This window comes from Onychostoma macrolepis, chromosome 17 (assembly GCF_012432095.1).
Source record: "Onychostoma macrolepis isolate SWU-2019 chromosome 17, ASM1243209v1, whole genome shotgun sequence".
In the NCBI taxonomy this organism is placed as follows: domain Eukaryota; kingdom Metazoa; phylum Chordata; class Actinopteri; order Cypriniformes; family Cyprinidae; genus Onychostoma; species Onychostoma macrolepis.
Window position 1 is genome coordinate 9,333,915 of NC_081171.1, and position 144,179 is coordinate 9,478,093.

At 38.1% G+C, this 144,179-nt stretch overlaps 2 protein-coding genes across 11 annotated transcripts in view; both read left to right on the top strand.

Annotated features, from left to right (window-relative positions):
- Positions 1–9,925, top strand: part of setd3 (SET domain containing 3, actin histidine methyltransferase) — a 27,029-nt gene extending 17,104 nt beyond the window's left edge. For 2 of the 3 annotated variants that reach the window (XM_058749244.1, XM_058749245.1), the window contains exons 10-13: positions 1,131–1,297; positions 2,432–2,517; positions 3,038–3,198; positions 6,463–9,925. In XM_058749244.1, the coding sequence (XP_058605227.1) occupies positions 1,131–1,297; positions 2,432–2,517; positions 3,038–3,198; positions 6,463–6,927 (879 nt within the window). In that variant the 3' untranslated portion in view covers positions 6,928–9,925. Of the gene's footprint in view, positions 1–475; positions 576–1,130; positions 1,298–2,431; positions 2,518–3,037; positions 3,199–6,462 lie in introns of those variants that run through there. The other variant, XR_009266712.1, reaches the window with a different exon arrangement.
- A 6,888-nt stretch (positions 9,926–16,813) lies between these two features.
- Positions 16,814–82,483, top strand: bcl11ba (BCL11 transcription factor B a). 8 transcript variants are annotated; one of them, XM_058749590.1, is made up of 10 exons: positions 16,814–16,963; positions 18,468–18,495; positions 22,783–22,916; positions 24,511–24,617; positions 24,719–24,780; positions 27,632–27,924; positions 32,101–32,208; positions 32,838–33,078; positions 48,047–48,436; positions 77,384–79,504. In XM_058749590.1, exons 9-10 carry the CDS (start codon positions 48,124–48,126, stop codon positions 79,378–79,380), a joined length of 2,310 nt encoding a protein of 769 aa, XP_058605573.1. In that variant the 5' UTR covers positions 16,814–16,963; positions 18,468–18,495; positions 22,783–22,916; positions 24,511–24,617; positions 24,719–24,780; positions 27,632–27,924; positions 32,101–32,208; positions 32,838–33,078; positions 48,047–48,123; the 3' UTR covers positions 79,381–79,504. The 8 variants fall into 8 exon arrangements, with proteins under 8 accessions (XP_058605573.1, XP_058605575.1, XP_058605574.1 ...); XM_058749592.1 differs by lacking the exons at positions 32,101–32,208; positions 32,838–33,078; XM_058749591.1 differs by lacking the exons at positions 16,814–16,963; positions 18,468–18,495; positions 22,783–22,916; positions 24,511–24,617; positions 24,719–24,780 and adding an exon at positions 27,393–27,455.
- The last annotated feature ends 61,696 nt before the right edge of the window (positions 82,484–144,179 follow it).

Genomic DNA, 144,179 nt, shown 5'->3' on the forward strand with positions numbered 1-144,179 from the left:
GGGACTTACCTGACGCGTGAACTGTTTCTCCCGCGAAGTCAGTGCAAGGCTCGTGCACGTGAGGAATGATCTCAGTGTTGGCTGGATTTGTTTTTATTAGTTTAGTCAACATTTAGCATTCTGAATGTTGACTGGATTTGAAAATAACCATTCATTTAATGTTTTTAAAATATATTTGTGCAGACTTAATGTAATGTCTTCTCAACTAAGCCCAAGCAATAAAATTAGTTCAACTTAAATATGTTTGCCCTTCCAACATTTTGTTAATTGGATTTTTTACAGTGTAGGGTGACCATTAGACCATTAGAGTATCTCCGTCAATATCACATCTACCCATGTGATTGACGAAATCAGCGGGTGGGTTTCGTGCCATGCTCTGTCCACCTAATGCACTTGTACATTTTCAATTTCCATTCGTGCACTTTCACCTCAGTGCTATTGCTGTATGCTTGTGCTTCCGTGATGCATTTATCAGCCAGCAGCCATTATGGAGGCCCGGGGGTAATATCAGAGCGGAGGCATTCAGATCCAGCCATGGGGAGAGCGGATACACGGGGCACACAGTGACAGGCCAGGTATACACCCCCACCCCCCTCCAGAATGTGAATTATTTGATAAGATTCGCAGAGACAGCCAGTGGAAGAAGAAAGAGAGTGCGGGGGCCGGTGTGTGGGACTCGGACAAGCGGTGGGGGGAGTAGGAGGGGCCGTTTCTGGAGCGTCGCTCCATACAGAGCCGTTTGATCCCTGATTCCTGCTGCTGATTTCGCACTGGGCCGGAACTCAATGTGGAGAGGCTGAGAACAGAATTGAACTGTGCTTTTCTCACCCCCTCTCTTTCTCTCCAGCACTGTGTTTTATCTCTCTCTTTCACACTCTCTCTGCACGGCACTATCTGTAAATGTTGCGGATGTACTGTTGAGCGGAAGACGTGAGCGGTGTTTGAAAGGACAGTAGTATGGGAAGGAAGTTTTCAGGGATAAATTGCCACTGGTTAATATCACATCCGTTCCCGTAGACCTGTGCATCCATGAGTCCATGAAATGAAGGGCTGCGCTTATACTCATTTATGTTTTACTTTAACAATGTGTCGTAGTTATGCCAAAGGTTTTCTGGTTTCTCTCCACTCAGATCTACATATTCTATGGTACAAGATCCAATGCAGAGTTTGTGATCCACAATGGTTTCTTCTTTGAGGACAACGCACACGACCGTGTGAAGATTAAGTTGGGTGTGAGCAAGAGTGAACGTTTGTATGCCATGAAGGCTGAGGTTCTGGCTCGTGCTGGGATTCCTGCGTGAGTATTCTGTACAGGAATGACAAACCACATGATGCACATAGAGTCATATGTTTGTTTTTCTTTTGTAGCTTTTCTCTTTTTTTCTCATTATTTATGTAGTGTTCAGTCTAGTTTTATTTCCATATAAACCCATTAGACCTCATATCTCATATATATATAATTTTTATTTTTTTATTTTTTGCTGTTAAATTCTGACAATGATCTGCTCTTCATAGCGCTACTTGAGCTACAATGCCCTCAAGGATTATTTGCTTTAGATGAGCCATGAAAAATGTCGTCATATGATTATAATCAAGGGAATAGGAAGTTTGTATGGACAAAAATGAGCTAATAACTTTACTTGGAGAACTGCTATATAATAAATAATAACAATAATAGTAATTTTTATTATTATTACTATTGTTGTCATTATTAGTACGATTTTTATGTATTTATTAAATTATTTTGGTGGGTTTTTTTTGTGAGGTTGGCAGTAATTCTGGAGGGCAGTTTACATGTAATTTTTCCCCTCCATACACACACACAAAAAAAAAGCATTTTCTTTTATTTTTCCCCCCTTTTTTTCTGTAGCTGTAATCTTTAATGTGTAAGGTTTTCTCATGTTAACACCCCCTTCAATCCTCTCCTGGTAGAGAGTCATACTGCTGCAGGAATCATCATCCAGGTGTAACAGTATTATGCCACAACAGAAGAGGTTTTACAGCACTGTAATTCTATCAGTGAATTTTCTGTCACACAGATCAATATCCTTTTAAGTCTCCAAAACAAAATCCACACAGGCCCATATGAAATTACCTTTTGATTCAGGTCAGAGTCGAGATGCTCCTTTTCATCCCACTGTAAGTCAGACAGGAAGAGGCCATAGATATGCTCCAGTAATTAAACGGTAAATTATAAATGATTGAGCGTGTTTTTAAAAATGCATCAAGTTCAGTGGCCTCTCATCGCTTCAGATCAATCAGTTGTCATGCGACGGGGAGCAGCGCCGCGGTCTCGTGCAGGCAGGAGGCTTCCATTAGCACCTGCCCGTTCTGCTGGAGTTAATTGGGGTTTAATTTGAGAGAGGTGGGGGGGGAAGTCAGTTGGAGTAACACCCTGCTTTGAACCCTCTCCGGTTCTTCTGCTCCTCAGGTCCAGTATCTTTGCCCTGCACTGCAGCGAGCCGCCCATATCGGCTCAGCTTCTGGCCTTCCTGCGTGTCTTCTGCATGACTGAAGGTAAGATTCTTTGTTTGTCCCGATACCTTCACGTCTGGAAAGGAAAGGAGATGCCGTATTTCATATCACATTCTTACATTAAACTAGTCAGGACAACAAAGCCTAAACAAGTGTCCCTCAGGTGTTTAATTGATCAAGACAGTGCGGCAGATGTGTGGAAGGACTGATCCAGAGTCAGTGAAATATTAATAAGCATCTATGTAGGAGAAGTTTTTGTCATAAATCCCATAAAGCAAGGCCATGTCCTCTGGCAAGACCTCTTAAGTCTGAGCTGATACATTATTCAGAATTTTTATGTTAATTTTTAAACGAAGCGAAGCCCCTGTGCTGGGGGCTTCTATTTTACTAGTGTGACAGAATTCAGCGGTGTGCACGAGCAAAGCACTCGTTCGGCAAGCCCTTTCATCTCGTTAGCAGCCGTGTAATCATACCTTACATAATCGCAGCAGATCAGACCTGCCGGCTCACTAGCACGGCAGATTACTCCCTTAACCAGAGAGGTGTGCGTTTCTGATTGCAGAGGAACTCAGGGACTACCTGGTGGGCGATCACGCCATCAACAAGATCTTCACCCTGGGCAACACTGAATTCCCTGTCAGCTGGGAGAACGAAATCAAGCTGTGGACGTTCCTGGAAACACGGGCTGCGCTGCTTCTCAAAACCTACAAGACGACCTCAGAGGTGCTGGAAGAATGGCAAACAATCTTTGAACTTTCACACAGATTTTATAAAACCTCTTTAAATAGTTTAAAAAGTTTAATTGCATAGGGAACAAAGGTAGCAACGTTCTTCTATTTGCTGCCAGATACATATTTCTTATCAGTTTTAAAAACCGCTGTGCTGCTTAATATTTTTTGGGGGGTTTTCTGAATTCTTTGATAAAGTTCATAAGAACAGCACACATTTGAAAAAATAAATCTTTTTTTAACAAATGTATTTACTTTTGATCAATTTAATGAGCCCTTACTGAATGACATATCTAATAAATTATTTATCTTATCTTATACATATGTACAAATGCGCGCGCACACACACACATTTACATTTGCTGTCTAAATGAGGACATTGCATAGACTTGTATTGTTTTTACATATAGTTACACATTTTATAACTCTACCATAACCCTAACAAAAGAGTCCTGCTACTTTTTTCTGTGAATACAAAATATGCTATATACAGGTGCTGGTCATATAATTAGAATATCATCAAAAAGTTGATTTATTTCACTAATTCCATTCAAAAAGTGAAACTTATATATTATATTCATTCATTACACACAGACTGATATATTTCAAGTGTTTATTTCTTTTAATTTTGATGATTAGAGCTTACAGCTCATGAAAGTCAAAAATCAGTATCTCAAAATATTAGAATATTTACATTTGAGTTTGAATAAGTGACCATCCCTACAGTATAAATTCTAGGTATCTCTTGTTCTTTGAAACCACAATAATGGGGAAGACTGCTTACTTGGCAATGATCCAGAAGACGAACATTGACACCCTCCACAAAGAGGGTAAGTCACAGAAGGGCATTACTGAAAGGTGTGGCTGTTTACAGAGTGCTGTATCGAAGCATATTAAATGCAAAGTTGACTGGAAGGAAGAATTTGGGTAGGAAAAGGTGCACAAGCAACAGGGATGACCGCAAGCTTGAGAATACAGTCAAGCAAAGCCGATTCAAACACTTGTGAGAGCTTCACAAGGAGAGAACTGAAGCTGGAGTCAGTGCATCAAGAGTCACCACGCTCAGACGCCTTCAGGAAAAGGGCTACCAAGCCACTTCTGAACCAGAGACAACGCCAGAAGCATCTTAACTGGGCTGTGGAGAAAAAGAACTGGACTGTTGCTCAGTGGTCCAAAGTCCTCTTTTCAGATGAAAGTAAATTTTACATTTCATTTGGAAATCAAGGTCCCAGAGTCTGAAGGAAGAGTGGAGAGGCATAGAATCCATGTTGCTTGAAGTCCAGTGTGAAGTTTCCACAGTCTGTGATGATTTGGGCTGCCATGTCATCTGCTGGTGTTGGTCCACTGTGTTTTCTGAAGTCCACAGTCAACGCAGCCATCTACCAGGAAATTTTAGAGCACTTCATGCTTCCTTCTGCTGACAAGCTTTATGGAGATGCTGATTTAATTTTCCAGCAGGACTTGGCACCTGCCCCCACTGCCAAAGGTACCAAAAGCTGGTTCAATGACCATAGTGTTGCTGTGCTTGATTGGCCAGCAAACTCGCCTGACCTGAACCCCACAGAGAATCTATGGGGTATTGTAAAGAGGAAGATGAGAGACACCAGACCCAACAATGCAGATGAGCTGAAGGCCACTATCAGAGCAACCTGGGCTCTCATAACACCTGAGCAGTGCCACAGACTGATCGACTCCATGCCACGCCGCATTGCTGCAGTAATTCAGGCAAAAGGAGCCCCAACTAAGTATTGAGTGCTGTACATGCTCATACTTTTCATTTTCATACTTTTCAGTTGGCCAAGATTTCTAAAAATCCTTTCTTTGTATTGGTCTTAAGTAATATTCTAATATTTTGAGATACTGATTTTTGACTTTCATGAGCTGTAAGCTCTAATCATCAAAATTAAAAGAAATAAACATTTGAAATATATCAGTCTGTGTGTAATGAATGAATATAATATACAAGTTTCACTTTTTGAATGGAATTAGTGAAATAAATCAACTTTTTGATGATATTCTAATTATACGACCAGCACGTGTAGTTCTGTACATAGTCAAACCAGAAATTATTCAGACACCATATATATTTTTTTATTTTTTTCTAGTGGGTGCAGGGTACTATTGTTCATTTATGTACTGTAAGTGATAAGTGAGGATAGCAAAATAAAGGAAACTGTGACGCATTATACCCAAACATTCTTCATACAGTGCACTACCAGTAAAATTGATAACAATTTGGAACCAAAAATTATTCAGACTTTTTGACCTGACCATGTTTTGCTTTCATTGGTAATGTGAACTTTTTACACCAGACTTAACAAAATTAAGCATTGCTTGGTAATTGGTTGACGTAAATTGGTATTAAATAATTGTGTACTTAAATTTAACAGCTGACAGCTATTCAACCTAATTCATTACATAACTTTCTATCGAATTTGATCTGACACAGTCTAACTCTAAGTTCTTGTCATATTTTATTACCATTCTCTAAACTGTAGCGAATAAACTGTGATAATGTGAGAAATGTTGAAAGTTTCTGAATAAATTTTGGTTTGACTGTATACACACAAACATAAATTAGAGCTGTCAAGCGATTAATCGAATTCAAAAAAGTTTTTGTTTGCATAATATGTGTGTACTGTGTATATTTATTATACATATATAAATACACACTCATACAGTATATATTTTGAAAATATTTACATGTACTGTATGTTTATATATAAATATTTAATATACAAATAACATTTTTCATAAATATATGCATGTGTGTTTTATATTTATATATATATATATATATATATATATATATATATATATATATATATATATATATATATATATATATATATATATATATATATATATATATATATATATATATAATATCTGTGTGCACTGTATATTTATTATGTAAACAAACTTTTATTTTGGATGCGATTTAATGGTTTTACAGCACTAATATAAATATGTGAATGAATAGAACAATATAGCATATTCTGCATTCATGCATATTATATTTGTGCATACACACTTTTTGTATTTGATTGATTTTTGTTGAAATGAAAACATTGAGCCAAAATGTGGAATGACTTTTCTTTCAATTTGGAATGAACCTTTGTTTCTTAAAACAGAAACTGCAGAAAGTTTTGTCATTAAACTGATTTTGTAATCAAGCCATTTTGTTTCAGATTGGTTAACAATAATGATAATGTTAACCAGTCGTCGTTATTTTAAGATCTGTTGTTTTCTTCTTCAGGAGGACCGCTCCATGCTGGAGAAGCCTGACCTGTCCCTGCACTCCCGCATCGCTATAAAGCTGCGGCTGGCAGAGAAAGAGATTCTCGAGCGAGCTGTGTCCTGCGGTCGGGCCAAGCGCCTGCACTTCCAGAAGCAGCTGGACGAAGGCGCCCTGCTGCCACTGTACGAAGAAAGCGACATTGCCCTTTTGGAGAACGCAGATGCCAAACTCCCCATAATCCTGCGCAAACTGGAAGAAGAAGACGAGCGTGTTCAGGAGGAGATGAACCTGGCTCAAATCAAGCCGGATGCTGCCTGCCTGGACTCCTCCAAGATCCCTGTTCTTAACGGCCAGTGTAAAGATCTCAATGGTACTCAAGAGGATCCTCCAGGAGCTGATGCTGTGGTGAAAGAGAGTGAGGTTGAGAAGCACGACCCGAGTACCAAACGAACTGAAGGTGAACCAAAAGTTGGCGGCAAATAGTCATAACCAGCGCACGGTGGCAATCTTAGTTCCTGCTATTTATTTATTTTCGTTTAAGAGACTCACAAATAGGAGCAAAAGCTTTCTAAACTAAAGCAGTGGATTTCAGTTTAAACCTTTTTTTGTTTTTTTTTATTAAATGCAGCTTAAGCTAGCTCAAGCTATAAGAAGCCTGTTGTTTGTTTTTATTTTGGTTTGTTGGAGTTTTTATCAGTGCCACATTTGGTTTCTTTTTTAGTAGCTTCGCTTGTCCTGCCAGTAAAAAGTGGTAACAAGGTGAGGAAGTAACCAATCATATGGACTCCCATCTAGATGAAGGCTTTCTTGGACTTCACAAAATGAAAGAAAAAATATATATATCAGACTTCAACATGGTAACGTTGCCAAGGATGTTTCTGTTTAGTCATCTAAAATGCTGACTGGGAATTTTACTTCTCTTTAACCAGCCGTTGCCGTAGATCATGCCAGAAACGTGCTTGACGTTTAGTGCTGCTTGACAATCATTACTCTTATGTTCTGACATCGATCTGTAAAGAGATCATCACTGCCTTGCTGCACGCTAGTTACTTTACTCTCATAAAAAGTAAGGTTACTAAAAGACGTCAGTCCCCAAAAAAGTATATATTTTCATGCACTTCAAAGAACAGTCAGTGCATTCTCAAAGTGAGCGTTAGTTTTGGTTTTGAACCAGAGGATAAGAGGTTGTTGGTGACCATGTGGGTTACTCTTTGCTCTGAATGTAATTCAAGGTGTGTTAAAGCCATTCACTCTTCATTATGTTATATATATATTCGTTTTAATCCTTCTGTGCTTATGAAACACTTTGCAGTTAATGGACATCGAGACTATGATCTCCTCAGACTAACTTCTCTCATACAGTACGTGATCTTTTGGAAATCTATTTTTGTTTTCCTTATTTTTATGCAAGTATTCAATGCAACACCAAAATGATCTCTCGCATTTGTCCTGCACCTGTTGTGGTCATCTTTAAGCCTTAACGAATGTCATTTAGTTGGATTCCAGATACAGAAAAATTGATCCATCACCCACAAGGCACAACTCTGTTCCTGTCTGCCTTTACATAGCAAAACATTGGGGGCTATTAATTAAAGAAATATTTCACCCAAAAATTTGAAACCTACCATTATTCACTCACCCTAATGTTGTTTCAGATCTGTGTATTGTTATTTATTTATTGGGCACTGTATTCTAAGTCTTTTAAAGCTATGTGATGCAGGTTGGTCAGCTCATACGAAGCTATCATTTGGCTGTGGAATTCTTTTGAATATAGTTTTTTGTTTTTTTAAAGCTTTTCAGCACAGCTTTAAATTAATACGAACTGTCAAAGAGATGCATAACAATTCTTAATATAATAAAATATTTAAAAAGAAATAACATAATATATAGGGTATAATATGAGGGCAAGTAAATAATGACAATTTTTGGGTGAAATAATTATTAAATCTTAGAGCTGTGTTCCTCTACCCAGTCACATGATCCATCAGTAGTGACTTGTATTAGGTGATGAGAAATTTATCAAAATATACACCCAATGTTTTGTTATCCTTTTGAAATTGTGTACGTGTACAGAAATGGAAATGACATTTCAGTTCAAGTATTCAGCCCAACTAAACAGCACTGTTCAATATACTGTTCAGCATGTTATGTTGAAAGATGATGAGTGTATGGAAGCCTGTCTGTTGTTCTTGCTGCTTCTGTATATAGATTTATAGCTTTGGAAAGCTAACAGCTTTAATACACTTATTCTCAAATCTTTAATGTGATCTAGCCATAAAGAAAATGCACAGTGGATTGCACTGACTCCCAGTACGTCAGTACACAACTGTATAGGTAAGAGCCATTAGAGTCTGTCTACAATGACAAGTCCAAGATTAAAGTTCTGTGCATTTTTCACCTGAATCAAATAAGGTGGAGTGCTTTTCTTCAAATCTTTGACCTGTCTATCTGTCTTTAAGAGGGCTTTTTTTTTTTTTTTTTTTTTAAATCCCCATTAGGAGAAATAAGGGCACTGGTCCATTGTCCTTTCATTCTTCATTTCATTTGCAGGGGGAAAAAAAGGTTTTATTTAATGTATTTTTTCATTCTTTGCCCCCCAAGCCCCATTACAAATTTATAAAAGAAACATTATCTTGAATCATTTAATTCGGGGCAATTAAATTTTGAAATTCCACATTCATTATTCATGGGCTTCGAGATAAAACCCCTTTAATCCTTGAATAGATTATTATAATGGGCGATAGTGTGGGCAGTGGTAAACTCGGGCAGCCCTGCACATGTCCGGTATTGTTAGTATTCCTCATGTCAGGGCTGAGAGCAGGAGTGCATGGAGCTCCCTTTGGCCTGGGATCCTGCCACCAAAGTAATTCTGCCTATGAATAATACACGGCGCTTCTATTAATATAGAATGCCGTCAGACCCTGGGCGGAGGACCCATTGTCATGCAAGTATTTACCAATACATGTGCCGTACTTGAGAGAGGGGGGCTTTCTTCGAAGATTGTGGGGTCACATTTCCTTGCACATTAAGTGGTCGAGTTCCAACCACTGCGCTCTTAGAAATAAATGTTCCATAAAGGGATTTTCAGCTCGCTGCCATACAAGTTGTATGTGTCTTTAGAAGACCATCTACAATGGGATCCAGAATCTGAGACTGCTAGTGAAAGTGTTGCTTTTGCATTTTAACACCATTTGCATAGTTATTTGAGTTGAATTACGTTGAAATAAACTTATGAATGTATTTGGTTTGTCTCTCTTTTTGCTTTAATGACAGCAACACTCGAGCTGCATTAACTCCACAAGTTTGTGTAAAACCAGATGATAATGTTCTCCATTATTTAAAATGATCCAAAGAGCATCTTGTGCTTCAATGGAAGCAAGAAATACTGATTGTCTATGCAAAGAGTCACACTCAGTGATAAAGCAATAGTGCAAAATATTGTCATTTTATGTGATTTACCATACAATAAATATTTTTATGTGATAAAACTATATTATATACAGCCTCAAACTTTTGGATCCAGCTGGTGCTTCAAAGAACCCACGAGTGCTTCGGTTATTCAGTGAGATCTAGAACAACTCAAATGTTACTATAATGTCAAAAAAAGAACTTTAAATCTCCGAAATATCCATATAGCAACTCGACAACACATATGCAGCAAAAGTTGTTGAGTCCATCCTGTTTTATATTCATGGTCTTGATTTTGACTCTCGAGTTAAAACTGTTCAGCTTAACTAACTTGAGTCTTGAAATGTAATGGAGCAGGTCTCCATTACAACACTCTTCTAACAACCCGTGAACCTTTTATTTTTAAGAGTAAGGGTAAAAGATGCCCCTTCATAGTTTTAAATTCTGTCTTATGCCTCTTGGCACTTAATGCAAAGTGGGCAAGTTGTCTTGTGAATGCTTTCTGCTTGTAGTCAGATCTGTCTTTTAAGCTATTCAGGTCTTCTAATGCTTGAACTAGTGTCTGTGGCCTTGCTACTCTGTCACCTAGCATGTTGAGAAGAGCAGTTCTGCAGTTAGTTCACACAGTGTCAGCCTTGAATCGAGGATTATTGGTATCTTGTACTTTTCTACCTGTGGGAAGACCCTCTTGTTTGTATTTTAAGAGCTAAGCTACCTCTGCAAACAGTTTGGTACATGAGACATTAGGTGGTCGGAAACGGTCTCCAGTTGAGGCAAAGGCCACGCAGGTGAGAGAAAGCAATTTTGTTCTTGTATTAGAATACTTCAGCACGCATGACTTCCGGTCTGTGGTTTCTCAGCTTGGGCTTAGTTAAAATGACACATGGCTGGAAAGTGTTAACGGTCATATTTATAAAGTGCCCTTGAACAATCACAGAGAAACTGTCTTGTTCTCCCACCCTTTAAAGTGGTCACTGTTATGTTTTTTTCGTTTTTTTCTGAAGTGAAGTGTAACATCATGTAGTAGCTGCGGCTTCCTCTGACCACGCTACCCTTTGTATGTCAAACAAGTGTGTGTATATATATGAGGGTTTTAGGAGGGCAGTGTTTATATTGTCTTAGTAATTTTTATAGATGCAACTCAATTTAAATGTCTAATGTCTGTTGCCCCCAGAAAGACATCTACCTACTTTGAAGTATGAGTTTGTTTTTCAAGTGTCTGCACTCTAGTGCTGTGTATTACAGGCCATTTCAAAGATAAGGGTGACAGCTTTAAAGTCAACATGAAACTGTGTTCGCAAAAGCAATTGGGAAACTACTTGATTTTATCTATTGGGAATTGATTGGTTTGTGAAGGTTTTTTTTTTTTTTTTTGGACACGTTGAATAATAAGAGGACTGGGTGACTTTAGCAGAAAAGGATAGTCTTTTTGGAGCTGAAGCAAGTTTTTACAACTTTTTTTTTTTTTTTTTTTTTTCTGTTAGCTTGGTTTTTATTTTGTTTTATGTAACTCTTGTATTATTGCAACTCTGTTTTTGATATCCTTAGATGCTGACATGGCAATAAAAATGACTAGTACTCAAAACTAATACTACAAAACAACTCTAACTGCTTTTCAATCAGGTTATATATTGTTGTTTCTGACCTAAACCACACCAATTGAACCAACTGCTATGCTTACTTAGTTATCTTTGCACATTAGACTTAGTTTTTAATTTAAAAAAAAAAGACCTTTTTAAAGGTGGTATTTGTATGAAAAACAGGGAGAAATTTATATATAAAAACACTTGAGTCTGAGATGACTGCCAAAGCGTTCTTTCCTTTGAGCAAGTGTGCCCTTAAAGCAGATGTGGTGCTCGTAATGGAAGTAGCTATTCATAATTGATGAGGAAGGACTGAAGGTCTGGGGATGTGCCATCAGGACTGGCCTGGCGTGACCGACCCACACCACTTTCGACCTCTGCTCTTTATGGAACTGACGTGGATGGAGCAGTTGAGTTCATGAAGAAAAGTGTGAAGAACAATTGGTGTTGGGTATGCACTTTTTTTTCTTAAGTGAGGTAGTTTCAATGCTTCCACATGCTGTAGCTCTGAATATGCTGTTTAAGGTTTTAATGGCTGAACTGATACCAATATTAGCATCTTTTTTCTTCTGAGTTAACATATGCAATGGTACCCTGTGGTCACACTGAAACTCGGCTATGAGTTGAATTATGAGCCTGCGCCTGGTTCACCATCTGTTAGGGCTGCTTTAAATCAAACTTTTAAAAGCACTTGTTTGTGAGATGCTTGGGTAAATATTTGCTAGACCAAAAACAGCTAATTAAAAGTCTTTCCTTTTTGCCATCACAAGGACAACACACGCAGGCGGCTCGCCCAAAACAGGCCCTTTGCTCTGCACTTGCCCCAAACGTCCTGCTTGAAAGTAGCAGAAGTTCAAGCTGATTTCATATTCCTTTTCAGCAAGCAATATTTAATTTTTAATCCTATTTAAGCCAACTGGAAATAGTATTTTGCAACAGTGAAACCACGGCATGTATAATTGATGTCTTGTCTTAGCTAATGCAGTGGGAATGTTTAACAGCCGAAGGAGGGAGAGAGTGATGCATTGAGGAGCCCCTGGGCACCGGTGGAGGCTGCTCCGCTATCCAGACGGAGAAAATGGGCCCGTGCTGCAGATCTCCTCGCAAATGCAAATGGCATGCTGATAAGAAGCCATAAATCCATTGTGTGTGACGTTCCCGCGTTCCTGGAGCGCTCGTCTGTGACACGCGTACACGAACTGACCTCTCGTCACTGGAACAGAGCGGGGGCCCCACAAGACACGATGGTTATATATTTGGATAGGCGGATGACATGACATGCAATTTTACTGTCCTCAATGAAAAAGGCCAGACAATTTGTTTTTTTTATTCTCTTAGACAGAGAAGAATATTGATTTGGTCTATAATTATTAATTATCTAGCAAAATGTGCAAATGTAAAAAAAATTTGTGCATTGTGAATGAAGGAAATTCACAAATGTACCAAATGAGAAATGTGGACCTAACACATACTATTTCAAAATGATTTAATTGGTAATTAGAATTAAATTTTAAAATTAATTAAAAAATGCTTAATTGGGCTCAACTTTGCAAATGACTGGTCATCAATTCACACATTATTCATAAAAAAAAAAAAGTTATGCTTTACGAAGTGAGAGTCCTGCAATGTGATTTAATAAGCATTAAACAAGTTAAAATGTTACATATTTTGGTGAGTGTACCATGTGGGGTTTTTTTACACAGTGAAACTGATTGATGCAGAGCAATAAGATAAAACCAAAAGCAGGTGTTATTATTTGATGTATTTTAAGCGTTTAACTTGTAACAGCATATTAAAAAACATGGCACTTGTAACACAGGATGCTAAAAAAAGGCATGAAAGTTTAAATAGGTCCATCAAGCGCAGTGAACCAAATGTGAAACAAAATCTTGTGGTTGGCATCAATCTCTTTATGACTAGTATAATAATAATCATTTTTTAACAGTTATATTAGCTATATAAATTATGGAAATGTGTCATGTCAAAATATGCATACTTTTATGACATACTCTGATATTTTATACTGCCGCCCTGACATTACGTCAAGGATCAGTAGGGGTCCACAGTCCTCTGGTTGAGAAATGCTGAACTAGCACATGTTTACAAGCAAAGGCAATTAAATAAATAGATGGCCACAACAACACGTCTTGAGTGAAAAGCCCCTTAGGGTTCGTTCCCACCAAGAATGATAAATATATAATCGTTCATATCAATAGAAGATAACACATACGAGCTTGACTCAGTTTGTAGCATGTTGTCATCTGCCACTTTAAATACTTGAGCGCTTTAAAGTTTGGTGGATTCTGATTGGCTGTTAATGTTTTATCGTTCTGAAAATTATTCCAGTTATATTGTTCCTCTGCATCATTGTCGTTATAGCTGTGGTGTTGACTTTCCTGTTCTCGTAGAATTGGAACAATTATTAAAAATTAGTTATCGCCTTTGGTGTGGGGCTTAACTGGGGGAGGCTGAATTCAGAATAGCATGCTACACTCTTAAAAATAAAGGTTCTTTATCTGTATTTATGGTTACATAAAGAACCTTTTAAGTTTTGGAGAATAGGCTACTGAACTTAAGTCATGTTTAAGTTAAACAGAGTGCAGGTCTCAGTAATTTCAACATAAAAACGAAAAACGTGGGTGTTACATTACCTTACATTACATTACATTACCTCTGATAAGTTAACGTAAGTATTCGCTAAACGAATTAAAGCGAGTTTCCGAATGTTTTACTTTAGGACACAATAACGTTACATTTTATATAAATTACATTGTATTTTGCAGAATAACGGTATAATATTGGCGTTATAATAACCTAGTTTAGCTCATATTTATCTCTCGGTAGAGGTGTGCGATAGACTATACGTTATATCGTCTGCGATAATATCGTAATTGCTGTTTTAACGATGTGGGGTTTGACATTATGAGTAACGTTATATAGCAAAAACCAAACAAAACACACCTACAGAGTACATTACGTGATGAAGTTAGACCAGTGTCTTTCACTGCATGATTCTTAAAATGCATTTAGAATGATCACAAAATTCAAGATATGGGGGCAGAAAATGTAAATATTTACATCATTTCAAATGGTTAATCAATATCACATGAAGTGACGTTTTTTCTTCCACAAAGCAACATGATTACAAATCTGATATTGATTTTATACAACAGTTCAGTAAACAAAATGGCAATATTAAGGGACTTACATTTTAGACACAATATTGCCCGTTTTTGCTCTATTTCACCAACAAAAATAATTACAATTTGCGTCTCTGAGCAACATGTAGGTGTTTTGTTCCTGAATGAATCAACCGTTGAAATGATTCGGTTCAATCGCAATGACTCACTTATTAACAGTGACTGCCACCTACTGGCGGTTTTAATTTCACATTTAAAGTATCTTTTCATTTTTTTAAATAATTCCAAATATCAGTATTCAACCTTTTAATGTTTAAAATGTCAAAACATTATTTATGCAGTTGTAACTGTAGCTTAAATGGTTCATGTCCTGCATTCTAAATGCCACTTCAGATGCAGCTTCTGTGTTTCCTCTACACTGCAAAGATGCATTTTGTTGATACTGATTTGATTTGCTTGGTAACAGCCCAAATGTCTTATTCTAATTGACTACTAAAATATAAGAATTTGACTCAAAGCCATTTTTCTAAAAATGTGCATCATCGTTTATGAAGGTAAAAATGCCCATAAAAGGTAAAACTCAATTTAAATGTATTGGAAAAGATTAATTTCTATGACTGCTGTGAACTGATCATCACACAGAATATGCAGAATATCAAAACTTTAGGAGTCCACGGTAGTCCTTAAAATGTCAGCACAAAAACACACTCAGCAAAATATTGTCCGTCTAATTATTGTTATCGATAAAATCCCAGAAAATATTGAGATATAATTTGTCAATATCGCACACCTCTATCTCTCGGCTACCTAAAGTTACTATTTATTGAACTAATTTATTTTTATTTCACATTATGATTAACGTTTCTGCTTTAACAATTTTTTTTTGTTCCCCTCAGTGTAACCCACCATTGCTAGGTCTAAGCTTACGAGGCACCATTTAGTCAGAAGTCAGAAGTGTAAAAAAGGAACCACTATGAATTTCACAGTGAGTGTTTAACTCGGTTCTTATTGAATATGTTAATTCCATATTAGTGTCAAATACTATGAGCTCTTCTTAGATGTAATTTGTGTGACGTGGCTCTGTGTAATGCAGGCTGCATAGGTTATTGAAGTTATATGTAGACTTATATTGACATTGCAATTTTATATATTTTTTTTACAGAGCCATTGGAGAACCACACAACTGCAATGAAAATAGGAATAGTAAGCATCAGCAGTTGCACTTCAAGAGCCTTGTCAAGTGTGCTAAATGTCTCCGTTGTCCTGGAAGAGGAGGTGATGCTTGACAACTTAGGAGACTTTGTAAATGTATTTATTGTACTCTTTGGATTATTGTATGCACTCAACATGGAGTACACACAATAATCATAAACATGTTATTGATATTTTTGCATGTTTGTGAATGTATTAATGTTTAAAGTGCAATTAATCAGCTTTGTGTATCTTATGAGAATTAAAATGCATGATTTTGTAAGGTTTACTGTGTAGAAAATTTCAATGTATGTATCATTGTAAGGTATTTTTACAATATTGTTGTAGATTTTATTAAAAATGTATTAAAATGTGTCCGTGTTCAGTGTATCATCATTTAATATTTTTTTTTAAATAAAAAAAAAAATCATTTTCTTTTGGGACAACGGGGAATAAAGAATTCAGTAAGGTTGCTTTAGCAATATAAATTTGCCAATATACATTTTTAGATTAGGTAAAACAAAAAATGTATGCAACTACTATTTAAAATATTTAATTGGGCCAATAACATGGTTTGGTAGATTTAATGTTTTTCCAATTGGCTCAACATATTATTTCTCATTGAGCCAATGTTAACAGACTATTGCCACAATTGAAAAAAATCAATTCGCAGAAATTCAATTGGGCCAATGGAAAAATGTATATGTAATCAGTCACTAGAAAATTTTGAGTTGGCGCGGTCTGAAATTTTTTACAATGTATTCTAATATGCATTTCTGAATTGTGTGAAATGCTAAACCTGTCTAGAACAGGTTTAAGTGTGTGTGTGTTTTAATGAACTAGTTATGGTTAAATTGTAAAATTACATATTTTCTCTTTCTCATATATATATAAAGTTTAATCTAAAATCTTGATAGTTAGAATCCATTTGTCTGTACAGATATATCTAGACTACATTATCCAACTTGCGGCCTATGGAAGGTATCCACCTATCTTATCTGTCTTGTTTCTTCCTGCGGCTAGTGAATCTTCGCCTGCCTCCGGTAATAGGGTAGGACCGTGCCCCAGAAACACAAAGAGGGGGTGAGGGGAGAGCCTGACCGACCGTACCACAGCTCGGCCATCCCCACAGAGTTGTTAATTCTCCTCGCCCTGCACCGGCACGAATGAGGGAAACATCATTCTCTATTCTCCCAGGTCAGAGTGGGAACAATTAAGTGTAGAGGGCGCGGGGAGTGCGCGGCGAGCCGGCCGACAGTTGATGAATGTGTGGGCAGGCTGCAAGTGACAATATGCAGACAAGCGAGATCATTTGCAAATGGATGCAGGGAGACACAGTGAGGGAGCGAGAGAGACGCAGTGGCACGGGGCAGAACAGGGGGGAGGGTTTAACCCTTTGCCGGTGTCTCTCTCAAGGAGAAAGGAGGCAAAACGGGACCAGGCCAGAAAATATCAATACACTGGTCCGGCAATTTATTGAAGGTGTGAAATTCGATATGCACACGTAGACTTGTGATGTATCTCTTAAGGTGCAGAGAGCAAGTAAAATAAATGAGGTGGTCATGTACTGGTCAGGTTATTGGGCTTTTTTTTTTTGTTCTGCACCACAACATGGGTCATGTTCATTTTGCACCTTTCATGGTCTCTACAGTAAAAAGATCTTTTGTGGAAAATAACTTAAAAATGACTCTGTTTAAAGAATATCTTGTACTAATTTAACTTTACAATCATAATAAAAAAGATTTTTGCATATTTGAAGTATGAGTGGTACTTGCCTCTACAAATTGCTCTACTGATTTAGCATCTAGTTTAGCAAACTATGTGGTTTCTAGACTGTTCAGGGCAGTTGCTAGGATGTTCAGTACTCACAAACTAGAATTTTACATTTGCAGCAACAAGTAGGCCACTCACATTTTTTTGTTGGAAAAAGTAGTAGCCTACCTTGAGTGTTAAGATGTTCTGATTGGTTTGCATGCTGCTATGTGGTTGTTCATTTGTTTTGGTAGGTATGCTACAGTAGGTGGTTGCTAAAATGTTCAGTACTCACAAACTCGACTATTTACATGTTCGGCATAGAACGTGATCACCGCTATGATGCTAGAGTGTTATAAGCGGTAGCTAACATGTTCTGAGTGGTTAGCATGTTGCTTTGTGTTTGTTAATATGTTTTTGGTGATTACTAAGTATGCTAGATGGTTGTTAGGACATTCAGTACTCATAAACTAGTTTTTCACTGATCTGAAGAATGTGAGTAGTACTTGTCTGGAAAGATATGTTGACATGATTCTATAGTTGTAGCTATGTTGTTGTTAATGTGCTTTTGAGTGGTTCCTAAGGTATACTAGTTGTTTGCTAAGACGTTGAGTGCATGCTTAAATACTGGATTTTTACATTTATACGGTCAAATGTTCAGAAAAAGTAATCGACATGATTCTGCAGTGGTTAACGTGTTGCTTTATTGATGTTAGTGTGTTCTGGATGTTTGCATATCTCTAGATATGATGTGAGTCCCTCCTTAAATCTATTTTTTTTTTGCATTTTTTTTTTAAGATAATAGACCAATTTGTCCAACATGATTGAGCTGTTGTTGATGTGTTGCTGATAGTGTTCAAGGTGTTTTCTAAGTGTTTAGATATGACTTGATTCTGTCCTTAAATGTAAGTTTATGAGATTGTTTATTTCTTTGTTTTATCACCTGCAGGTCAAAATCGGGTAGATCGCTTGGAAAGGTAATGGCACCTCAACAAAACAATTGTAGCACAAACAGTATAGAGCATATTTTTGAGTTTTTAAAGGGCAACAAATGCCAATCTAGACATGTGGCAAGCAAGAGAAGTTTAAGTAAGTTTATTCTCAAACTTGCATATATTATTTGTACGTGCGGTCAAAGCAGTCAAGCGTCTTTCTCTTAAGTACGGCTGCTTATGTTGATGGGCAAAGGATGATTTGAATCAAATCAAGTCCATTACTCCAACAGTGATGGAAAAAGCAGCAGCGCTATCCAGTGTAATCTCACATTAATCATGCTCTCTCCTGATATGTTAATCCGACTGCATCTATATTTAATGCCGGGAAGACGTTCCCCTTGATACATCACTGAAGAGCTGTGGTAAATAGAGTGCTGTAGGGGTGTCAGAATATCCACACGGTTGACTCCTCTTGTGCTCCGAGCTCCGCTAATGAAAAAGAAAAGCCCCGTGCGTTACAAGGAAATGAGGCAGTACTGAATGACTACAGACAGTCTTCAGCCCAGTCAAAGATGAAGCTCTTCCTTTTATTCATCTATCTTTTCATCCACCACCCCCTCCTTTTGTTTCTCTGTATACCTTCATAGAAAAGACACTCTGTCTATCATGACAGAACCCTTCCCCCATGCAGTGACATTGGGCAATCAAATGAGGCTAGGTTTGTGTATGTATATTCATGCAGTGTGCGTGTTGCAATCTCCATGTTAGGGTCTATGCACTGTAAGGCACCCATCCTAGCGGTTTCCTCACCTCTCTGTGTCTTAATTGACCTCCAGGTGGAAAATGAGCTGTGGACAGCTGACTCCACGCCTTCACTTACTGATCTGACATGTAGATCAATCACGGTGTTGATCCTAATACCCTTAACAAGGTGTGTCTGGGACTCAAAGGACATGTCAGCCCACTATAGTGTCTCAGTTGTATTCTTTGTGTCCTTTTACTGCAGTGCAGGTCCATGTTCACCTCATTATCTGCTTTAGATAGTGCTAATGTAAGCCAGTATAAGTGGACCACCATGCAAAACAAACAGACCAGGTATTGTATCAAGATATGTAAGCAATGCCAAATATTTAAAAGGAAGTAAGTCAGCTTACTGTGTGGTTGCAAAACAGGCAAACAGAAGGAGAATTACAAGCTAAAATAAATTGTCCATGCAAGTGTCCTCCGGTGCTTTATGCTGATCAGAAAGGTGATGATTCAGACTTCATTTCATCCATACATACCTTGTGGGCACCTCTTGCTCCCGACTGCTGGTAACAAAGTTAAGAAATATTACAAATCAGCACTGAATTTATTATTATTATGTGATGTTCCCAGAGAACCAAGTATTCTTTTAAACAAAGAAGTGCACTGTTTAAACTCTGTTTTGGCATTTGTTTATGTACACTATTTAAGAGTTTGTGGTTTTAATAAAATAATTAATACTTTTATTCAGCAAGCATGCATTAAATCAAAAGTTAAACAGAAAAGATATTGTTACAAATGATTTTTAATTTAAATATATGCTGTTCTTTCAAACTATCCATTCATCAAAGAAGCAGAACAGCTGTTTTCAAAACTGATAATAATAAGAAATTATTCTTTGGTGAATCAGCATATTAAAATAATTTTTGTATGATCATGTGATACTGTTTTACACCACATGAATAGATTACATTTTAAAATATATTACAGTTGACAACATTATTTATTATAGTAATATTTATTATATGTAATGAGTATTTATTATAGTAATATTTCACAATATTCATGTTTTTACTGTATTTATAATCAGATATATGTATCCAAATTTTTGAAAGATTGTGTACATTTTATAGTTTTTTTTTTTTTTTTTGATTATAATATAATAGAATGTGTTATTACAGCAGAAGTCTTCAAGGAACATTCAAGTAAGGTAAGTACAGGAAATGATCTTGCTAGCCAAACAACAAAGCACAAAGTGTAACTACAGTGTGTGCAGAATTATTAGGCAAGTTGATATTATGGTCATATTTTTTTTCCAAGAACATTTGACCAATTCCAAATTCCAGAATTAAGAATTAAGGTGAAGAATTAGGTGAGAAACCATCAGGAACCATTTAGTCTCCAGCACCATCATTTTCCAGAACTGCAACCTTCCTGGAGTTTCCAGAAGTGGAATGTGTCAGGTTCTCAGAGACTTTGCTTGGGTAAAAAAATATTTTAAATGACTCTCACTTAATAAGAATAACATGCTGAAGTGTTGTGAAATACACGAAGACTGATTTTTTATAGGCTTTATGGACAGATAAGTTGAGAGTGACTCTTGAAGGACCAGCATCACATCCTCTTGTGCCACAGTTTGAAGAATTTATCTTCCAGAATCTGGCAATAAGTTTTAGGAGCTCATTTTTAATCAATCCCGCAAGACAGACTTTTCAGGATAGGAGATGAACTAAAATGAGCTCCCAAAACTTACTGCCAGATTCTGGAAGATAAATTCTTCAAACAGTGGTACAAGAGGATGTGATGCTGGTCCTTCAAGAGTCACTCTCAACTTATCTGTCCATAAATCCTATACAAAATCAGTCTTCATGTATTTCACAACACTTCAGCATGTTATTCTTATTAAGTGAGGGCCATTTTAAAGAATTTTTTACCCAAGCAAAGTCTCTGAGAACCTGACACCTTGTAATTCTGGAGACTCCAGGAAGGTTGCAGTTCTGGAAAATGATGATGCTGGAGACTAAATGGTTCCTGATGGTTTCTCACCTAATTCTTCACCTTAATTCTTAATTCTTTTGCAGTTAACGTGTTTTTTCCTCTCCACCTGTTTTTTCTGACCTTGCTGACCCAATGAGCATTTCGCTGCCCAATGGTCATGCCTTAACTTTGCTAATTCTATTATTGCATTAGTATTGCATCCTTCTCATGGGCATTTAATAATTTTTTTAACTTTTATTCTTGAGTTCAATCTCTTTTTTTGGCTCATTTTATCTGTAAAGGAAAACCTGCCTAATAATTCTGCACACCTGAAATAAGAAGTTTCTGACTATCAGCCTTCATGGACAATTATATATCACTTATAAATTATTAAATACAAAATTAATAGTAGTTATTAAGATTGATGTGGTTTGGAATTGGTAAAATGTTCTTGGAAAAAAAATATGACCAGAATATCAACTTGCCTAATAATTCTGCACACACTGTATAAGCATGTACGGTAAATTTTAGTTTTTTACTATAGCTATAGATATATATTTAATGTTAGATTTATTTGGTTCTTTGTTTGTTTGTAGCATCCTTATTAAATGAATAATTCAGCTGGATAAAAAGAATAAAAACATCCCAAGCTAAGATTAGCAAGGCTGCTATCTACTGATGAGGTAAGTGACTGAATGAGCTCTAAGTCTGAGAGTGGGGCCAAATACGTCAAATATCAAAATGTCAAATTAACTGAAACACAACATTTTCATCTAGTTTTTTCATATCCAAGGAAACAGTTTTGTAGCCAAGAACCACTCAAACCAATCAGAGTTTTTTAAGCGTTCCACTAAGAACCATTGAAACACCTTTTTAGGAGTGTATCAATCCATTAAAACGTAATTCATATTTTTTCTATCACTTTAATCAGATGCAACAACAGACATAATCTTTAAACATCAGTGATTGGCTCCACAGTTTTAATTACTGTCATTGTTCGGAACTCCTCGTCTGTATATTCAAACAAATGTGTCTTTATTAGAGAAAATTATGTGAGGAGAGCACCACATTTGTCCCACTGAATCCTGTCGAAGCGGAAAAAATTCATCAACGTGAAATCAAATTAGAGCGGGACAAACTAATATGACATTTCATTTTTATGAATAATTACTGCTTCAAAAAGTCCCCCGCGGACTCCCCTGAAGGAGATCAAACTTTTAATGCTCTTAAAATTGTCTGCCATAATTTATTTATGGCATTTTATATACTTTGTTGCCTCAAGATCCCTTGAAAATACTTCATTGTATCTGGTGCAGCTTTCCCATAATAGAATTCTGGCTCGTGTCGCACCGAAAGTGATAGAGAGCGTTGTGTTGTTTTCACTGGGTACATTTCTGTAATAAAAGAATTACATTTCTTTGCTGGGGAAAACGAATTTTGTCTTTTGTGAGATCAATATGTGAGTGCACGAAGAAACATAAGGTGAAGAGAAAGAGAAAATGGATGTCTTGGTTCTGGTATGTGGCTTTGAGGACCTTGACTTGTCTTCAAACTCAGGTTTTTTTCTCTGGAGAGAATATACACTTTAAAAGTCATGCTCTCTTTCAGGTGGACATTACAGCCGCTAGACCAGCATGCCCTCTGAGACTTAACAACATGCAACCTGGTGAAAGAAGTCCTCAAGAGACCAGTGTTACCAATGCCAATCACTCGGCCTCTGTAGGAACTGTTTAGACGGATAGGTGAGATGATGTGTTACACCATTCACACTTTGTAAAACAGTCCTGTCATCAATGTTTCTCACTTCCACAATTTTCTTCAGCTGTTCATTCACATACTTGACCCTAAAGAATGTAGCATATGACAAAATGGGCATAGAATGTGTCTGATGCAAACACATTCTAGTCATGTAAGGATCTTTTCTGTTAGAGATGGGGTAGTTTCAGCCTCAGATGAAATGCTGAGGGTCTAATCTGATTGGTTGGCGTGCAAACAATTTACAGTTTCAGAGGTCATACAAGGCTATTGCAATCAGTACTTCAGAGGAAGAGATACATTTTTTTTTTGAGATTCATGGCATTGAATTTTTTTACGTTTATTGTACTTTTACTGCATTCCAGACAACTGAGACTTGTTGCATACCTAAATAAGCTCTGTAACCACAGATCACCCCTAACTCCAGTGAGAAGTGTCATTTGGTGTCAGTTCAAGATGGTGGTAATTACATGACCAATATGGAATCCGTCCGTCCATCCATCCATCCGCTTGTTTGATTATTTGATCATTCAGATATATTTTTTAGTTTTCATTTAATCTTGTTATGTGACTTGTCATTTTTATTTATTTTCTTTAATTATTTTTATATTTACCTTTACTAAAACTGAAATAACAATAATTTTGGTACTTCAGTACTTTAGTGTTTGATGTTTTTCATCTAATATTTAAATTTTATTTAAATTACGAAAATAAGTAATAGAGTAAGTAGTTAGAATAAGTAGTTAAATTTTTTTTAATCATCATTGATGATGATAATTATAATAAAATATGATAATGATAGTGATTCTTATTAATAATAAAACATGCATTTGTCTCAATTTAGAACAGATTTGAATGCGGCTCATCCAATCAGAACAATCAGAGCTTTTTTTTTTTTTTTTTTAATTCAGTTTTAGATTGAACCACTCCTAAACACATTTAAATCCAAATTATGACTGGTCACTTTAAATGTTTGTTTTCGGTCTAACTGGACAATTTGGGGCTAGAATACATTTTAACGTGGACCAGGCTTCATGCTGATGGTCAAAAGTCTGGCTAGGCTACAGCTGCAGTATCAGACTGTCCTTCACCTTTCCCTGACCCCCTGTAGTCGAACACTCTGACCCTGCAGAGGAACGCCGGTCCTTGAGGTGTGACTTCAGCTCCACTGGCCTCTCCTCATCGGGTCTGCCTTTACGCTGAACTCTCTCCCCTCTTCCTCTGCATTCCTCTTCCACAGACATTCGTCCTGACAGTGGGACGAGTTGGCCAGCTGGAAAGCCAGCGTGCCACAAGCCATCTCGTCTTCCTCTCCTTGGTACGTCCACCTGAGCGGCCAGCTCATGTCAGCCGGGGCCCCTCGCCCCCTTCACCGGTCAGCCGGCTCACCAGGTCCTCCGTTTCTAGGTCAGGGTGGCGGGAAAGTGGCTGTGATGCAGATACGGTCGGACACTAAAGCATCTCCCGTTTTCTGCGAGCGGACTGTGAAAAGTGCAGCTCACCGGTGCGGTGTGAAAAATCATAGTTGATCAAAGGTGAATGTGGCATCACCTCGTCTCTCTTCCTCTCTGTCTCTTCTAGCTCAAGGAGAAGAAGTGGGGCAGGACACAAGATCTTTCTTAATGGATTTTCACAGGAAGACCAGAGACTGACCGGGCTGCAGAGTGTCACACATTGAAAAACGCTCAGTACTTTACATGCTTTTTCATTTTATGCCATGAAGGAATAGTTCACCAAAAATGTGAAATTCTGTCTTCATTAACTTTCATTTTCCTTTATTTCTTCTGAGGAACACGAAAGATGTTTTGCAGAATGTCCTGGCTTCACATGTCCATACAACAAAACTGAATGGTAAGTTACACTGTAGAGCTCCACAAAAGACAGAAACCAGACTAAAATATAATATAAAATATGCAACTCGTGCATAAAGCCATACAATGTAGGGATGCACTGATATTACAATTCTGGCCAATAACGATAGGCCAATAATTGTTTTCATGTTATGCCTGATAACCGATAAATTGTCTGTATTACAATTCTATAATACTGAATTAAAAATAAAACACGGAAAACTAAAAATCTATCAGTTTAATTGTTACAAGTAAATGTAGTCATTACAACATTATAATGTAAAGTATGTAAAATGGATATTCAAGATTTTTTAAATATAAAAATAGGCGAAAAGATCATGGATTAATTAATTCATCAATTAAATATACAATACCAGTCAATGTATTTATATCTATCTGCTGACACTGATTTTTTTATTTTTATTTTTTATATATACACTGCTGTTCAAAAATTTGGGGCAGTACATTATTTATTTTTTTGAAAGAAATGTAATATTTCTCTTCAGCAGAAGTGAAGAAGACATTTACAGTATGTTACGCAAGATTTCAATTCCAAGTAAATGCTTTTCTTTTGAACTTCTCTGTTTATTAAAGAATCCTGAAAAAATATATCACCGTTTCCACAAAAATATTAAGCAGCACAACTGTTTTCAGCATTGATAATAATAAGAAATGTTTCTTGAGCACCAAATCAGCATATTAGAATGATTTCTGAAGGATCGTGTGACACTGAAGACTGAAGCTGATGATGTTGAAAATTCAGATTTATCATCATAGGAATAAAGTGCATTTTTTAAATAAATTCAAATAGAAAATGGTTATTCACAATATTGCTTTTACAGTAATTTGTATTACAGTATTGCAGTAAGGTATTGCCAATATACAGTGCATCCCTAATACAATAACTCTGTGTTGGGACAATGTTGCTTCATTAAAAATACCACAAGCTATGTTACATTACTAGTTTTTATGAAAAGTTACATCAACTTACTTCTGTCTGACTGAGACTCACTCTCTCCTCCAGAGAGGAAGTGCACTCAAGTCATAGAGACTGCTTTAATGGCTACTTTCTTTTCTTTTTTTGGATGAACTATTATAATAATGGGTAAAATGATAGCCGACAGGTCAATCTGCAAAAACCGAAGCCTTGGAGACCAGTAGATTGCGTCGTCTCTGAACTTGCATATAGTCCTCGCCGCGAAGTACCACACAGCAGGAACAAACCTCTAGAGAATAATCACAATAGAATTGTGCGTGTCTGCTGTTTACAGAATCAATTTCTGCGAGCGCTTGTTATAATGAGTTGAATTGTTATTAGTAAAGCATAATTACATTAAAATTGATACAGGCTCTCGGCAGCATGAGCCTTCGATGGTAATTCTCTCTATTCTTTGCTGATAGGGCACAACGCCTGTTGACATAGCAGTGCTCATTACTGCTTGATTAAAGACTTGTACTTTAACAGGAATTAGGCTCCTGAACTGTACACAGATACTCTTCATCTATTATTCAGTAGGCAATTAATATTTAATTGTGCTTTCATATTGGTGGAATGGCAACCTTTTAAATGTGACTGTGCTACCTCGACTGTTGTTAATTAAAGTGAGTGGTCCTAAGCACACACACCAGCAGGAGTTGTGAACAGAACTGGCATTAGGCGGGCTGGAGCAATCATACAATGGGGTTGTTAGAGCTCTGTACAGGACTGATTGCTTGTTGCCTTTGTAAATAGCTCTATAATACCTAAATGACACAAGGCGGGAGTGCATATTTGAGTTAAAAGATGATTATTCCTCTTCGACTTCTTACTTATTTGTTTCTCATGCAACGGAGCACAATGGCTTGTCATTTTCACCATTATGAAGCATTCAACCAGAGGAGGGCAGTAGTGGGTAGTTAATGAGTCAAATCCAGTAATTAATGAAGGTGTCCAGCTCAATTCTGATCTAAAGATCTGTTTATCATTTTCAACCCATTCTTATTGATGTTTCCCAGGTAAATCACTCTCACAATTTTAACAGATGTTCATCTGTGTGAACCAGGTAGATGATGTTAGCTTGATGATATATTTGCCTCAGCAAAAAAACATTTGCAGATTGTTGGAACATAAAAATGGAAGCACAAGAGACATTACCGTCAACTGGCCAGACACTCTCTCACTCCTGTCCCGGGCCTGGTCTCCCTTGCCTGGCCGCTCAAAGCAGAAAGCTTACCCCTAGACCAACAAATCATTATTTTATTACTCCCCACTACTTTTTTATTTTATTATTTATTTTTTTTTTCAAACAAAGTGACATCCATTTAACCAGTTACATAAATAATCACAAGTAAAATCTATTTAGAATAAAAAGTGTGTGAACTGGAGTGTGAAAAGCTATCACACAGTTGTTGCTGTGAGCGCTGTGCACTGTATTGTGTATTCCACCTTTTGGACTAGTGTAGCATGTAGTGTGCTGATGAGCCATCGATTTTAATTCCAGATAGAGGCAGATTGAACTGATAATCACAATTCTGTCTAAACTAATTTATCAGTCACCTCTGCATAATTAAGGGCAAGCACTGTATTGATAAGGGATTAAAGCGTACTCGCATACAAGGCAGTACATTTCCTCTAACGAACGCATCAGACGAGACGCACCCTCTGTGGTCGCTATCAAACATTATTAGGCTAAAAAGGTCAATTTTTCCATTCCTGAAAGATCTTTTCCTGCTTCTCTGTGTTTAGACTTAGAACTTAATGTTTTTAGCTGTATGACCGAAGCATTTTATTGACCAGTCAGCATCCAGTACCATAAGTACCTTTTATTCAGGACCTACTTGTGTGACTTTTCTCTTTTTCTCATTCTTCCCAGTGCAATGTAGCACAGTCTGGCTGTTGGCTGAAGGGGCTGACATTGAGATGTTAGATAACGCTCAATGACGGAGAGGCCGTTTGCTGCTGATCTTGGGGTGATGAATCGCACGACCGGAAAGAGATGAGCTCGGAGTGCCGAGGAGAGAAATGTGAAACAAGAAGATAGTCGGCGAGAGGCCAAAATTAAGGCCCTGTCGAGACGGCGAAGTAGGGCTGGCAGAGGGGGACATGGCCGGCCTGCGAAGACCCCGTGTCGAGCCTGCAGGAGGGAGCGAAGTGTGATAAGGGAAGGTAGGACTTAATCTTCTAAAGTGCTGATGGTGCTGGATGGAGAAGACTACGGCTGGAACTGCCGCTTTCAAAAAAGAACGCCATTATTCACCATCAGGTGCAGGGCCTGTGAAGATTGTGCGTCTGTGTGTGTGTCTTAGAGATAGTGTGTGCGCAAAGACCTATTTGTGTAAAGTATGTATAGTGTCCCTCGAAATGCCGATTCCTGATAACAAGTCACGGCGACAAACAAATACAGCAGGTTCAGCCTGTGGGGTCACTGTGTGTATGTGTGCGACATGTTGATTAACTCTGTCCATCGCTTACAGTCATGGTGTGAAAGAATCTGCATCGCTGCTCTTAACATTATGAGCAGACCAAAACAGATTTTTCAAAAACACGATTTGCATTATAAAAGTTACATTTTGATTGGACGAGCCATATTAAAAGCGGTTTGATATAAGTACATCTGTGACGCAGATTAATTGAATTATATATTAATGTATCTAATTTGCTTCAAACCAAAAGAAGAAAAAAAAAGGTTTAAAACTGGAACTTGCTAGGGGTGTGATTTAGGGTCTGCGAATCATTTGAGGGAAAGGAAAAAGACTGTACATAAATATATATTTTTAGGGCTGTCAAAGTTAACAAATTTATTAAATATGTTTAACACATATATATATATATATATATATATTTTTTTTAGCATATTTGATGTCATTTGGCATTATCTGATAGTTTAATTGTTTTTTTTTATTAGTACTGTTGGATTTTTTTCAGGTGAGAAATGATTTATTATTATTTATTTATTTGGAAATTGTTTGTAAATTAATATTATTTATTAATTTCTAAATAAATAAATGTATTTTGAAAATGATTCATAAATTACAATTATTTATTTTCAAAATGAATTTATTTATTTGGAAATGATTTATCAATGTATTTATTTATTTTATACATAAATACATACATGTTTTATTACTCAAACACTGTCGACTTACAAAGTAAATATTCTCAAAATAATATTTTAATCATTTCAACATAGTGGCAATATAAAACCCAATTATTTTATTTTAGATTTTGGTAAATTTGTTTAAAAATGGTCGGTTTTTCAATTCAGTTTTGACGCAGAAATTACATTTCACTTAATTATTTATTGAATGTTAGTATCTTTATTCATATTGCTGTTGCTTTCATTTATTTAAAGAAATTGACTAGTTACGGACACGGTTAAGCTGTATGCTGTGCTTAACTTTAGTAAAATCACTGTAATGCATGACCTCTTGTGCCTTTCTGCTTTATTAATTCACCTTGCAGATATGTGGCAAAGCAGTTTCTTAGTCATTCCTGCACGCATGATAGCAGGGCAACTGGATTGCCATCGTTCTCTTGTACCCTGACACTTCAAAAATGGCAGCGTGAGCATTGCTTATGATTGCATCATTGCAACATGCCCACAAGAAAACAATGAGAACTAATTTGTGTCATCATTTTCGTATTTTGCAGCAGTAGCGCCTGGTCTTCTTGTTGAAAGCGTGTCAGGCCTTTTGATATGGTAGAGCCCCGAACCATCCCGCAAGCTCTCGGTGGGAGGACATGCACGTACGCAATCCCACACACACATTTGTCATCGCTTGATGTAAATGAGCCCTGTATTTACAGCCAGAGCGGCGTTATCGGTGTGAACCGGGAGTGACTTCTATGTAAGGACGGCAGGAGATGGCGACTGTACTATTCATCACTGCAAAGACGCACACCTCACGGCCACCTGACCAACACTGACTAGAGACAGTATAGAGACGATATGGGTCATTAAAACATACTAGATTTGATGATGGACAGCTTTATGCCACAAAATAGCTCAGTGATGAAATGTGCTGCCAGGGGGGAACATGCAGGAAAAGGGACACTGAACAAAACTCTGTATTCAGCCATGAAGCTCAAGGATAAAGACGAGATCTTCTTCACATTTCTTCCGTTTAATCCCTGTGGTCCCCTCAAACGCCAGCTCTTCCTCCCTGTGGTGGTTTTAAGTCAACAGGCCAGCACTCTACCACCTCTGCTGAAAGTTTTTTCGCGAAGCGTGTTGGCATCTAGACGATCGGCCTGTTTGTGGAGCTCTTTGAGGCTTACAAAGTTGCATTAAGAGGTTGGGTATGTCCCTGTTTATCTACTTAGACTCCTTGATGGGCCGCCACTCCCGCGCTCCTCTGCAGATTTAGAGAAGCGCCAGCCGGCAGCCGTAAACGATGTCAGCCCAGAGTGAAAGAGAACCGTTCCTCTAAACAAAAGCAGGCGATTAGATAACCACCTAGGGGATGGATAACCAGGGGGCTGGGACTGAAAAGGTAGCTAATTGTTGTGAATGTGCGCCTTTGGCAGCGTTCAACTTTCCGATCTGATGCCAGGATTTGCGGGCCCCGCATTCTCTCTCGGGAGCGGTGGAATCAAGCCTTTGTCCGGCTGCCAAGCAAACCGATTTAGTCACACTCTGTTGCCATTTTTCTTTTCAAACAGTCGTGTTTTACCCCCTGGACTCACTCGCCGGGTCCCGGAAAAGTGCAGGGGATGCGTTGTCCCAACAGGGGTTGTGGTGATAGGAGACGTCCTGGAAGCCCCTGGGCAGAAACAAACCTGTTTGGATTCATTTGCAGGCCTGAGGTTAAAGCCGCCCACAAGATGGCTACCAGGCTTTGAGCTGAGTGATGACAGGAGGCTGAGATGTGATTTATCAGACAGTCTTATCGCTCACATCTTTTATTGCTTGACAAAGCCATGTCTTTCCATTTTATCTCTTTTTCCCCAATGAACAGCAATTAAGGCTGACATTCCTTCAGATTCACTAGATTAATGTTTCTCTCTTACTGGTGACATAGCAGGGGTGAGAGAGAGTTGGGGACAGATGAAATAAGATGAATCTTCATAGACTAGTCCTAATGAGCTCTATGATGAGGATATGCTGGTTGTGTGTTCATATTCATTGTGATTTTTAGGGAATATGTAGGATTTGTTCACGAACTGATTTGAAATGTATGAAGATTTATTCCCTCTCGGTTTCTATAAAAAAAAAAAATCCACAAATTAACATTTCAATTCTTTGTTTTTTGTAGGCTGATAGTGCACATCAGTCTATTTTTTTTACAATGCACAATCATGTTTAATATAATGCATGACAACATGCACATTTCTAAATCTGTCAGTTTTCATCAACACATTTTTGTTGTAATAACATTTCAATTTGTTACATTACTATCTGCAAGCAAATGCACATCTATAAGTCAGGTAAGATCAAGAAGGTGGCTAAATGCTTATTAAAAATCTTAAAATAAAATATCCAACTGTGAATATAGGGTTCAAACTAGATTGCATCAATCAACTTAAAATGTTTTTTCATTATAAAATACTGAAAAGACAACATATTTTTAAAATAATGAAACTCAATTGTAATTCAAGAAACTTGTTAGACCACTCAGCTAAACGTTTTATTTCTTTTATATTCTTCAATCTTAAAATTTAAATTCAATGTAGATGAAGGGCAAATAAGAGCTCTGTACAAATGGGGTCATTTTGTATTTTCAGAAAAACATATGTAGATAACTAATTCTAACACAATATATGTTAGTGATTCCAAATTAGGTTGCTTGTTTTATTTTGGCATGAATTTTGTTTTGTTTTTTAATTATGAAGTGTGAAATTGAAGGAAATGAGTGTTGGGGTCCATGCTTGTGAATCTTTGTGGCAGTAACTGGCCAATAGAGGGTACTGTTGCATTGCAAGTTCAGCACATAGGAGCGATAGATTGCAAATAAATATATCTTGTCAAGTGTGGTGGACACACTTAGTCCACATAACTGAAACAAAAAAAAAAAATAAAATAAACATTGAGAATTTAATGTCCTGGAAATCACATATGAAGATATTACTTGCGGGAACATTGCAATATTAAAATATGGAGTATTGTATCTAAATTCTGGAGTAAACTAAATTTAGAGTTTGTGCTTCTGATATTTGATTTGTGATTTACCTAAGCAAGGCACTTGTGCTGAGAAAAAACAATGATGTCTGTGTTTTATTCTCTCTCTCTCTCTCTCTCTCTCTCTGTTTTTTTAAGAACCACATTTAATTGAGATGCTTAAAATTTAATTGAGACACATAAAATGAGTTTTATGTCATCTTGGTGTTTCTCCTCTTCTATAGGCTCATATATGGAAGTTGTCTTTTATGGATCTTGCCATAAATGAAGATCGCTGTGTGTGCAAATTACCCATAAGCACCTGAGAAAAAAAATACAAGTCCTATATACAGGTAATTATATTAACATAAAAACAAAAGTATGTAAAATTGCAATCAACAGCAATAATACTGTATGTATCGATTCCAGGTGTTTTATATCATTTTTAAATAATAATTTTAATGTATATGTGCACACATTTACTGAGGTTAACAAGAACAAAAGACTATTTATACACACCACACTGTAATGTATGGAGGAGAAAGTTTGCTCTCAGAGTTTTTTGCCTGCAGTTTGAGCTAACACTATTGTTATAGAGACAAATTTATTGGTGCAAGGGAAAAATATTCAATGCAAAGCAGAGGTCTGAGCAAAGTACAGGATGTATCCAATGAATTCATGCAATAAAATAAGATTTTCAGCTGTGGGCAACCACTGCTTTTCAGAGAACATTTCACGCTTTTTATAGGGAGAATAATCCAGCAGTAACAGAGCCCGTATCAGCAACAACCTCCTCCAATCTTGATTTCCAGGAAGATGATTGTAAATCATAAAATGTCATTTTTTGGCAACACCTGGTATTTCTAATGTAAATCACTCAGCTATTCTTGCCACATTTTAAGGAAACTGAACCTGTCTGTCTATCTATCTATCTATCTATCACTAAAAGAATTGACATGAAAGTTGGGGTGTTGTTTAACAGAGTTCAGGGGCGGAGGATATATTAGAGACAGCGACAGGATATATGGCATTGTTGGCGAGGCTTTGCCACCCAGCGTCACATCCCATGATGGATCATGAGCAGATGGATCGACGCAGACACGCTCTCATCTGGGCGCTCCGCCTGATATCTACCTGCCTCTGAACTGGCACAAGCCGGACCCTCTGTGTGCCTTTGGTAGCGCCATGACTCTATTACACACCAAGTTAATCAACAGTTGAAGGTAGATACAGTCTCCATGAATTAAAACGGTAATAACTTGTTCTGTTCCCCTCAATCTCATACCATTAGCTTACTTTTCCACAGCATGTCTATCTAATTGGTTTCAATTTACACTAAATATGTTCACATATTACATGTTACTATAATTAAATGCTATGGCAATAACAAAAAGAATGCCTAATTACACGCAGTTCTAGAAAATAATTACATATTTAGTGCTTGTAGTTCATTAGCTTTTCTCAGTGTTAACACATGTATGAACACTAAAGTGTGACCTCTATTTTTTTTTTAATTGAAATGTCATTTCGAACAAACTAGCTGGTTATTTACAGTGATACCTCTGAGAACCTCAGTTTAACCCTAAAACTCCAAAACAAGGGTGATTATGGGTTACTTCCTGCCCTCTTTGCATTTACAAATGGATTACCCAGAAAGCATGAATTATGGGAATTTGTTTTGAATTAATAGTCATGTCACAGTGGAACATTTGTCACCATATTTAGTCAGGTTGACTTCAGTAAAACATGTATTTAAAAATAAATAAATATTTTAATTATAACAAAAAAAGGGTTTGCAGTCTGATGAAGTAAATTAAATACATTTTGTATTACTTTAGTTTTTTAGAACACAATGTTTTAAAGAACTTAGAAATGCATGCACTGATCTGAAGAAACTGTCCAAACTGGCAAAAATTATTTTTGAAATGACAACACAATTACCTAAAAACCACAAAAGAACCTTTATTTTTAACCTGTGTATTTACTTATATCCCACATATATAGTTTTTTGTGTGTGTTACAGTTTCCAAAACTCAATAAGAAATTATCCAAAAAATCTGAGCCACATGACCAGCTTTCATATTACTTCTGTACGCTGAGTGTAAAACTGATGCAAAGGAACATCGCTTGCATTTCACCCAGTAAACTCAAATCATGCAAGTATTTGCACAGCACACCTCCCTATTTTCATTTCCTCCAGTATTCAGTCTTGCATTTCCACTCATGCAACAGTTTTAGTGTAGTGTTCATTCATTTGTTCAAAGTGATTTGGTCAAATTATTAAATGTCTGTTGTATGTGGATTTAAATGCTTAAAATATACATTAGATTGCCTAGCAAAAATGATTAAGAAATGCACATTGAACACTTCTTCCTTCTGATGTTCTTTTCCTCTCCAAATGTGGGTTTAATTTAATAATGTCATTTCTGTAGGACATAAAACACATAAAGAAGAAATGTGATGTGTGAGTATATCAACGCCTGTCTTGTCTCATGTAATTTATTGCTTATGAGGTAAACAGCACACTTATGTCTCACTAAAGTGTATTCTTTGTGCATCCGTCCATGCTTTAATCTTTTCCATCAAATGATTTGAAATTTTCTGATTTGAATATTTACTGTTATTGCGTGACTATCACTATCACGGTTTTTCTATTCATTTATTTATTTGCATACATTAAAGATGTCAATTTAATTCACATATGCATGGGAAAACTATTTTATAAACATATTTTTAATAAAAGCTATTTGCAAACTTTTCCCCTTTAAATTCATCGCAAACGTTGTAGTGCATGCAATATTGCATTGTTTTATTTGCGCTAAAGCGGATACAGACAAGCAGTGCGCCGGTGCTGTGTGTTTGTGCGCGTGTACGTGTGTGTGTGTGTGTGTGTGTGTGTGTGTGTGTGCGCGCGCGTGTGTGTGTGTAAGACAGCGGCTCGCGATGTCCACGCTCTCCACCACTGTTCTGGTGATCCGATAGTTGTGAAAAGCCACCACTAGTCGCCCCCAGTGCTCTTGCAGTCTCCAATTTTCTTTCCCACTGTAGACTTAACGTCACGTCCGCACTTGAACTTGAATTTTATCCCATTGTACGGAGGCAGCCCTCGCCACAGAGACACTGAGAGCTCCCGGAGAAGCAGGACTCCGCCATCTTCATAGAGGCAGAAAAGGGAGAAAAAAAAGCTTCATTCATTTGGAAAGGAGGTGGCAAGTCCATGTCCCTGGTCTCCAGTGCGCAAAGCCGAATAGGGGAGCAAGTGCAAAGAGTTGGAGAGAGTGCAAAGTAACCGGGCATCGCATGCACTTAGAGCCCAGGAGAGAAGAAGAACTGTCCAGTGCTTGGCACACTCAAGTGCCAACTCAAGGAGAAATTGGATTCGTTTCATCCAATCTAATAAGTAATGACCATTTTTCTTTTTTAGAATTATTTTGACTCCGAGAGAAAAAAAAAAAATTCTAATTGCCTTTGACAAATCCACAAGGCGCAGACCGGACGAAGAGAGAGCCACCAGAGGGTCCAACCTACCCAAACGCACCGGGCATCCACGTTCTGAGACATTTCCAGTGGTTTCTTCACAACTGTCACTCGTCAAGGATATTTTCGCCCTCGGACAGATCGCGCTTGGCACACAGCTGAAGTGCATGTGTGTGTCGCTGAGGTACTGAGCGTCTGCGCGTCTCTGGTCATCTGGAGAGCCGGAGCGCAAAGACACTTTCGCTTCTCTCACATTCACGGGACCCCTATCTGTATCCACGGCCCGGAGCTGTGGCAGTTCTTTGGAAGTCCCGGGAAAAGTTAGTTACCGAGGGGGGAAAAAGCCCACGCCACGGACACGGAGGACAGAAGGCGCGAGCCGACTATTCCTTGTGCGGGTCTCTGGGCGATGCCAGTGTAAATGCCAGGGCAATGTCCCGTCGCAAGCAGGGAAACCCTCAGCATTTGTCGCAAAGAGAAATTATAACACGTAAGTCCATCTTTTATTTTACTTATTTGTGTTTAGGTGGTTGTTCGGTCATTTTCGGCCATTTTTCTCTCTCTCAGTAATAGGAGTAACGATCTGTGTGTGAGAGTTTATGTGGTGTTAGTAATGAACTGATTTCATTAAAATGCGATGAATTGTTTTTTTTTTGTTTTTTTGTTTTTTTAACGCAATAAAATAGAACAGTTAAATGAATTAAATTAAGATATTTATAGCTTCAGCTATAAGCAAACAGTCAGGTTTATGAGCTTGGTGCTACTTAAAATAATTAAAAAGTGATTTGGTTGAAACTGAATTCAAAGAATGAAATACAGCATTTGTTTTTTTGGACTTGAAAAAAAATACAAATCTTTCATTTAATCTGTATTGTTTAAGTTCTGTTGTTTAATTTTAATATCAGATAGTTAATGTAAGAATTGTTAGCAGGCCAGGAGATCAGATTAAAAACTTTTAAATTGCAGTGATTAATCATGCCCTGCAAAGTTTCTGTAAAGTTAGGTTTAGTTATGTTAAATTAAAGTGTAGGGTAAGTGAAGTGTGTGTTATGTTAATATTTAAGCATAATTTAATATATTATGCTAATTTAGAGTGAATATTGAGTCTTTTTATTTTCTCTACTTTAATCCATGTAAGATTTGTGTCTTTATTAGGCTATATATGCTTATTAAAATAATTTATTGCAGTATATATTTTTTAGCTCTTTTATTTATTATTATTTTTTGTTACTTTCAAAAAGTGGCATGCTTGAGTTGTAGGCCTTTCTTCTCAAATCCTGATGCAATGAAACTTTATGTATAATGTTTCGTTTTAAACCAAAGTCATTTGCACTTTTTACAATATATTTGTAGTAGTTCTCAAGGTGAGCAGCTGAGCTACCTGTAACCACCAAGCACAGGAACGGTTTAAGGTTTTACTTTTGCAGCGCATGCTGCACAGATGTAGTGAGGTGGTTGTTATTTTTTTTTAAGACTACGCAAAATTGATTGTAATTATGCAGCATTTGTGCTTTTAAGTCTTAGATGTGCACTTGAATGAAAAGAGTTGTCAGAGCAAGGAAAATTATTTAAATGAAATTCATTTGACATCGTAATGTCAAATTGGCTGATACAAATGTCAAGCATGCTTAGTTTTACTCAAGTAGTTTTACTTTAATACAAAATTGGCTTCTTACACAACTCATCCTTTTATGCAATGCTTTTATTTTTGTTGAGAAAACTGAAGTTTGCTAAATCAGTATGAGTGTACAAAGAAACAAAGCAGGCATGGGTCTAATAATGTTTCTCACACTTAGCTTTGCCCCCGAGTCAAGGTTGTGACTGTGAAGTGAAGGTAATGTGAGGCAGACACTGAAATCGAGAGACTTTTCTTGACAAAGTTATACTAAAATCCAGCAGATATATTCTAATGCTTGATATAATTTACCTTTTAGATTTTTCTTTGAGAGACTTTTACATCATTTGCAGAAAATAAGTCCAGCAATTTATTTTTTAAAACAGTGTATTTTTCCTAGAATGCATCTGTTGCAGTTAAAAAACAAACAAACAAACAAACAAAAAAAACACTCAAAACACAATGAAATCTGTTCAGATTTAGTTTCATATCCATGCTTTAGTGTAATCTACAGAACCTAGATAATTCATAGCATATCCTAGTGATGTAATACCACCCAAATCTGTTTTGTGTTGCAGGGTTAGGGCCATGTATGCTGTGCATATATACACTAACACACACCATTATTTCGCTAATGGCTTAATCTTTTACTGTACATAGACATATGTACACGGTTGCACTGTAAACATTTATCATGCCTGTGCATTGTGTGTTTGAATTTACTGTTGAGTTTACAAATATGACTTACGACTTACGAATATGACTATGACTTATGACCCAATGAGAATGGAGATGTTATTTAAAGCTTAATGCACATTATCTGGCTTGCATTGCATGTAGTTAGCTTTTCCATAGGGCATGCACGGCACTTATTGTATGTCGTCTGCATATGCGATTATGACATTAATTTATAAATATTTTTTCCATATTTAATTGTGCACTAGCATGCAAACCGCTTGTGTTTACTGCATAAACGCCATCCGTTCAATATGCATGTAAAACAATCATTCTAGTTTAGTAGAAAATGGCCCTTTTTGAATTTCTGTCGCTATAGTTATCACATGTCCCATCAGTCATTGCATGTACAATGGCTGTGGTTATTAATTTGGGCTTTAAATTTCAGAATGCTCCAGTTACACCAAGGAACTTTCCCTGAGTGCTTTCTCGCTCTCAGTCTCTCTCTCACACACACACAAACGGACACAAATGCAGACGTGCACAGAGTAAAGCAGACGACAGTTTAGACATCAAGCTTTTGTATTTTATTTTTTTTACGTGCACACAGTGAGAGAGAGAGAGAGAGAGAGAGAAAGAGGAAGGTGGTCGACTTTCTCCTTCTTAGAAACTAGAGATTGAAAGGTGTTCATTGCATCACCGGTGAATGAATACGTAAGCTTCAGAGAGGGTCCTCAAACGTATCATGCTTAGTGGGTTTTATGCAGAGGGCATGTAGGCCAGGTGCTAGCAGATAGTCATCTGAGCTCAGGGGTGCGTTCTTTCCTTGTAGTTCAGAATTCTCATCACATGCTGATTGTGTGGCTATGATTTTGATGTAACGAGTGTTTTTTGTTTGTAGTAGGCAGTGTATGAACTCTTCACGCATACTGGTGTGTGTGTGTGTGTGTGTGTGTGTGTGTGTGCAATTGTGCAAGCTTAAAGACCCTTGTTCTCTCTTATTCCGTTTGATATGTGGCTGATTATGTAAAATAGCTTCTTGTAGAGCAGGAAAATGTGGATGACAGTTGATATATCTGTTTTTTCTCTGTAATAGTTAAATTGTCAAATTTTGCTTTAAATGTCAAGGTCAAAAGCAGTGTGGTCCCAACCTCAAAGTTTCATTTTTAAGGACATATTTGGAGCTGTAAACAAGGGTGTGTGTGTGTGCATGTCTGCTCGTCAGCATGTCTTCTGTGGTATTTAGCTTTTGTTAACCACGGTGTCTTAGCTGGATTAGCCTCGAGTTAGTGAGAGGCAATTTTTGTCTGCTCAAGTGTTCAAGTGTGTGTGTGTGTGTGTGTAGTTTACGTCCACATGTTAATTTATGTGTTCTCGGCGTGAGCGATCTGCAAACTTTGCAGCGCTGTACATCAGTAGTTTTAATGGTTTGGCAGCCTGTGGTTGTGTGCTACATTACGCCACTCAAACGCATATTCTATAAACCCAGTGGTTTATTAGTTCTGCGTGAAATGCAACCAGTTGCAGTGTTTAGCGCATTTTCGCATTTCCTTTACATATGCTGAGATTTTCATTTTCAATTTTGTAGTTTTTACAATTTTTAGTAAGAATTAATTCTGTATATCACGTGCCTTCCAAACTCTTAATGTTCAGTAAGTTACTATAATTTGCAGACAAATTTCTAAATGTTTGCATTCACGTGAATGTGTCGTCACTGAATTGTACGAATTTAAATGAGATTTTTGACACCAGTTCAATTTTTCATGTCATTGCACAGAGTGTGTTTTATAATGTAGTGCTTTAAAATAAACCTAAAAGTAAGTTAACAGATGGCGTCTTTAAATGAAGGAAATCAGATGACAGTGAGAAGGTAATTTTCGTCCAGTGAGCTGCAGAATTATGAAGTTGTAACATAAATTTTCAGATGCATGTTTCACATTAGACCTGCCAGCACAGGAAACTGTCTTTATCGGAACTTTGCTTTGAATGCGTTTAGGACATAAATTTTAGCCATGACTTCATGCCATCACATCTGAGAGATTTTAATTTATGATAATAGCTTGTATTGAAATGCATTCTTACTTGTTTAGATATAAACAATAACATATTTGATCATAGTAAAATAATCACAGAAAACAGACACAGGCGTTAATGCAAGAGAAGGTGTGCAGCTGCAGAAATCCAGAATCATTGTCGTTTCCTTTTTGTTTCTTTTATTTATTGATTTAATTCATTTGTTTTAGTAAAAGGTTTGCTTATTCATTATTATTTGCATGTATGAAATAGGCAGGGTTTTATTTAAAATTAAACAAGGCATATTTTAAGTAAAAAATAATCAGGTCTGAAAATATGTTTAAGCTTGCTATTTAAATGCTTATTTTATTTCTGTTACAGTTCAGGGAATCGAATATGCTTGTTTTTATTTAATTTTCTCTGGGTGCTGAATTGGGCCACCTAACATTTGCAGTGCAGAGTGTGCTGGCCATGACCTGCTAGGGGGAGCTCTAAGTCTGCCAGAGGGGGTGGAAGGCAGTTCTGAAAAGTGTAAAAACATATTTCCTAAATGTACTTAAATGGGTAAGTCGAGTGAAATAGGGGGCTGCGGCTTCCGACGACTCGGCATAGATGTTTCAAATGATACTGCCATTAACACACATGCTCAGATGCAAACTGTCAACGCCTCACAGCAGCAGCTGGTCTTACAGCATGAAGGCTCTGTCATTCTCTTTCCTTTTTTGACTTTGTCTTTAGCACTCAAGAACTTATTTAATTATTTACAGTGAGAGCTGGATCGCTTCTCGGTGCTCATTTAGATGTGCAATAAGTATTTGATAGGTGTAGCTTTAAATATAGATAGGACATCAAGCGTGACACCAAAACAAACAAATTTAGGCTGAACGTCACCTCGTTCGTTTTGCCAAGTGTGCTTAAAAAGTGAATGATGAAGTGGCTCTGGAACTTGTGGGCCCCTCTGACTGAGGACCTATTGTTCTTGCCATCTAAATAAATAAATTTGAGTCTGTGATATAAAAAATGGTAGCCTCTACAGAGCTTACACTCTCCCCATAACAATGGGCAAAATGTCTGCCTGGCACGTTTGATTAATATGCTTGCATATTCTCTCTTCCTTTCAGTTTCAGGTGGCTTTTGTTTGCACCACGAGCGGGAGAGTGAGAGAGCAACAGAAAGCCGTCTCTGATAAAATGTACAGAAGTCTATGCCTGTCTGTCAGTATAAATGCATCAAGGCGGCTGAATCCTTTTGGACGGCATCAAAAGTGGGCATAGTTTTTCATGGCTTGATTTATGAGACACAGACACTCGTAATAGTGGCTTGAGCGTTTGACGTCCCACAGCTGGCTGAGTTCTGACCGGCTCTGAGCATGGAAGCGCTCCGCTTCCTGAGCATCAGATGAGCGTGTTGTGTGGGAATGTGTTACTAGCTCTGTGATTGTGATATACATGCCTTTTTCGGTGCTATTTCATTAGAAAGAAAACCTTTGCTGGGAAAAAAAAGAGAGATGCTAAGCTTCAGGTGATATTTAGTCGTTTCAGCTACCCATAATTCCTTTCCTTGTGAAAATATTAGGTAATATCTCCCTGATGAGATTTGCCGATAAAGGGTTAGCGATGCTTAGACGGGCTCCCAGTGGACATCATCATGTTAATCTCTTTTTACCTGCAAGACGACTCATTTTCTATTTCCCCCCCTTTTTTAATTAAACAACGGACTAGCACCACCGCAGTGGCCGAGGATCACATTTTTAAAATTCCGCCACCGCCGCCGTGTGCCACGATGATCCCTGTTCTCTTCTTGTTAACAGCTTCATTTGCACATGCACCACGCTTTATGCTCACACACACCGTGCACGCATTTAGTAGCGTTTTAAAACCTTTGCATCTGCACAGAAGCAAGCGCTCTGCAAGCTAAAGCAGCTAAATATCCTGAACAAGATGGCTCTTTGTTTTTTATTTCACAGGATTTTGCAAAGGCCTTCAGGCTAACAGAGCTAAAACATGATGGTGTCCCTCGTGGAAGAGTGCTTTATGGCATACATTTTGACACAAAGCTAAACAAACAGGTCGCAGAGATGTTTTTAAGCAAGAGAAAACAGGAAAACTAGAGGCCTAGCGCAAGGCGGAGGCTTGAGGTTTGAGCCTCAGTGCGTTTGACTGTGGGTTACAGATTAATGACAGACTAATTAATTCCTGATAGATTCCTGTAAGCGTCGTTGCTACATGTGCATGTGTTACACAGGCCTTTTGCGAACGTGAAATGACTGAAAAGACGGCTGTCGTTGACTTGCTACCTCTTTGCCAACCTGTTTGTTTGTTTGTTTGTTTGCGTGCCGTCTGAGTGGAAGGCTCAACCCAAATCCAGCCTGTCCTACTCAGCTAGCCTGCACCTCTTGTTTTGTGCTTGGGTAACGGGTGGGTATTTCTGAACTGGAGTTTGTGGGCTGGTGTGGTCAGGTTTGTGTACGTAGCAGCGTGACTAGCGAAGCCCCCACCCACTGCTTCTGCTCTTGTGCAGCTCGGGCTGATGGGAAACATAGGAAAATAATGCACAAACAGTAAAGCGGAGCTTTTATTGTTTGATTAGGCCCTTTCCCTGGCTTTCATTTTCAGCACGCTCTGCCCTCAGCGCACACAGTTCTGTGAATGGCTTTAATTGGCGCGGGGTAAATCTTTATATCTGGACAGCATTATAAAGTCTTTCAAGATTTAAATAGGAAAATTTATGGACCCAGTAAAAAACAATATGAAATCCGTTAAATGGTGTGTGTTGTCTAATTAGGCCCTAACAGTTGCAATGGCTTGAAAAACCCTCCAAAACCTGTTTGACTGTGACTTTTCATTCTGGTATCGCTACGGAAAATCTCAACAGTTCAACTGTGAGCCAAATAGCGCTGAGCGTTAATGGTGGGGTTTGCAGGGTGACAGTCCGAGGATGAAAGGTACGTTAATGCGGGGCTGCTAAAGCGTTGTTACGTAACTCGCAGACCTTTGTGTGTTTTAGAGGGAAAGCCAGACTGTACCGTGATCAGCCAAATACCTGTCAACAGCAATTTGGTTCCTCACAAACAAAAAGACTCCGTTAAGTATGAGTCAGAGGGCCCCTGAACAATGGTGCGTAAATCCAGAATGGAAAAGGATAAATCCAAAACTGTGTTAAGACGTGCCTTGTGTTGCGTTCGTTTTTGGAAGCCATGTCTTTTTTTCGTTTTATGTTTTACTGAAATCCCATTAGTGTTCATTCTGACTCATATACATGTAGCCTTCTTAGGTTAATGAGGCTTATTTTTAACATTACTACGTTTTACTGATTTCAGGATGTCAAGGTAGCATGTGCATGAAAAATATAGTCTATTTCTTGCATTTTTTTGCATTCAAAAATAAAATGGAGGTATAATAGTAAGTGTGCATTTTATCCAAAGTCGAGATTTCATTTCATATCATCCTTTTTTAGCTATCTATAAATATTATTCAGGCTTTCTTACTTCCACTGTCCCTCACTGTCTTTCTCTCTGGCTGCCAGAGAGTGCTTGATAAAGACAAATAACATTTGACATTTCAGTGGCCCTGATAGAATTATATGGAGTATTTGTTGAGGGATCAGAGAAAATCATGAGCTGTAATGTTACCTTGGTGACAGCATTGTTATCACTGGTGGATGAGAGTGTGTGTGAGAGCGTGAGTGTGTGTGACTGTGAAGAATTGCAGACTCTCACCTGTTTGCCTAGAGCAGGAAACGTACACCATCGGATCTCGGGCCTGCGTAGTTCAATCTCATACCTTCCACAGAGTTATTTAAAGAAAAAGAAAATTCTGTCATTTATTTATCCCCTTGTCTTTCCAAACCTGCATGACTTTCTTTTTCTGTGGAAAGCAAAACGAGACATTTGGAAGAATGTCCGAGCTGCTCTTTTCCACAGTTGTTTATATATTCAGTCTTCAAGTCGTTATTCACTGAAATTTTGCTTAACAATCACCGTTCTCCTTTATTCTCCTGAAAAAAAGCTGCTTAGACATTCTACACAGAAAACTTCATAGATGTTTTGAATGGTGAATAATTGACATCTTGAAGCATTTAACTCACCTATGGATTAGTTCAGACTCTATAGGCAAATCCAAGACTCTGCTGTATGTTTACATGATTACAACACCTGGTGTGTGTGTGTGTGTGTGTGTGTGCATACGGGGGTCCCTTCTTTTGAAGTGCGTACTAGCGGCATTGCTTGCAAGCAGCGTGTTTCCTGTGGTTGGCACAGACAGAGCAAAAGAAGGGGACAGAGGGAGAGAGAAAATTTCAGCTGCGCACGTTCTTTACCACTCTGGTTTTTTTCTCCAGCTGTCACTTTGATTCAGGTCTGTGCTAGACCTATGACACATTAAACTAACGCTTTCCACTAGCGCACCTCAAATTCTCTCCCACAGTACTAAGAGGCTGCAATCTCACTCTAACCTCCTGTTCCGCAGTTTGAGAGCTTATAACGGCTTATAACTTCTTTTTTTATTGTATAACTTATTACCTTCTTGGTGAATTATAGCTGTTTATCTGAGTCTAATACAAATGTCAAAAATATGCTCTGTGGTTCATGTTGTCTTCTTGAACTTGAAGATCATTTGAAAATTACCTCTTCCTGTAGTAGTGTTTGTTTGTGTATGCATGTGTGTGTGCGTATCTCTGCTGGTGCAGCTTCCCAGGATGCACAAACGCGTGACACACAAACATGCACGCATATTGCTCATGTACATGCCTGCCAGCAATCTTCATTTATTGGTTCAAATGCATATGCTTTTTTTGTGCATGTGCTCACAGGTGCAAGTACAGTTACAGCTATATGTAAAACCGTTTTTGTTGTGAGACCTTCCCCAGCGATAGAGAAAATTATGTACAGATGAGTCACAAAAATCTTCATATAAAATTATTTGAAGCTTTAAATTAAAAAAGGAAAATTATAATCTAAAATTATTATTATTATTATTTTTTGTTTAAATTTAAAATTTTTTAGTAAATTGTGACATTGGATATGTAACCTCCTGACAAAAGGTTTTCACTTCTCACAACAAAAATAAAATAAAATAAAATTATAATACTATATATATATATATATATATATATATATATATATATATATATATATATATAATTATTATATATATATATATATATATATATATATATATATATATATATATAATGCAGTATAATTGATTTAAAAATACTTATATTTCAACACTTAATACCTCTATTCATAATACCCAAATATCCAAAAATGTCCGTGATTCAAAATAAATGAATATTAAAATTTAAATAACAAAATTATTTATTTGAAGTAAATAAGTACAATGTAGCCACAGTCATATTTTTAATGCAGTGTATTGCATAGGTTGATGAGTCTCTGTGCAGGCCTTTCTCTTTATTTACATGCAGACTAATTTAATGCACAGATGGCCTGATATTGCTCGAAGGGGGTCTGTGCTCTACTCCTATATGTCTGAGTCGGGGGGGCTGGATCTGAGGGGGGTTCAACTACCTTAGTCATCTTCCTTATTTCCTTCATTATAGTGCAAAATCTGAAAACAGTGGCATGTGTGTGCAGATGTAATGTGTGTATATATATATATATATATATATATATATATTGTAATGCTTTTTTTAATCAAAATGCTTTCTTAATATGATTGCAAAGTCTTTAGATGCTGTTGTTTAACAGGATGCACATCTGAAGCTGCTCTAATGTAGTGTGTATCGTCTGAAATAAAGATAAGAGGGGGGTTTAGTGGTTTCGTTTTCAAAGCTGCATTCTGAGCTTGACATTACAAATCTGTCTGCATTCATAATTTGGACCGTGGACAAATTGCAGATGGATGCGCAGGCTGCTCGTAATTTATCATCGAAAATTAGTGGTTAGCCGGTTCCTCTGGGAGATGTAAACAGGGCTACCTGTGTTGTGTGAGCAGCGTGGTCCGTTCCTCCATCTTTGTCTCTATTGCCGTCTGTCTCTTCTCACGGCTTTTCTCAAAGAGGCTTTTAGGCCTCATATTGGTGAAAAGCGTGTACAGTACTCAGGCCAAATTTGAAAATTAAAACATTCTAATAAATTAATTCTAATTTGTGTTCTTCCACAGGGTTGTTGTTTCTTTAAAAACATCCCACATTTGTCCTTTAGGCTCTGACAATTTGAGAATTCCTCCCTTCATTCTCCTCCCAGATTTATGTGCACTTCAAAAATCCGCACCTGCTCACTGTGTGGCTCTAAGTGTTGCTATGGTAGTGTTTTTCTTCTTTTTTTCCCCGCTTTCACCCAAATCATGCAGCGTGTTGAGTAGAGAGAGCATGAAAGCAGTGACAGGAAGCTGAAGAGTGTAAAGTGGCAGTCAGAGAGGTGTTTGTCTAGATCTTATGATTAGTATGGCGCAAGGATAAGCTGTCAAATGTAACATCAACAGAGCTGTCTGTCAGGGGGTCCCGAGGGGGCTTTGTCAAGGGCCTCTACTGTCTTTGATAAAACTGCTCTTGCACTCGGCGTTGGGCTACAAAGGGCCAATTGTGGCCGCGTGCTGAAAGGTGAGGATGAAATTTCAAAATGGAGGCAGAGGGACCGAGGTTGTCCGGCGTACTTTGTGGTTTGAGCGCCCACCGCTCCACACTGTTTATCTAGGTGACAGAATCAACCAGAAGATCTGGAGGGCCTCTTGCTCTCATGGCTGTGCAAATATCTCTCACAGCCAAAAACGGAGCCCTCCCTCCTTCCTTCTTGCTTTTTTTTTTTTTTTCTCTTCTCCCTTTAGACTTTCTGTTTCAGGTCTGGCGGTCTCATTCTCAAGCTCACAAATACTGTATTGTATATTAATAACAGTGCCTTGCTGTTGGGTCTCGGCCTCACATATGGATGTTTATCAAGAGTTGGCTGGTTACAGGACAGAACACGCCGAACTGGAGCGAGGTGCCTCGTGTGTGGCCGCTGGGATGATTAAATTTAAGTCAGCCTTTATTTTCTGCTCTCGAAGTTTAGTGGGACTGTCATGGGACGTAGGTGAACGCTCAAACGGGCCCCAACATTAATTTCCTTTATTTTAACAAGCTGCCAAATAACGAAATGCTAAATGACCTGACCCTGAACTCTTAGAAAATGTGTGATTATGTCTCAAGTTCCACGCCATTTGTATTTTATTTCAATGTGCTGATGTGTTTAAGTCATTTTATTTTATTTTTATTTTTATATGAATTAGTGTGCGAAGGCAGTTAGGGATGCATGGATAGATGGAAATGCAGTGGCAAATTATGAGCTAAAGATGAATCAGTGTTTGTTAATGCATTTAGTTTGCATAAAGTGACTAGTGCATTTCTGAGTGAAGCAGAATATTAAGCAAGAAAGACTTGATTTCAGTGAGACTTGATTTTGTTTTTGATTGAGTGAGGGTTTTATGTTATGCTATGATATTATTGGTTAATAATATTTTGGCCCAAGTATTTTATTTCAGTTTCCCTTCTAATTCTATGATTTTTCAATGACTTTAAGAAGACAGGATAAAGATAAACGCATGCATTAAATTTGCATGAAGTGACGTATTTCAGAGTGAAACAGAAACAAAAAAATATTTAGTTGTTATTATTATATTATTAAATAATAATTTTCACTAAGAGGCTAGTATTTTATTTTGAATTCCCATGCTGATGTGTCTGAATTAATCTAAATGCATGAAGTGACATATTTCAGAGTGAAACTTGAGATTTATAATAATATACATAATCTGAAAGCTGAATAAATACGCTTTCCATTGATGTATGGTTTGTTAGGATCGGACAATATTTGGCTGAGATACAACTATTTAAATATCTGGAATCTGAGGGTGCAAAAAAATCAAAATATTGAGAAAATCGTCTTTAAAGTTGTCCAAATGAAGTTCTTAGCAATACATATTACTAGTCAAAAATTACGTTTTGATACATTTACGGTAAGAAATTTACAAAATATCTTCATGGAACATAATCTTTACTTAATATCTTAATGATTTTTGGCATAAAAGAAAAATCGATAATTTTGACCCATACAATGTATTTTTGGCTATAGCTACAAATATACCCCAGCGACTTAAGACTGGTTTTGTGGTCCAGGGTCACATATTATGTGGAAAATAACATAGGGCGGGACTTGTAATTATCAGAATCTGAAATCGAGTTAAGCACATTATTCTGTGATATTATTGGATAATATATTTCCACATGGCCTTGGTTACATCAGCAGAAACAAAACTAATTTGAGTGGCTGAGTAAGTTTAAATCCAAGTTTAAATCTTTTTTTTTTTTATTATTTGTTTAGGCTAATATGCACTGTTTATTTGTGCACAGACGGAGCATTTGTTAAGAATTTCCTATTATCTCAAAATGCTTCTCTCTTTTGCTTTGCCCCATAGCGGAAGCTGAGCATGTGGATGCGGGACTGGCCGTGGCTGATCTCCACTCTCACCCTCACCCGCTGCTGGATCCCAGCATGCCTGGGCCTCTGCCTCCGGGCCTGGGCGACCATGACCTCCTCACCTGTGGCCAGTGCCAACTAACCTTTCCCCTGGGGGACATTCTGCTCTTCATTGAGCACAAGAAAAAGCAATGCCAGGGTCTGACGACTGGCCACGGCTGCTACGACAAGATGGCGGACCGCAATAGCCCCTCGCCGCCCCGCGCAGAGCTGAGGAAAGTGGTGGAACCGGTCGAAATTGGAATCCAGGTGACACCTGAAGAAGAGGACGAGAGACTGTTGACGCCCCCAAAAGGAATTTGCCCCAAGCAAGAAAGTGGCCTGGCAGGTAGGTCAGACTCTCCCCAGAAAAGTTTTGAGCAGGCATACGAAGCTGACGCTAATGAACTCACACGTTCTCTCGCGCCAGCATGTTTTCTAATACTTAAGTGCGCAAACGTACACTTAGAGCCTGCAGAGTTGCAGACAAAGGGAGACACGCACTCATTTACCTCGGTAGGACTCTGGGCGTCCTGTAGTGATTGTGATACCGCTCATCTGCGAGCCTCAAGAGAGATTGTTTTTCCTTCAGCTGATTTCATTAGGGGAGCCTACGCCGTGCAAAGTGAAACATCACATTACTGACTCAAAGCCCTAAAACCCCCTGAAGGACTCTGGTAGTTGAAACAAATTGTGCAAGACGTGACAGAGAACTCACCCTACTTTCATGGAGAAATCCAGCCTGAGCCATCTGCTTAAAAGGTGAAAAGCTCATTAAAATTCAAATGCTCAAAAAAAAAAGAGGGTGAGCGAGAGAGGAGAGGAGAGAAAGAAAGAAATAGAGTAGGATTAAAAGAGTGAGTTTCCTATTGAATAGGGGTAAAGAGGCAGTTTAGTTTAGTCCAGCTGTAGGGAGAGAACTCTCCCAGTTATCTTACAAAACAGCGCAGTCAAGTCCTTCACAAAGAACCCGGAGGGATCTTGGGAAATGGGTCTCATAAAATAATATTCTAGGTTGGACAAAGTTACCGGGGGAAACGCAGGGGAGCGGCTTATGACACTGCCTCGGTTTTTAATAACGTCGTTTTTTTAATGCCTCACAATCCTTATTTGCGAAAGTTACCCGCGGCATCGGAGACAATTTATTCCGTGCCACCACAATGCCTCGTGTATTTAAATGTCTGTAATAATGAGGCCGCTGCTAAATTACTCAGTACCTCACATGATGCAGGCAGACTTCACTCCCAGACTGACTGGCTGGCTGCTCACACCGAGAGAGTGTTGGCGTCAGTTGTGAAATATGATGCAAGCGTCCACACAGTTACGTGCAAACTGTTCCACTACAGTTCATCATTGATGTTTCCTTTTTTTTTTAAAGACTGACTGGTAAGCGTGCGCTTTGCTAACCACACACAAAAAACAAACTTTAGGTCAGGGTTCAAAAACGAATGTTTTAGTGCAAAGACACACACACACACATCATATCATTCTCATAGTTTGACTGTATTATATTATATAATGATTGTAGTTTGAGTCAATTTCACATGGGTGTTTGCGTCTCTTTTTTTATCTTTTGTAAAAATACATACATTTTTGTTGATGTAAACCTTTAAATGACTTATTCTGAATATAATCAATTTCTGTTCTTGACAAAATTCTCTGTTTGTAAATGTTAAAACATCAGCTTGTATTTTTAAGGATAAAAAGGAAGAAGGACACTATTCATGTTACTTTTATTGCGAATTAAAAAAAAATTTGATAGTATTAGATTATCCAATTAATGTTATTTCAGTCAATGCCTTCTAAAATGACTAAATCTCTCTTTCGTTTGTGAAAAGATCCACACTGAAAAGTAGTTTTAATCTCATTTAAACTTCAGAATTTGAAAAATGGCATATGAAAGGTGAACATTTGCCTTTGTAAATCATATTGCAGTTAGCAAGAGTAAATTTTACACCTTTCATTAATTCGGGGCTGGAGAGGGAGGCAGTTCGCAGAGAAGAATATAACGGCAGATGAAACATCCTCTGAAAGTGATTAAGACGCTTGCATGTCAGCTTGAGCATGCGGCTAAACACTCACAGGCTGCCTTGTATTCATAATTGCCTCCCAGCAGGTTAAAGTATTCTTTTATGCTAAACCTTTCCCGTTCCATTTGTTCTCGACGTGAAACAGAAAATGACACGCAAAAAAACACTCAGCCACTCCGCCTTGAAAATAGCAGTGGTACTCTTGCTCGGCAAAGCACAGATCATTTTTCATGAATTTCTTTTTTTTTCTTCTATAATATATCCATCTGCCAGCTTCAAGTGGAGAAATGAGAGAAAGCATGAGAATGCGGGAGAGAGAGAGATGTTGATGAGGAAGACCACTTCTGAATCCATCAATAAGATTCCAAAAGCTAACTCTGATCAGACCGACATTATATGCGCAAGAGTTCCCTGCTCTTCCAGACCCTCACATCTTTTTTTTTTAGGCCAGAGTGCATTTTGATCTTTTCATTAAACCGTCCGAGTAACCTTGACACACAAGCAATGTTGTGACAAGTCTTAAACTCCACCGCTTCATTCCCACACGTCAGCCTCCATCACATCAGCCCTCTCTTCTTGGCCTCTCACATGTGATTCACAGATAGTCCAACAGGAAGAGCATCATTTCTGGCCTTCCTTCCTGAAGTTAACGTTCCCAATATCACGGCTCATATCTTGCATACATTACGGGCCTTTAGGAGGAAAATCATCCAAGTGATTCTTGGTTTTTGGCTGAGTGAAGGTACTAAACGGCAACTTCATTAAGTCACATATAAGTAACTGTTCTCTAGAGACTCCGTGATGATAACTAAACATTGTGTGCTTTGCTCCGGAAACCCTATAATCAGTCGAAAAAGACCTTGTGATAAAGTATTCTGATTACTGAAATTGCTTTTAGTGATAATTCTCCCAGTAGCTTTTTCTTTATTAGTGTGTATGAAAAAGTCAACGTTATCTATGACAATATGGGACAGCCATTGAAGAGGAACCACTTGAGGGTTGAATTCAATATTTCTCGCATAAATATCAGCAGGACACAGGCTCGCTCGGCACTGTATTGTATTGCCACTTAGCCGTCTTAAGTTTCAGCGGAATTTAATTATATTTAATAGCCCTAATTAAATAAAATATGACATTCTGCATACCCTCAGGCGATAGGAGCTGCTGCTGGGGGCATTGGGAGGGCTTGGTTTGCGTGCACGAGCCACTAGAGCCCCTCTTGTGTCACACAGCTAGGTTAAAACAGTTCAGTGGCACTGAAAAATAGGGCCCTGAGATGGCCGACATAGTTGCTGTTACCACTGTGCACCATTAAGCAGTGCAAATGTGAAATACATACATAAATAAACAAATAAATAAGACATTTACCACCCCTTAATGCATCTAGATGGCTTAGCCTGCTGAAGCTGGCCAGGCATTTAATGGTACTTGTTATTTAATTATAGATCTCAGATAGAGGTGCTATGAACCACGCTGCATTGTTCGCTGTGAGGATGCCTTAATTAAAGAGCAATAATTTAATATGATCTCATGAACCTGAAACAAAAGGATTATGAGATAATATTATGCATAAAATCTTAGAATAGGTGTTTTTGGTTAAGGTAGGCTCTGGTCTAGATAATACATATTCATGTCTAAATACAGCTGGAATAATCAACATCCTTCAGGGAATGTGAGCTTCCTCTCCATCTCTTTTTATTTTGCCTACTGATGTTTAATTCTCAAAATCTGCTTTTGAATTCGCAGTCACTGACTTTATGACATATAAGTGATCAGATGCAAAATTTGTACGTTTTATATATGCATGTGTGATGGTGGAAGGAAAGAAGATTGTGTCAAGCTCTGTTTGTCATCTGTTTGTTTGTGTTCTGCAGCACCCAACAGGGACGGTTGTGTTTTAGTTTTTCAAGAAAACCGAATCAGATGTGGTGTAAATAAAGAGCGTAAATAAAGGCTTATTTCTCAAAGTGTTTGGTGTTGGTTGTAATCAAGCTCTTCTTGGTGTGCATGTGTGGTGATGCAGCCACGTACCATTCCAAACCAATGTTGCATTTGAGGTTGGCTTAAAAATCAATGTAAATAAGGGTGACAAATAGAAAGCAAACATTTCCTTAAGGGTTTTGATTTGTCCGGATATATTTGGTTACAGTACTGTGTTCACATGACCTTTTTTGAGCTTTATTTTATTTTTCAGTTTAGTTTTATTTAGTCATATTATGTTGACTGACATAAGTCAAGACCTCAAGTCATCAAGACTTGTTTTAGACATTTTTAGTTATATTTAGGTGTGTTTAGGCTAATAAGAAGCAAGACTAATCTGAATTCGGTATGCAAATACTCTGTCATCGCTGTTACCATCTGAATGCTGAACATTCTATCAATGTTACTCTTTTTCAATATTAAAAATATAAAGTTTACAAAAAACAACAACAACCAAAGTCAAATGATCTAAAACAAATATTTTAGATCATTTGATTTATACATTTTTGATAATTCAGATTATTCTTTTAAAATAAAGTTTAAATGTTAATGCATGTTAAGCAGTTTAGCAGTTAATTGAAGTTTAATACTTAGGGCCATCAGTATTGAGGAAGGAATAAACATAAATATTTTATTACTGTTGTTGTTGTTGTTGTTATTAAAAAGTGACTATAAAATGCCATACAATTGCATTAGTGCTCAATCTCAGGCTGCATCAGTTAGCTCGCATTCTATCACCATAGGAACGCCAGCAGGCAATGTGGTGAGATGGTGGACATGTCTTTTGCCATGATGGGCCCCTGTTTCTGTCAACGTTTCACTCTCTCTCTCTCTCTCTCCACTCACACCATCCAAGCACACTCACACAGCTTTACACGTCTAACAAGTGCTGCGACAGGGGGAGTTATTTCTGACCCTTGGCTCACCAGATCGTCGCGGTGAATATTTCATGAGACATGCTATATTTATAAAGAAATTTACCTCAAACACTTTTCTCTCTCACCCTGCCTCTCCTTGAGAGTGATCACACCGCTGGGCCCCTGTCGCTTCATAGCCCGCACCTGCCATTAATGCCGTCTCGAGTCTAGTGCCAGAACCGTTTGTAGGTGTTATGCAAATCGATTCATCAGGAGCCAAAACGCTTGATGTTCGGGGCCTGACATCTTCAGTATCAGCATATTTGATGGTCACAGATTCATTGTGAATGGTAATTAAATGTGCTCTCAGTCATTTTTTTTTTTTTTATTTCATTTAAAATTTTAAAGCATAAAGGAATGAATAGTACTTGAATTAATAGAAAATATGTGTAAAACAGACCCCAATCTTATCAGTATTATTAAGGGCGCCACCATGTTGTGATCACATGACCAGCTGAATACGATCACATTATTACATTATTTTAATAGACATTTTTGAAAACTTTAGCACAATGCTATACAGTAAAACATTAAAAAAAAATTACCGCATGCATTTTTAATTATTCAAATATGCAAATTGTTTACATTCTATTTATGGAGCACACTGTAAAATAGTATCAGTGTACTGAGTGATAAAATGTGGTTATTGTGTCTCAATACTGAGATTGTGGTGTATCTCTCATCTCGGCGCTTTTAATGCTCTGGAGAACGATCCGGTCCTGGCTTTAGTGATACTGAGCCCGGCCGGTTCCTGTTACGTGCCCTCACTTCCTACCTATTTTTGAGATTTTGCCCAGAAAGATTTGTTTCAGAATTTCACTTGCAGTGGTGTGGTGCCAGCATGGTTTGCCAGCTTTGTAACTGTGCATTATGTGCTTTGTTTCAAATGTTAGCATTTATTTATATTTCATCTTTGTTTGTTATTAGGCATTAGGTTGACTAGGTTTCATGGTTTAGTCTATCTTGCATGTACAGTTCACATTTTCTCTGATGTAATGTCTAAATTCAATATTTACAGAGGGGAATTGAGAGAACATGCGCTGCCTATTAGATGTTTAACATTGTTATAAAGCAGACAAAATTTTGAGTACATCAGAAGATGGTATATTTTTCTTATTTTCTGCCCAGCAGAGATGAACATGCATAGTCCAGAATAAACAGATATTTGGATCCTCCCTCGCTGCACAGAACATCTCAATTGAGAGTACATGTCCCTCTCTCAGAATCAACATATACACTGGGAGGGCTCTTCAATAAATAATGACACAACACAGGCGCAGAGATATCGAAAACATGCTTCCATAATAAGACACACATGCCATTTTTTCAATTAAGATTCACAAAGGCTTGGCAGGAGGACGGTCTGCCCTGGTGCAGAGGCTATGCCTGAATCAGTGTGCACAGATAGATGTTTGATTTAATATGTTGCCTCAGATACAGTTCTCTTGCTGGTCGTCTTGTTTTATTCCCTTTCAGTTGTTTCAGTAAAGCCTGAAGTCAGACCAAGCGGCCGTTTTGAAGTGAAAATTGCCCATTTTTGTGTAGTTTAACCATTTTTTCCTCACTTTTTTAAATGTTGGAATTAGCCACATTTGCTATTGGTTCAGACATATAATGCAGCATTTGTCTTTTTTTCCCCCATATGTGCATTACAAATTTGCAGCCTGGATATGTACTTTGAAAGTTGCATTAAGGTGCAAGCAAACAAGCAGGGATTTTTTTGTCATGTTTTCCTGGACTAGATGTATATTGCACCTTTTAAACTTATCAACACTTAAGCTTAACGTCCAAATTTGCATTAATAGTTTGTTTACTGACTTAACGTGCTACATTTCTATATTTGCATTTGGAATAATTTGCATTTTTACATTATTGCGACACGTAATCAAGCTTGCAAAATCAATTCAATTTATATGTTTAGAGCTATTAGTTTCGTGGCCGTCAAGTAAAGTAGAGTGTCTGGTTTTAGCAATATCTCTCATAATCGGCGGTTGATTACGTGGCCCTCTGCGGCTCATGTCAAACCATCCTCAGTAGCTATGACACGGCCTTACATGCTGCTAAAGCCGTTCCCTTTGGTGAACCAGACTTTAATTTCTTCCCTCCTGTGTGTTTAATCCACTACTTCAAAATTCAGGAAAGTGCTACCTTTACTTAGCTTTTGAAATGCCTTCCAAATCCTTGCATTTGGGTCGTGTCCAGCAGCGGCAAGAACAGGAAAAGCCAGGAGGAGTGAGAAGCTGAAAACGAGAGAAAGAGAGAGAGAGAAAGAGAGAGTGAAAGAACGAGAGAAAACAGTTTTAGTCATTAATAGACCATAAAAAAGGAAAGCTGCATCCATGTTCTTCTCAGCATCTTGAAATCCTTTTCAGATTTTTGCCTCGTTGCTTTTTTCAGTTAATCACTTTGCATGCACTCATTTAAATATTAAAATTTTCTTTAATCATCAAAGGCAGTGAGCCTCATGCATATTCATATCCGCATCCCCCCCACCCCCCCACGCTTCCCCCAGAATTACAGGTTCATTACCTCGCTCCAAAGCCAAACAGTCATTACCAAGAGCCAGCTTTTTAATTGCGGATGCCTGGCCATCATCGCCTTACTGCTAAGATTTAAACTTCCATAAGAATATAAAAAAAAGATTTCCCAAGTTTGAAATAACTTAACATACTTGTTATACATTCTCTGTGCCTTGGAAAAAAGTACAGAGTCTGAGAGAGAGAGAGACCGAGAGCGAGAGAGAGAGAGAAAAACCTGTTCTTTGGCTGGAGCTCTGAATATTTGTCAAGAGGCTTGACGAAAGTTGCATTTGCATAATGACTTTGTAGTTCTGCATTAATAAAATTTGCATATGAAGCCGTGTTAATTACTCCTGATCAGGCTTTTTTGCATTCATGCATGGTAATTTTCTGCGACTTGCGAGAATTGATGTCCTGGCGTCAGGGCTGTGATTGGTGGCGGTGGCGCTTGTGGATGTGGGGATTTGTGTGTGTGTGAGTTAGTGTGTGTTTGCGTATTTGTGTTTTAGGGGGGGTCAGGAGGAGATGGCGTCGGATGTACCGGAGAGAAAGAGGAGATGGCACATTTGTGTGTTTGTGCGGGCCTCTTTATTGCATCGCTCTCTTGCTGTTGTCTCAGATATCTCCTGTAATTGGTCTAAGAAAAAGAGCAGTCATTTAAACAGCTTTCTATGTAATGAAACGTCATAAAGCAAGCAGAAGAAAACAGCCCCTCAACCGCAGACAGGCATTTCAAATCTATTGTTTGGCCTATTTATTTCTAAACAAGAAGACTGTTCTCTGCAATAGAGTGTCTTTACCATCTGAATGGAGGACGTTGGGAGAATAGAACCAAAAATAGGATCGTTTACCTTCTTAATTTTCATTTTGTTCCAGATCTTCCTGTGCCCTCCCCCGTCCCCCCCGTAGTCTCACACCTGATTGGTTTAATCCGTCTTATTGCTAGCATGCAATTAAGTAACATGTTTACATTTCGCTTTCTTTTCTTGGTTTACTTAACGTCAGCTTGTGATCTTTTTTCATCCTTGCAAACCTTATGAAATGTTTCTAAATGCGGTGTCTTTTTACTTGCTTGTGTGTGTGTGTGTGTATTTTACCTTTAAAATGAGCTCCATTTTTTCAGTCCTTAGGGATTTGCCTTAATTTAAGCATATTAATTTGTACACTTTTCACTAATGTTACCTTTCCACTGATTTTTCTTTTCCCTTTGTCAAAGCCCTGCTGGGTTCAAGCATTTGCCTATGGAATTTTGGCCCCTCGCTTGTGGTTTGGCAAAGGCATCACACGACAATGTGTGTGCATGTGTGTAATTGTGTCCGGTTGTGTGTGTATAAGTGAATGCCCCTTGCTAGCAAGACTGAGAAGTGTATATGTGAGTTTCTTTCTCTCCTTTTCTTTTTCAGAAACTGGTGGTCTCCTTGTCATTTTGATATAGCGACAGAATTAAACACAACTTTTACCAGCATGAGGATTCTGGGGCTGGTTCCAAAACAAAGAGATGTGTTGTGAGCCAACAGACGCTCAGCATATGAGCGCTATGCTGCAATGCACAGAGTGTGTGATGGCTCTGGCATACCTGAAGCCTGGCGCTTTCTAAACGCTGCCATGTGTGCCATCAGTGTTGTGATAATGGCCGAGAGAAACTTACAACACCACTAAACCCTCAAGGGCAGCGTAATCATAGCAAGTCAATCAACCCGCTCATATTACATGCATCAAATCAGACCTTAAACATCAGAGCAAGTGATTTCTTTGAGGAGAAGGAGGAACTAAATTGTATGAAATACTTGAAAAAATAAGTATTTAGAAAATCATATATTATTAATTTAGGAAAGCAGAGTTGAGCCAATGTTGGCTCTCTTTCGATTTGTGTGTTGGACTTTGAATTGAACTGGTCACACCCCACAGGAAGTTGAATTGAAATGACAGGAAGAGGAATGTACTGAACTATAAAAAATATATATATATGTACTTTCACATTGGCCCTCAAATTTAATTTATTCAATGTAATAAAAAATCTTAACCAAATATTAACCAATATTATCTAATGTTCAAAGTTTGTCCAGTTATTTGAATTTATTTCAGTACATTTTAATTCTACTTCCTCACATTTTAAATTCAAATTCAGCATTCTTTCTGCTGCCCCAATTCACCCCCAAATAATTTGTAGTTTATCGTTTTTGTCACAGATGAGGGACTAACAGTCTTCCCAGCGATCTGTAAAGAAGTAAACAATTCCCTCCAACTGTAATTGTGAGAGTGTAATCTTGTGTGCTCTGGACTGCGTACAAGCTTTAAGAGGTTACTATATCCCACATGAAGACATCAAACAGTCCCTGTGCCACTTTGTGGCTGTCGTATGGCGGGATTTTCGTCTCTCCCGACCACAGGCAGGGAATAAACTTGTCACTAATTTGGACTGTGAGCGCTGGCAAGGCTCTGTGCACACGCTGGTGGCTTTCGCCCTCACGCTGGCCTTTGTTTTATTTATTTTTCCGTTTCTTTTATTGTCAGCAGAGATGTACACAGCACACAGATTTCTCCTGCATGGCTCGTGCGGAATTATTCAAGGTAACCAACAGCTTTTAAATCCTCTTAAGATTTTCAAGTTGAAGCCACTTCTCAAAACCAAATACATATAGGTGGTATTTTGTATTTATCTTCATTTGTTTAGCCCCGTCCTCCTCCTGCAGGTTTGAAAGCTGCAGCGCTATTCAGGAAAACTGAGCACCTTCCCGGCTCGCCTTTTGCATATCGTTACAGAGGCTCCATCAAACTGACAGTGTTTGTTTTGTGAACTAGTCTCCATGAAGATTTGAATTTGTAAAGCGGGGGAGATGCCGGGGACGAGAGCGCATTGTAAGCCCCTCAGGCTGGGTCTAAGCAGGCCTAGATGGCAGTCCCTGTATACCTCCCTCTAAAGCCGCTTTGGCAAAAGTGGATTGGCACCGCAAACAATGGGGCGGGTGTAGAAAGCAGTGGACAGGATGGGATTACCAGGTTAGCGCAGGTTCCTCCCAGCGTTTGCACATTCTCCTGGGCCGTTCAGGCTTTTTGACACGGCGCGTCTGAGAGAATTAGTCCATCTCGCCGGTTTAAATCCGAACCGTCTAATGAAGCCTCTCAAGCCTGGAATACTTCCCACAAAAGGGTGTTGCCATTTAGCAGGAGAAATCACCACTTAACAAAAGCTAATTTTTCCCTCTGTTAGCTCGGGAGGATTAGGGGCCAGTGGTTGAATAATACAAAGTTTGTGGATCATGCGGAGAGGTGGGGGAGAAGCTTTTAAGAGTGAAATTAAAGCCCGGTGACAGTCTACGGAGGGGCTGTTTGTCACTGTTGAAGGTAGGAAGCGTGGCGGAGTGCGTTCGGAAGGACCGGAGCGCTCTATGGAGATTGCGTGCGCTGGTGTGCGCGGGCGGGCGGCACAGCTTGACGAATGCGTGTTGATCCCCTTGTTTAGGGGGTTTTAAGTCTACCCAATTTCACATGCTAACGGTCGCAGAGCAGGCCCTAGACATTCCATCCTGCCAGAGTGATGGCTCTAGCTGCTTTAAGCTGAAATGCATCCTGCAATATTGATATTTGTTCCCCATGGACTTCTCTCTCTTTCCCCCTCTGCTTTATACTGTCCTCTGTCTTTCTTCTTTTGAAACCCCCGGCATGTAAAACAGCAAAATGCCAGGCCTGTGTGGATATGGCAGACCTATAATCATGCTTCTCTTACAGTAATTGCTCTCGTCTGTGGAGTTTAGAGAAAGCGCTCTATCAAAGCGCTGGCTGGAGCAGGGGATCACGCGCTGGCATCGTTCGATTGTCCCGTGAGACGCTCTCAGGTTAACCCTTTCACTGGGACAAACCGATTGGCGTTCGGTGAGTCTGCAACCGTTTCCAAACTTTCCGTCCACCCATCCCTGTTTAGGTTTGGCACACGTAGCTTTCAAGAGTTTATTTTGTTCCTCTGTGGGTGAATTCTGGTGTTACTTTACTATTTACTCTACAAGCGGGACTGTCTGGGTGGCAGCGTGGTGAAATTAGAGCAAGTGTCTGCTTTTACCGAGCGCCGCGTTCCCCCCGATTACTCATCAGAGGCTCAGGCTTGCGCATTTAATCCAACCTCTGTCTTTATCAAAACACAATAAGCTCGATGAAACACATCAAATTATTCCCCTCGAAATTGCATGAAAACAGTGGTGCCTTTAATCTGTTAAAACAATATGGCTGCCCATGCTAGCGTTTTCCTCGCTTAAAATAAAATGGATTACTTTTTGAACTCCTGAAAAACAAAAATCGGCAAATAGCTGCGCTTGTCTGATAACTTCATATCTTTGACAAAAGCCGCTGTTGTTGCAACCTGTTGGAAGGCAAAACCACCCATTGGCAGCCTAATTCATTTGCTAGCTCAAGGACCTTTTAGCTGTAAACAATGCTGGACCTCAGCCAACGGCAGTCACTTATTGTGCTTTAATACACGTCCTTCTGATTAGACGCAGGAAAATAAATCACTTTCTTCAGCACTCAAAGCCACCAGAGAAACCCGCCGGTTAATCCAGCGAAATTGCTTGTGGCGGTTGAGCGGAGTAGAGAAGAGAGTCTTGTTATTTTAAGATGGCACCCCTGTTGTCTGTATAGAAAGGTGTTAATGCACCTGGCATGACTTGAAGGAAAAATTGAAGATGAAAGGCATATCTTTCAGGTAATTGAGCCACTTTTGTTTACTTACCCTCTCTAGCCTCCTAATTAGGCCAGAGTTTTCTTAGGAAAGCATTATTTGCATGTGGGCAGTTAGGCAGTTATTGTGTTAAGCCACCCTGTTAACTTACCTCCATGCTAAGTCTTTACGCTGTATCTTTATGTGCAGAATTTTCTTGTGTCCCAGGTGGCCACGTCTTGGTCGGGAGAGATCTGTAGACCCCAGGCTGGGAGCATCGCTCTGTCCGCAGTCTGTGGCCCCTGTTGTTGGAAGAGGATGCCATGTGGAATTTTGCCTCTGGCGGAACTTTGGCCATCTGCCTAATTTGAAAGTGAGAGGTAGCATGTGAAATTAAATTAAACGGAGGCCAGTGCATCAGCCCAGTTTAATTGGGGCTGGAGAGTCAACTTTCTCTCTCTTTTCGCCAATTCAAACATCTCTTACCTCGATGGCACTAACCGATCTTCTCTCTCTCTCTCTCTCTCTCTCTCTCTGCTCAGTTGGGCTCAGAAATCAGATAAGAATTGCAAGACTAAATGAGCATCATTAAAGTTAATCAGCAAAGCTGAAATAAAGCGGAAGGTAATCGGCCTCGTCCTTAGATGGTAGTGATATCAATCAACCCTGTTTAAACCTGAGGTGTGAAATGAGTGGTGTGAAGTCGGTCAGTAAAACTAAGCAGCTCTTTTAACATTCTGCTGGCTAACTTTTTCACAGTGACCTTACAATACATTTCCTTGTTAATCAGTTTTTAGTGTTGATTCACAGAGTTTCATCACCTTATCCCATGTCACATGACCATGGTTTTGAGTGCCCCAGTCAAGACGGTGTTGTCTGTGCAATTACAACCTTCGACGTTTAAAATGTGTGCCTGGCCGTCCCAGCTGGCACGGCTCCCTGCCTGCCCCCTGCACATTTCTGCACACACATCACAGGGACCTTTTATAGTGCCCTGCTCTCTTTGTGAAGGGATTGCTGAATGCCCAGCTTTTTATAGTTACATTTAAAGGGAGTTGGATGCCTGGCCCAGCTGGGGCTCATTATGGTATACGCCATCCAAAAATGCACGTGTAATTAATTCGCTCACACAGGCCCCCATCTTCCCCTCGTTGCTTCGGCTCCCAAGACCCGCCTGGCCTCCGCTCTGTGCTCCTTCTGCATCTCTGAAGGACTCCTCGGCGGACCGCACAAGTCTCTGCTCATGATCAATAACCCAGCAGAGCAATAACATGCATGTGGATCACCCTCTAAAATCCAAGGGTTGCACTGGCAGAAAGCACTTGGCTTTTAGTAATTTCCGGTTGATGTGGAATAAAAGAGAATGAATCATTATCCTTTCAGTTTGCACAATGCCTTTTTTTCTCCGTCTCTTTTCTTGCAGTCCTCTTTGGGTGTTTGAGACACTTTGACATTATTTCAGGGCCACGCTCAGCCATAACAGAGCTGGAATCAAGGGAAGACAGTCCGTTTTGGCTCTTATTGTGACATCGTTCCCAGGCAGTGATGTAAATTCTCTCAAATGAAATGAATAGCTCAGCTAATGCAATTTTTTTGAAGTCCATTTTTTCCCTCTGTGCCGAGGCAGTGCCAGAAACCATTGCTCTCTTTGACAGTGAGCATTTTCCAGTTTTCTAGTGTCTGACTGTCTCTGTTCCAGCTCTCCTTGATGGCATGGACTGGGGCAACCTAGTTAAACGTTTTAGCGGGTTTACTTTCTCATTTGCTAAATCCACACTGCACTTTGTACCACTAATTTGACTTAAAGTACATAAAGTGAGGAGTTAAAGCTAGAGAAAATGTGTCATTCTAGTGTTTTGGAACATGCTAGCTGGTTTCTGGCTGATAATTAGCTGGTTGACTGACTTCCAAAAACCAGCTTGACCATCATAAGATGTCAAGACCGGCTGGTTTGTTGCTAGTCCAAGATTGCCTAGCAGCTTGTACCAACTAATGACCAGCTAAACCTACAGTACCATATTCCAAAACAAATATTTACCAGCTGTATTTTATTGGAGATTGTTTTTTTTTTTTTGCGAATTCTAATAGGGGTTGTTCATCCAAACTGGAGTGTGAGAAAGTGATGATTTTCATATTGTTCCAAACTTCTATGACTTTTTGAAAAATGTTTTTGTTAATTTAATGAAAGTCATTGGGGTCTAAATGGACAACTGGGACATTTTTCAAAATATCTTATTTTGTGTTTCACAGAAGAAAGGAAGTCATATGGGTTTGGAGTGACATGAGGGTGAGTAAATGATGACAGAATTTTCAATTTAGGTTGAACTATCCGTTTAAGATTAGACAAATTAACTAGCTATCTCAGGGCCTCAGGGTACTATTAGTGCATATACCAGGTCCATCAGAACAAACAATCCCATGAATTTAATCCCAATGTTTATAACATGCTAGTATGGCAATGGTCGACCAGAAGCGCGGAGTTGATATTTAAAGTTCTTCCTTCGCTGAGGACCAGGTTTGGGGAGGAGAGATGGGGGAGTTTGAGGAGCTCTGTTTCTGGCAAATGAAAACAGATTGGACTGGTTATGGGAGAGGGCCTGGTTTTAGTTATACTGGAGACAGGCGTACTGTGTGAATGCCATACCCCCCACTACCACCACCCTTTCCTCCATTTACAGTCTCTGACATGTTTTTTCCAGCATTACTTTCTGCTGTGCTCTTTTCTTAAGCTTTTTTTTTTCTTTGCTTTTTTTTCCAGCCCCCTTTTTCACTTGGGAATTAAACAGAAGGAGAGCAGCTCACGGCTCCTGTAATCATGCTCACCATTTTGAGACATTTATTTTTGTTGTCAGGGAAAAAATTGGTTGCAAAGAGTTAAAATCTCACTCACAAAGAGCATTTTCAAGCGTGTGGTTTGACACGCTGAGCATGCCAGGGTTCATGCCGCTGAGAGTCATGTGATTATCATCATCTCTTTGACATTGGGGCCATTTTACAATTTCGACTCACGGTTATAATCATCCCATGAGAAAATGTTTTCTTTGTGCTGACAGGGAGGGGTATTTTGTTTATGCTGACCCAATTTCTCTTATTATTTTGTCTAGCTGAATGCTCCACAGACAGGGATACCAAACACTGCCTGGGTAAGGCAGACCTGGCCCCCTTCGAGCGTGCGTTTTAAAAACTCCCGGCCTGTCAGTACACAAACCTCTGTGTTTTGTTTGCTAATTGAAGCTACATCATCCTCCGTGTTTGGTCTGGCTCAGTGATTTAAATATTTCATGCAGTTTGCAGAAAGGCTTTAGTTACAGTCTTTTTTGTGTGTTGCTCTAAAACAACATTTACATTCAGTTGCAGTGCAGCCGAGTGCCACGGAAATGAAGTGCTTGTGCAATTAGTACGTTATTGCTAGCCTTTCCTCCCTGGTCTGAAGTACAGAGTGGGCCGGGACACAATGGCTGGTGCGATTATTGGGTGCATTTGGTACGCCTGATTACATTTTACAGGTGCTTGTTAAAGCGAGCCTTTCACACTCCCGACTGCCTGATGATAGGAAGCACCTCTCGCACAGGTCATGTGTTTATGTAAGTGCGTATGTGTGTGTGTTTTCACCACTCCTGAGGTCCAACAGCCTCGGCTGCCCCCTGTCTCTGCGCAGTCCATCAGGTGCAGCTTGCGTGTGATCAGGCCCTTATATGGGCCGTTTATGATAGAGGACACACATCCTCCTCCTTTCTCCAGCCCCTGGATTCCTACTCTAACCCATGTCTGGTCTGAATCTGCTCTTCCAGGACACAGCGCACAGGTTCTCTCTGTCTCAGCAGTGTAAACACAGAGACCTCGGCCAGAGCGCATGGACGCTGCCTCCGAAACCACATAAACACACCAGGTTTGTTCATGTATACTTATGAGTTGTTGACTGCTAATGGTTTTAAAGGTGCTGTTAATTGTTGTTAGCCATTCTGGAACGTCTATTACTACACATTTATGATTATCAGATAGAAAGTTCCTGAAAAGTTCCAAAAAGATCTGCTTGGATGAAAAAATGCAATCAGATGTTACTGTCAGATAATAGGGACATTTTCTATGTGCCAGCACTCTTACAGCACCTTTTAATTTAGCTAGTTACTCCAGACTGACCACAGAAGGTCTACCTGTGTTCCAAAAATTTTGGCAGTTTTTGAATTCAAATAAGATATTATTTAGTATATTTATGAAAACAGTGAGGGAGTGAGTGAATTTACACTAGTGAGGCAAATGCTCACAAATTGTCTATTTTTTGAAGGTAGTAAGGGATTTAGCTGGTCTGTTAGTATGATTATGCTTCATAAGATATCCTGCTTATTTTTCGGATGCAAGCATCACCTGGCTTCATACACCCCACAAAATGCACCTCTCTCGAATTTCTCCCAAGCTGGCATCTCTGCACCAAAATTGCTGGGTAAATAAAGGTGCCCAACCACAAGCCAAAACCTAATTTTTGCTCTGCCGTGGGAGACATTTTTACACCCACTACTGAGGCCGAGTGTAAACGTGTTTAGACCGATCAGTGAGGCAGATGTTTGAGTCACCTTCCTCATACATTAGTCTGACAATTGCAGTCAGTCAAGAAGTAACTCAGGATTCTGGATTTATTCTATAAATCTCTGCCTATAGCACAACAGTTTCACAAGTTTTTAATTCTTTGAAACAACCTAAAGGATTTATTTTTTATATAGTTCAGAGGTTGTTCTTTCAATTAGGTATGAGTTTTGTCTCTGATGTCCCTTACATTTACTTTTGGAGAAATAAAAATAAGAAATTATACTGTTGCTGCCATACAGTTGCTATAAATATCTGATTTGATTTGCATAGGCCAGATAATGTGATCTTGGAAGAATTTGATGGGGAATGTTTGAGTTCATATTGCATTCTGTGATTTTAGTTATTTTAGTGAATGGGAGCACAGTTTGTGAGGTTTCCTGCAGGGTACCTGATAAAAGTACTTTGTTACTAATATTAATTAATTGATTAATTATTTTATTTATTTAATGAATATACATCAATACATTTTAACAGGTTATTGTGTAGATGTAATGGCAATGCCTGTGGCCCAAAAGACTGGAGACTCATTACATCATACAGAGCCAGAGAGAGAATTGAGCCAATAAGCGAGGCATATCATGTGGGGATGCTCCCTCTTGGGCCTGTACACTTTGGACCCTCTCACTCTGGCATGAGGGCAGACTGAAGAGGCTGTCCAAAAATCTGTTGGTTTGTAGTCCCGTGCAAATCAGGCTTATGGTGCGTTCACAGTGGAAGCACCAGTCATGGCATTGATGCAAAAAACACGGTTAGACAAAAACATGACATGAGTGGCAACAAAACAAACATCCTCGCTTTAAACATTTAGACCATGATTTAACAATTATTACAATTGCTAATATTCACTAAATGGATGAGATTATCTGTAATTACCTTGCCAGTCACTTGTGATGTTTTTGTTTGATTTAGCGCCCAGGGTTTTGCGGCATTCAGAACTGAATTAAGAATGCTATTTTTAATTCCTGAATGTGAATTGAGGTAAGCTGAATTGCTATTTGAATATAAGGAAGAGGAATTTAACTGAAATTTCAAGAAATTCCATATAACTGTACTTTTTTATTAGAATTTTGATTGTTGGTTTGGCAAAGATTTGTTTGAGTTTAAAAAAGCTCAAATTTAAACATTCTGAATTTTGCCTAAACTGTTTGGTACCTAATATTAGCATTTGCTTTGACTATATATTTCTATTGATACTATTCTTATGTTTTAAACTCGCAACATTTGCAATTCTGAGAAGTTCTCTCTTGCATTTTGAGGCAGGTACAAGCAGGCAGGTGAGGCTGGTGCTACTTAAGACCTGTGTAGCAGGATTAGGAGGTTTGAATTGCCCCCCTCCCCCAATCTCATCTAAACGCTGCCCACTTCCACACTCCCCCCCTTCTTCCCAGTGCTGACCAGCCTGATGCCGATGTTAAGCCATGTCTGTCCCATTCACCTCTAATCCTTTTAATTTGTTAACATGACACAGGCTTTCATACACAGAGCTGCTGACTTAGGCCTTCCGCATTAGCTCGGGTTCCTCATCCAGAAACTACTGAAAGCATCTACCTTTTTCACACTGTCGCACACACACGGCCACACTTGCACACGGGCACACTTATGGTAATTTTAAAGCCTTATTTAAAAGCTGATGTTCTCCAGAGGGAGTAAATCCAGTGGACTGGTAATGACAGTTTGACATCCACCTTTCCCCCGTCCGCAGAGAGGATGAAGGGAGATGAGACCTTCTGTTCTCCTCTAGCTCCCTCTGCTTGACAGTGACCCAGCGAGCCACGGTTTCCTGACACGATGTTCAAAGTTCTGACCCACACGCGCGTGTTTGCACACACTCCCTGCCTATCTACCGCTGGCCTGTTTTGGAATGACATGACCTCATTGGAGAGAAATTGTTAATTCTTCTCTCCGCCTTGCCACTTTGCTGTCACTGGGAGAGTTAATGAATTTAATTCATTCTGATTTTCCTAAGCTGCTCAGCGTTCGTTTAAATTCATAAGAAATAATGCCAGTAACCCTTCAGCTTCGTACCCCCTCCCGACCTGCCTAATCCCTGCCTCCCCTAATCTCACGTGAGGAGATGGGCCGCGGCGCTGCCACATGCACCCGGATTTCGCTCCACACGGCAGAGGAAAGGAGAGTGCGTCTTTGTCAGTCAGGGGAAAAGCTTTAACACAGACAGTCATATAAATGTCAGTTCTCACGGTCATGCACTTTTCCTGTCAGAGATGAATATAAATAACATCCTTTGCGTGAAATTATGACAGGATAATGGACGTTCATGTTGGTTTATGGGAGTAGAGGTTTTGGCATTTGGTAAGGGCTCCGTGCTCCACCTTAAGCACAAGTCGAAATGGCTAATCACTAGTGGTGAACGTTTTTGAGAACTCTTAGTTTCAAACTCTGACTTGATTTACTGTTTGCTGTTAAAGAAGATCTAGTGCTTGCAAAAAATGTCTAGGTAGCCCAGCAGTTCGCACCTTTAGCCGTGCTATTCATGTGGCAGATACCAGATTGAAACTGCAAAAATTATACTCTCAACAAGAATCTGTGTATTATTTTCCAGTTAAAATATCCAAAAAAATGAGTGAATGTATCTTTAATACGAGTCTATTTTGTGCTATTTTACTGGTAATATTTAATTCAGGTGAATTTCTTGTTTTAAGGATTTTTAGCTATTTTGACTACTGAATTGTGAGTCCTTTCTTCCTTTCACCTCCAGTCCTGCTTATAAATAAAATTGGCGATAATGACAAAATAAAATAAAGACAAGATGTGACATATCTAGTTAACAGAAAAAAAGGAAAAAAAATAGGGAGAAAAAGTGGGTGAAAAGTAGTGAAGTAGTATTGTCCAAACTGCTGAAGTGTGTTTATCCTCTTGAACTCAACCTGTCCAGTTGGGGATTTGGCAGATAGGAGGCAGAGAATGTAAAGCAGATGTTAGCTGTGGGAAATGGCTGTGCGCTGTCCAGTCCAGGTCTGCACTAGTATGTCAAGCAGGCTGTAAAAAACAGCTGCTTCTAGATTCCTTCGCCTCATTTACACTTAGTAAATCACCCATGATTCCCTGCTCTCCTGCTGAATGCTATCTCTCCCCCTCAGATCTGCCCACTGTCTTTGTGGCAGACGGTGCTGTCCCCACTGAGCACGCTCTGAGATGCGTAACTTTGCGGTTAAGGACGCTACTGGTTTTTACGGCACTAGTTCACGATTATCTCTCCTTTCTGAGGCTTACGGAGCAGGTGTAGCTCTTCCTACAAGCGTACGTCACATGCGTAAGAGCGTGAAGCGTTCCTCCATACTAGAGGAAACTGTGGGCAGGCGCAGTTCTGGCTCTCCACAGCTTTGTTCGCAGCAGCACAATGCGCCGGGACTGATTTGCATGTAATTGTTGCCTCCGATTTGCCATGATAGTCATAAACAAGACATTAGCAATTCAAGGTGAGGAATTAGAGGCCTGGGAGACTCCCAGATCACACACATGGTAATGAAGCCCCTGGCTTAATAATGCAAGAAATGTCAGGAAACTTTCCACAAGCTGGGCGGACGGGAGGGAGGCACCCTGTGCCTAGGGCTCATGTCATCTTTGTTCTAAATGCAAATCAGTTTGTCGTGACATTGACTCTATCAAATGTGGAGCGCTCCGACACCCCAGGCCCAGAAGCGGGCTGTCAGGTCTGGCTTAGTCTCCCAGGTCCACTCTAGCTCACGCGGCGGACTCTCTCGTCCTGCGCCGCCTACTTCATGGCATTTTGAGTTATCGATCCGCAACGCTGAGTACTTGTTTTTGTGTTTTCCTCTCTGTTTCTTGTTTTTTAGTCCTCTTGCGGAAAGACGTTAACACAGCAAAGCGCTGGAGAGACTCGGTCTGTTAGCAGGAACTCAATCCGCCTAGTCTGCAGGTACCATGAAATACAAGGAATATAATCTCGACCTTAATAATTTAAGAACTCCAGTGTGTGAAAAACTCCAGGCAGTTCAAAGAGAGATGACTCTGGCTCAGAAAGGGAGACTTCTAACGCTCGGGAAATTCCAAGGTTATCTGAGTAAGTCCTGGTTAACAGGATGTCCAGTTTTGAAGTGGGATTTGCAGTCCCATGTGACCAATTTTTTCTCCTTCTTCCCTTTGCTCATCTCCAGCATGAAAAGGCAGAGTCTCCCAAAATAACTCCAAAGGTTAAGATATTAATTAAACGTTAAGGGGCGAGAGGACGGATAATGAGGGGGACTCTTCACAAACAGACTGCCTAGTGCTCCAGTCAGGAAGCCCGGGATGAATGAAGGTACCAAATCAGTTGCTCTCCACTCTCGGTCTCTGCAGTCATTACACAAATTACCTCCCAGCTTCAATATCCGCCTGCACCTCTTGCAGTTGTCATAAGTAGCCCTGGTCATTAGAGTATGCTGGGTAATCAGATGGAACAAAATTCATCCCGAGCAATTAAAAAACACCTCCAAGACCCGGTGGCTGGCAATTAAACCTTTCACTGCGCATCTCGACCGTCATCGTCTTGGTCTTTTTTCTGCTAATCTAATAACTTCGAGCGAAGTATTTAAAAGCCTGACCTTAACACAATTCCTCCTCATAAACAGATCAGAAGTTTAGGCCCTTTTCTCCTAAGTTACCTTGCATCTAGTTTGTTTAAAAGCCTAATCTGCTCCAGCGCATGACAAATACCCTTTTGATTTTGCCGTAATAAGGCATTTGCATACGTTTCTCTTATTTCACAGCACACAGGGTGTAGAGCGGGGAATGAACGCTGTAATTTGATGGCCTTGACACAGTTGACATTAATCGTAAACTGTCTAGTGATTGGCACTTCCCCAGCAATTGTCGATCTAGAGGTAAACCTGTTTCCCTCACCGACTGGTGCAGCCTTCCATAATAGCCATGATTTAATTTAGCTATTTAACCTGTAATTCCAGCAATATTTATTGAAGAGCGAGGGGAGAAAATTGGGCCATTAGGCGCTGAGGATGAATACATTGAGATGAAAATGAACACGCCTAACTGGTAGTTGACCTTCGCGTTTTGTAGCAGTTTTTATTAGCGCGGGCCACAGTAATTACTGCAAATTGAATCATAGAGAAAACTGAAATCATTCGGTAATGAGCATTTTTATTCGTTATTGCACTTTCCGACTGGGCTGTGAGGTATGAAGTCTCCGCTCGGGGCCGGCGTGCGCTCCTGAGAGGATTCCGGAACATGGAAACCCGGCTAAATTAACACCGCCGAATATTTCTTCTCAGATCTGCGCCGTGAAACGGTGTTAACCAGCTTCTCCCGCTCACACCTCGTACGGGTATAAAGACAGTCATTATAAAAAAATCTCTCTTTTTTTTTTAAACCAGATGATTTCCCCCCCCCCGAACCTGAGGTGATGTTTTGTTGTTTGGTTTGTTACAGACACTGGCTGAATTTTGTTGTGTGCCATCTTTAAAACAACATCCTCTCGCATCCTCAGATGTTGTTTTTCTGAGCTGGGGAGAGATGGGGGGTGGGGGTGGGGGATGCCAATTTATTTGTGAGCATTGTCTTTTTTGGACGGCATATGGCACGTCCTGTAAGACGTTGCAAGATGCAAATTCAGGGGAGTCTGACTTTAAATGAAGCAGTGACAGTGACAGGAGCCCTTTTGAAGAGCACACATCACAGTACTCCAGGGAGGAACAGCAGGGGAGACCCACAATGCCGTGCGGCTCTCTCATTCTCTCTCTTTCTCCTCTCTCTGTCTGCACCACCCACCTCTTCCTTACAGTACAATGGCATTCATCATACAAGAGACCAGCGTTACTGTATGCACGCGGCCCTCATTTACAGGCTTATCCCGCACCCTGCCTTCCTCAAAGGGAGGCTAGCCATAGTGTCGAAATCCTCTAGCCATAACATCATCTTAGTTCTACCAGTGTTTACAATCTCATTTTGTTTTTTATCTCAAGAGTCTTGCTTTGTTAGCGTATAGCGGTTAGCGTGAGGTGACGTGCTGTGTCGTTTACGTATCCATGGATTATTTTCCTGTTCTCGCAAGGGACTCCAATTTGCTTCTTTTTTTCCCTCTCGCTCTCCCTCCGTAGATTCAGATAGACAAGTATTTTGCCTCACAATTGCGTCTCTGTTTGATGCACTCATCTGGTTGAATAGAGACGTGTGGCGATTCTTTACACTCAGCTGCGCGGTGCTTTGCAGCCAGACGCCGCACTTGAATGAGGCTGCCGCCATGTTTCACGAGACCCGTCTCTGCTCCGCAAAACAGCAGCTTGAGTCCTAATTAATGGGACATGCGTCGCTCTGCATATCTATCCGAGGAGAATCTAACTTAATTTTCGAGCAGGGTGTCCACACTAATAATCGTTCAACGGAATAGTCATCCCAAGGCCTGTGGAGTTTAGTCCCTCTAAATTATCATTAAGGACCAGACTACACTTAATCAATATTGCAAAAATAAAAAAAGTCTGGGAGAGCATGCCGGGGTAGGGATGAAGGTGGAGCTTATGTCTCAGAAGGCGTTTGCATGAGGCAGGGCCTCCCCAAAAGCATGCCGCCTTACTCTAAACAAACGTAATAAAACTAGGGTGTTAAGCTTTGGAGAATCCATCAGATGTACAGAACTTTTTTGGGGGGAGGGAATGTATGGAAAATGAAGAAACACTTTAGTCTGGGATGTGATTTCAATGTTACTCTCTTAGAAAAATGACCCATAATTCCAAGCTGCCAAATTTAGCACATCACGGTGCTCTTAAATGCGTTTTCTACACAAGTACCCTTAACCTGTTCTTCTTAACAATTACAGTAATTTTTCACTTTTCAGCAGCTTCGTTTTATTTTTGTTTCAAGCTGCAAAACGTTTCCAGACCGCCATGATGAAGCACTTATGTCTCAAAGGCGTCTCGGTCAGCGGCATGACTCTCTCTGGATCTGTCTTTACTGTACTATGACAGTAGTTTCTGTTGGAAATTTGGATGGCGTAACTGTAAATGCCGAAAATGGGACACCGGACTCCCTCGTGGGCTCAGAAAAGCTACCGTGCACGAGTGAGCTAGTTTCTCGCTCTCCCTTTCTTTCTTGCGCGCGCTTTTCCCTCTTTCCTCTGTAAGCCATCCAAGAAGCCCCCTGCCAAAGCTGTGTGTGAACCACAGCCAAACAAAACACAGGCAGCCGTCCAGGCCAGCGCGGCACGCTTCCACTAATAGAGAGAGAAAAGCTTCCAGACCCAACACGCTACTTACAGGACGGCAAAATTCTTTACGCTAGATAATAACTTAATGACAGCCTAAATGAAGTCCCTATAGTGAAAACCACTGTCAGCAAATGAGCACCTCATTAAAAGATGCTATATCCCTTTCCTCCCCCCTCCCTGTCAATTTATAACCCGCCTTTATTGTGTCAAAAATTTCAAATTCCTGGAGATTTTTGCTCCTTTGTCCTCACAAGACAATCTGGTTGTGTCGTTCACTAACACACACACACATACATTCACCCTATGCTTTCAAAGCAAATAATGTATGTAACAATAAGCCAAATCAAACAAAAATCCTTTGTTTTTGTTTTCTGCCTTTTTAACTCTCTCTTTTTTAAAAATGATATTATGATTTATGGTTTATTTTTAATCTCATTGAAGGTGCAAACAACAAAAGCCAATGAATTCACTAAGCAAGTCTTCAGGTGTAATTTACGTCAGGCCTTGACACTTTTAATGACTACCACAAAATAATCGTCACGGTAAATTTGTGACACTGACTGTGAACTGTAAAATAAAGCGGCCAAATCACAGAGAATGCATGTTGAATAATTTTTATTCCTCATGTTTTTTTTTTTTTTTCATTTTCAGGATGAAAGCTAAAGTGGATCATTGTACCTCTCAGTGAGACGCTGAAACCTATTAACTGTCATCTTTTTATTTTTCGGTTAATGTGTCTTAAAGCCCGGCATTTGCATGCCGTTTAAGTTGGTGTGTGTGAAGAGCCATGATTGTTATTAGTGATAATTTCTCTTTAATTGAATTGGGGTCTGCATGCACGACTGATACTGCCGATGACACACACTTTCACACAATACCGTCCTCGTTCTCCTCTCCCGCCCGGCAGCTGGGCCTCGTTGGGAATATCTAATTGAAAATAGAATCAGCCAGTGCTCAGCATGAGAAACTAATCACTCCAAACTTATCAGCAGAATGGGCAGGCTGCTATTTGGCCCTTTCATTTCCAAATCAGAGAAATCGGAATTGCCAGAATGCACTGCAACAATGCAAAAACAAAACAAAACAAAAAAACAGTATATGTCTCCGTGTGGAAGTCTATATTATAGGTCATGTCTTTTATATTTGTGGTAATTTAACTTCATTCTTTTTGTTGTATTTGCAAAGTTAAATTTTTACATATCTGTGCATGCATTAAAACAAAATCCAGATTACTTTTTTTTTTTTTTTTTTTTTTACTAATAAATCCTATTAGAATTACTATGATCTTAGTGTTGATAGTGGATGCTATTCTGAAGAATTTTTTTAATGTAAATTTTAGTTTTAGAATTTGCGTCTGTGTGAATATATGTATAGTATAGGCCATATTAAAATATAATATTAAAAATATTAATAAAATTAACAATTATTAATAATTCCATATCCTAACAAAGCCTCACTCACTATCCATTAAAATCACACACACACACACACACACACACACACACACACATATATATATATATATATATATATATATATATATATATATATATATATATATATATATACTGTATGTATATATATATATATATACATATATATATATATAATCACATTGTGATTGTTACGTGTTGTGGATTCCATTTTATATTGTCTTATATTCTATATTCTATGTATTTATGAATGTGTGTTTTAGGTGCATGTTTATAAAGATAACGCTGTACCATTAGTTAGTACCATTAGTATTAGTGCATTTATTATTTCTGTGTTATTTTGTAAAATATTACCTGTATAAATGTGTGTCTTCTGATATTTGGTTTAAATGATTCATTATGGTTATTTTAGGTGTAAATGTGTGCAAACGTGTGTTGATACAAGAACCTGATAGTGAATAGCTACAGCGCCCCATGCTGACACAAAATCCAGGGATACATCCACCTAAACCTGAGCACACTCGTAGTGTTAGTAGCAAGAGAAGTGATGCACGTTTTCTCTCCCGCTCTCTCTCTCCCTCTCTGCCTCTCTCTTCCTTTTTTCATATGGAAATGTGAAATAATAGGGTGATTAAATAGAGCTGTATATTAAAGTACAGCTGACATTAGAATTAGCATAATGTGCTCTCGCCTCGGGCTGCATACTTTATTTGCCATCTGCGTCGGACTCCAATCCCCTCGGGAGTGCAGGCGCTGAACACTTCTCAATAAACTCACGCCCGAGTCCCTTCAGCACGGCCACAAATACCATTTCAGGCAGCGGCCATTGATTCGTCTTAATTGTGGGGCAGAAATGAACATTCGGCCCCCTGATGACTTCTGTTTGTCTGCGAGAGGATCAGCTAGTACAGTAGCCTGTGTTTTACGCCCCGGTAGTTAGCATCGAGAAAGGTTCTCTCGCTCTCTCTCTCTCTCGCTCTCTCTCTCTCACTCACTCACTCACTCACTCACTCACTCACTCACACACACACACGCACACACACACACACACAGTGGAAAAGGACAGTGCCTGGTAAACACAGACGCTACTTGTTTTCTAGGCCTCCTTTACATGGAGCATTAGTTTTTGAAAGCATCTGCCATAAAACAACAAGAGGAGGTTGGAGGATTGTGTGTGTGTGTGTGTGTGTGTTTTTGCGTGTATGCATATATGTAGGCCTTGAGAGGCTGGGGGGAAAAAAAGATGGCCATTGTGCAGAGCTTACGCTCTGTCCACTGTAATTAAGCCAAAGGCTTTACAGGACAAGGGTAGAGGTAAACAGATGTTCTTACGAATGCACATCAGCCACATAATAACATCTAGTGGGGAATGCTTTTTTTTTCTCAGCGAACCTTTAAAATGCATTTAAGTGCTTGTAAATGTTTCATCTTTGAAGGTTTTTTTTTTTTACATTTAAAAGGGCATTGATTGAACATTTCTTTCTAAGTGTCATACATATCAGCTAACACATCATCTGACAGAAGCTTTTTTTTAACCCTCATGTTCTGTCGAGAGTGAATGTTTGTGCTTTATGTTTGAGGTCTCAAATGGTATGAGTAATAATCTTAAAAGGAATTTTGAAATTTAACATTCTCCTCATTTACAATATTATTATTTTTTGTAAATTATTATGAGATATTTAAACTCTATAGGCAAACATTATTGCAGATTTAACTTATCTGTTGTAGTAAATATGCACCTTTCAGAATCGTAACTGATATCAAATATAGTAAATTTGTTTATGTTTGAGGTCAGTTTGACCATAGCAAACATTGTAAGCATGCATTAAAGCAGTGGTTGGAGTGTATTTCTTAGTGTTTACACCAATCTGAAACTGATGTCAGCATATGGTTATTTAAACATATGATAGGATGTTTAAAGGATATTATCACCTTTGCTTATAATCAGATTTTATAAGATTTAGAAAAATCATTAAGAATCTAAATAAAAATCTAAATAAATTCTAAATAAAAGTTTAAATGGCATTGGGTCAGACCCCAAACAGGACATGAAGGGTAAACTATTGATAGTGCTATTTCTCTAAGCACAAAAGGATGCTATGATACCTGTGGAATAAAATGCTTTTTTTAATGTTGTTAATGTGGCACTTTTGAAATTTTCATATGTGCATGGCACTACTCATTTTTTACTGATTTACATTTTTGTGTGCTTACTATTCAAATTCCTTGATGAAATATTGCATCTCAGTATACCAATAAGATGAAGCTTCAGGCTATTGCTGTATATAATCCCTTGTCTATGTTTCTTTCAGATGAAAACACACTCCCCTGTTTAGCATTGCTCTTCGGCAGCATGTAAAGGAATGCTAGAACAGATACTAACCATTCATTCTCTCTGCTCTTTTTGATCCTTCACAATGGCCATGATTGAAATAGACACCCATGAGGGCTTCCTAGTCCCAGCTCCTCCGAGCCCTGTGTGTGACTGCCGCCCCATTGTTCTCTTCGCAGTCGCTCGCTCTCGCACACATACATATACTTGAAAACACTCATAAAGGTACACAAAGCACAGCCAGAAATCAAATACCCGAACAATTACGGCAGCATATGTTTTTCTGCGTATCCTAAATTGCTGCATTAGGTCAGAACAGCAAGCTTTCATTTAATAAATAAATGAAGCTCATTTCCTAGTGCACAATTACCATCTCGACTTTGTAGATCTTTTTTTTCTTTTTTCTTTTTTTTTTTTACACCAGTGCCCCTGGAGTACAGCAGAGATGGTTTAGCATCCTTTTTCATTGTATACTCAGTACACTTGGCTTGTTTGTGCTGCCATGGTAATGAGTCCCTTTGCATGGCGGAACCGGTGTAACAGTGAAGTTGTAGCATCAATTAATCATGTATAGTTAAAGCTCCAGAGCCGCACCAAGCACAGGAGCCACTTTTTAACACATTCTCTGATCCGAGAACTGATGCTGTTCACACTTTACCTGAACCTAGAGTTTATGCAGACTTCACACGTTCACTTGCTGGTATTTAATTATATGATTAAAACTGTGGAATGCTGAATAAAATTGTTATAAGTGAAACTGTGCAATTAATTGACTAGTGAGCCATTTTTTCTTTGTAATCAAACTTGCTCTCAGAGTAGCAGTGATTCACTGTGATGTCATTAAGGGGGGAGGGGGCTTTCCAGGAAGTGTAACTATAGAAAACGTGAGAGGAAGTAAGAAAAACAATCTTGAGAAATTCTTAATGGAACAGTAAATAATACCCTTGAGCTGTTTTAAATGCCACAGACTTTAACACTCACACCGGTGTGCTTTTTTCCCCTCAGCCTTTTAAATCACAGGCAGTGTTTTCACTCTTTATTTGAAACCATTTATCTTGATGTGTGCTCCCCCTTCCCCCAACCCACACCCTACTCTCTCATTTTTTATTTGTTTCTTTGAGGGGACAACTTAAGTTTATTTGTTTGATAGTGATGAGAGTCCCCTAAATCACAGTTTAAGTTGTACTTCTCCAATTTGGTGGCATATTACTCTGGCATCCTAGGACAGTCTCAGTGCTTGGAGGGTTTCCCAGTTTAGAGTGTTCTTGCCTGGCATTATACTTCTAAAATGAGTCAGCCATTTGTAAAAGCAAAGATTAAAGGCAAGTTGAAATGGGAATGCAATGTTCCCACTGCTTTAACCCTTCGTGGAGCAGTATGGAAATGCACTTGTCACAGCTCTGTTAAGTATGAGTTGCTATGTTCATGTGACAGCCTGATGGGTGCACGAAAATGGCCATAGCCCAAAGTGTCAGATACCTCAAACTTTGTTCTTTGTAACATGTAATCATGCTTAACCCTACGCCTCATTCTTCATCAAGTCAGATCTACTTTTAGTGGGTTATTTAACAGGACAAAATTTCTAGCATTATGACACAAATGTTGTGGAAGTGACCTGCAGAGGTTTTAAACTCAGACATAAATAAAGATCTTTGTTGTTTTCTGCTTGGTTGCAGGTAGAGATGAACCTTCGAGTTACATATGCACAACGTGCAAACAGCCCTTTACCAACGCCTGGTTCCTTCTGCAACACGCTCAGAACACGCATGGGATCCGCATCTACTTGGAGACCAACCCCTCGAATACCTCCCTGACCCCACGGATCACTATTCCTCCCCCCATTGGTGCTGAATCCATACCACAGTCCCCGTTAACCAACTTTTTAGGGGACAGCAACCCCTTCCACCTCCTACGGATGACTGGGCCCCTACTCCGAGAGCCCCCACCTGGCTTTGTGGAAAACCGCCTCCCTAATACGCCTCCCTTTGTCAGCCCCCCTCCTCGCCATCACTTAGATCCCCATCGCCTAGAACGCCTTAGCGCAGAGGAAATGGGTTTAATCTCCCAGCATCCCAGTGCCTTTGAGAGAGTGATGCGCATGACACCCATGGCCATGGAGTCCCAGTCCATGGATTTCTCCCGCCGACTTAGAGAGCTTGCTGGAAACAACAACTCCACTCCACCGCTGTCACCAAGCCGTGCCAACCCTATGCATCGTCTCCTCAATCCCAACCCCTTCCAGCCCAGCCCGAAGTCGCCCTTTCTGAGCACCCCTCCGCTGCCTCCCATGCCCCCTAACAGCACCACCCCACCGCAGACACAGGCCAAGTCGAAATCCTGTGAGTTCTGTGGCAAGACCTTCAAGTTTCAGAGTAATCTGGTTGTTCATCGGCGAAGCCACACAGGCGAGAAACCCTACAAGTGCCAACTGTGTGACCATGCCTGTTCTCAGGCTAGCAAACTAAAACGCCACATGAAGACCCACATGCACAAGTCTGGCTCCATGACGGGGCGTTCTGACGATGGCCTGTCCACCACCAGTTCACCTGAGCCAGGCACTAGTGACGTCACTGGGGAGAGTATGAAGAACAGAGACGGCGATTTTAGAGGTGAGGGCATGGGCCCTGAAAATGAAGAGGAGGAGGAAGAGGAAGAAGAGGAGGAACTAGAAAATGAAAGCAGGCCTGAGTCAAACTTCAGCATGGACTCTGAGTTCAGTCGGAATAGGGAAAATGGCTCAAAGCCTCCTTCGGATGAGAAGAGTCTCTCTTTGGGGAAGATGGTGGAAAACGTAGGGCTCAGCTCCATCCAGCAGTACAATAACTTAATAGTCGACAATCGGAAAAGGCTTCCATTCTCCAAAAGGATGTCAGAAGTGCAGAGGGATGCAGGTGACCACGATTCAGTAGTGGGGGAAATGGACCAAGTGGAGCGTGCAACTGTGAACGGAAGGAACTGTGGCTCAGGCGACTCTTTCTCAGGCCTGTTTCCCCGCAAGCCCACTCCCATCACCAGCCCTAGCCTCTCCAACACCTCTAACAAGAGGATCAAAATCGAAAAGGATTTGGACATGCCCCCAGCCCCCCTAATCCCATCTGAAAACGTCTACTCCCAGTGGCTAGTGGGCTATGCAACATCCCGCCACTTCATCAAAGATCCCTTTCTTGGCTTCACCGATTCTAGACAATCTCCATTCGCCACCTCCTCAGAGCACTCTTCCGAGAACGGCAGCCTGCGTTTCTCCACGCCGCCAGGGGACCTGCTGGACGGGGGCCTCTCCGGCCGCAGTGGTACCGCTAGCGGAGGCAGCACCCCACACTTGGGTGGGGGGCCGGGACCGGGCCGGCCCAGCTCAAAAGAAAGCCGAAGGAGTGACACCTGTGAGTACTGTGGGAAGGTGTTCAAGAACTGTAGCAATCTGACAGTGCACAGACGCAGCCACACAGGCGAGAGGCCCTACAAGTGTGAGCTTTGCAACTACGCCTGCGCCCAGAGCAGCAAGCTTACCCGCCACATGAAGACACACGGCCAGCTCGGTAAGGAAGTGTACCGCTGTGACATTTGCCAAATGCCCTTCAGCGTCTACAGCACACTCGAGAAACACATGAAAAAGTGGCATGGGGAACATTTGATGACGAATGAGGTCAAAATTGAACAAGCAGAGAGAAGCTAAGCCAGATTTCCTATTTTGCCTCACAATTCCTTGATTATAAAAGGGGTAGCTGGATACTCTGTTTTTTTGTTTGTTGTTGGGTATTTTTTTTTTGGTTGCTTTTTTTTTTTTTTCAAGTTAATGGTTTGAGTTAGTTTTGTCCTAAGAAACTGCCATCTGAGAAAGACATTAAAGAAGAGGAAAATCAAAAAAAAGGGGATTAATTTGGAGCCGGTATAAACCGCCTATCTATGAGTGGATACATTAGACAATATTTTAAATGGAGCCTTTAACTGTGCAATAATTTCTGTATTTATTGGATTTTTTTATGTTTTGGCATGTGCAGGTTCATTTTTATTTCACAATTTTTTATTCCATTTTCTTATGATTTATTTCAAATGCTGAGATTTTGTTTAAACCCAAAAGACATCCTGAGATTTTTGTTTGTTTGTTTTAAGCAAAACAGAGTATCGTTTGAGAAATCCATAGGCCGCTGCTTACGATGTAGATTATTTAAGATACACATGTAATTTCTTGAAGAGAAGCCGCATTCAATCTTCAAATTTTGAAAGCTGAATTGAGAAAGCTTTGTCTTTCTTTTTGTTTTCCTTTTTTGTTTATTATTCACACTTACGAAATGAGCGGACAACAATCCTTAGACCTTGTAGCACGAACTGATTTTAAGCATGTCAATCTAATTGGGAATGTAGCACTGAATATCAGTTTTAACAGTAAATCTAAAGAGAACTGTGGGGCTGAAGACCTCCGTCTACTCGAAATCAAAGAGAGGAGACCATAAAGACAGACATAAGTGAAGGCAGCTGCTTATCGGTACCTAGTACCGACCCAGACAACGCTAGTCATAGTATGGATTGTGTTATAGGTCTCAGTAGTCAATTTTAATTGCCAGCACCCTTTCCATAGACACTGCACTTAATCAAACCCATTTGATTTTGCTGAATAGCACAATAGTAGTAGAAGGAAGACGGCTTAAAACAACTCAGGGTGAGCTGCATAGCTACTTCTGCCAAGTCTGCTATCTGATCTCAGCCGTCTTCTCTGATAAAGCAGTCCAGTCCTCTGGTTCAGCTCATTCACAACCCTCGCCTCGTCTCCACACTTCATATTACACTGCCAAGCACCCCTAAATGTCATGAATCAACTCCATCTTTCCCATAAAAGTGGCTTGTCATACTACATCGTTGTTAAGTTAAAGGGACAGATGTCTAGGCCAGAGGATGAAGCAGTTTTCGTACACTAGGAGAGTGATTTAAACACACACACACACACACACACACACAGGAAGAGAAAGAGAGAGAAGGATCTTTACAGTCCAATTCAAGTTAGTAAACCTAAAAGCACATTAGTCAAAAGCAAGGCAGCACCACTGTTCTGTTTCAGTTGACTGACATTTAAATCTAAACATTGTTATTTTGTGTTCAGTTCTGTTGTTTCATTTTTGGGTATTAGGGTCTGAGGTTCTAGACGGAGTCACCACTTTAACCAGATTAGATTAGAATGAATTCAATTATACTTTCAGCAATGTTGTCATTCTATTACAATGTTTCTTAAATCACTTGAAACAGCCCTATGCATTTTTGTACATATATATATATTTAGCAATCATTTTGAGAAGCAAATTTATACTGCACATTGAATCTGATTATAGTTATAAAACGTGTATGATATTGACTTATCTGGTTAATCTGGTCATGTCCCGTGTGTCAGAGCCATCAGCAGGTATGCAGATTAGTCAATTGCACAGTAAAGAGTGTATGTCATGACCTGTTGAGCGTGTGCTAAAACAGTAAGACAATTTTTTTCTTTCTTTCTTCTCATTCAGGACTTCCTGTGATGTGTAGTTGAACGCATTCTCAGAAGTAGCAACACGCTTACAGAATGCACAGCTGAATTTTCCCTTTTCTTTTCTCTTCTATCCAACTGATTTATTGGCAGTTAAACAGCCTTCTTTCAACAAGATGCCCTAACCAGCGCAAACGATTGAAGCGAGGGAATATCGTGGTTTTAAAAAGAGCAAAGCAAACTAATGAAATAGAAAGAGAGAGAGAGAGAAAGAAAAGTAAACATACACAGCTCTTTGCAGTTGACCCGCACTTTATTATTTTGATTTACATATTTGAAAACAATAGCGAAAACGGCTTCTGAGCAAGAAATTATGTTAAAATACAAATTTATTGGGCCTTGCTAGAGGGAGCATCTGAGATTGAAGTGCCAGTGTTGATAGGCTTGGCTTTCACAATGCTGGCACTATAAAAATGAAATTAATTTATTTGGACAGTTTTTGTACTGCCATTCAATTTGACATGAGTGTGCCTTGAATACTGATCTTCCTATTTATTGTCTTATAAGACAAATGCAACACTTTTGTGAAGCAAAGAATTGAAAGAAAAAAAAAGAAAAAATTAAGTCCATGTGGTTTTAATCTGCTTCTAAAAGAATAATGATAAAAACAGATACGTAGGTCACTTAAAGAACTAAGCTGAACTAAAATGAAAGGTAGCCAGCACAATACTAATGTGTGTCTATGTGTGTATATATGTATGCATATGTACATATAACTGCACAAAAACACACACAATAGACAAATATATATAAATATATATATGTAAATTTTTTCACTTCAGGACAAGACTGCGTCCCTTGAAAATAATGGATGATTCTTTTGCTACAAATAGTCAAGGAAGAGACTGGACAAAAATCAGGAACTACAGAAACTTAAAAAAAAAAAAAAAAAATAGAAAAAAGAAAAAAAAGAAAAAAGTAAAACGTTTAGTGCACTCTGTCTTAAAATACGTTTACAGTATTGAAACAAGTACAAGGGTAAAATGATATTTCTGTGTATGTGTGTTTTAAACAAACAAGAATTTTTCTTTTCTTTTCTTTTTTTTTTTCCAAGTTTGCTTATAAAGTTTCTCTGAATGCCATAGTGGCGTGTGTATATTGGTTTTTGGTGACGGGATTTTAAGTATATATATATATATAAATATATATATATATATAAATATATATGACATTTCTCTTGTTTACTGTAAAAGTATACCAGTATTTGTAATATTGGAGAATGCCTGGGCATTTTACAAAAAAAGAAAAAAGAAAAAAAAAAAAAAAAAAAAAAAGGAAATAAAAGAAAAAATATTTTTTCCCAATTATTATTTCTTTATGTCTTTTCTTTTCTTTTTTTTTTTTTCTTTTTTCTTTTTTTTTTTTTTAAGAAATTTCATTTCACAGTCCAATTTAAATTGTGGGTCTTTAAAATGTTTTGTCACTGTAACTGTAAAAGTCTTGAGTTTTAGTATTTTTCTGCCTTGGGTGTAAGAAAATAAAGATTAAATTGATTAAAAGAGAACTGTAATGGGGCCAGCGACATTTATGTATGGAAAGATGATCACAGGAAAAATACTGAGGTTCCTGTCATGTGTATCTTTCTGGTTTCTTCTTCGGTAATGCATTTTCTTAATGGCTGGAATGAAATACATGTGTAGGCACTATGATGTGTTTATGTGTGTGTGTGTATATATATATATATACTGTATATGTACACACATTTGGCAGGATACAATTGTGAAAATTGAAATTAAAAATGTACAGATGAGTTTAAGAGGTTGTCTGACCTTTTACTGTAGCTACATATACAACAGTAAATGTTTTGTTCACTCTTATCTTGGTTGTAAATAATTTTATATGCTTGCCCAGACTTTGTTTTGTTTCTCTCTCTTTCTTGATCTCTTTCTTTCTTTCTTTTTTTTTAATTTGTGTGTTTGACTAGCACTGGCAACAGTCTGTCTTTTTTTAAACATTGCCCCCGACTGTCCTCTGATTTGTGGGGCGTAATACCTGATTTCTGGGGCCTGTAAAGTTCAGGTCTTTTAGCATGAGAAGAATAGAGCACAAATACAAGATGTTTTACCTGTCCAAGTCATTATTGTGTCATCATTTTCTGATCAGGAAGTAAAGAAAAAGGTCTGGAAAGTTTGGAAGGTCTTTCTCTCTCTGTCTGTCTCTCTCAGTCTCCCTCCCTCTGCACACACACACACACACACACACACACACCCACCCACCCACCCACAGGAAACAGGCTCGCTCATAATATGTCTAAAATAATCGACACAGTGGACTTTCAAATGTGTAGGTAACAGGATAGCCAAGCCAAACCTTGCTGTATATGATCTTCTCTTCAATTGTGTGCAATTCACATCAAAGCTTTTTGCCTCCAACCAAAGGCTACAATTAAAGTCATCAAGAGCTACTAAAACTGACCACACTCATACAGACACGAATCAATCAACCTGACCCACCATGTATACTTTCAAACCCTTTCCCAGAATGTATTAGCTTCTGGTATCTGCATCTTAAAAAAGATGTGGCACTTTGTGGAGGCCAGAGAGCTCTGTACGACTGTTTGTCCACTCATTTATACAGTACGTTCATCTCAAACTGACAATTATGTTCACTTGTGTGTTATACTAGTTGTTTTAGTTTTTTTTTTTTCTTTTTTTTTTTTCCTCCCGTAATTCTTCCAAGCATTAGACGCTGATGCCCCTTGTTTGGACTGAGGCAACTTTGGTATGCAGGTCTTGAATAAAAAAAACAAGAATTTTTACTGCTGTTTACTCTTTCTTTCACATTTCATGATTCTTCATAATGTTTGTTATTATTGAGATATAATACAACTTTTTATACGTAACTGACATGAAAACACGAGTGGGTGGAGCCATTCAGGGAAATGTTTTGTGATGTCACATTATATTCAACTACATCACATACAGATTAAAGCAAGACACACTGCTATAACACTACTGCAATATAAACATAATTGGCTCCCGGGCATGTTCTTATCGTGTGGCAAATCTTAAGGGAACGCAAGACTTTTTAGTGCACATAAACATATTTGTTTGTGTTTCAAATTCTTATGATGTGTTTTTAGTTGCAAACAGTTTTCAGAGGCTGCATTTAGTCAGAATGATGAAAAGAAAAACAAAAAGATGCAAACTACCTCACGCACTCGTCTGTCATTATGAGGCCATTTTGTAGAGAGTGGCAGAGCTCCATGAGTCGGAGGGATATGGAGCCCCTCCCGGGACCTGTCGAGGGTGGGTAAGCTGACTGATGGCAGGCTCTGCAGGTGCCCCATCCGTCGTGGGCCCTGGGCGGTGAATTAGCGCTCATCCCGACTGCTACGGCATCATTAAGCCCCCTCGTATCCAACTCTCCACGGTGTTAAATACCCCGACGTAATGCTCTCCCTCGGCCAGCCATCGAAACCTCGCGGCATATCCCGGAGAGGTTTAAAACTTCACTTGCTTAAAAAAAAAAAGAGGGTGGATTACCCCCTGTGTAAGATTAAAAACATGGAAAAAGTATAGAGTACTTTCTGGACTGGCCAAATAAAACACCCTCGATATATGCACAGCCCATTTTAGTGCTGAGGTGTTATTTAGCACAAAGCAAACACTGCTATAAAAATGACTGTATGGTACTCTGAAATAGCTCTAAAATTCACATCAATCAGGCAGGACCTCCAGAACTATATAAAGTACGTGATGATGTGTGATGTGCCGCCCACATATTTCTTGTTTTGATTTAATTGTGACTTTTTCCTTTTTTTTCAACTCCCCAAAATAGAATCCAAGGCCACAATTAGCCCTGCCAAGGCAGGACAGAGATGGACCAGAGCAAGTTTTGATTTGGCATCAGTTTTAAGGCAGGCGGGTAATTAAGCCTGTCCCTGCCTGGCCTGCTCTTTGAAGTCTCCTGTAGGGGGGATTATTCCCACTGAAAGAAAAGAAGAGACGGAGAAAGGGAGGGAGGAAAAAGCAGGGAAGAAAAAAATACAGAGGGAATGAGAGATGGAAGAGAAGGAGAATTGAAAGAGGCAAGAAGAAATAACATTCTCTTTACATATTCCTGTAAATTTCCAAGATTAAAGTCCAAAATTAGGGGAATAAGTGGGATATTTCTCCTGATCATTTAAACTGTATACACACACACACACACACACACACACACACACACACACACACACACACACACACACACACACACACATATATATATACAGACAGACACATATCATATCATATAATTATATATAATTATATGTGTGTATATAAAATTGAATTATTTAATTGAATTATTTTTTTTTTTGAGAATTTTTTAAACACATTCTTATGTGAAGTAGAGAATGTCAGTTCTATTCTCTTCTTCTCATGCCATAATTTTCTTCTTCTAACTGTCTACGAAAAGAATATAAATACACAATAAAATAAAAATAAAAATCTCATTTGCCTTTTGGGAAGAAATGCTTAAATTTCTAAAAAAAAAAAGTATATGGTATTTTTTTTTTTTTTTTTTTTTTGAGTTTCATCTGTTTGAATGAAATGCCAAACATTCTATTATAATCATCTTGATTAGAATATGTTTAAGGGGAGAGCTGCATTGAGCCTTTCGTAAATCATACACATCACCTTCATATTCATAGTATACCAGATCCAGTCTGTGTGTGTGTGTGTGTGTGTGTGTGTGTGTGCGGGCCAGAGCTCACCCTCTCATTAACCTGTTCCTGCTTATTTCCATTACATAAACAGCAGCAGGATTAAAAGACACGCTTGGGTTATTCAGAAGGTATGGAATTATTTCGGCTCAGTCTGACAGCGTGTGCAGACCTCCCCTCTCATTAAAAGGCAACTTCAAGTGACTTAAGCCACAGTCTTCGCTGCTGAGCCGGAGTGTTGACAGGTACGCTGAGACTTAAGACTTCAAGATCAACATGGCTATTCTTTCCCACAAAATCCCCCACCGGGCTTCAAGTGACGGCCCGAGATTTTACTGTCGGATGGGGAGGGGGCGAATTCAAACTGCTAAATAGAACTTAGAGAGAGGTGTGGAATCTTTGTACTTTTTTCTTTCTCTCTCTCTCTCTCTCTCTCCCCCCTGTCTTGCTCTCTTCTTTGGACTTGTACCTGATCCAGGGGGAATTGCAGAAAATGAAGAAGAAGGTGCTGGTGCTCTTAATTATTGTAACGGAGGAGTCTCTGTGGAAGATAGCTCAATGAGGGAGTCATGGCAAATCAGGGATTCCCTAGACTTGTGTTGTAATTATTAACATTATTATTCAACCAACTTGTCCTTGTCCAATTGATTGGCATGGCTGTTTCATGGCTGTTTCCAAAAGCAGTCACTCTCTCCTCCTCTTCTTTCGCTCTGACAGACAGATCGGCATGACAAATGACAAGGAAACTAATCAAATATGTTTAAATCAATTTGAGGCTTAACAAATGTAGCATTTCAAGTCAGAGTCGTACAGAATTGCAGCAGATGCATAAACATTGGCGCTTGGCAAGAAAACAGCACAATGAAGTCGGGTTTTATAATATATAACTGTACAAAGAAAATCAGTTTTTATTTTATTTTTTTGTTTGTTGTAACTGAGCATGAAACAAACAGTTCAACAGTACTATCTAGCAATATACTGAATATATATATATATATATATATATATATATATATGAAGAGTTCCAATGCAAAAGCCTCTAAAAGCCATCTTGGTCAAAAATTAGATAATGATACTGAGTGAATGCTCTCTACACATAGTATATGTTCATCAAATTAGCAAGAAAGAAATGCTAATTTTTAAGAAAAACGTCAGACGTACTTGAAGGCTTTTGTATCTGAACTCTCATATATATATATATATATATATATTAAAATATATATAAATATTTGATATAGTAAATTATAAAATAACTCTTATTAGCATTTAAGCAATGCATCCATAGTCCTGCATGGTAAAACAAAAAGTCAGAGCTTTGATGCAGCGATTAGCACACATGCTCCAGAAGTCTAACTTGTGACAAGTTCTGATTACACTGTTTTCACTGTCTAAATAAATAAATAAACTAAAAAAAAAAGAGATTTTTTTTTTTTTTAGAAATGTTATTGAGAAATGTACTGGTAAGCACCATATAGGACACACAAACTTCAATGAACATCAATGGTTCTGTCAGTTATCAAACTTTTCTAATCAAAGTCAAAGAAAAACACTATGTCTAGATATGGATTGAGAAGGTCACACTCGACAACAACAAAACAATAAATAAATAAATAAATAAAAACACAAAAAGCATAAAAAAAGGACCAAGACATTGAGACAAAGAAAGAAAATTCCTTTAACAGCACACCAAACCAGTCACTCAAATGTCACATTTCTGTTTTTTTTTTTTTTTTCTCTTCTATACTTTTTGCCTTTCCTTAAGTGACAACGGGGTGAGTTCTTTAAAAAAGCGGTTCTAAAGAACTGAAGGCTCTGGCGAGGTGCGTGGTGTCTTTTTGATATTCAGATTTGCCTGCCTACACAGAGCATTATGACACATTTGGATGATCGCATTGTGGGATTAGGGGGCTGCCTTGTCATTTTCAACAACAATACTGCGATTTAGGGATGCTATTTCTCACACTGCGGCTCGCATTAACGCCGGGCCCAAAGATTTACATAAATCTTTGTCTTAAGATGAAAGAAAGGGTTTGAGACAATGAAGTTAAGCTGTAGAAATGGGAAGGAAGGTGTGTGAGTGTGTGTGTGTATGTGTGGAGAGAGGGGGGTGTTAGCAAATAGAGATGGGAATATATATATATATATTTGTAATTCATCCACTGTACTGTTGATACAAAGATACATAATGCCTCTTTCTTATGCTCTCATCATAAAAAAAAATAAGCTGGGAAAATAAACATTAGCTACACACAAGACACAGAACAGAAGCAAAGTGTTACTCATTCAGAGCTGATTTACTGATTCGTCTTTCAGCGAATCGGCGCGTTCCTTAATCTTATTGCCTGTAGCAGTCATTTCCAAAACTGACCTAGATTGTTGCACCACCCCTCCATGATTGGATTCATTTCCTGTGATTGTGATTCGGTTTACATCGCAGGCAAGAGATTGGAATCAGCCAGTTTTTCTCTAAGGTTACTGTCGAATGCAGATTTTCAAGAGTGGATTGAATCTCGCAGCCATAATTTTTCTTGCTAAAATTTGTTTCCTGCACATACCTGGTTCCACTTCCCTTTTATGAAACAAAAGTTGATAAGCCAAAGATAATTTTCATAATTCTTCCCCTACGTACAAGATCACAGTGGTTTATGACTCCCAATTTGAAATGAAAACTGAGAAATTTTTCTACATGGAAATATGAACAAAAATGATGTTTTTTTTTTTTTGTCTTTTTTTTTTGTCTATATGACAAAATAATAAAAATAAAATAAATATAATTTATATGTTAAAATGAATAATAATACTTAATACGTAATGATCATGACAATAAATATAGATAATAATGAGGAATATATTTTATTATTATTAATAATAATAATAATAATAATAATAATGGATTTATATATTATTAAAATGAATAATAATAAATGAATGAATGATGGATTGCTTGTCTTCTTATTAAAATAAAATAAAAATGAAATATAAACAATTAAAATATGAATACAAATATATAAATAAACTAAATTAATTATATTTAAATTTAATTATAAAATATTAATAAAATCACTACAATAATTTATTTATAATAAAATAATAATTATTTATTATTATTTGTAAATTATTATAGAAATACAACTTTTGCAAGTTTAAATTTGAATTTTAAATGACAGATTTGACCAATATTACCACACTATATATCCTAGTTATATAAATTAACACACACACACACACACACACACATATGACCCGTTTGTCATGTTATACAATACTTTGTTTTAATGCAACTTTCTTTTGCAGATGTAACTGTACACACATCTTAAGAGACACTTTTTACAACTCATGCCAGACCAAAATGTGCAAGGTGTATTTTATTGGAATCTATTTCCATAAGGAGTGATTTCCAACACCAGGGCTGGGCAGGATCCATATGTCCGACATATGATTGGATGCTTCCCTGCTGCTAAGAGCAAGTGCCACAGATCTGTGCCATGGCAACACTTTGGTGATTATAATTCAGACAGAAAGGTCATTATTTATTGCTTTTCCTGCCTGCAGCAGACACTGGTGCTGTCCCTCAGTTCATAGTAATAAACTAAATAAATGACAGTGGACAGATGGCCCACCTTGAACTAGTGAAAAAGGTTATTTACATCTGTGGATACTCACAATCAGCTCGCTCTAGATCACTCAGTGCTGACAGTCTCGACAAGCTGACATCAGATAACAACGTACAGAGATCATCTGTGTGTGTGTGTGTGTGTGTGTGTGTGTGTAGCGCTCAGGGATTTTTTGCTCTTGTTGTTGTGATCAGTTCCCAGGTTCTGGAGTCCTAAGGAACATGACATTGTAATCTGGGCTATGTTTTATTTATGGACCTTACTGAAGCAGATAACGGCTGTTTTAACAAACAAAGATGATTGCTTCAGGGGCCACTCGCTCGTCCTGAGGTAATTAAGACAAAGTAGCTCCCTTGGCCAGGAGGCGGATCTATACAACCAGCTATTATTTCCCTTAAAAAAATGCGAGAGCGAGTGAGCGAGAGAGAGAAAACATGTGTGAAAGAGAGAGAGGCTGTACTTAGAGTGCGTGAAAAGAGAGCATTTGATTCAAAAGGTCTTTTGTCATGTTTTATCTGTGCTTAAACCTGCTCGCCGTCCTTGTGCTATCAATGAGGCTAATGCAATACAAAACACAAGCTCAACTGTACAGTGGGATACAAAGTCTGAAGCCATATTGAAAATCTAGGATATAAAATCTATTGAACATAAACATGAAAACAAACAGAAACTTGTAGGATGTTGAAAAAACACTATTATGTAAAAGTAATAAGTCACTTTGGATTTGGACTGGAGTTTTGAAGCGCCTGCTAAATTAATAAATGTAAAATGTAATAAGACAAGATTTTGTACTATTTTTACATTACTCATTAAATATGCAAATTTTGACATTGATCATGTGACTCCTTTGTACAGACGGTCAGCTGTTCTTGCTTCCACTGAAGCACAAGATGCTCTTTGTATCATCTCAAATAATGCTGGAGAACATGATCAGATTTTACATAAATTTAAGTGTGTGCTGTAATTAAGATTTTTTCCCCCTCACCCTCTTGCCGTTTCATACACGTGTGACTATACAGTATGTCTTTCCCTCTGTAGGACACAAAAAGCAAAGTTTTGATGTTGATTATTCTTTTTTTTTGAGTAAAAAGCAGAGACTATCAAGTTCCAAAACTCTGCAGAAACGCAATTCAAAGGTAAATAAAAGTTTACCACGCAATTATGCACTATATTTCAAGTTTTCTGAAGCTTATGTGAAAAGCAGACTAAAATGTAAATATTTATTCACTTGAAAATGTTGTGGTCACCATTCACTTTCATTGGAAAATAATAGCTTGGACTTTCTGCTTAAAATAACTCCTTTTGTGTTACAGCGAAGAAAATCAGTCAAATGAGTTTCATAAGGCATAAGGGAGGGTAAATGATGACTGAATTTTGTATTTTCGGGTGAAACTTAAAAGCGAAATATCTAATACTAAGAAATTCTGAAAGTAACATTCATTTATTATTTTAAATGCAATATTACATTTCAGATTTTTAAGACTTTACTATGTAAGAAACCAAACTTAAGGGAGAGAGGTGGCGGGAGTAGGTGATAAAAATGATGTGCATTCCGTCTAATGTACACATACAAAGCTAGGAGGAGATGTTTTTGGCTATATGCACGCGTTAAAATGGAGTGGTTTGTGGAAACAGGGGCCTGGGCTTTCCCCGCAGCTTGTCAGGCACAATGAATGGGGCTATCTGTTTGTTGTAGGCCTCATCCCTAGCCATGTTTATTTGTAAACTGAGCAGACAATATGAAAAGCTGGGCTGTACAAAGACCCGAGACTGCCAGCTGGCTGACTGAGGGTATTCATGCCTTCCTTCAACCCCTTTCACAATGGCAAAACCCTCAACAGACGCCTGAATACATACAGACACACATGTACGCACATACATACGCACACAACCTTTCATAATAGCCCTGAGAACGTCTTAAGGAAGTGCAGAGTCCCGCTTGTGTCCACTTAAATGACGCACACACACACGTTCGGGAGCCTCGGGCTCTTGTCTACTGTAAAGCCATCGACTTGCGATGCCAAGAATGAGGAAGACCGCTTTACCAAGCGTGTGCGAGTGTGCACGTGAGATTTACAAACCGGCCCCCAACCCCCCAGTGAGAAAACAAATTGGTCTCTCTTCCTGTTCACATCAATTGATGTTCTATTAAGACCAGATGGCCCTGATGGGCCTGAACCCATCTTGCAGAACATACATAGAAGAATGTCGATGCCTATTAATTTTCTGTCTGCTCTATGAATATTTAGCCCTTGGCTTGGTAGTGAGGAGTAAAATAGCACTTTTGACATCCATAAGGGATGTTTCAGACTCCCTCAACCTTCAACTCACACTCTCAGAGAGCGAAAGAAAGTGGTCGCCCTCATATTGATACAAAAGAAAAGTCTGTCAATAGGAGCATACTGAAAAACAGGCAAGTGCGCTTGAGCAATAACATACATTGCGCCGGCGTCTCCCTGCGTGTGAGGGTGAGTCTTGTAAGATTCATGCACAGTTTGAAATGGCTATTTCTGCATTATCTCCGCTTTGAGCCTTGACATCTCTGTGTCACACACTTGGCACTCTGTTGAGGACGGTGTGAATAGAAGCACGTAACCTCTCTTCTATCACCCCGAACCGCTGAGGAAAAACATTTCAGTGCATTGCCATCTGAAAGGTGTTTTATAAGGCACGGTATGATATATTGCACATGGAGGCACTGATTTAAGAACCGCTCACCTCTTATAAACTCTAACCTTCGTTTTTTTTTTTTAAGAAACTGAACAAAACCTCCAATATCAGGTCACAATACACAGCTTACAGGCAGTGTACGACATGTTTGAGGCTTCTTATAGAGAGACAAGCGATTTTTCATTCATTGTTTTGACCTCTCACTCATCATCCCAATTAGATTATCTTACAGTGTGACACAGCCACATGCTCGGAGTTCGAGCGAGCCAATTCACGTCCCTGAGCAGCAATAACGCTTTTATTGACTTTTGTTCTGAATAGTCGGGTGATGACTTCTTGACTGAAACCAAATATTGTTATGGATACCGTTCTCAACGCAATAAAAACCTCACTCTGAATCTGTGTGTGGTGCGTTTGTGATATAGCCTACGCTCACGCTTTGTGTTTCCTCAGACGGCGGGCTGACGTCCACATGTGCAAAATGTAATTCCATGTTCTGTTGTTCCTGCTGCATGTCCTGATTAATTCAGCTCTAATTTGAGGATTTATTCTTTGAAAACGAGATTATATAAATCACTATACTTTTATCGCTAAAGTCTTAAGTCTTTAAAAACCATTTTTTTTAGTACATTTTAATGATACAAAATTTTTAAGAGCAATTGAACACACATATACAACAAATTTCATATAAAACAGATTCACACTGCACCACACTTCAAGAATGTGAATAACAATATGAATATATAAAATTGAAGGTTTTTGATATATCTTCCCACACTGACCTCAACATTAATAATTCCTATATGAATTCTTCTGAGATTAATAATCTAAATGAACTCCATGCATAAAAAAAAAACAAGTTACCAAACTTGACAACAACCTCAACAAAAACAACAGAGCAAATAACATTGGAGAACTATGAAAAAGGCAACCGCATTAATTATTCATGCCCCAGTGCATACATGAAACACCTGGACAGTAAATTTAAGTAGATTTTACTTAATTTTATACAGCTGAAAAGTAGTCTTTGTGGATCAACTGAATCAATAGAATCAGTACTTGAGATCACTATAAATAAAACCAACAAAATAATTAAAAATATCCCAAGTAAAACATTAAAGTTCGCTTTTTAGAGCTTTAAATTCTACAAGCACACAGTCTTAAAAATAAAGGTGCTTCACGATGCCATAGAAGAACCTTTTTGTCTAAATGGTTCCATAAAGAACCTTTAACATCCGAAGAATCTTTCTGTTTCACAAAAGGTTCTTTGTGGTGAAAGAAGGTTCTTCAGATTATAAAAAGGTAAGGAAGAGATGGTTCTTTAAAGAACCTTTGACTGAATGGTTCTTTGAGGAACCAAAAATGGTTCTTCTATGGCATTGCTTGAATAACCTTTTGCAACTGAGTATATTCACGCTTTAACTAGTGTAAACCAAAATGTATTTATTTATTTATTTATTTTTTTGTGGTTCATGGATTTGTGGTACCCAGCTGTTTTGCATAGGATTAGACTGGGAGAGGAAATGTTGAAATAAGGTGTTATTTTATGTTATTTTAGGTCTGTTAGTGTTTAATGTTCTGTTATGTTGAAGATTTAGAAAATATTCTTTTGGATCATTTTTGTGGTTACAGTTGTGCTGAAGAGTGGAGCTTGTGCTTAAATTACTGGCAACTACATCATGATGACTGTGTGTGTGTGAAGCTTTATTTCAGTAAGTTGTTATTCATTTAGATAGACTTGTTTTAGTTTTGTTGTAGGATTTTAATTGTGTGGTAAAGTTTTCCCAAATTTCACTAAGATCATGGAACAAATCACTCTTTGCATGTTTGACCCAAATTAAAACTTTCCATCATTGTAAAAGAAAACAACACAAAAGACATGCATTTTTTTATGTATGATTTCACCATCTCGTACAAATTATTATGATTATTATGATATAGAGTACACAGAAAATGACAGGTCTTTCTCTGTGTGGCATACTGAGTGGTATCAAATTTTGTCTTTTCTCTCCCCGGGGGGAAAAGTAACGTTCATAATAACTTAGTGGATCATTTAGCCAGAATTTGCAGACCTTTTTATTACGATTCCAGATTGGGGTCACCACGTTCGACCCCTAGGTATGCCATAGGTCAAAAACACTCTATAGTTGGAGGCATTCATGAAATGTAAATTGCTTGCTGAAAATATTTTACTCTTAGTCTTTATCATCTCTGCATTAATTTTATTGTCACACAATACAATTATCCTGACACACCTTCAGAGGAGAGACGCTCAGACCTATCAATTGCCCTAATGTGAAACGACGATGAGCCGGAGAGCCTGAGAAAGTGTCTCCCGTTGACTCAGCTTTGCTTCAAAGCGGTCAGACGGCTTTTAACAACGACTCCACAGAAATATCTGGTTACAAATGAAGTCCTGCACATATAAAAAACCACAGTAATGCTGTTCCACACTACAGCAGGCAGTCCCTGCACATTCTCTAAGTGTCTATGTGTGTCTGAGACGAGGCGCAGACTGCCTAAGTGAGCTGCATGTAGTCAAGGACAGGAAATTTCTCTCAGTAGAGATTGTCAGTGGCTCACATGGGTTGATAGTGCACTGAGCTGACCTAAATGACAGGCCTCTGTAAAACCAGGACCCTGTTAAACAGGGTGTTCTTTTGACTTGCGGATCCAGAGCCTAGATGTTTCAAAGCTGCTTGTGTGTGTTTGTGTGAGCTTTTTCTCTGTAGGTTTGTATGTATCTGGGGTTTTTTTCCTGTTGAACTGACAGAGCCCATTTGGCTCTGTTCTCAATATCGAGTTACTAAACACTGTTTTTGTGGCCAAATTCCCTGACCAGTCTATGATCAAAAGGCCACGAAATGAGAGATCTGGCAGCAGAAGCTAAAGAGCTGTGATAACTAAGCACTCGTCCAAAACAGAGAGGGAGGAGGGGAGCAAATGAAAGAGAAAGAGAGAAATGAATCCAGGTACAGTTAAAGGCTGGGATAACTCATGGAAACTGCTTTTGAAATGTACATCTCACAAAAAGAAAATACATTACATAAAAAGTAAAAAAAAAAAATTTTTTTTAAATAATAAAAAACAAACTGATACTGATACTCATGAGTATATGATACTCATACTGATACTCTGAGTATCATATACTGATACTCATTGGTTAATTGAGTGTTTTTGTCCTTCAGTATGACCTAGTACAGTGATAGATACAACTTTTTTGACTACAAGGGCCCTGTTTGACAATATTGGAACAAGTTATATCAAGTCTGATAAGCATCAAGCATCTCTGTTGCTTCTTCTGTAATATAAATGTATAGCATTTGACTTATATATTAATTTACTAAAATTACATCAAGATTTAAACTGAGTTAAAGTTTGAGCCCAGGTCCCCTGGTTGAGAACCACAGGCCTAGTGCATTTACTTAGTGTTTGCAATTAGTTTTGTCTTCCAAAGCTCAATTCTTTGTCTTGGCTACACACTGTGGCACTGCTTGTTACCCAGCATGCTTTACAAATCAGCTTTAAATCTCATGCTTTTTTATTATTTTACTTGATTACTTGATTTGAAATGTAGATTCTATTTTTTTTTCTGCATGAAAATATTGTCACAATGCAGAAATTCTTTCATTTTTCATTTTCTTTATGCAAAATGCATTTTCTATTTCTATTCGTTTTTTTTTATTTTTATTTTGTGATGAAATATGACCTGAAAACATACACTGTAAAAAATGACCTTGATTTTAACGGTAAGAAACTGTGAAAATGCTACAGTAAAAACCTGTTAAATGCTTAACGGTAAGTTCCCCTACTATATACGGTGAAAAACTGTAATTGACATTTCAGACAATTTTACGGCGAAATACCATTTTTGGAAGTGAAAAAGAATGTAAAATTTACAGGGAAAACCCAGAATTCCCTGCGTTGCATTTCCAATTTTTTTCTTATCAGTTATGTTTATTAGGGTTGTATGTTACATCTAATGTTGTTAAATTAATGTTTATTGCATATTTCAGTTTAATGAGTCTCACCATGATGGTGTTTAGGGTTTGTGTGAATGACACTGTGCACCTTCTATATATGTTATTATTTAAAAGGTGTTTGTGATGGGCTTTGGTTCATCATGTGACTTTCTCATCACCACCTGCATTTGGTGGTTATCAGTGTATTTCAAAGGTACAAAACAGATTTCAGTACTTCAATAGGTTAGTATATTAACATTATATCAGTTAATGAATTTACGGTATTTAACTGTAAATTTAAGTTAAAACCATAAAACCTAAAATGTTGCTACCGTATTTTTTACGGTAGAATTCCGGCAACCACAGCTACCGTTTTTTTACTGTAAATTTTACAGAATTTTTTTTACAGTGTGGGATCAGGAAATACCATGAGCCAGATTTAAAGTTATGTTGCTTAAATAAGCACCTCATGCAAGTGTACATGTGCTAACTGCTACACCCTCATTTTCTTTTTGTTTTTAACAGAAAATGTAAATCATTGATTTGATCAGCACCTGTGGCTTTTTTGCCAAAAGCATTTTCTTGGAAACCACTGGGACCCATTATTTCTCTCCCTTCAGACATACAGGATTCATCATTTCATCTACTCAATTTTCTTCCCTGCTGACCTCAAGGTCAAATGTCAAATGAGCCAGTTTCCGCTCGGCTGCCAGTTCTTCACCTTTTAGGCTCACCAAGACCATATAAGAGTCTCAGGCTGAGACAGTCAGGGGTTAAGAAACCACTCTGTGTCTGAACTGCCCTGACCTGTTCCCGTGGTTTACATACCTCTCAATATCTGCCTGCTAGCCCTCAAGCCAGAGAAGGAGTGAAACCCTAGATCCAGCCCCTCCTCCTGTTTGAACCTTTAACAGAAAAAAGAGACCACTTTTTTCCTTTAAATATTACAGTGGTTTATATGGAGGAGAGATGACACAAAAGCTCTATTCCATAACCTTGTGAGTCGGCTTACTGCCTACATAGGCATTCTAAACGTCATAAGTGAATAAACTGGAACACTCTACACAGGCCAATACACATACCACGTAAATATCGCTTCACACGACTCAGCTTAGTTGCAATGAAACAGAAGTAGAGACTTTTCTTCCGTAATATGATGTACATCCGAGCCTAAAAATGATTGAAAAATGTAGGATTGGGACTTGGTTCTGTAAAAAAATAAATAAAAAGAAACATATAACTGGATGAATCTTCACAATAAGATCTTTAATGCTTTTATAAAATACATAGGGTGTATTTTCAATTCATTTGGACTTTAAAACAAAATTTTACTTTAGCATTTTGCTAATAAACTCTAATAAGCATAAAACACATAGCATACGCACATATTCTTATTTATACACAAATGATTTAATTTTAACATATTTTATCAAATATATTTATAATCACCATTTGCTGAACACATTCTGGGACTGCAGTTTCCACAAATGACACATGTGATCCTGCTGAAAAAAACAGCATATGCTGGTTAGGTATGTTTTGAAGCATGGTTGCTGGTTTGAGCTGGTTTAAGCTGGTCAAGTGCTGGTCATAAACTGGCCCTGAGCAGGAGCTAGTTGCTTAGGACCAGCTAAGGACCAGCTTAAACCAGCACACGACCAGCTAAGGACTAGCTTAAACCAGCAGCCACACAAAACATACCTATAACCAGCATATGCTGTTTTTTTTCAACAGGGATGCTTTCATAGAATTTGGTCTAAATAAAGTGTTTTAGAAGGCAGCATAGTTAAAAAAATATGAAGCCTATGGATGCCTTACAATAACACCTATGCAGTTCACTAGGTTTTAGAACATAGCAAGAGAGAGGTGTATAAATGTGAAAGTGTGTGTACAAGAAGGCCCCTCACTTTGTAACCTTAGCTGAGTTAACTTTAAAGTGTGAAGCATTTCACCTGCGTTTTTGCACCCAAATGAGATGATGAAAGCATCCCGATGCAGTAATGGAAATGTGTGTGTGTGTGTGTGTGGGGGGCACCCGTTTCGGAAGGGGGCGTCTGGCGATTGTGTCTTTCAATCTCCCGATTCCTGTTGATAAGCAAAACACTTCTCTTTCGCCCTGTCCAATCCAAAGCCTCTCCTTCCATGTATATATTTTATTTAATGATAAAATCTTTTTTGTCTCTCGTTTTCATTGTCTGAGCAGTGAATTATCATTACACATTTTTTTCACCCTCCATTGCATGCATATATGCGTCTGAAAGATAAGTTGACCTTTCCGAAATCGCGGTCCGGCATCAGATTGAGCGGTTATTGCAATATTCCAATGTAGCGAGATTAAAAGAAAAAGGGCAGTTTTTGAATGCTTTGTGGTATTTGTATGTACTGTACATGCTATTAAACACAGAGTTTCCCTGTGGTTCGCCCCCCCCAACATGCCGCATACCATTTTCTCTGGTTGCGACGGCATTCCTAGCGAACAAGACCAGGCAGTGGAGGTGTGATTTAACAGTCTTGTGTTTCTTAAGGGAGAAAATATTTTGTTGACAGGCTGGAGAGTTTTCACAGGACATTGCATGTGGGTGTGTGCGAGGAAGCACCTCATAACCAGCGAGAAAGGAAACTTTGTGCCAGCGAAACTGTTGATAATACACACCCACCGCACTGTTTCGGAAAGGGTGAAATGTAAAGCTGTTTTGCCGGAAACAAACTTTGGCCTTTTAGACCAAAAGAGAACAGGGAGTAGCGTCGACTCCTTCCAGGAACGGTCTTTATGAAAGGACGTGACATGCTTGGCGGCTGCAGGGTTAACTTTGAAATTGCCTTGCGTGATATTGAGTTCTGAGAGGATGACCTGACCAGATCTTGGTATTATATTCAAAGCAGGCCAGGAAGGGTCAAACAAGCTGAGATATTGCAATGAGGGTTTGCTCAAGTGGACCATTAGTCTTCGTAATAAAACGCATCCTACGTCTGCAACCGCCAGGCCTATTAATATTCACTTTAGCTGTGCATTGCTGGTGCATTTTCCCTTACTCAGACAGTCGCTGGGCAGCGCAGCCCCAGACCTGCCTCAGATAATTAGAATGATAAATCGACATGGGCCTCTTTTACTTGAAGGTTGAAACCTTCCTCTGGGTCAGTACCACGTCCGTGATCAGACGCCTATTCATCCTTGTCCGGCTTTTCAGCAGTTATGTCATAAAAAACATACAATCAACACAACCAGGAGTCTGCTCATGTCAGGTGCAGACACGTTTAAACTCCCCCTCGCTCTGTTTTCCACAACCCCATTGCATCTTTGGATGTCCCAGAGTGTGTGCGGACAAAGTGAGGATCGATATCCCACACATACAGATCTGATAACGCTGCATAGCACACAGCGTTACTATTGGGGTGCTGAATAATTTGCACTTTATGGACGAATAGGCTTAATACAGATGTCAGCACCGCAGGAGACTTAAAGAAATAGTTCAGCTAAAAATGATAATTCTGTCATTGTTTAATTGTTCATGTCATTCCAAACCTGTAAGATTTCATTTTGTTTTCTATACAATTTATGCATCATGAAGCTTTAAACCACTGAACTACCAACTTGTACCAAAGTGTCCAGCTTTTTAAAAAAAAGAAAGAAAAAAGAAAATGTTCAATACTGTGTAAAAGCATCCAAGGATGTACCTCAGTAAGTTTGAAAAAGATAAATAGAAGATAGTTTTGATTTATTTAACATTTTTGGTATCTACATAATTATGTAGTCAGTACTATTTTAGTTAACTGATATACTTGATAATTGATATATGTACACACACACACACACACATATAATTGATATGATCAGTTCATGTTTGTTTTGTTTGAACTGAAGTAACATTTTTCATGGTTTTTATACGTAATACATATACGTATTTACTTTTAAAAACTTTTCACCCAAAAATTGCTAAAAAAATCTCACAAATAATTACAAAGAAATCGCAAACAACACATTAAATTAAAAATTACATTTTGAAGTAGAAAGACTGAAATAGTGTTTTCTTGTAAAACTTACTCCAATAATCATTGCTTTATTTAAAAAAAAAAAAAAAATTATATATATATATATATATATATATATATATATATATATATATATATATATATATATATATAGTGTATAGTTTATTTAATGATATTTAATAGTTTTGATGACAACTATTACTCTAAAATGTGCAAAATGTGGCCATTCTTTACTGGTGGTATATATCTAAATTATAACTGCAATGTCAAAATATGCAAACAGATTCAGCTGTCATCTTGAGTGACAGAATATCATCACTACGTGACAATAATTGAGTGTTTTTTTTTTTAAATATACACATCCTTGATTAGCTAATTGACTCATGTTCTTTTAGCCTCTCATACTGTATGTTTATATAATATTGGCGTTAGTTTGAACATTTATGAACTCTATGGACATTTTAGTAGTCACTTTTAGCAGGTGAACACTAATATAAACAAATGTCGGTCAAAGAGAAAACCTAGAACATAAATGCTTGAAATTTGCCGCATCTAATAATAGTATCTAATTACATCTAATTGCTGAAGAGTTCTATTTAAATAGTAAACTGCCAGAGCTGTTGCGACTGCTAAGAAAATGCGAATTTGCATTCAGATCCCGTTTGATAAGTGTAATGGCTGTAGACATTTGAATAGGCACAGGGCCAATGAAACGTTCAGACAAAAAGCAGGTCATCTGAATATCACTGATTCTGCCTGACGGCATACTGTCATGGGTTTTAATGGCTTAAGTAAATATACTGCTCGGAGAACTTGGATTAATTCAGTGCAACAACAATCATTCCCCAGACGTTCTGCCGCACTGTTCACAGTCATTACAGTATTTAATGATCACATACACTTAGCTTCAAATGAATAATCTCTTCACGATTGTACGTGGCTGCCCCCCTCATGTTCACAATTTTGTAATACTGTTGATCTTAATTAACAGCATGTTAATAATGCTGGTTTTGTTGAAAAGGTGAATTATGTCTCACCTATGTGAGGTGTCTCTAAACTTCTGCCAAGTAAAAGTCATGTTGCTCAAGGTAAAGTTATTGTGCCATTATGTAAAATGAAGCGAGGAGAAATAGTTGTTGAGATAGAAACTTTTCATGCAACCTTCATTAAAGCAGACATTGAAACACTGAAGAATGGCCAATCAGAGAAGCCATCTCAATAAAGACTGGATTTCTTCCATGCAATAGAAATGTACAGGATTTCCAGGTGCGCAGATATGATGTTCTTATAAATAAAATCCCCTTTGCAACTACAGTTAGGCAGAATACATGAAATTAGAAAAATCCTTTATTTATATAAAGCACCACAGTCAAAACTCATAATGTGTATCTTGAACTACTCAATGTGATATGAACAATGACTCAAAAATACATTCTCACAAACCTTACAGGTAACATAATACAGTATCATGTTGTTAGAGTCAGACTCGGTTGTGATGAATTTAATCGTCACATTTCTTGTGGTTCAGTAAGTGAATCAGATTTTCTCATTATAAACATTTCTCAATGTTTGATTCATTAAAAATAAGCAGATCTTACATTTACATTTATTAATTTAACAGACACTTTTATCCAAAGCGACTTACAAATGAGGAATACAGCAAGTGATTCATCTGCTTGGCAATCAAACTTTAGTGGTCTCTCTATATAGTTTTTCTTAACTAAAAAGAATCGACTCATAAGAGTCATTCCTTCGGGAATCAGTCTTCATTTCTTCGGTTCAGTTCTGTCCAGTGCATGTGTAAGAACCGTTAACAGAATATCATAAACAGAAAATCATAATTTGTTCTCTTTATTTATTTATTGTTTGTTTTCTGTGGTTCTAAATAATATTTATTTACTTATTTATTTAATTATATGCTGTATAAATAAATGTGCATTATTATTATTATTTATTTTTATTTAATAATTATTATTTTTTTTATTTTTTTTCAATTTTGCAGAAATTCTGTCTTTACTTTTTGAAGTCTTCAAATTATAAGTTAATAAGAGATCGTGGACATAATCATTGCATGGACATATTCATAACATCATTGCACTCTGGAATATATGCTATTTAATATAGGCATGTATCCATGTATAGCTTATCCAGGTGTCCAGTGCATAGAGAAATGTTGCATTCTTTGTATACCTACTATATACTGTCAAAACAGTAGAAGAAAATAGTAGTATGTTAGTATGCTATTCTGAACATTGTACTACCGTATGTTACATTTTTTGTAAGGCGAACATCACAATGGCGTATGGAATTAAATTTCACCGTATATGTACTCTCTGGGGGTGGCTGTCTGATGGCTGCATTGTTTGAAAGAAAGAAAAAAGCACATTGAACCATGCATGGAGAAATCCCATTTAGATGTACACCATCTAACAAGATAGGTAGACTGCCTGTCTGTTGACCATGCAGCTGTCTCATTGCATTCCCAGGCAGATATTGACGCCAGTGTAAAAGGATGGGGAAAAAATACTATGTTTCTTGAAGGAAAGGCATTGAGAGGCTTTGCCCATAAGGATCTCCATATGGGCCTGTGAGGATAGACCTCCTTCATCATCCTTTCACCTGCGCTCTGACAGATGGACGGAGAGGGGACCTCTCGGCCGTTAATTGCCCTTTTCCCTGCTTTTGTAGTGGCATGGTCCTCAGGTTCGCTGGGCCCTCTCTAATTAAAGAGCTTTGAGAGCGGGAGCGAGGCATCTGGTCACTGCCATTTCCATTCCCACTCACCAAACAGAGCCAGCCAGACAATGATAGCCAATTATCTCGTTTATTAAAAAAGAGGAGGCCTTGGCGGGTAATGATTAGCGCAGATAGGGGTGCGTCAGCCCGGTCTCATGCACATCAAGGGCAGCTTGCTGGAATTTGGAGGCTGAGATCCAGCTGAGGCTTTTTGTGGGAAACAGCCGAGCAGTTCATTATACATTCAAGTATGTCAATCAAGACAGGGAGTGTTGACCTCTTAAAAGATGGTTAGTAATTTGCAAAAATAAAAAGGAAAAAGGAACTTATTTCAGTAATCATTATGACAAGATAAGGGTATCTTTGGGGCCAACTGAAACTCTCGTACGTGACTCATATAATTGGCTGAAATCAACACCTTTTTGAATCGTGAGACCTCATTTTTCTTTTTGAAAAACAATTTTCATTGCATACTTCTAATGGTACGTAAGTTAAGATGCATTACTTTTATACAAATTGCAGGGAACACAATTGGTATGAAGTATTTAAAGTGAACTGCAATCAGCCACACCATGTCTAGTTATCATTTATACATATAATAAACACAAATAAATATTATTTTTGTATTTTCTTTATTAAACTTTTTGTAAAAACCTTTAAAACAAACAAACAAAAAAACAATCAAATATTGAGTAAAAAAAGTTCACTTTTAGAACACAGATGTGCATCTACATTCTGAAAACTTCAGAGGCAATTTAACGTTCACAGATCTTTATTTGATTTATTTCTTAAATTCTGATCAGCTACAGTGTTAAGGGGCCCTAAAATATGAAGAAAGACAAGACAAGTTGTTATAGTTAACTAAAAACTGAAACTTGAAAACCATTTAAATTGAAAAAACCAAAACATTTTTGTTACTTGAAATAAAATAAACATTAACTGAAATAACTGAAGTAAAATATAAAACAGGCAAGGCAAGATTTCTCATTTTAATTTAGTTTAATTTGATGTTCTAAAATAACTAAAAAATAAAACAATGAAAAATAATAAAACTATATATACAGTATATATATAAACAAACAAACAAACAAACAAACAAAAAAAAAACTCTTAAAATGACAAAAGCACACAAAAACATTACTAACACTTTAACTAAAATTAAAATGTGAATGGAAAATATAACAACTGATTTGCAATATTAATAAAAACTGATTCTCTCAGTGATAATAAAAATAACACTGAGAAAAGCCATTTTCAGGACAGAGAGATAATACTCTGTGTTACTGTCCAACATCAACCTTGCAACACCAGCATAAAAATGCTGTTGCTGTAGATGTAGATGTAGGTTTGTATTTGTTCTGATAATCTTTAAGCTCCATTCCCATCATGATCAAGGCCTCTGTGTACCTATGCAATATACGCAATGTTAATCTCATTTAGAGATGCCCTCTCCTCTGTCCTACTTTGGATAACAGCATTAAAGTAGACACTGTTGTGGGTTTAGATACACCACACACATTAACATGCACAAACACACACCCACACATGTTCACACACAAAAAATTACACAGTCTTTGCTGTATAGCTCTGTGTTAGCAGAGGCATAGAGGCTTAGCTAGCATTAAAAGAAAAAGAGAGTTTACATACAATTGGGCTCATTACATATACAAGTGTGTTTACTGCCATAAATGTGTCTTGAAGGCATTGACCTCTGACATAGTGCGACTGGACACTAACTTAACAAATATCACTGTTTACTACTGCAATTTAATCTCCTCAGCATCCAAAAACACTTTTCAGTAAAGCTAGGTACAATAACACCTACCTGAATTCTCTTTATTTTTCTTCTACTTCTGCATTTGGTGAGGAAAAAAGGACAAACGAGTATTATACTGCTGCTTTTTGTCTATAGCCAGCATGTGGTCTTAATCTGATTACCTCCAATCTTCCTGCTCTTTTCCTCAGCTACGTGTAGCCACAGCAATACTTACCGAACTATATTATTTACATGCTTTACAAACACAAACAAATAGGAAATAGGAAATGATCCCATGTGATGCTATGCCAGAATGCCTATACAAACCCTCCCGCCTTCTGATAACGATGCATTGTTTTTTCCTTCCTACATCCTGCCTGCTGTCCTTAGCGACAACAAGAGCTACAAGCACTTAATCAATGAATTAGCAGTGCAAGATATGCAGAGTGGGCCTGGGGGTCAAAAGGAGATGAGCAGGCCCTTTGAGTTATGTGATGAGCAATGCACAGGGTGCAATAACTGACCAACCAGTAATTTGCTTAATAGCCCGTCGAATCCACACTGCAGAGCTCACGAATCAGATGACACTTTGAAGAGATGAGAGACAGTGACCTCTCCGTGATAAATTGACAACCTGTCTGGTGAGTTAGGGAGAGAGGGGGATCTTGGCCATGCCAAGTCGCTGGCTGGCAATCGGACTAATGGACGCGAGCGGCTAGACAGGTTTCTGCATTTTGACCCTTACGCGAGTCAGCTGGGCACAAGGCCAAGGTCACTGAGTGAGGTGTGGTGTGGTGTGTGTGGACTTCATATGCTGGCATGATGTCTGCTTCTCATTTGATTAATTTTTGTGATCTGGTAAATACTTCATGGATGACGTTTTCATCCATTTAAACACAAAATGTCAGAATTTGCATTAAGAAGATTATTGATTGCTATTGATCATGCCTTTTCAAATCATCTTAAAGTGATAGTTCACACAAAAGTTCACTTACTTTCTTCTGAGGAACACAAAATACAATTAATGTGAGGTGAAAAAAGTGGCACACATGGTGATGGTACAAAAATGAAATGGGATGAAAAAAGTTAATTAGTTATCTCGTATTCCCCCAAGAAACTTTTACATTTGCTTGCAAAACTTAGTGTTCACTTGTAAAATATTTGTCATGGAAAAATATGAAATTGTGAGAAAAAATATATTTCAGATATATATTTCAAAATATATATTGTTTTTGTGAGAAAATACAAAGTTTCTCAGGGGAACACAATAGTTTTGTGAGAGAATGTGAAACTTTAGTGAGAGAACACAAAAATATTGAAATACAACATTTCTTCCTATCTCGTTTTTTTTTTTTCATCACTGTGTCCCCTTAGATGATCCATTGATTTTCATTGAACAGACAATTTTTTTTTTTTTTTTGTATACATCTCAATTCGTGCAAATTGCTCTGACACTCAAGAGTGTACCGCAGGATGACAGAAACTATATGTGAGTGGGACATGATTTTTGGATATTGAGGATAGTTTTGATGAACTTCCATAGTCAGTGGGCTATGGTTTAGCTACAATTTCATGCAGGCTTTATCTGTTTGCCAGTACGTAGGTGACCCACTGGATGTTCTTTTATGCAGGATAAAAAAGAAATCAGCCTGGATTTAAAGTATGCAACATTTAAATTGGATTGCATGGCGTTTTAAATGAAGGCAAATAATTTCATGGTTGCTTAATTTGAGGTAATAATACAAGATTTCCCACAGTTGATCTTTTCATATAATTTATTTTATATACAATTTATGCAGGGGTTACAAGTCGATGAAGGGGCTTTTCCACGGCATAACATAAAATTAGAAACATAAAATTAGAAGTTGTGCATTTCTGTTTATACCAGATGATATATTCCACTTCCTTAATGCTGCAACCATATGCAGAGCACAGGATTAGCTTTTTTTTTTTTTTTAATTTAGGAATCAGGAAGATTTTAGTAATTTTCAAAATTTTTAAACTAAAAATAACTGTGCACTTACTGTAAAAAACAAAAACAACACCAAAAGAACAACTCTATTGTTGTGAAATTAGACAACCTGCACACAAGCAGGTTTATTTGTTGTGCCAGCATTGTTTGATTAGGCAAGGGCATAGTCAAAGTGCAGAATGCAATTGTTTAGAATGAATAAACAGATAAATAGTTAAATTATAAAAATTATGAATAAATAACACCACAAAAAGCTGATTGATGTCCGTACATACAGGACTCCCTAATGGAATGGAACTGACAGTGATTGCAAAGGCCCATTTAGCAGTTGATGTGTTATTATGATTGGACATGTCAGTCTTTCTCCACTGATTAAAAAGAAGCAAATACCCCCAAAAATGTACCCAGTGTTCACAGTTCCTTTTTTGCGTCTGCAAAATGATGAGTGCATATTATTCTGTCAATCCTGAGAAACCGGTGACATTCAAAGTGAAGCCAAAGATGAGAAAGAAAGGCGTTCTCATGAAGAACTTTACCCCCCACCCCCAAAGAAATAAAAATAAAGCAACAAGAAAAGAGAAAAGAATATTTACAGAGATGACAGTCAAAAAGTCAAAGAAGTGACCACAATTTTCTAGGGCTCAAGTATAGAAACGCATACTTGAAGTATATTTCTGTGACATTTTCAAGGGCCGACTGACAGCTGATCAGACCCTGCCCACACCTCTGGGTGTCCGCTTGTTTGTTAAGAAATACAGACACATGTCTTTGCAGCAGACATGCATTGTCTCGGAGCTGAGCTGACGGCAGGAGTCCACTTGTCCTTGTTATCTGGTGTTTTTTCGCTCTGACTGCTGAAGTTTCCTGTTATGTTAGTGTGTGTATGTGTTTGTGCTGTGCACAGATGCAGTTTTTGAACCCCTCACTGCGCACACTGTTGACAGTAGAGATGAAATTTAACAGTTCCGGTTCCAATTTCTATCCTTCTTAATGATTCTAGTTCCTTAATGGCTCAATTAACTTTTTTTTTTTTTTTTTAAAGAAGAAATATTAGGATAAAATAAATGCTGGTTCATATTGCATATATTGCCTTCAGCAGTCTGTTGCCAAATTATGAGATCATTTCAGATTTCTACAAAACAGATAGAGCAAATCAGAAATACATTTCATACATTTCTTGCAAAATTATTGCACAATCTTTAAGTGACTTTTCACAGACTTTTTAGAGAAAGCAATTGCAATCCAATGACTTAAAGAATAGCTAAATGAAAAATAACAAATAGTTAGCCTATATGTTTCATTCAATTAATAATTAATATGATCACTTTTATAATATACCGCTGATTACAACAAAACTCACGCTTATCATTTGAACAACCAGTCCGTACACTCAATAGGCTATTATGTCCTGGTCATAATGGTTCGTTTAGGAATCAGAATCGTTTAGGAAAAAAAGAACCGACCCATAAAAGTCATTCTTTCAGGAATCGGAATGGTCGTGTTGTATCCCTGTGTTCCATTCGGAAGGGCTCATCCCTATGCCCTAATGCCTTCAAAGGTTTTACCCTCCGGAGTGAGAGCTTCGAAGGGTTGAAGGGTGTAGGGGACCAAACAACTGTTTGTTGAAGTGCCCTTCTGCGTCATCATCATGCAAAGAATCTGCGCAAAGGATCATGGGAGCCCGAAGTGTCCATCAGTTGTACCCTTTGAAATCCTTCATTCCGAAGGGCCCTTTGAAGTGGCTAGTTTTGAGCACTTCGGTTTGGAACGACCCTTCAATATGGCGGTCATGATTGTTTTCACTCCGAAGTGTGATATATCCCGTTAGGAACGCACCGTGTTTCGAGAAGAACCAGTTCATTTGAGAAATACGTTCAAAGAATAAAGGCACTGTATTGTTTCTGATTCACTTAAAAGGACAATCCATATCATTATTATTACTATTACTATTATTAAATTCACTAAAAGGAATCAGCTTGTTTGCGAATCGGACTACGCTGGTCGCGCTGCAGATTCAGTAGCGATGTTGTTGACAAGTAATTTGCTTCCGGCATTATATTGTCCAGGCCTGAAACGATTGTCGGTTGTGCTCCTTGTCACCAAATGAAGAAAGCGAAGCACAATCCCCATACACTGTGTGCAATAATACACTATATTATCCACAAGGGAAATGTTGTTTATCTCGTCTTGACACCGCTGATGGAGAGTCGTCCAGGTTACGAGTTATCAAGCTCCCGCCATTTAAGATCCAAACGACAGCGAGCATCAGGACTGAGCACGTAAGTGCCAAGTTACAAACTACTTTGAATATGACCAGATTTATTTGAAGATGATATAAATCATGCACATTCTCTTTAAATGTGACCGTGAATATGCCCAAACACACTTAGCTGTTGCACTTTGGAAGTGAGATCATTTAAACTGTCTGTCAGGCTGAAGCAATCATCGTATACATACAGAAATGAAAATGGCTAATGTAACCCGGTCAATACAGGCCATGGTAATAAATAATGCAGACTTTGGTTCAGGAGCTGAGGGCAAAAATGCGTTTCTACCACCTATGTCATTTTAATATAGTGTTTTAATCATGGCAGGGGTTGTTAAAGGCTTTGGCTCGCGCACTCGCCCTACGCACTGTTTCTGGGCCAGTAAGCTGGCCACGAAGAACGCTAAACCCCTCATCTATATTTTCATCATTCGCATCATGCTGAACAACCACGGCACGTTCTCGGCAGTCAACACAGACTGCATGATATTTTCTTTTTTAAATTAAAAAGACAAATGCCTCATGTCTGGCAATAAAAGGGCTTTGGTGGGAAATGATTCCAGGGGCGCCAGTTTTTACACCATTTATCCCGATACAAAAGCCTTTGTGAGGCGTTGGGAAGCGAGCGTGTGCTGAGGCTGGGATGGGGGCATGAAGGCAGATCGAGTAGAAGTTGGGTGTTAATACGGAGATTGGCCGAAGATTATCGCGGGTTCAGGGAGATTCAGTCACAAGGTTTAAGTCGCTGCTTTTCTCCACTGGTAACCATGCCAACTGTGCCAGGAAACTATTAAACAGCTCCGCATCAAAAAACAGGGACCTTCAAAAAGCCACAATGCACATCTATCGCACCCAAAACAGGATAAGCCTCTCATCAGTTGGGGAAGTTCCTCTGCGTTACAGGACAATTTTTTAAAGAGAGAGAGAGGTAGCTAGGATCCAAAACTCATTTTCATACATATTGTCTCTCTCTCACATTCTGGTGGGTTTTAAATGAAAATATGAGAAACGGTGGTATTCAAAGCGACTCATTTGTTTAACATCTGAATATGCTGCATTTAATGTAAAAAGGCATTCAAATGCATTTAACAGTTTCAAACTGTTTTAATGTTTGAAACAGTTTGATGTCTTGTAAAACTGATATGGTTGTGTATCTATCTGTCCATCCATCCATCACCTTGCATCAAAGTTGTCCTAAAACCAAAAACTTTTTTGATCCACATATATAGATCTCACATCAGGCTTTTATGGCCCATAGTGTGATAAAGTAAGAATATGAATATTACACCTAAGGAAGGAAAAAAACACATTAGTTTTATTCGGATGCCCAAACAATTTGGTGTAGTTTTTTCTTTATATGGCCAAAATGTAAGATAAAAAATTCTGATAGCATATCTTTATAAGCAGGCTACTTACTAATTAGTTGTCTCACTATATATCCAAATAATATGTCCCGATAGTAAGATGATATTTAAATGCTCAGTTTTATGATTAAGGCTTTGTAATTTTACTTATGGGAGGCAAATTGTATAATGCAATGCAATGCCGTGCTGATTGACTAAGAAAAAAATTATTGTTGTGTTTACTATGTAAAAATAAAAGATAAAAAAATTTCACAACTAAAAGACACATGTACAATGATCTGAAGGTTGACATTTTTTGAATTATCATGTTGTGTTCCAGTCATTTTTACCCATTTATTTATTTGCAAAAGGCTACTTGGTCCCGTTGGACATGAACTTACTGACTTTGTTCACACAGGGTATAACAACTTCCCAAACAAAATTGATAATTTTTGTACTTTTTGGGTGATCCTCCCCCCACTTTGTTATACCTGATCGGCCTAAAACTGCTAATAAATTATATGCTATGCTATATTATTACCAAATATTGGGTTCAATTTTTTTTTATCAACTTGTTTTCTTTCAATTAGCATAGATTTTATTTATTTTTTTGTTACTGTTTGATCATAGGCCTTACTGACCTGAGCTTATGCACCTCAGACTATTCACAATGTTTGTTTGTTTTTTTTTCTCTCAAAAATTGAGGTGCATAGGCTCAGCTCAGTGAGGTCTACAACTAACCATTTTCAAAAAGAATACAAAACCTGAGCTATTTTAAAGAAAAAAAGTTGAATTCAAGATTTGGTGATGATATAGCATGATGAGAGATTTATTATTTTTGACTGGGAATACCAAATTAGTAGTTTTCAGCACAGCACAAGGGTTATACTAAAAGGCTTTTTAATTGCAAAAAAGTGTGAAGGCTTGTAGTGGATTGTGTACAACATTTTTCAGCAAAGTTATGAAGTTGTTAATAATTTACAGGCCTTAGAAATTCACATATCGAATATGATACAGTAGGCTTTATAGGGTTAAGGCCAGCGTGACAGAAGCCCTCCCTGCATAAGCTCTATGGACACCATTGTCCCATAAAACAAAGAGCGGACCCTTTCCCAGCAAAACTCAACCCATCCTACTTTCAATTCTCTTTTCATTGGTCTAAACAAAAACAAAACAAAAGAAAATAAACAACAAAACCCCTTAATTATGGCCTAGGTGGCTTGCAGGGATATTATTTCACGTAGGACAAGTGTTTAGCTGACAAGCGGTCTGAGCTTTTCTTTCTTTGCGTGATCAAAAAGCCAGGCAACAGATGTCAAGCTTTTGAATTTGCGCACGGAACATGACCTCAGGGGTCAGGGCCTATACATCCTGCCCAGGCCCCAAGCTGTGTAAGGCGAGGGCTGAGCAGAGAGTCTCCCAGGGCAGGTGGGTCTGGGTACGCAACCATCCCAGCATTCCCTTGCACTGGGTCGTACCATAATGATGCCCTATTTATGCCCCTTGTACATCTCTGTGGCGTGATGCGGGGCTTGACAATGGGCTGTTTCTGGCAGGAAGCTGGGTGGGGTGTAGGGGTTAACCTGGCCCACTCCATGGGAAAGAAAACATCAATAGAACTGGGTATTAGCAAAACTGAAGCATAGGTTACTCAGGAATTAATGAACTTTCAGGCGGACTCCTTATCCCCGTATTGACAAGATGAAGTTGAAAAGCTGCTCAGGTCTCGAGTGGAGAACCACACAGAGGAGGGGTTGTGAGTGATTGCCTCCAGAGGAGAAAGAGCTCCCTGAAAGGGGAAAAACTGAAGAAAGAGACTGAGAGAGAGGGAAGTGTGCAGTATCTTCTGACAATGTTGAGTGGTAGCATTTCATTCAAAAAACATAAACACACACACACACATATATATATATATATATATATATATATATATTATATCACATAAAACACATATATAACAGTAGGGCCTGTAGATAGGGAGTACGTGTTATTTAATAAAAATATAATTCTATTTTCAGAATGACATAATTTTTTTCTCAAACATAGTGTGTGGGGTAAAACTATTTTTTTCAAATAAACTATTATAATTTTGTAATACATAATTATTGATTATATTAATTTTAAGCTAAAACTGCCTGTTCTCTGATTTTCCTGTGAATGTTTAAAGCAAATTGCTTTGTCAGACTGAGGGGCATGTTACCCCACCCATGGGGGCGTTTTGCACAAATTAAATTTTTGTTAAAAATCTAATAACATGAAAACTCTGGACATTTTTCATACTTGGTTTATAATTTATGTCATTGTCACTAAAACTATGATAACTTTTCTGAACACATTTAACTTTTGTTTCACTGAAAAAAAAAAAATACACAATCCTTAAGGAGGGCGTTTTCCCCACTCTACTCATATATATTCACATATATACATATATATATATATATATATATATATATATATATATATATATGAATGATAAAATACAAACACACTGAAAAAGTGGGCGGGGACTAATGTGCCCTGTTGCTTAGTCACTTGTTGTTTAGTTACTTGTGTTGCTATTATAGACATACACTAAGGACATTCTTAAACTAGAGAGCATTTGATTGGATAAAAATATGTGTAGTGCAGGATGAGTCATCAAGTATTTTATTCACTTTCCAGAAAAAGCTGTCAACAACTTAAAGGCACAATATGTAAGTTTTCGCCGCTAGAGGTCACATGTTCAAAACAATAACAACGGCGAAGCTTGATGACGCTGTGAAGACGGGTAGAACGATGGGAGACGTCGCTTTCACTATTAAGAAATGTATGAAATTTATGAATAATGTTCACGGATGAGGTAATGAATTACCTGTAGCCTACCTTCCACAGTTATTCAAACAGTGAATAAATTAAACACTTTCAAAAAACTCCCCTTAAAGCTGCCTATACACTGATGAATGAATCGCATACTTACATCATACATAGGCTAGATCTGCACTTGTTTATGCTGAGAGAACTCGCGAGCTGAATTCAGTCAGCCTGTCAGCGGGCGCACACTTAACAACGAAACTCCACTGTTTCAGCGATGACTCATCTGAACGCTTCTGATTGGCCATTGCATTCATAAGCTCAACATACTCGTGTGTGATTGGTTATAATGAGGAACACTGTAAAAACGCAGAAAAAGAGTCATGAGCAGATATAAATTTAATGCTGCAGTCAACACTTTTCATTTCAGCTGTAATGGATTTACTTTAACTGTGCAGAGGCATTTTTATCCATACTTGTAATTTCTTGTAATTGTAAATACTTGTAATATTATGTCATTGATAGGCAACCATGACCATGGAGGAACAGGAACGAGCCAGTTTTTAAAACTGGAATTTCTCTGTATTTACAAATCCTTCTGAATTTTTGGAATAACGTAAGTACACAACTGCATGAAATATATAACTCTGTGTAAGTGATTTTTGGATATTTTATTACTAACATCTTACATATTGTGCCTTAAAAGGATTTTATATGTACACTACCATAGATGGCCTTGAAACTAACATGCACGGACTGAAAGTTTAATTTTATTTCTTTCTAGCCAGTAAAGTCTATAAATATTAATTTATGGGTGTTTAAACATGTGTTTCCTTTGATTGGTTATTTGATCATCCACTGGAATATGTTGCATAATCTGTGCATCCTGTCTATATGTTTTGGATATGACATAATATACAGGGGTAGACATCAGACAGCACAATTGGCAACCATATACATTTAGCACTCCCCTTTTCACAAATGAACTTAAACAGTATACATAAAGTTGCCTTTGGTTTTGATGAATGCTTTTCTATACTGTATGTTTTCTCTTCATTCTGTTGAGGAGGCACTGAATTCTTCAACTTGTTTTTAACCTCATTTTCAACCTCATTGCCAAATATTAAGCAGTTTTAAGTGAATAATTACTGCATTCTAGATGGAAGTGATGGCATCCTGTGTCACGATGAAGCATTTTAACTCAGATTATATTATTTTCCTCTGAATCACCTTCCGCCAGTCACACATTCATTAGGTCTCATTAATCATTTTCTTAACCAAGAGACCGCACTAGGATTCGAACATGAACACATTATTGTTTTACACCGTGTCTTAAGCAGGCGTGACGTAACAATATTCTAGCGACAAGCAATTTGACCATCCACATTGAAAGTGAAAATGCTACGTGACACAACAAAACCACAGCCAATCAGAAAACTGTGGTTGAGTTTTATCTGTTTTTTTAATGACACTTTTCCAGGCCTCAAACTTTTTGTCATATAATATAGGGATTTGCAACCTGATATTAGAGATTTATCAGTTGTGTATACATTAGACAATTAATTGTGCATGTTCATTTCTGTTATTTTTACATTTAGAATAACTTTGCTGTCACCTAGTTAACATTTAAAAACATTAATTATTTAATAACACTATTAAATGTAATTTTTAGAAAATCACAAAATGAATATCAATTTATTTTACCAATAATTTATTTGGTCAAAAAAGTTCAGACCCATAATATTGATCATTTGGTTATCAGCCATTGGTTAGGACACATTGCTAAAAGGTTGCTTTTTTTTTTTGCAGTTTTAATAACAGATGATAGGAAATTAATGGGGAACTATTGTGCAAGACTCCGGATCTGCAGTTCAAATCTGCATTACCCACACAAACACTGTGCCTCATTATGTACCTAGAGTATATTTGTCACCTACTATACTACAGCTTCAACTTTGTAGAGTTGTTGTTTTTGGTGATTGAGATCATTTTGCCATGATTTTTGTACTTGCTGTGCTCACAGTTCACACTATTCAACGAGACACTGAGTCAGAGAGAGAATATGTGGTGTGCGGGATCTGAGTACCTGTCCTGGTGGTACGGCAGCTGCGTGTGACTCCTGTGGTGTCAGTGGCCTCCTGCCTGGACAGCACGGGCTGATCGGGGCCGTCAGCAGAGTTAGGTGGTTGTCATTCAGCTGCTGCCCCTGCTGGGGAGTTTGGCCCATTTTGCATTAACACCCTGCTGAGTTAACGCCTCTGATCGCGCACACCACTCCTGCCTCCACATCGCAGTACTGCCGTGCTCTGTCTTCATAATTGAGTCATTTATTCTATTTCAAATGTGTCGTTGTTTCTCGGGTGTATGCCAGGAGCACAGTAGTGAGGTGGATGGGCTGAGAGACTAGTAGATCACTGTTTGGGCACACGAGAGGGTGTGTCAAAATAGTTGATTAGTCAGTTGTTTGTGAGGTCAACAAGTGTATATAATTTTTTTTTTAATAATTATTTTTGTATTAAAAAAAATGCTTTAATTTGCATGGTAAGGACATGCTGACTTGAGACAATTTGAACTAGGGATGCACCGATGTGTCAACAAATAATCGGTATTGGTCAATTAAAAATAATTATTTTATCGGCCAACAAAATTTATCGGCCTGGTGAACCGCACCCAAGAGGGACAACAAAATCTAGTGCGATTCAACCAAACTAAATGAGGCAGGTGTGAAACCTGATTTATTTTTTTAGTATTTAAATTTTTCATTTATTTTGACAAAATATCATCTATTTATCGGTTATTAGCCATAACATTATCTTATCAGTATTGGGCATAATTTTGATATTTGTGCGTGCATAATTTTGTTTTCTGTCATGATAGGAAGAAATTTATATTACATAGATATGCTAGTATCAAAATTTTGAGCTTACATCTCTGTTTCTCTCTCACACAGAGACATCATCGATTTCTATGCTGCTTTCGCAGTCGTACTGCAGGAATGTAGACAAAAATTTTGAACACTTTTTCAGAGGCTAAGATCTATTGGTTGTCATGTGCATGATTTTAACAAAAAAGTAATGAAAATTTGTTTGTGATTATCAAAATGAGTCTCTAAATCATGGCCAATCGTACAGTGTGCATCAGGCTTAAAGGACAGTACAGTAGAGTACGTGTGGAGGAAGACTTTTGGTTGGCCTGACGGGGACGGGGGTGGGGGTGGAGGGGATTGTACATGCCTCAGGGGACATAAGCCTCACACTCCACTATCAGTGCAGCAAGGTGAAAGAGATGTCCAGCTAATTATACAAGCAGCGCTGAGGCATTCTGCTTGAGTGGCTTTACCCTGATGAGCTGACAGGGAAAAGCCGAGGATGCCGTTTGAACAAAAGGAGGGAAAAAAGGGAAGGAGAAATGAAGAAAAAGGAGAGATGAATGTCTTTGGTCATGAAGTGTAATCCCACGCTTGCTTTTATCAGCCTTTCTCTGCTGCACCTGAAATGTTGCCCGCTGCTTGTGCGCTAAGCCTTAGCATAGCAAAGAGGAGAAGCCTGCGAAATTTCAGCTTCCATAGTTTTTTTCCCTTTTGCCTGCCTACCTTTGTTGTGTGACTACGATGCAGAATTATTCAAATCCCTGCATCGTTTTTTTTTGTGTGGTGGTGGGTGCAAATGAAAGCAGCCTTGGCGCGGATGCCCTGGGGACCAGCGGGGCGTGAGGAGAGCGCTGATTCAGACTACACAGTGCCACCTTGAAGCCGTACTGTTTGTCCTACCCGGGCACTAGGCTGTTCGCTCGGCTCTGGGCGGGAAGCCCTGAAGACTGGGCGGAACGCAAAAGCTTAGCCCTTTAATGTGACCCCGCCACTGTGCTACTCTTTCTGCATATGAAATATACCTGCGTACACGTGTCTTACTTTTACCCCAGTGTTTGATAGGTTACGCTAAGGAGAGGTATTGTAATATGACCATGTTTCATTTCACACTGTCTAGCTGCATTAAGCATTGAGTTTAGCAAGTGAAGTACCTTAATTTTTGCTCTATTTAGACCTGGTGTTAAAGGAAACGTTCACTGAAAAATTAAACTTCTGTCATCATTTACTTACCTTCATGTTGTTCCAAGTCTTTATGAGTTTCTTTATTTAAATATATTTTGAAGAATTGTGACGATATTTGTCCATACTATTTTTTTGTTATCAACTTTTTATTTATTTTCATACACGACATCATAACATCCATTCAAAAAAAACAAAACAAAATAACAGACATATAACAGACATGGTGCTCAAGAAACATTTCTTATTATTGCAGTGTTGAAAAATGTTTTTTTTTTCTCTGTCAAATTCAGTTTTATTTTTACCAAATATTAATAATCAAAAGCATCCCTAATTAACTGATTTTATAACAAACAATAATAATAATTTATTATTGTTTTATTTCTTTCTGTTGTGTATTTACATTTTTCTGCTAAATAAATTCTGGTAAATATTCCTTTAAAAATATTGTTTTAATAATAATTGTATTATTAGTAGTAGTATTATCATTACATTAAGTAATATTTCTGTCATGGTTTCTTCAAGTTAAACTGAACTTTTATTTCGACGGGTTGCTGTGAAGATCCCTTTAGGTTTCTGTTTGTATGTATGACGGTATGTGTTTATGTGTTCATGTACTCATATATTGAGGCGGCAGAGGCTGAAAACTTGAATGCTAATGTCACGTGCGCTTCAGTATGTGTGTGCTAAACAAAACCGCATGTCTGTGCCATTCATTCACGTCAGTAACACGAAGAACATGCAGGATTCATATTTAAATGGTATATTTGTGGCTTAATATTCACAGACACTAGTCCACATCTCGTTTTGATTTAAGTGTACTTACATACTTTTGATGTAGGCTATCCATCCAAAATTTGGCAAATTCCGCGACACTGCTTTTATGACTGGATTCCGTGATTCTGTTTGCACAGAAAACATAGGTGAAAAATCAGCAGTGTATGTTCTTGTGTGTTCTCATACAGTCCTTATACAGTCATACAGTTTTGGTACATTGTGAGGGTGAGTAAATGTTCTTTTTTGGAATGAAACCTTTAGGTTCCATCTCTGGTGATCCAATCACAAGTGATCATTAAAGAACATTACTGATCCGATCACAAATATTTTGGACCCCATTCACGTCTGCATTTGGCACTGTCTATTTGCAATCGGATCACCCGAAACGGATCTTGATACCAGGTGTAAACGGGGTGTTTGCGGTGCTCTGGGAACTTGATAATCACTTGGGCTTGCTCAGCACGCACTAGCAGTCAGATTGTATCTTGGCCCCTTTGTCTCGCCGTATCAGGAAACAGAGCGTGAACGTGCTTGGACAGCCAGGACCAGATGATCAGGTCAAAAGGGCCCTGGATCACCAGATTGGAAGCTTCTGGGCCAATGTGAACCCTTCGTTCTACGAACACCTTGAACTTCTCCAACCCCGCTGTCATGACAATGAATACTACATCCCACCAGCACCATACTACCTCAGTCCAGGCTGAGAAACAATAGGGCTGCCCATTGCCGGAGGCTGGGGGGGGGGTTCGGTATCTCTAAGGTTATCTCCCAGTCTCATCGGCCCTTCAGTGTAATTATGCATAATTGCCCTGCCACATGGAGTGCAAATGTAGCGGATGTGAAAATGTCCAATGAAAAGATATACACTTTTATGGTAAAAGTCTGTCTCTTCTAAAAAAGTCGCCTTTGACTTTGACTTGAGTATGCCCTGTGCAGTCATTAAAGGCCAATGACGTTTGAGGAGGCCGGCCATGGCGATGGGTCATTAAATGCAAGAGAGTTCTCTCTTGTCAGCCCTCTAGCTACTGGCTGGGTTGCATATGGCCATGTCAGAGACCTTTCTCTGAAGATCTGGCCTGGACAGGGGCCAGTCTTAATGGCCGGGTAAAGGAGCAGCAAATAGCAGGAGCTGACAGTGGAAAGCCTTGGGAAGGGGAACGGAACAGAAGAAAGAGTGTGAGAAGTGGCCTGGAGTAGAACATGCGTAATGGCACAAGACTGTCCTTTCGGCCAGACATAGTGCTCTCCAGTAATTAGACAGGATGCCGATGTCACCCGCCACCTCTTGTGTGGTGGAGACGAAAGAAGGGGGCCACGGTGGCTGCTCTTTTCCCTTGTATCAACCGAAGAGGACAAAAGCGACGGCTACCTCATTTACATTTGAGGGCACTGAATACTTCATAAGGCACAGTGTTTCTCCTACAAGCCTTGCTTGTAAAGTCAGTTAGTGGCACATATTGTATTACCTGATGACTTTGTTCATTCATTAATTCATTCATTCAATGTTAAGGTATGAACAAAAGCTTAAAACTATTCAGCAGACATATTTATTTATATACATGTAAATTATACTCTGAAGTTAGTAAGGCTATACCTTGTTTTTGTTGTTATTATTTTTTTTAATTACTATTTTACCTCCTTTTATGTAAAGCACTTTGAATTACCACTGTGTATGAAATGCGCTATATAAATAAACTTGCTTTGCCTTGCCTTGCCTATATATATACATTTTTGCCATTTAAAATAACCGTTTTCAATTTTAATATATCTTAAAAAGGAATTAGTTCCTCTGACAGCAGGAACTTTTTGTTAGTTTTTTTCAGCAGCCGTTATTCCAATCATTAGTGCCGCATTATCCTTCAGAAATTGTTCTAATATGCTGATTTGGTGCTCAAGAAACATTTCTTATTAGTATCAATGTTAAAAACAGTTGTGCTGCTTATTTTTATTTTTTTTGTGTGGAAGCCTTGATGAATTATTTCAGGGTTCTTTGAATAATAGAAAGTTTAAAAGAACAGCATTTATTTGAAATAGAAATCTTTTGCAATGTCAGTCTTTCCTATCATTTTTGCATTGAATGCATCCTTGCTGAATAAAGTAAAACAATTTCTTTCAAACAAACAAACAAAAAAAAGCACTGACCCCAGCATTTTGAAGGTAGTATGTGTATAGTAGCAATTCTTAATGTCTATGATGTTAACTTAAGCTTTTTTATATTTATTATTAATATTTTTAAAGAGGCAAGCCTTTTTATATGACCTCGCATCCACACTTGAAAGGCAAATTGCGCTTCTCGAGAAATGCCATGTGGTCTTTACAGTATATGTTCAAGATGGCAGTGCCATTAGTCATAATTCTAGTTCTCCCACCTGTCCAGTTCACCTGATGGCTCTCAACGTTCTGACTGCACCAGAGCCACCACACCTCTGGATCGCTAAAGAGCACTTATGGAAAAGAAAAATGACCTCACTTTTAATTTCCAAGTATAGAGGTCAACAGCAATTCCGCCCACTTTTCCGTAGCTGGCATGCCAGACAGGGTCCCTCCAATGGCTTCTTAGGGCCTTTCCTCGCCCTGCAAGTTACTGGTCCTCACTGTCACTCTCCCTGCATGTCAGGGGCTTATATCCATTCTCCACTCATGCACTTACTCTCTCCTCCAGGCCTCTCCGAGCCACGACTGCCAGAATTAGGGAGCAATTAATGTCAGCGCTGATGGCAGTGGTTATGTTAAACTGACTTCTGTCTTCAGAATTTAAGCACATTCACTCCATTATTCATTAACTGTAAGGGTTGAAATTACTGTCAGATGAAGAAATCAGTGTCAGGTAGAAATGGTGGGGCTGTCCGGATAGTGACTCAGTTTCCTAGACTGCCCTTGTCGGGTTCTCGCAGTGGCCGTTAATGGCCCTTGTGACTCTTATGGCAGGAATCGTGGGTATTTGAATAAATAAACTGGAACTGTAATACAGTGCATGCTAAATCACTTTTTAAAACCCTGCTTTTTGAAATGGTTAGCTTTCAACAAGAAAAAAAAAAAAAAAAAAAAAAAAAAATAAAAAAATATATATATATATATATATATATATATATGTATATGTGAGTTGGTTGGGCTATTCTTAAATTATAATGCAATTAATGTCAGAATTCTGTGCTAAATTTATGTGCGGTGTCATATTCTGAGCTTTAAGATTATTTGGGTGTAATGGAATGGACGCTGCGTGGTCCGGGAAAGATTACAAGGCAGGGATGTGCTCTCAAATCTGCATTCATTGTTAGCGTCGCCGTACCCGGCTCAGAGCTCATTCCGAAACATTCCATTACAAAATGGTTTGGATGTCAGCAGCTCAAAGTCCTATGGGTATAGTTTGGCTGCAGTTGTGTCTACCATGCAGACAATTATGTGGCCAAATTTTACAAGTGTTGGTTTTACAGAAAAATGGAAGAAAGGAAAGAGGAAAATGGATTTAATTACTCACAGATAAAACAAAGCACCAAAACCATTTTGGTTTTCCATTTTATTCTCTCTTATTTCAATACACCACCCCCCCCCTCTTTCTTTTCTGTGGCACGACTGGGGAGAATGTTGGTCTCACACGTTTTTGCGGCTGACCAAGGCCAAGCCGGTAACACAGAGAGTGCGAGGCACGAGCCAACAGTTTCAGGCAAATCATAAAAGCAATCCATTAGAAAAAAAAAAAGGAGAAGACTATTGAGTGGAGCGGAGCTGGAAGCCACTCATTAAGGTGAAATGTGCCAAGGTCTGCACTCACAAAGGACTCTAATGCGCCCATCGCCAGATCCTTTTTGTGTGAGCGTGATGTCATTCATTGTGATGCAGAACCCAGAGAGAGCGCCACACACAAGTGACAAGCCCTATATGAGTTTTATATCCTTATAAAAATCTCTCTCTCTCTCTCCCGTTCTCTCGCTTTGTCTCTTTGCCTGTCTCTTTGTCTCTCTCTCACTCACACAAATGCTACACACACTTTCACACACTCTTTTCACTCCTCTTGATGTAATTCTTCCAGATTACTACAGCAGGGGGCAGTCTGGCATCCGCACGGATCCCTGGCACTGGCACTGGCTCATTGGCTTCCTGAGATGCCTGTTAGTGTTCCTGTATGTGTGTGTGTTTCTCTGTGTTTCTGAGAGAAGGGCAGTAAGAGGCCACTCCAGCCATACTTGTAGAAACCATACTCTCACATACTTCACCTGTGCACCTTTCTAAGAAAACCCTGAGAGCAGCATTGGAAAAAGGATGAGAGATGTACTTAAAATGCTGCTGTATTGTAAGTGCTGGAGAGCAGAGAGACATAACCAATGGTGACCAAATGAAACAGTGTTGGTACTGTAGGTTTTCTCATGATAGGGGTTTATTTAAAAATTTGCATAGTCAATTTAATGAATTCATTTATTGTAAATAAATAAATAACACTTATTTATCTGCACATAAAAGTTCACAAAGGATTTTCATATACCATCGGAGCAGTTTAAACGTGAAGCACCACATTCAGGGTTGTGTGAGTCAGGACACCTGGCATTATAGCATCTATACACTATACTGTTGTACTCTAGTGTATATTACTATAATTTATTGACATTTATATTATTTTTTATTTAGCTGTTTATGTTATTTATGTGTATTATATTATATTTTTATATTTACATATAAAGTCATTTTTATAATGCAGAGTTAGTAATCATGTTGAGATGCAGTTAATTGGGATTACTTAATAATTACTTAATCATGAAATTAATTCAAATTTTTCTTAATCAACTGAAAGTATTATATATCATAATTCATGTCTTATATTAAATATATCATGTGTATTATATATATATATATATATATAAAAGCTTTCTAATTAATATTTTGTAATACATATTCAATGCTTTTGTCTGTCACAATAATGTTATGTAATGTAATTAATTAATTGGCATATCATGAAATTAATTCTGTTATTTTTCAAATTGATTAAAAGTTCTGTTCAAAGCATTTCAAAAAATAACACAGAAACTACCAGGAGCTCAGTTTTCAAAACCAAAACTTAAATTCTATGGGTTAGGTTCCAAGTTTTCTAATTCATTCTTTAAATCTCAGTGGATAAGAAAGGGTTATAAGTTACCAGTCTCATCTTCTGCTGAAACGTCACTTGCTGTATTCATTTTAAATGGTGGGCGTATCTTGCATCCTCTCACCTGTAATAATAACCTCTTCAGCAAAGCTTTTTTTATTTTCTTGTACTATGACTCATATTATGAGAAGCAATAGATGATGTTAATATACTAATCAGCCCTAGTTCACCTGTCGTGGGTTATGTTCAGTGCTGACAGCAGTTTAATGCAGCCATCACACACACACACACACACACACAAACGTGGATCTGGTGGGAGGCAATAGCGCCGTGTGCTCTTAGTAACTGTGTCAGTGGAGCTCACAGCAGTCAAAGGCCAGATAAAATACTGTAACCTCATCATTACAAACCATATTCTCTTTAAAAGTCCTCCTTTTTTATATCACATCATGAATATTTCATGCTGTGATATCTGGGCCAATTAGGTGTCATATCCTCTGTCTGAGAGTTCTTTATCTTTTTCTATTTTCTTCTCATCTCTGCCTGCCGGTAGCTGTATTTAAGAGGCAAGTGTCTCACTCAGTATGTAAAAACACAAAATGAGCAGAAAATAACACAAAATGTTCAGCTCTGTATAGAGGGGGTTTTAAAGGTGTGATTTTTGGGGTGTCATTATAGTAGAAAAATATGAACTGGGGGAAAAAGGGCTCCCACCTGGAAAATTCAAGCTGCTAAAGTGGAAGTTGGATATCAGGTCACAAAAACACAATTATTAATGTTACACAGTAGCATTACGCAGACTCCCTTCATCCAAATTCCTTGCTTCTACACTTTCCTTTCCTTTGCACTTTCTTCCTTCCTTCCTTATTTCCTTCTGCAAAAAAAAAAAAAAAAATGCATTAGCAATTGTTTGATACCATTTTTCATGTTATATAATAATAGCAGGGTTCCTAAGGGGTTTGGAAAAGTATGGAATTTGATTTAAGTATTTTCCAGGTCTGGAATAGTACGGAAAAAAGAAAGCAGAGTATGGAAAAGTATTTGTGTTACCAGACTTTTGCCCCTATTACATTTTTTTTATAATAGAAAATTAAGAATTTATTGAAAATAAATTTATTGTACAAGAAGTCAAAGTCAAAATACAACAATGAATTCAAGGTGCACTTTTTCATTATGCAAAACTGCAGGTTATAAGCATTTTGGGTTTCTTCTCACAATATTCTTAGCACTTTATTACATAGCCTTATTTTTAAATAAAAAAAATATAAAGACTTTTATGTGTGCACGAGAAACTTGGCATATAGGACAATGCACATTGGGCCACCTATTTTGCCATAAGCCCATTTCGCAGTGTGGTTTCTTGGCCTCCACAAAGTATGAGTTAAAGCGACCTAAGGCCTTGAAATATGGCAACAACAAAAGCCAAATTTTAAACACTTTTTTACAGTACCTGTTTTTTTTATAAACCCTTGAACTTGGCAAATTTTATGCCTTCGTTCCATTTCGTGTCATGGTTTGTATGCCACCACATAGGATGTGTTAAATTGGACATTAGGCCTTGAAATTAGAGGTACTACCATAAGAAAATCCAAATTTTGAGCAAATAGATATGTTAATTCATGTGCATCCATGCTCTTGTTTTATTCATCGTAAGATGGCAGTGATGCACAAAGGAAGTAGGTTATATAAAACTAGAAATTGTAATGCGTAAGTATGCAAAAAAATTCCCATGCACATGCAGTGGCGTTGCGGACGGGCACGCAGGGCACGCACTGCGGAGGGACCCCGCGATAACCTCCCCGTGCTGGATGGCATCGTATCATGTGTCGACGATAGCCAGAGATATTGTCAAAAGCATCAAATATTGTCAATAATAAGAGGATTTGGCAATTCCAATTAATGCAGGCCTATTACATTCTTCTAATTATTAGGCCTGTTATTATAATTAGGTTACTTTTATTATTGAATTACAATTAATTACAATTAATTGAATAATTAATAACTGATGCACTGTGAGGATAATAAAAGATTAGGCTATTAGCTTACTCCTCAATCAAAATGTTTTTTTTTTTAAAACAGGTCTATAATTTATACAGTTAATTTAAATTATTAACACTGCAGTCATCATTGAAAATTAAGAGCAGCTTTATTTCAAACACCAACTTTCAAAAACCTGTTCAACGCGAAGTTTCTTCTTGTTTTTTCACTTATGTACAGGCCACAAGAGAAATAGGCTATTAAGGGAATAATTGAAGTCAGTTATATACTGTTATCAGCATATGTTGAAGTAGATTCATCTCTCGTCGTCTCTAAGAGTATATGTGCCATGAATGCAGCATCAGATGCCGAAACACCGGAAGATTAAACTTTTTTTTGTTTGTACTTTCACTTTCGGTTATATTGAATTGACTGAGGTTAAGACGTTCAACGGCATAAATTTTGCACGTTGCTTGTGTGATATCCATTGGCTTGCCTTTATGGTATAAAACAGAAATATTTCCAATATTGTGAAGTATCAAACCCCCCCCAGACTTTGGTCCGCGGGGGGCCCTACCGGGATTTTTTCACTACGCCACTGTGCACATGTGAATAGTTCCTCGAGGGTACAAAATAGTTTCTTGTGTACAATAAAAAGTTTTTTTATAATTTTTTAGGGGCTCTGTCACTGAGAAAATAAAAACAGTTGCAGATGATTGTACTATACACCAAATATAAAGCTGAAAATAATGCTCTATGAACCATTTATGTTAAATATGGTCTGAAAATCTACTGAGAGGTTTGGGAATTTGAATCTGGAAAAGTATGGAATTTTGAAATGGAAAATGTGTAGGAACCCTGTAATAGCAAGGCTGGCTTTGGACATTGGTTTTCTTTTTTTTTTTTCTTCTTCTTTTTTTTTTTTCTTCTTTTTTTTCTAGATTCTGTGTTAAGTGCTCATTTTACCAAAACAACTGAAACAAGCTCGAGTTTGAGACAAAAAGGTGTTGTTCCTTTGTGAATGATGCTGTGAATGAACATTCTATGATAATTTTGCAAGTTTGATATGTCCTAGTGTTTGATTTTATCTTATGATTTACAAGTGCTTTTAAAAGTCAATAATGTACAACATCATTTTGTTGTAATGGTCCTGCATTGGAATATGTGAGGTGCCCTGTGAGAAATGTATACTTTTTAAGAATAACACCTGATATATATAGTCTTGACGTGTTTTAAGGAAGTGCAGACAATTTAACCGCTGTGGTGTTAATCAGCTTCCTGTACATGCTGTAACTGTAGCTCATTAAGCTGGTAGCATTGATATGTATTAACAGATCAAAACAAATTATTCAAAGTGTTGCGTCTATGGAAGTTCTTTCCTCTGGTGGGAAATTTAATCCAGGGAGCCGCTTGACATTATTTAGAAGCAATTATTTTAGAAAGCTGCATAAATACCTCTAATTTACTGCTGAAGGAGGTGTGTTTTTATTGTAAACACACTCCTAAATGATCTCTTTTAGATTGGGCGGCCTTTAAACATTCGCAAAGTCTAGAAAGATCGAAACAGCCTCATGACGTAAGGTAAAAGGGTCATAGCTTTCAAATATAGTCAAATACTCAAGTGCTGTTTACAAATGAATGATTCAAAGTGATTTCTGAAAAGAGTCTGTGGTCAGACAAAGCCCTTGGAGACCATATGATACATTTTCAGAGTGTTACATTTTTTTGACATGATTGGAATACAGTATACATTGATGAAATATGTACATTATATTTATAAATATTTATTTTTACACAGTATAGAAAGTATCATGCAAATGTAAATAATTAAAAATATGACCGTAGGGGGTAAAATGCACATATAGATAGATAGATAGATAGATAGATAGATAGATAGATAGATAGATAGATAGATGATTTACTATATACACGCATATGCATTTATATGCTAACAACTGAGCACACACACATATATATGTGGCTTTCCGGATGTTAACAGTCAGTGACAGAGGTGGCAGATCTGGGTACTAGACCCATTGCACGGCTCCACAGCGAACGCCCCACCGCCCAGGCCAGCTCTGGAAACTGGATCAGGGGAAAGTGTCGCGTTTAATTATGCTCCTTGCTTCAGCTCAGCGTGGAACCATCTGCCACTGCGAAATATGACTTTAATAAAGAGAGAATTTTCCAGTGCATAATTTAGTGGTAATGGCCGGACAGTTATGTTACAGTCATACATTAATGCGTGTGAAATGCACGCTGAGTCGAAGGCAGAGAGGTTTGGAAGGGGTTTCAGTGATGTACTGTGACATCTCACAAACACGGAGATCTCATTTTTACATCCTTTTGTTGGTGATCAGGCTCCTTGGTGGTGTTACGTACTGTATTTGAATACAGTATTTTTTGCATGTCTTTTTTACTCACTATAATTGTCATTTTTTTAAATGGGAATTTTCAATAAAACAACATTTCTGTTTGTTAAGCTCCAAAGATCACCAAAGCTAACTGTCATTTTTAAATGGGACTATTCAGTGAAACATTTCTGTTTGTCAAGCTCCAAAGATCATGATAGAACCACCTTAAAAGTGATCTATATGATTTCTGTGATGTATTCCACGTCTTCTGAAGCCATACGGTATTTTTGTGCAAGATGGACTCAACATTTATATTGGTATACACAGAAAACGTTCCCTTTTATTGCAGTGTTCAGATCAAATTTGGTGTTGTTGAAGTTTGGTCATAAAAATGCTTGAGAAGACATTTGTTGTCATTGACATTCAACTGACATAATAGCCACCATATTTGATTTATTTTAATGAGGGAATTGTACAGCTTTAGAAGACTTGGAATATAGCGCAGGAGTCATATGGACTTCTTGTTTCTTTGTGGAGATGTGGCCACAATGATCATTGCATAAATATTCTTCAGAAATTCTTTTACATTTACGCAAAAAAAAAAAACCAAACAAACAAAACGTAAGTTTGGCACAGCATGAGGCTGAATAAATAATGACCAAATTTTCATTTTCTGGGTGAACTATTCCCCAAACTATGCTTTAGAAATGGCATGAGACTAAGGTTCTACCTATTTTTTAAAAACAAAAACAAAAGCCTTAACAATCTGTCTGATTAGAGCTCGTACCTTGGACAATCTGAAGAGATGAATACATTTAGTTACTTCAATCTTGTTTTTCATTTACTACAGACAGTTCCTGGGCCAGATTTGGTTTATTTAAACCTCACGTGAATAGCACTGATTCCTCAATCAGAACCCCTGCTCTCGACGACTTTCTCAATGCTGAACTAAAAAAAAACAAAAACCCAAAAGCCACCCCTGTCTCTGAGCTCCTGTGCCACACCAATGCCTTTACATATTTCACATATCCCTTTTATTGCAAATTATTGAGGTTTTTTATTGCTATTCATAAAAAAAGCATATTTCCCTTTATCTGCAATTTACGGTGAAGCTTTTGGCGCAATTTCCGATACTCGAGTTTTATTTCCTGACATTAGCGTGCTATTTTGTGGGAATGAAGGAATTTTTTTCGCCTGCTATTCACTTGACTGCAAGGACCTTTCAGCTGATGTCGGGGGCGGAGGGACACGTACACAAAGACCAACAGCTGCAGCCACTCCGCGCTCCCGGTACCCCCTGTCAGATTCGGGGCCTCGGAGCATCGGTAGCCCAGCTCGCTGAAGAGCACGTTTCCAGGCAGTGCAGTCATTCACAGATGAACAATGCTCCTTATTAGTGCCTCTCCGTCACAGTTTTGTCACCACCGTCTTGATGTAGGATGTCTATTGATTAGGCACAAACGCTGAAAATTGTGTTGTTTGTCAGGATTGAGGTAGTGCTTGTCTTGCTGTGTGTTTTCGTTGTTAATTTACATATAAATGAAACTATATACTAATGTATGTACGTAGACATGATCTATGTACAAAAGCATGCTAGCACGTACAAACGCACTTGCTCAGGATGTGTCACGAACAGGAAGACAACACATTGTCATTGAAGGTGTAAAAGCATGTGAGAAACAATGTGTCATGTAATCCCATTTTCAGACTTAACAACGTCTCCTTTTGTTTGGGAACACACTTTAGTTGGTTCACACATCAAGTTTCAAAGGCACAAAACCTTCTTGTAAGGTTTTTAGCGACAAAATCAATCTTGTAAGATTTCCCAATTCAAAATGATTTTCACCCCTTCTCAAAAAAATGCTGCCAGTCACGTGCGAGTGTAACGCTAATGACATTGCAAAATCATACAGTTCACGTATAGTTTGTTTCGTGCTTTTCACAAAGCGTCTTGATACATTGTTTCAAAGCAGCTTTCTGTGCCTTAATGCCCCCCCGTGAGCAAGCCAAAGGCTACACATGCGATATGATTATATTAATTACCGCAGTCTAAAAATAAACGTATTGTTAGAGAACTACTCTATTTCACAGTAAGTTTATTACACATTTGATATATTTTAGGGTGAATTTTGCTACTTTTGCTCACAAAGAGAGTTCAGAAAGGAAATACAGAGAGAGAAGAGATTGCGAAGTATATTTTACATTTGAGTTTCTAGACTCTATTTTTATTTTAAGTAGAATCTATTAAAATAAAATAATGGCTATGGCATATTTGATATGATATACAGCACATATTGAAAGTGAAATATTTAGTTATTTTGTAAGATATTCTGTCTGACTGTGGTGGCAATTTAACAGATAAAGCTGAAAAGCAGCTTGAAAACATATCAATAATCATTCATTCAATACAGTGAATGGTAGATTTGTCAGTATTTATCATGAATGTTTGATGCATTATTTCCGTACCTGACTTTGTTGACCCATATTGAGTGAACACAGAAAAAAGGGGTGGATAAACCCAAACACATGTGAATACCTCTGTACGTGTTGAGCAGATTAATCATTACTGTTACTATTATTACTCCAGTTTTTATAGCCTATTTTGTCCCATCACTCAAGAATTGGTGTCATTGGTGACTTTTTACCTTTAGGTTTTGCAGTCTCTGTGGGGTGAACGGCAATTAAGTTTATTGTAAAATCAAAGTATTGCCATCAAGACCCGAATGTGACTCCATGGCTTTGAACACCACCGATCAGATTGCTCCGAGATTGATCTGAATCCACCTGATGCTGGTCTTGCTGTAATTATCAACGCAGGTAAATGGCACCTCACCTGATGATAAAAACGGATACAGATATGCCGCCGGCTTTCCTTATGATTCACTTTAAGTCCCTGATCTACTCCAGCCTGTCCTGTGGGCATGTTCAAACAGGCGTTCTCAAATCTCTATCCCTGTGGGGTCGGCTCTCTCTCTCCTTGCCCCTCTGCCCCTTAGCCAGCAGCCCCGTAGCACCAGGGAAAATATCGCTTTAGCTTAACTGATGAAAGCAGTGCCCCCATCTCATAGCATTAACTTGTTTATCTTTAGCAGAAGCCAAAAAAAAAAAACTTTCAAGCTCCATTGCTCATTCTGTGCGAGAGAGATAGACGAAGAGACATGCGAAAACAAAAGGCAGCCACTGAAATTTGCATGGTGCTCAATTATACATTAGCGAACATCACTTGGCAATCTGTTCATATCAATTTAATTGGATTTTAATACTGCCTCTGATCTTGTTTTCTAATTAACAGCAGCGGCTGGCAATAAAGCAGAACCATGCACCCAGCAACACCTTTGATCCTGGCCATATGGAGTTCCTTAGAGCTCATTGGAGAAAAAAAAAAATCAGTCACCTAAATATGAGCCCATGACAAGCCCAGTGGAAAGCGGGTGGGGGCGGATCAGGGCAGGAGTGGGTGCCCGGGAGTGAGGCGGCGTGTCGGGCTGAAGGCGAGATAAGTGTGACCCCCAGATGGCCGGATATCACTCCTGCTAACGCTTTCATTGATTAATTTCTCTCCTGATTGGTTGTGATTACTGATAAATAAAACATGATCTCGGAATCGGATGCAAATCAGCTCCTGAGCTTTAGGGAAATGTTGATTGCTTTTTCAAATCTGTTTATTTCCACCCTTGTTGCCCTTAACTTTGTATTTGACGTGGGACTTTGAGAGTGTGTTTTCATCTCTCGCTTTCATGCTGGAAGAGCGGGGATTTAAACCCTCAAAGACGGTGCGGATAGCGACGGAAAAGTTCAATGTTTTGACCATCGGTTCTGGGGGAAATCAAACATTTTGGTCACTGGAGGAATGTCTGCTGCATTGTAAACACGGCCAGCTAATGCTTGATGTTTGATAATGTGCAACAACATGTGCAAGAGTTTTCCGATCGTTTCTGTTGTAACATAATTAATGGTATGAAAAAATTTCTTTTTTCTTTTTTTCTTTCGGTATGTTTGTGTCGTTATTTATTATTTGGTTACTTATTTATGTTTGCTCGTCTAATCACGACGACGCTCGACAGCTCTGAAAACTTTTAAATAATGCATAAATGATATAAATTAAAAACATTTTAAGTCTCTAAAACTGATTTCCTGCTAAAATATAATTTACGCTGCCAGATAGAGTCTTATTCTGTCTTCATTATAAGCCGCACAGCAAATCTGACGATCCCGCAGTCTAATGATACAATGCTTCATATTAACATGCTATCAGAATTCATTTACCGTATTGCATCCAAAACATTTTGACAGGCCTCATCTAGATATTCTGTCGTATTCCAAGCAGCGCCACCTAACGATCCTCAAGCGCTGCCAATATTCCCTGATGAAGAGAGACAGGGGGAAACGGTTAGGCCCCACCTCACCATTTAGATTCCTAATTGTTATTAATGCTCCTGATCAAAACACACTGATCCAGCAGTGTGTGTGTGTGTGTGATGGGAAAAAAAGGATGCCAATGCTGCAGTCTCGTTTTTTTCTTTTCCCCTCCACCCTCCTCTCTGAAGCAGACAATTGAGGGGAAAATGACAGAATAAGAAGAAGAAGAAGAAGGAGGTGGAGAGAGAAATCTGCTGTGCGTCAGACAGTCCATGGAGGAATTAGAGAGCATGGCTGATTCACCGTCCCTTAGAAGCGGGGGTGTTAATTTGGAAATCTAGGACTGGTATGTGGAGAATGCTAATTTGTAATTAGGAAGATTAACTAAATCTGGGGAATAGAGAAGATTATTGACTTATATAATAAAATCAACAATGCTGCCCTGGTTAAATAATCATCGCCTAAAATCACACGTTTCAAATTCGCTGGGCAGGTTACGCAGTGTGCCAGCATGGGAGCTTTGATCCACGCTATCCAAAAATAACAGCGTGAGATAACTGGGGATAATATCTCTATCAAACCAGGCCTGCTAATATCGCTAAGTAGATAGCTTGTGATTGGAATGTTATTGTAATTATGGGCGTCAAAATACACTCCTTGGTGTACGATTTGAGATTTCGATCATTACATTGAGATGATGGGTGTCCAACTGTTTAGGCAAATTAACACACTTGTGCGTGTAAAGTAGAAATCCTGAAAATGATTGGAAATTACATTAACAAAAAAGGGCGAGAAAAGTGTTTTTATAGGTGTGATTTAGGATATTATCTGCTTTCTGTTTCATTAACCCTTCTATTGTCTTCTGGTAATTTTCATTATATTCGCCACATCGTTTTTGGTATTGGAACCATTTAATTGGGAAACAGGCTTTGCTTTAAACAGTTCACGGTTAAATTTGACCTGTATTTTAAGAGCCACTTATGGCCTTTTACATTTGACTTTTCAGAATATTATGGAAATACAAATAGCATAAAATACTGATTTAATATTTTCCGTATTATTATTACTAAAATAACATTTTTACATTTAATTAATATTTTATTCACTTCACTAGCCACAGAACAATACATAAGAAAGTATGTGGAAATATAAGTGATCTTTTGCCAGTTGTGTCTCAGCATCCAAATAGTATAATTCCATAAGTATTAAGTTATTTTGATTTTTGACTCATTTGACTCGTATTGTATTGCATATTATTACAATAGACTCTTTGACTTGTAATACCTGTTTTTGAAAAACTATTTATGGTCTTTCCCCTTTGAGCTTTCAGAATATTATGCAGCTTTAAAAATAATGCAAATTTAATACTTCAAACAAAACATTAAACTCCCAGTTTACAATCCTTGCGAAAAAATCCTTCGGTTAAGTTTTGACAGGGGAAAGTTTTGTTTAATGAAAGTTTGTTTACACTCTCTCAGTTGCTTCCCTCCAGTGTTCTGTTTTCATCAGTTTGTAGTTAAAAATGTTACAGACATTGTTTAAAATCAAAATTCCTCCTGAAATAACCTTTATGCAAAAGTGTCTGGCAAATACTGCCGTAGGACAACATGATACATACAGTGAGATCACGATCAGCGCAAACAACTGTGCTGCATCTGGCAGCTCATTTTTAAGTCAATGCATAAATCTGCATTCAAATCTCAAATTCCTCCTCAAATTATTGGACACACAGGTATTGGCGACATTAGAAGCGAGAAATTGAGTATTTTACATGAGATGAAGAACAAAAAAATAACCTTTCTTTCAAAACAAACACTTGGCAACTGGGAAGATGATCTCTTAATATGAGATGTCTCAACGTGCACAGTAGAAAATACATTCCAATATATGCGTCTAAAATGTATGATACAGTGTTAAACTTTAAATTTAGAAAGCCATGACTTGTTTGTCATACACTTTTGCCCTTTATTAATCTGTGATTTATTCATAATGAAACTTCACAACAAACTGCCAATGTAAAATCATATGCATACATTTGAATTGTCTCGCAACTTGTCATACACCAAAAACACGACAATTAGAGCTTGAATACATGAAATGAAAGCCAGTTCAATTACAGTCTCTGCTGTATCTGTTTAGCATGTTATTAAAAGCATCTGTTTTCATTTATTTTTAATCAGAGGACATTTTTTTTTTTTTTTACGTTTTTCACAAAACTTTAGTGGAATATTATATGTAAATATATTTTTAAAATCAAATTGAATTCAGTGGTGTCATAAACTTTTGAACAGTTCAGGCTTGGAAAGAAAGTGATAATAAGCAATATTCCAGACATGCAAGGTTTTGTGTGAAAAAATTATTTGCAGGAATTTATGTTTATACCGTATATTTGAAAGTGTTTAATAAAGAAGGACATATGTCTATAGCCACATAACACAACACTATGGACATAGACAATATCTTAAATTGTGTGAAAAATCCCATAGGCATCCATTGAAGGAGAAACCCAAAGCATCATGGGACCAAAATATCATAGATTTGAGGATGGACTCTAATGACACTTTAGCAAATGCACAGAAACTGTAGAATTGTGGATAATCACTTACTTTGCTGTATTTGGTTGATCAATGGCTTACAATGCTACTATCGCATTGCTTTTTCATCCCTACATGTTCCTATACACATTTGTTTATGTAAAACAGGCATAGATTTGATTGACTGGCCATTGGCTCTGGGGGTCAGCGTTGATTGGTGTCGAGATTTGAGCTCACAACCCGACAGGTCTTGCGGTGGCCAGCCGGCGTCAGCTCTAGGAGCAGGTTCGGGTCCTTCGCCCTCGCCCCGCTCCCCAGCCCGCCGCAGTACGCCGTCTGACAGCTCAGTCAGCTGACGCCCGATGTGTTTCTCATTAAGCTCTCATCCCCTAATCCTCCAGGCCCGTTTGAAAAGCCATCCACACCTCTTCCGTCCAAGACACAGCAAGCCTGTTTGTTAGAAGATGCAGCTGCCTCCCTTTCTCCTTCACTCGCTCTTTTTCTCTTTCTCTCGCTTTTCATAAATGAATATGCCACTCTTGACACTAAAGACTTAACATCAAATGAGCTTGGGAATCTACTTCCACAGTTTAACTGCCCATTCCAGAAGCTTTGTTTTCAAAGGCAAGGAAGTGGAATTCACAGGCATAAAGTTCTCTTTGTTCTTCTGCCCTCTGGCCCTCCGAGCCCGTGCGGACGCTACCACGGGGAGAAGCCCAGATCAAAAAATCACCCTGCAAAAGAGCTATTACCTGGCCCCCGATGATGCCCCCTGGCATTCACAATTAAATCAGTCGGGCTGGAAATTTCCTTGTAACGTCAATCAAAATTATTTTCTCTGGCATGGTCGCTTTCTTAAAGGCACACTGCTGTTAGTCTAAGGGGGGCTGTCCACTTAATTCAAAGCTCTTTATTCGAATCAGGCTAAAGAGGAAGAGTTGGCAGAGAGGGTCGTATCCTCCAACATGCAGTTGTCTCCAAAAATAATGTGGCTCGGAATAAAACAAAAAAACAAAAAAAAAGCATCAAGAGAGCGACTATTTAAATAATACGCCGGACATATTCTAGTCCGCAAAACATTAGAGGATTGGTTTAATACCAGGAAAGACAGCTCGCTGCCCTTGGTGGCCTGTTCTGTTCTTGGAACGCCACTTAATAAGATGGTTGAAGCTAGGATATATTGACCAGGAGTGTGAGTGGCTGCATCAAAAGACTTTCTGCACACACAACTAATGAGATACCCGGGTCTTGATCATTTAGCCAGGAATAAAAAAGGGAACATTAATGACAGATGAATGAATGAATGAATGAATGGCAGATCAGTGATATGAAATAGCTTTTTGTCTTACTGTTTTAATGAGCCATGTTGACCATCGGAAAGGAAAGTGCGATATTAAGCAGAAAAATTCAGCGTGACAACCTGCCTTAAAGCTTAAAAAAACCTCAACAATCCCCTTTGTGTACTTACTGGAGGGCCACCGCTATTGTTCTGTTATCTTTGCTTCTGGAGGTATAAATCATGGCTTGTCATTCTCCGGTTTTCATTTTCTACTTCAGCTGAATCTTAGGAGCGAGAAACACGGTTTTCCTAATGCTTTGTGTTTTAGAAGGCTCTGCATTGTTACCTGATGTAGACAAAGGTGGTTTGTCATGTTTTCAGATAGTTACTGTACATTTTTTTTCTTTGTGTACTGGTATCATTAAAAGTGTGCGTGTGACTGATTGTGCATGTGCGTTTGAGTGCTAGTGTGTGGGTATGTGCACATGTTTGTGTGTGCAGATGTGAATGCATCAACGCATGAGTGTGGGGTTAGAAATGTGTGAGAGAATATGTGTGTTTGTGTGTAACAAACTGATTTTAGAATTATTGTTTCTTGTTTTCCAGAAATAAATATCTTTATCTTTAAAATAATATAATTTAGCTTGAAAGCAAATATGCGTAAGATAAGACTTCAGAGAACATATCTTGATTTTAATATTTTCCCTCATGAATTTAAGCATGAAAATAAGAATTTAGTCTGCAATGTTTTTTCAAAATCTTCCCAGAGATCCATTCTATTCTGTTCTCTATCTATCTATCTATCTATCTATCTATCTATCTATCTATCTATCTATCTATCTATCTATCTATCTATCTATCTATCTATCTATCTATCATCTATCTATCTATCTATCTATCTATCTATCTTTGTTACTTTTTGTTAAAATTTGTGAATTCATTTCTTTTTGTTGAAAATGGTATAACATTTTGTAAAAATGGATGAAACCCACATAAATACAAGAATTTTGGAACTTTTCACTTTTGTTTTTCTTTCCCCTCACTATTTATTATGACTCCAATTAAGAATAAAGCTCATACAGTGCAGTACATCCAGTTACAGCGGGCATCAAACCGGTTGTGGACTTAATTCCGAAATAAACAAGTAAGAAATACTGTTTTTTTTATATATATAATTCAAAAATGATTCATCACTGACATATAACACAATGAGTCTTTGCCTGCATTCAATCTACTTTTATGTAGCACATGCTTAAATGTATAACTGACCCAGGCAGTTTAACAAAAAACATGGCCAGTGACAACAATGAGGCATTTGTGACCTGATTTGGACATGTCTTTGTGAAAGCAAACTGGTTTCCATCATTTATCATAGCGGAAATTTGACTTAGACGTCAAATGTAAACTAGGTCTTTGAAAGTGTTTTGTGTTCAAAAGCCCTCTTGCTCTTTCCAGAAAAAGAGTTTTTATCATAAACTCATTTTCCATGGGTCCATCAGTTTGTTTAGTGTATTCAAATGTAAAGTTAACAAGATGCTTCCAAGTGAAAAATGAAAAACATGCTCAAAATTACTTTGGTAACTTTTTAATTTAAGTCACAAAGTCATTAAATGCTGTCATATTTATTTAATGACAAAAGGTTGCTGAGTGACCTTCTTTTGAGAAAGAATAAGTTTAGAGAAGTTTTGTGGGAAAGTTTTGGTGGAAAAGTCGAATTGTGCACACATGCACTAACTTTGCACCAAGCAGAATGATCAAAAAGCATCAAAAAACGTTACTTTATTGCCAAGCATCCCTCACTTCAGCAGGAGACTTCCCGAATTGGCAGTGTGAATGTTAGGGAAGAGGGGAGCATCGCTTTGTGGGAGCCCTTCGGTCAGAATTTGAGGCGAGAGCATCCGATAGGCAGATCGTGACCCTCCCTAGATGATTAGTACGCAGATCTCAGAGGACTATGGGAATGTTGGTCCCCAGTCTGGCGAATGATTTCTGTATAAATGCAATCCAACAATCCTTCACCAATGAGAGAGTGTTAATTAGAAGTCACTTTATTGTGCATTGTTCTGTGTTTCTGATCCAAGATAAAATTTGGCATGAGGTCTGGGTAAGGTCAAAAACTCTTTTTCATGGATTTTCATGTGGCATGAGAAGATAGAAGTTCACGCCAAGTACATTTACTTAAGCATTTAAATTCTCTGAACATTGTTTATTCAAATGATCAAAATATCAGTTTATTTTTCAAATGATGTTTTGGAATTTACTTTGAAATTGTACCTTTCTAAAACATAAAGTAGTTATAATTTAAAAAGTGATTTTATTTTATTTTTTTGCTGCTATTTCAATTTACCTAATTAAAATAAACTGGTAAAACAACATTAACATTTTTTATTACAACTGAATTTTATTGCATTGAATTCAGTTACATTTGAGAAATCTGAATAAATTTGAATATTTGTTGTTGCATTATCTAAAACAGTGGATTTCTTGTTGTATTAGTTTTGTCTTATTTATATACTATTATTGTATTTATTAATAATTTGAAGTTTTATAAATACATTTAGTAACACTTTAGAATAGGGAACACTTATTCACTATTAACTATGAATTTTCCCTCAATAAATTCCTAATTTGCTGCTTATTAATAGTTAGTAAGGTACTTGTTAAGTTTAGGTGTTGGGTAGGATTAGGGATGTAGAATAAGGTCATGTAGAATAAGACATTAATATGTGCTTAATTACTACTAATAAATAGCTAATATTCTAGTAATATGATAGTTAAGAGACCCTATTCTAAAGTGTTACTACATTTTTATTTACATTTATTTTAATTTAGTAATTTTAGTAAACCTTTAACTTATTCAATTAAACATTTGTCATCAATACATTTTTCCATAATTTCCATTTAAGTTTTCCATCCAATATTTATATTTTATTTAAGCTTTTTTTCAATGAATGAATAATATTTTTAATAGTTTTAGATTTAGTTAACAATATCAACACTAGTTCCCATGTGCTTTGCAAAGCATTAGATGCATTTTAAACTGTCTGAAAGAATAGATTCACCAAAATAAAATAAATCAGACTTTATAGCAAGTCATTTGAATTCCTGATTCATATGAAAGTTAGCATGAAACAGAGCTTTTACTCCACTACTGAAAAGTGCATTTAAGTTGGTAGTGTATTCTGTAGTTTTTATTTATTTTTATTGATGTATGTGTTATATCTAAAGGAAATTCTGTTTGTGTGAACACATTTTTATTTTGTGCATAAATAATAAATAATGTACATATATTTTACTTCTCCATACAGGACAGAAATCAAAAGCATTTAAGGCTCCACGTTGCGCGAATCACACATCCAACTGTAGGCCATTTTCTTAGTTCTGCGGGCATCACATTACCAGTAATAACATTTCTGGTGTAATCATGCATATATAGTTTTTCTTCCCTCAGATGGGATGGAGTTGTTGGAGCTAATATATTCAGAGTCAGACCAACTGCCGTTCGCAAAGGGAAAAAAAGAGCCTTGGTTGAGTAACCGTAATAATTGGAAAATTATTTTGATAGCCTGAAACAATCTAATATATTACTGAATTTTATTAAAATAATATCAAATCAAATTAACTGCTATTCCATAATGAATTAGGTAACAAGGTAGGCAGATATTAATCGTCCTTCCCTCCCCGGGGCCAAGAGAGGAACGAGGAAGAGGGGGTGGGGTTACCGAGCTGGCTTTTGCGGCTTGTTAGAAGTCGACAGAAAGCAGTTGGGAAACTCCTTCAGGAGATACACGTTTGAAATACACGCTTTCTTCGTCAGTTAGCAGAAACCTGTTTTTTCTGGAGAGTCTGTTGTGAAGCTCAGTGCATCAACGACTGTAGTTCCACCCATATTCACTCAGTCTCATAAATGATTGGCTGATGTAGTAAGGCCCACTCTTGAGCTATACTCCATAATAAACTTAGCTTCATCCCATGGAGCTGCTTTAGCCTGTTTAGCGTTGCCACATAGGGGGCTTCAGACTATACATCTGGACTCTTGATTTTAATCAGCGCCAGGTCTGTGCTTTGAAATTGTAATCAGATGCTTTACTTGGCTATGCCAGACACATTTAATGTATCAGCCCCATGCCAGGTCCGTTCGTAACCTAGCAAGGCTCCTGTAATTTCAGCATGCCAATCAATTATAGCACATGTATGGTGCTTTTCCAGCAGAAAAACAAGCTGCTGCACATAGCATTCCAAACCATGGCACTATAATCTGGTTTTGCAGAACCTCTTATGGGGTTTAACAGACCTGATTGATTGGGGTGGGGGACTCCAGAGCCTCTGTGTAAGAAGGCAGCGAGAAACCACGGCCATGATGTCAAGCTATTTTAATGGAAGTGAATAATAAGACAGCAGAGCCAATAAGTGCCATTTGCTTGTAATCCCTCATACTCAATAGTCAAGAGTAGGCATGTGCTCTGTTCCAAAACCTAGCGAGCCGCCTTCAGAGGCAGCATTTTAAAGTATCCTGACCCAAAGTCTGTTCCAAAATTACGCTGCCTGCTGAGATACTCATTTTGCTTAAATTCTAAGGCATTGCGTGTGTCCTTTTCACAGAAGGAAATCCCAGAATGCATTGCAGCACACTTGCAGATTGACAATATAAATGAAAGATGGTGGACAAGGTGAGACAAGTGAATATAGTTATGTCATTCATTACTGAAAAGTATGCAGTGTATTTAAAAATAGATTATTTTACCTGGTATTTGTGTGTGCTAGGTATTTTTACGCTTATTAGAATACCATCAGTGTTCCTGTAGTTTAAACAGTAGAGCATGAAACTAGCAACACGAAGGTCATTGGTTCAATTCACAGGCAAAGCAGGAACTTGTGTACCTTGAATGCAAGTCACTTGTTTAAATCATACAGTTAAATTTAATAATATGCTACTGGCAAACTCTTTAGAAATCAGTTGTTAGATGCATTACCGGTGCTGTTTGTTGCCTATTTAGAGCATTCCAAGTCTGTCACTTGTAAAGTTCCATGGTTATGATGCCACCTTAGATGTATGCAGTCAGCAGTGGGGCAGCTCATTATGTTTTGAAACTGAACTATGGTCTGGAAATATATATGTTGGTATAAAATCACTATAACTGGATTTCAGTGGTGGTTCTGCATTTGACAAGAGGTTCTGACCTTTTACTGGCCCAGACTGCATATATAGATGCTGTGACTACAATATCTGCTTGTAAAAAGCACCTTTCACCATTGACAGCCATTCAAATGCAGCCGTATATTCTGTGTTATTCATCATTCCGTAATATTCATCATATTTACAGTATCATTGCAATATTTTGAATATAAATATTCAGTATTGATTATTTATTATACATGCACTACTGTTCAAAAGCTTGTGGTCAGTAATATATATAATTTTTTTGGAAGAAGTTAATACTTTTATTTGGCAAGCATTAAAATAAACTAAAGTGAGTAATGACATTTATAAAGTTCTATTTCAAATTAGTGCCATCTGTTTGAACTTTCTTTTTAATCAAATCCAGAAAAAATATATCATGGTTTACACAAAATAAATAAATAAATAAATATAAATAAATAAATAGCAGCACAGCTGTTTTCAAAGCTGATAATAATAAATGGTTCTTAAGCAACAAATCAGAATGAATTCTGAGGATCATGTGTTTTTGCTGAATTTTGTAATCGAATAAACGCAGCCTTGGTAAGCATAATACATATTTAAAAATCTTACTAACCATAACTTTTGAACGATATTGTATAAATCCTAAATATTACAATATTTTCCCACAATGATTCACCTAGTCATACTTCCAAGGGGGTCCTGCATGCACCAGCTAAGCAGCTGTGAATGAGATGATTGAGAATGCTAACGGACAGCTTTCTCTAGCTATTTCTATTCATAAAATTGGCATAAAATGTGAGTGCATCAATGTTTAAAAGTGAACTAAGCACTTCTTCACACAACAGTAAGTGTGCTTTAGATATAAGAGAGCACTACTGTAGAAAGATCACTCACTAACCTGATGAGACCAAAGTACTTCCTGACTGTGTCAGTTTGACACATCTGCGCATTCCAGCACTGCGATAAAAAATTTCACGCTAAACATCTAGTGGTAGACTTCTCAAAACTGCATGCACGGTTCATGATTGATACGTCTCCACCGTGGGCACATGTATCTTTGTGTGAATGAAGACGTTAATCGAAAAGAAAATACGGTCTCTTTCTGGCACGGGAATCGGCACCCTTGACACCTATGCGGCTCTCCCTACCTGACTTGAAAATGAAAGGGAAAACATTTTTTATTTTTAATTACTAATTATTTTGAGGGTTTTATGGCTTTATTTTGGCTGTCACAGTCAGTGGGGAGAGAGGGATTAGGGTCCTTAGGGGGGAAGAGGAAGGAGATGAGAAGCAGGCAGAGGAGGACAGCTAATTTTTGATCCAAGGGGTGCTTTGCAGGCCAGGGGGGTGACAGCTGCACTGTCTTTAGCCCGGATTTGAATTTGAATTCTATCTAACGATGCAGCGACGCACGGACTTGGCAGGGCAGTCTGGTAATCTTCTTGACACAAATGCCTGGGCTTTTCTTGTGTGCCCTCACAGAGATTTGAGTAATTAAAGTTAAATTGAAGGAATAAAAAATATCCTTCTTGTACTGAGGCTGTCTTGCTAATGCCAAGTGTGAATAGTCAGGGTTGTCCTTAGAACTATAATCCCAAATGCTATTTCTCCTGTAACGTGGAACTGCCATATTTTTTTTTTTATGGTGAGCTCCAAAAGACAGCGATAAGGGACGGCCGCCGCGCTTTCATCTTGCAGGCATCTTTTGGAGAGGTGGGAAAGCAAGAAGAAAAATGAAAGTTGAAAATGTTAGTGGTTGTGAAATACTGCTCATACCTGGTGAGAGTGTGTAGATTTTACACCTTAACCAGAAAACAACAACTCTGGTGATGAAGCTTTAATGTTTTCTTGGATTTTTAGATGCTTGTAGACTTGGCTGCTTTTATGTATAATTTATATCTGACTTACATTTATCAGCTGAGTAACTCAACAGTTGTTTTACAGCAGAAATTTCCGTTTTTAAACGAACGAGTCCCTCTTTCTTAAACATAAATTAATTAATAAATAAATTAATAAATTAAACAACACTAAATGGAAGATCAACATTATAGCAGATGAAGTCTAGATTTTAGGCTCTGTTTGATTGATGCAGATTTCATGCAAAGCTGCACAGATAAATTAAACTTTATTAACTGCATATTATTTTGCTAAAATAATATTTACACAATGTGTGGAGGCAGGGCCTGTGAGACAGGAAGTGCTGCACGATTCAGAGGCAAGAGAGAGTGAGTATTTTAACACACCCACATCACATACAGTGTTTTAAAGCACGCTCCACACTCTCTCTGAACGCTTTTACACACACTTCATATTCAGAGAACGCTTTAAACATTTGCCTCAAATGCACTGTAAAAATACTATAAAACGTGTTTCTCGCACACATAAAATACTGTAACACATAATTCTGAAAAAACAAAAAAATACACGCACTCGTATATCACACGCTGGGGATGTTTTAATAACCGCTCAACATAGCCTAAAAACCTTTAATGCTCACCGCACGCCGGGAATACTTTAACACACACCGTACTTACTTAAACAGCAGACCAGGGCTAGTTGCCATTCGACTACTGTATATCTTGTGGTTTCAAACTTTATTTTTTTTTAAGGATTTTTCATTAATAATAGGCAATTTTATTATTATTTTTATAATATAATATGAAGTTTACATGTGTTTTATTATTGTAATTTATTCCATTTTAATATAATTATTATTATTATTTTAAAATGCATTAATTGTAACAACTTGTGCTCAAACAGAAATTGATTTTTAAAAATGAACCTTATATTCAGTGTAACAACTAGCCCTCGTCTCTTCTAAAAACAAAATCCTTACTGTATGGGCTTCACGTTCACTCCTTATTGTTCACTTACACAAGGGTTGTAGTACAGTCTATGAGAAAATCATTTTATTTGCCACTGTGCTTGTTGTAAATGCTGATGTGTGAATTAATTATGCACTTATATAAGCCTAATGCATAAAGACCTGGTATGCAAATGTAGAGGTCGCACTCTCAATTGCATACAGTATGTGGCCCGGTAAGTATGTGCTTTCACAATCATTTTAATCACAGGTTAAAACAAGCCTTTAACCACAGGCTGATTTGGTGTGCTGTATTTGCAATAAACATACACGTATGAGTCAATGAGAGAGCTGTGTTGAGCCAAATCTGAAGAACATGGGGAAAGGAGAACTTTTAATTGGAAATCTGGCATTAGGTGAATCACTTTTAATAGAAGCATTTACTCACGAGGGCTCAGGCATTGTAGTTAAAATACACTTGACTTTGCAATAGGGAGCTCTAGCAATCGAACAGCAAAGAATGTTGTTAGGGAATGCAGGTCCAAGTCCCAGGTGAAGGCTTTCTAGAAAAGTTTCACCAAAATGTGATGTTATAAGCAGTTAAACTGTGCATCGGAGTGTGTGTGAAAAGGGTATATTTGTGGCTTGAGCATTTCTAAAAGGTGTTAGTTCAGTCCCGTGCAAATGAGGCCCAAAACTTGAAATGACTGTGCATGTAGCGCTGAAGCTGTGTTTGTGTAGAGGACGTGTCATTCTGAGGTTTCAGGTGTGCAGACGTAAAGGTTACAGGTGAAAAACCTGAAGGTTGTTACTTGATGGGAAATGATCACTGTTACAATGAGAATGCCAAAGGGCACAG

Coding starts and splice junctions, on each gene's coding strand:
- bcl11ba (XM_058749587.1), top strand. CDS start 35,765: ATGTCCCGTCGCAAGCAGGGAAACCCTCAGCATTTGTCGCAAAGAGAA. Junction 35,823..48,046: donor GCAAAGAGAAATTATAACAC/GTAAGTCCATCT, acceptor TTTGCCCCATAG/CGGAAGCTGAGCATGTGGAT. Junction 48,437..77,383: donor GCAAGAAAGTGGCCTGGCAG/GTAGGTCAGACT, acceptor GCTTGGTTGCAG/GTAGAGATGAACCTTCGAGT.